Source organism: Callospermophilus lateralis, chromosome 1 (genome assembly GCF_048772815.1).
Source record: "Callospermophilus lateralis isolate mCalLat2 chromosome 1, mCalLat2.hap1, whole genome shotgun sequence".
In the NCBI taxonomy this organism is placed as follows: domain Eukaryota; kingdom Metazoa; phylum Chordata; class Mammalia; order Rodentia; family Sciuridae; genus Callospermophilus; species Callospermophilus lateralis.
In genome coordinates, this window is record NC_135305.1 from 39,081,142 (window position 1) to 39,225,320 (window position 144,179).

At 34.4% G+C, this 144,179-nt stretch overlaps 1 protein-coding gene across 1 annotated transcript; it reads right to left on the bottom strand.

The window, feature by feature from the left end:
- Positions 1-17,042: 17,042 nt before the first annotated feature.
- On the bottom strand, positions 17,043-109,369 carry Vwde (von Willebrand factor D and EGF domains). Its single transcript, XM_076853432.2, has 28 exons — positions 109,312-109,369; positions 102,838-103,016; positions 98,786-99,017; positions 91,092-91,157; positions 86,882-87,129; positions 86,221-86,310; positions 84,280-84,424; positions 80,415-80,632; positions 80,111-80,184; positions 78,351-78,621; positions 73,193-73,401; positions 72,095-73,059; positions 70,465-70,601; positions 64,453-64,608; positions 64,197-64,301; positions 62,089-62,203; positions 59,241-59,378; positions 53,554-54,120; positions 52,142-52,237; positions 51,968-52,063; positions 50,874-50,969; positions 50,253-50,348; positions 48,954-49,049; positions 45,185-45,280; positions 44,999-45,094; positions 44,006-44,101; positions 41,119-41,222; positions 17,043-17,282 (listed from the first exon to the last, which is right to left on the bottom strand). The coding sequence occupies exons 1-28, from the start codon at positions 109,367-109,369 to the stop codon at positions 17,043-17,045; spliced, it is 5,085 nt and encodes a 1,694-aa protein (XP_076709547.2).
- Positions 109,370-144,179: the final 34,810 nt, after the last annotated feature.

Sequence of the window (144,179 nt, forward strand, 5' to 3'; positions counted from 1 at the left end):
TTCTTCATTTTTGAATCATCCATAAATAGCCACTCACTGTGGTCTCAATTGTGTCTGGCATATTTCATTCAACAGCAAGACTGTTAGATTTATGCCTGCTACATAATCAGTAATCAGTTCTTTCTCATTGCTGTGCAAGAACTGGTAAGTCAAAATATATAAATGGGTTAGCATTAGTAGGGAATACCACATATTTTTCCTAATTGATGATAAAAGTAAAAGTAAAAAACAGTTATTTCACTTCCTTGTCCATCCTTGATATCTTGGGATTTTTCATTTTAGTCATTCTAAAACATGGACATGAATGGCAACATTCATTTCTCTGATAACTAATATTTTAAAGAACTTTTTAAAAACTTATTGGATATTTTTCTATTTTCTTTGGTAATGTTTAAATCTTTTATTCATTTATAATTCAATTTTCTTTTTATTATTTAAAAGGACTACTTTATATATACTGAATATGAACCTTTTGTTGAGTACATATGTATTGTAAATATTTTCTCTCCACTTTGGCTTACCTTTCATTCCCTTAATAATCTATTTTAATAAATAAATTATTATTTTAACATTTAATATTTAAAATTTATTTTAATATTTAATATTTTATGGTCACTATATGGATATGTTTTACTGTTTTGAGGCAAGCACTCTACCAACTGAGCTATATCCCCAGTCCCCCTGTTTTACTGTTTTGAGAAGTTTGTTTTCATTTTCACATATTTGACTATGACTCATCTTCAAATAATTTTGGATATCATATAAAGAAAGAGTTTATGTTCTTACTTTTTAAAAACATGCATAATCCAAATGACCTAGCACCATTGTTGAAAAAATTGTCATGGTTCTCCTGAATTGCAGTTGAGCTTTTATTTTAACTCAGATGCCCATATTATGTAGATCTATTTAGAACACACTTAATCTTTTTTTTTTTGTAATAGATCTTTATAAGTCAGTGTAAGTTTTGAGCTTTTTTTTTTTTTTTTTTTTTTTCCAAACTTCTACTTTGACATATATTTAGAAACCATCACTTTGGGGTGAAAAAAAGAGAGATTATCACTTTGATCCTCATACCAAGAAAAACGCTGAAAAAAAAATATTTTCTGGGATCCATCAAAGAATGTATCAGAGCAAACCATCACCTAAAACCTAAGAGATAAGCAAATACGGAGAACAACAGAGGAGATCAGCTTTCCTGGAGCTGCACTGTTTGTTTCAGTAAGGTTTTTGCAAGCTATGTCCATATAACAAACAAAAACAACTTAGAGTAGGAAAAGTTTATTTGAGGTTCAGGGTTTCAGAGGTCTCATTTCATAGGCTGCTGACTCCATTGCTCTGGGCCTAAGATGAAGCAGAACATCATGATGGAAGGGCCCCCACAGAGGAAGGTGGGGGAGGAAAGAGCCACAGGAAGAATAACCCTTCCAGGACAACCCCCAGTGACCCACCTCCTTCCGTCCCATCTTACCTGCCTATACCACCAGTCTTTTCAGTTGATAATCTAATCATTTTACCTCTGAATATTCCTGCACTAACAGGAGCTTTTGATTACTCAAATCATAGCACTGCTAGAGACAGTTCAACCTGGCATTGATGAATTGCTGGGGACAGACTGAACTGGTACCAGGGTAAGAAACTCTAGGGTTACAATCAGAGTGGATCTCCAAGATTTTCTTGGGGTTTTACCTCCATATTCATTAGTGTAGTGTTCTCTGTTTAGAAGTCTGTTAAAAATATTTAATAAGTTATTAATTTCAGACATTATATTTTATTGTTCTGTTTTTATAAAGTGCTGTTTCAATACTGTAAATTAAAACTAGTGGCACTTTACCACTGAGCTCCATCTCCAGCCCTTTCTACTTTTTGTTATGAGACAGGGGTCTCACTGATGTGCCCAGGTTGGCCTTGAACTTGTGATCCTCCTGCCTCATACTTCTGAGTAGCTGGGATTACAGGCATGTGCCACCATGTCCAGTTTATTTTTGCAATTTTGTATTTTTATTCCACAACACCCTTCCAACATAAATAGTGAAAAATATAAGGACTCAAGTTTTTTCTTTTCCTTCCTTCCTTCCTTTCCTTCTTTCTTTCTTTCTTTCTTTCCTTCCTTCCTTCCTTCCTTCCTTCCTTCCTTCCTTCCTTCCTTCCTTTCTTCCTTTCTTTCTTTCTTTCTCTCTCTTTCTTTGTTTTTGTACTGGGGATTGAACCCAGGGGTGCTTAACCAATGAGCCATATCTCCAGTTCTTATTATTTTTTATTATGAGGCAGGGTCTTGCTAAGTTGTTTAGGACCTTGCTTCATTGCTGAGGCTGGTCTTGAACTGGGGATCTTCCTGTCTCAACCTCCCAAGCTGCTAGGATCCAAGTTTCCAATGACAGTATCTGTTTTTTTCTGATACGTAAAACAATCACAGCAAAATTTCATCTTAAAACCCAATTTTTCTTATGAAAAATCAATTCTCTGAGGTGAATACTTGATCCCAAACCACTGAGTTTCTTGAGAAGATCTAGTCAGAGATCTAGCAGAGAAATGTGACATATTCAAGTTGGGTAATTCATTGATTGTTTAATAAAAGGATTATTTGCAAATAACTGGACCTGGTATTGAACAGCCACAGGAGCTAGTGCTGTCTCTTGGGACTAGTCCCACATTTAGAAAACAAGGGGCAAAAGGGATAAAGAGGGAAATTTTTAGAGAAATTCCTGACAGGAGCTGAGATATTTACTCAAGGGATTCACACAAATCATGACATCCAGGGAGAAAAAACACATTCCTGTGTATACATATCTGTCTATCTATCTACCTACCTACCTGTCTACCTACTCATTCATCCCTTACTTTGTTTCATCTCAGCTAAGTAATTTCCTAAAATGAAGTTTAATTGAGGAAATATTCATTTTATTTTGAACTAGACAATTTTATAACTTTGAAAATGTAAATTGTTATTTACCTTGACATTTACAGTTGGTTCAAAGGCAAAGTTGTACAGTGACGTCCTTCCACCCTTACTTTTGAACTCTTTCCACTTTTTATTTTTTATTAAGCTACAAAAAGTTGAAGACACCAGCAGAGTGGAGCTCTCCACCTTATTCTACCCAGACTCCTGATAACTCAGGGGAAGATTTCCTATCCTACAAAGAGATAACTCTAATTATAATGGCTCACAAGATACAATTTGCTTAAAATACTTTATTTAGCAAGAGGATTATAAGACAATAACTACTTAAACTCAATGTGATGATAATTTCAATGTAGAGACGCTGTATTAAAAAAAACTAATTTAGGAAGAGAAAGGTCCCAGTTTATAATAAACAAACATTAATATCTAATACATTCTCATTTTCCCTTTTAAATGATCATTGTACAAGCTCAGAATCATTACAGTCTATTCCATGACTATTGGAATCTATTAACTAAAAAATTTTAAAGTTCCTATTTTGTTTTCCTTGTATTAGTTAATGTTTCTAGTTACTATCTATTAAGGATAAGTTACCACATTTTAACATGCATTGAGTTAATATGCTATATAAATTTAAATAAAATGAATCATTTTAAAGAAATTATTAAGTAAATAGTAATGCAGGCAGTGCACACATGTCAAACTTTATCCAGGTGATACAACTGATTAAGGTTACAGGAAAATTGACAAGGACTCTGTTTTCTGTTGGATCCTCAAGTCTTTAAACAATAATAATTGTCATGTGTAGATGCTCAACATATGTTTGTTGTGTGACTGAATCTTTCATTGGAAGTTAAAGTAGAGTAGTAAATAGGAGTGTCTTTGAAGAGACACCCTCAAGTTTATGATATAGATCAATCCTTTTTTTTTTTTCCTATCCAAGAGGCTAATCATTACCTGTTATAGAATGCATTACTTATCTTTCAAATTATGTGTCTTCCATGAATTTCATATTTTTGCACCTTCTAAAATTCACAATGGAACTTAATTCACAATAGAACTTAATCCTCAATGCAACAGTATTAAGAGCCAAGGCCTCTGTCATGAGGAAGTTGCCCTTATGTATGCATTAGGAATGGAGAGAACTAGCTAAAGGCTTTTTGTCCCTCAGTTTCTCAAACCAAGGGCAAAGAATTCAAGGGGCCATCGTGGAAACTGAGAGAGCAGACCTCAATAGAGAAACTACTAGAACCTTAATCTTGGACTTCCCAGCTTCCAGAACTGTGAGGATATAAATGACTGTTCTTTATAAATTTCCCAGTCTTAGATGTTTTAGCAGCACCAACCAAGACAATCTCATTATGCAGCTAAAATTTTGTTGAAATATAGCAATTTTGATGTTTGAGCTCCTGCTAAGGATTTCTTTCTGTGCATTAAAACAAAAAAAAAAATAAATAAATAAAAATTAAAAAACCACACTAACACAAAAAACCTTTCTGCAGTTTATCCAGTGATGTCTTGTTTATTTGGCATAACAAAACATGAATTACTTTATATTAAAAAGATCTTAAATTATTTTAATACTTTTATTCCTTTCCAAAGTAAATCACTACATATATTCATTACAGTTAAGCTTTTATTACTAAACCACAAAAATTAACAGGCTGTTGACTACAAAGTTCAATTTAATTTTAATTTTATTTCTTATACTCATAAAATGTTATAAAAATTCATCAAATAAGAGATTTTTATTTTCTTTTTAATTAGGCATCAAAACATGCTTAAAATAGAGAAAAAAATCCTTTATAAGTCATTAAGTAGCGATGAAATTTTAGGAATTTATATGAATTCAATAAGCTGGTTATTAGGCTTTGGATCTTAAGTGTCGCCCAAAGGCTCATATGTTAGAGGCTTGGTTTCCAGTGCTATCAAGAGCTGGTGGAACCCTTACAGAGGGGCCTAGTAGAAATAAGAGGTCACTGCTGGTGTGCCCTTGCAGGGATATTGGTACCTGGAGTTCTTCCTCTCTTTTTTTGCTATGTGACCATTATAGGGAGAGCAACTTTGTTCCACCACATGCTGTGGTGTTTGATCATACCATGGCCCAAAGTTGGAACTAAGAAACCAGGGACTAAACCTCTGAAACTATGACAATATAAATCTTTCCTCTTTTAAGTTATTTATCTTAGGTATTTTGTTATAGTTATGGAAATCTGACTAGCAGAAAATTGGCATTAAGAAGTATAGTTATTGCTGTGACTATACCTGATGATGTGGTTCAGTTTTTGGATTTGGTTTGCAGAAGTTTTGAAAAGTTTGTAGAAGCAGATTAGAGAAAGATTAGAACATTGTAAGCAGAACTTAATTTTGGTGAGAGTTCAGAAGAACAGAGTGTTGTCAAGAATTCAAACAGTAAAGACTAAGCTCATTAGGTTTCAGGTGGGAATGAGGGCTCCTTTAAGGGTTGGGCTAGAGGCCATTTATATTACATTCTGGCAAATAATTTGTCTGCATTTTGTCCATGACCTGTAACCTTGTGGGGCACTGAGTTTAAAAGTGATGGACTAATTAATTAATTAATTTTTCTTGTAAAGAAAATTTCATGGAGTCACAGTATTCAAGCATCATCATGAGTATTGCTGACTGCTGCCCCCCCCCCCCCAATTTATAATAAAAGTTGGGGTGGAGGGAGGAAAACACATTTGGAAAACTTGCAAGTTTTTTTTTTCCCAGAAAAGGGGTGTATTTAAAGTTGTATCCAAGTAGGAAATGGTTGCTAAAGAGATAAGTGCCATTAAAAAGGAGTCAAGTACTTTGTACAGTACACTAGGAAAGATACCTTGGGAGAATCTCAGAAATTGGCAAAAATCCACAGGCCCAAAGTGTAAAAGTGTAAACCTGTTTGAGTTTGTATTGAAAATAGAGCCCAGGGTGTACTATTTACCGAAGGGTATATAGAAAATTGTCCCCCAGTTGTCTCATATTCATTGACCCATATTCATTGGGTCAGACACTCAGAAACTACTGAAATTAAGGTTCAAGTAGACTCAATCGTATGGCTTGTGCATGGCAGGTCTTGGCATCATCCATGTGATGCTGGGTTTGGAAATGTACAGCAAGAGTTGTAGGGACACAGAGGCTTCCATTGAGAAAAGTCTAAAGGGCCAGACAGTGTGTTGCAAGGGTACCCAAAAACAGCCCCTAAGTGGGTGGTGTGTGAAGCCATGAGAGTGAAGCCAGAACTGCAGTGGAGACTCCCAGAAGTTAGAAGTGCCAGGAATACAGACTGCTTGTTGAGAAAAGCCACAGGAAGCAAGCAGAACCACCCCAAGATAGAGGCCCTGCAGGCTTCTGCCAACAAGGCTGTAGGGGCAAAGCTGCCTAAGACCTTTGGGGCTTACATAAGGCTAATAGGTGCCTTGGATGCTGTACGTGGAACTACAGGATTTAATGTTTTCCTTGCTGGGTTTTAGTCTTGCTTTGATCCAATCATTCCTTTCTATGCCCCTATTCCTCTCTTTTAGAGTGGGAAAATTTACCATGTGCCATTGTGTCCTGGAGTTATGTAACTTGCTTTTTTATTTTTATAGGGACTAAGAGTTTGCCTTGAGTTTCAGAGGAGATTTTGGACTTAGACTTTTCAACAATGCTAGACATTAAGACTTGGGGGACTCTTGGAGATGGACTGAATGCATTTTGCATTGTGAGATGGATATGAGCTTTTGAAGGGGAAAGGAAGAATATTATGGTTTGGGTCTTAAGTACCTTCCAAAGGTTCATATGCAAAAGACTTGGTACTTAGTTGATGGCACTGTAGGGAACTGTGAAAACTTTGAGAAGAGGGTCCTGACTAGGAATGATGGTATGCATGACTATAATCTTAGTGATAAAGAAGGCTGAGGCAGGGAGATTACAAATTTGAGGCCAGCCTTGGACACTTAGTGAGATTCTGTCTCAAATGTAAAAAGATATATATAAAGAACTGAGGATATAGTTCAGTGGTAAAGCACTCCTGGGTTTAATCCCCAGAACCCCCAATTAAAAAAACAAAACAAGTAGGGTCTGTTGTGGTAGGAAGTGAGGTCTTTTTACCCTCTGTTTTTCTTCCAAATTGACATGAGGTGAGCAGATTTACTTCACCACATGGTCCTGTCCAGAATGTTTGGCCTTACCACCAGTCCAAAGTGATGGAGCCAAACAATCAAAGGACTGACACCTCTGATACAGAGAGCCAAAATAAACCTTCCCTCCTTTTAAGTTGCTTACCTCAAGTATTTATCATAGTGATGGAAACCTAGCTAAGATACTAGTTAAAAACTTTTAAAGAAAAGTTAAGTCACTTATATTGTGAAAAAAATTCTCTGATACTGAGGATACTGTCCATGGAAGGTTGGTTAAAGCATATCTCAAAGGTGATTTCGGAAAATAGAATGAAACATGTTCTGTCTATGAAGGAAGAACTTCAACTGTCAGTTTTCAGTTTTTAGGTAAGGAGTATAAATGCAGTAGACATATAGTTGTAAATTCTAAAATAATTTATTGGCTTTTAAATTTTCCTTCTTTTAGTAAGTAGAGAAATATGCTTATGGCAATTGTATCAGTAAATGGTCTTGTTAGAAGTCCATGTGTACTCAAGCTTGGTCATGAAGCAGAACTTAGAAAAATGATCTTTTACAAAAATGAGAGCATAGTTTAGAGAAAGGCATAAAGGGAGAATGCACCACTGCTTTACAAATAATGACACGATATCATTACTGGTCCTGGTTTTAGGAGGCCAATGGAAAGTGATAATTATCAGATCCAGAAGAATGCTGCCTCACAGCAAACCATAGAGAACAAGATAATTAAGCATGGAAGAATGCTGCACCCCTCCCCTGACTCAGGCAATGGCAAGGCCCTACTGAGGTGGATGGCGCAAGGCGTCCATCCTCTGGAGGAGCGCAGTATGTTTCTGGGAATGGGCTAATTTGTTTTTGTATTCCTTTAATAAGTATAGTTGTGACTTCTCATATGACCATTAAGTATGAAGGAAAAAACATGACTTTCCCAGTTAATACAACTACTTCTAAAGAATGGATCTGTTTGCTCTAAATGCAATGATTCAGCTGTGGAGCGTAAATTGTTAATGTCTAATGAAAAACTCCCTGTATTCCTGTCAAGGAAGTTTTTGAGAAATTAAATTAAAATCTAGAGAAGAAAAATTAATGTTAAGAAGACAGATTAGTGCTTAGTACTGGGCAACTTGTTCTTGTTCCTGTGCACAATGGTTTGTGCTCTTACTCTTGTTTGATTAAAATTAATAACAAGTCAACCACTTGCCATAACCATGGCACCGGTTCCAGTCAGTAAGTCAAGAAAGAATAGTCAAGGTATAGGCCAATAGTTTGGGACATTTGTAACTATTATTAAAAGTTAACTAAGCAGAAACAGCTCAAAGCAAAACACGAACTGAAAGTACAAATGTTTGCTTATGCATAAGCCAAGATATATTCTTCTATTCTGATTGTAGCTAGGTAATATTTTGTTTCTTTGAATAATGATTCCTGTTTTGTAACCACAAAGTACTGTGAGCCTGCCAAAATGAAAAGTATATATGATCAACTTCACAAGTAAAGATTGGGATCAACACCTGCACTTTGGTGTCTGTGTTGTTTCTCCACCCCTCTTTCGCCGACTCCTCACCATCCATTCGTCTCCTGAGACCCCCTGTTGGAGCTGGTCTCCGACAGAAGAACACAAATTAATGAATATCTGGACATTACTCTCTTTCTTCTCTTCAGTCTCATGTTTTTATCCAACTTGCTGAAACCACAGCCAGTGGGCAAGGAAATCATTGAGATCTCCTGGGTTCTGTCTCCTGGACACAGAACAGAGTGGAGACAGATAGGGAGGGTTTTATCTATAGGGATATGCTATCCATTCAGCATAGCAACAGGAACAAAACATAAATATCTCAAAAATTACCCTCTACTAAAAGCAAAATCATTAAATGTGTTAAAATAAAATATAAAATAGTGGTTGAAATAAAGTTTCAACTTGGGCTTAATTTATTTCATCATGCATCTCTAGTATGTCCCACAACTTTTTAAGTAAGTTTGTGAAAATATTTAATCATAAATATGAAAATTACTTTAGAAAAAACCAGTCTTCTTAATGACTATGTAATAAGCCAACAGACTAAAATGTCATTGTATGGTAACTGGCTTGGTATGATGGGCCAAGCCCTGTGGGGTTCAATATGAGTGCTCCGAAGTGGAATGAAAGGATGTGGCAAGAGATAGCTTTGCAAATGATTTTAATGACCTTTGAAATTAGAAATAGATGTTCTCTGACAAATAGCTTAACCTCAATTTTCAGTTGAAGTCTTATTGCACTGTAGCTTTTCAAACAAGTTATAGTATTATAGAAAAGTCGATTTTGTATATGCAGGCTTATTTCTTGCTAATTGTACATTACCCATAACCCATTTTCTAATTTAAAAAATCACATTCCAGAATGGTAATAGATACTGAGAAATAATGACTAGAACAACTAAGTTTCTTTAAATGTCAGTTGCCTTTAGAAAATCTTTTTTCTTCGCAGTGTCTTAAAATTCTTTACACTTATCTAATACTCAATATTGAGTCTTTTCTTAACCAATGTGATAACTGATCATTTATAGTTTATGGTTAGAACAATTTAAGTTTGTACCTATACAACACAAAGTGGCAATTTGTAGATTTTATAATTATTGTTAATTATTTATATTAGTCATATCATTCTATTACATAGTTATACAGATATAATTATCAACTCTTACTGTTGTTATAATTGATCACCCTTGAAAGTTGGAATTTTGAGCAATTAAATAATGGTTACTTTTTGCTAAAAACTGTCTACCAATAAAAATATAATTCTTTTAATAAATACTGGTAGTTGCCTACCTAATATCCATTCTTACTTTCTTCTTATTAAATAAAAATCCCAGCTTTGTTTAGTTTGAAAGTGTTTCCAGTTGTATAACACTACTCTGGAGCTGTTTGCAGTTTACAAGGTTCTCTTCCGAAAGACAAAGTCTTAGTTTTTCCTGGAATACTTTTGCTTTCCTAGTAGCGGCACAGCCACGAACTGCTTTATTTTCCTTCCTTCCTGAAGCATGGGTATGAGCTGCTATGTGAGCAAAACTGTCTTGAGATCATGTGTTCACAAGCAGGAGATTGTCAACCAAATGCTTAGCTGGCAGAATGGAACGAGAAGGAGCCCAGGCTACAGGTTATACCATGAAAACCCAGAGTCACACATCAGTGACTCAACCACTAAAAATCTTATTTAAGAAAAATAAGTTACAATGGTCAGGTTCTTTGTTATTATTGGCTGACTGCAATTCTAACATTACTGCATATGTATGTAAGTATGCTTACATACTTATCACACTTTGAGTGAGAGTACAGAGATGATTATTAATGTAGTTAGGAGTTGCAGTTTTCAGGATAGATTTGTGCTATAGTGAGGGATTCTTGTCTTTCTCTGAACGTTTTTTGGTAGAAGAGATATCATTAAGAATAAAATACATTTAATAGAATCTGAGAGTAATGTTGAGGTGAAGCAAAAACTGAAACCACAGACATTTGAAAAAAGGTGGTAGTCTTTACACATTTATGAAAAGGACAATATTAGAACAACCATTTTTGAAGCTTGCAATTCTGTATAAACATAAAATGGGAAACTGCAATTTTATGAAATTGTGAAATATTCCATACCATATTCTCATTTTAGTGATTTGTAATGTACACTTTTAGGCCTGTGAGAAGTTTTGCTGTAAATTAAGTTTTAATTCAGACATTTCCCAAATGTGCCGTGTGTCCTAGTTTGGTTCCCTTGAAAGTAGACTCTGAGGCAGATTGGAATATGGGAGGTTATTTGGCATGTGATGCCAGGAAGCATTGGTAAAGGTACAGGGGCACAAAATGGGGAAAGCGGGAAAAACACTAATTAATATCCAGAGAATTGCAGCTACAGACAGCCCAAGTTAAATCTTGATGGAAAACTCATACACATCAGAATTACCCTCCCCTTGGTCTAGGGCTGCCTCGAAGGGTGTTGATTTCCTGGTGCTTCTAACTTGTCATGAACACAAAAAAATGGACCCCAAGTGCAGGTGTAAAGACAAGTAAGAATTAATAATTAAAAGGAAGAGGTTTATTTCCACCTATGAAAAACACGGCAGAGATTTTTTTCCTCCCCTCTCTTCTAATCAAAACATTTATCTTATAAAATGTTTATAAAATTTTTGAGACATAAAATAAACATTTGTCTACTTTTGACTTAGGAATTAATTTTGTTAAGGACCTGGTAGCCTTATGCTTGAAATATAAAGATTGAGAGAGAACTAGTACTCTGAGCTCCCAGTACACCCCCAATTTTTTTCCTACTTTTTTTTGTGATAATAGGGGTTGAACCCAGGGTCTCATGCATGCTAGTATAGCACTTTGCCACTGAACTACACCTCCATTCCTCCCCCTCCTGGCTTCTAAGAGGCATTTAGAACCTAACACTCAGTGTTCCTTTCTTTTAAGTTGTGAATGAGTTTCTTCATAAAGATAGGAGAGCTTTATATTTCATCTGGATAAAGCTAATTACCTAACATAGATAGTCACGCCACTTACCAGGTAGTTAGGATGAACTATGTGTGACAAATGGTGCTGTCAATTCTTGATTGGAAGATTAGCTTTGGTTCATTTTGAAAATGTGTCTGTAAGGAGTTGTATCTGCTTGACTACACAAAATGATGAGATTCCTCTGTCTCTGTGTTACTTATAAATTGTTGACCCTTTTCCTAAGAGAGGTACTTACAGAGAAGGAATATTTTTCCATTTAGTGATGCTAAACCAAAGATGAGGTCAGGCTATACACTTACTGCATAAGTTTATTCAACAACCTGAGAATGGAGAAATGGGAATCTAGCCTCACAAACTTCTCAACCTGTTGGGAGTGTGGGATTAAAAAAAAAAAAAAACAATGAGGGGGAGGGAATATTCATGTCTTTTCTTTGAATAGGTGGAGATTCTCTACAACTCAAACACCACATCTTTTTTGTTCTTTTTATGGCTTGGTCTGGTGCTTCTTGTCATGGAGACTGGTTGGTGTGCCAGTTAGTATGGAAATTAGATTTTAATGAAGTTGGCAGTTCCTGGTGGTCACGGTGGCCACCATCTTGGATCCAGCTGGGTTTGGCTAAACCACCTGAGGAGGAGCTTCTGATCTTCAGGCATCCTGTTCTCAAAGATAACCAAGACTAAGGGCCAGGTGCAAAATCAGCTATGCCACCTGGGGAGTACAAGATTAGGGTGAGGTAGCACACTCTTCTTCTCTAGGTATTTTTGGGTTTTGTAAATCTAAAAGTACTCTTGTCTTTGGCCTCTTCGTCTTGCTACTGGGACTACCAGAGTATATTAGACTTCCCAATTGTCAGCATGTGCATTGTTTTTACCAGAAAAAAATATTTTCTGGCTGCTCTACTCTGTTCATGTAGGCATGAATGCCAGGGAATTAACATCTGCTTTCTAGACCCCCAAACATCCCTCAAACTATGACAGATGGGAATTTGTGGGTAAATGCCACTGATCTCAGATTTTAGGTAAGTTTAAGGTTTGTCTTCAACATTGTGTGTGGGTAAGTCTCCAGTTGACAACAGTCATTCAATTTCTTTATTGACTTTCCTTCTTGGACTCATTTCCACTCCCTTGAGAGTGCTACCCGGCATCACCTTCCAATAAATTACTTTTACTCAAATTCTTATTTCAGGGTCTGTTTGGACTGGGGAGAAGTGACGTTAAGATCATTGATGTAACTGGGGCTCTGGGAAATTGTCTTTGTTTTCTCTTTCCTTTTGCCCTTACTCTCCTCAGTCCTTTGGCTAGGTATTATTGCTGGTTTTTTCTTTACATTTAATAATATCACCTAGATATTATTACTGGTCTTTTCTTTACATTTAAGGAAGCTGAGGGTCTTTGTGACACCTTTCCTTAGTAACTAGAGCAGATGGATGAATCCATTGTGATGCTCTGGAAACACACACCCTGATTGATGAAGACCCTGCCCAGCTGCAGCCTCATGCCTCCTTCCTCCCCATAAAAACCCTTCATGCCCCTAAGACGTAGAAGACAGAGGTTTGAAGAGCTTAGCCCTCTGTTCTTCAAGTGGGCCTAAATTCCTTTCTACCAACACTCATTTCCAGAGTATTGGAACTCCAGCCTCAGGCAACCTGAACATTTCCTTTTGGTTACTATGGTACCAAATATAAGGGGTCAGTGTGGTCGAATGTTCTTGTAATCCCAGTCTCAGCTACTCTGGAGGCGGAGAATTGCTCAAGCCCAGGAGATCAGGGCCAGCCTAGGCAATACAGAAATATCTTGTCTCTTACAAAAAAAAAAAAAAAAAATAGATCACCATGCCAACAGGGTCCGTTACTGGAAGTAAATAGAATCTGATGATCCTTGAGATGCTAGAGCATCATTAGGACCTTACTTATAGTGAATTAGGATGATGCCTAGGTGTAAATAATATTACTGGAATTTGAGAAATATGTGGTATTGTATTAAAATGATTGTGGAATGTGTTGGTGGTTGCCATTAAGATATAGAAAGAAGAAACAGTTACCTTTGGTGGTACAATTCTCAAATCAGTGCACAGTGGAAAAGCTACCTGGTATTTACAGAGAACTTTACCTCCTATTAATGCACTGTGTGCCCTTCTTTCTATGTTAGTACTGGAAAAGAACTAAAGAATTCCAGTGGATGACCACACTAAAACACAAACATCCCCAGAACCACAAAACAAAAACCCTGAACACCATAAATATGTGATGATGCATATGTACAAGACAGCAAAAATTGAAAGAAAATTGTTCTAATTCACCATTTACCCCATGTAGAATCCAGCTTTCCAATGATCTCATTGTTTCCTCTCTCTTTGCTTTCTCTTTATTCTTTTCCTCCTCTTTCCTGGTTTGCAAGAGCAGAAAAGAACAGGTACTTTTTTTGTTCTCTCTTTCTTTTCTGTAGAGTAGCAAAGTTTTCTCTTTTATTGTCTTTACTTCTATAGAATAATACTTTCCTCCCCAAATAGTTTAACAAGAGGTGCATTTCCTTCCCAGTAAGGATATGGTTGGAAACTACTGAGATTAAATATTTTCTCTACTGTGCATACCTTAGTAATTACATGACACAGAGTTACTAAAATCTATTGCTTCTTTTTAGGGGAGAAAAACCTCATTGGTAATATCATAGAACCACTAGAAGAGAAGCCACATTTTATCCACAAGTGACCTGCAATTCACAGGGCATTAAAAAAGTGTTTCTCATATCAGCTCTGGTAGAAATGTCAGTGGGATCAAAGTTTAGGAATTTAAAGAAGCCATTTCACCTAGGTTTCAATATCCAAACAGAGAAACATCTTCTGGTGAATTCTAGAAGCTGACAGAAGGCTGATATTTATATATATTCTCTCTCTCTCTCTCTCTCTCTCACTCACACACACACACAAACACACACACACACACACACACACACACACACTAAGAATTGAACCCAAGGCCTCACACATGCTAAGCTAGTGCTCTATCTCTAAGCTACATCTCCAGCTATGTCAGAGCCTCTTAATGGCAAAAGTCCTATAGTCTTGTTCTATTCTTCCATATACTGAAAACTGATGTCCTGACAGTTGCCCCTCACTGAATAACTGAGGGGTTACCTCTTTTAAAAACTTTATAATCAGAAACAAATACTAGAATCATTTATATATCTTCCTACTTTGAAAAACTACAGCCAGTTTTTAAGTTTCAAAAGTGTGCCATCAAAAAAGATTACCCACTTTAAGAGCATATAAGGCGATATTAATTGTAGTTTTCAAACCTGTGTCAATGTATAGGTTATATAAAGCAGTCTGTGATTTCTTATTGAGTCCTCTGAATGTTTCTGATCAATGCCTAAATATGAGGCATGATGATTGTTACTAGAAATATGACAAACATGGATAAACTGCATACAAGGCCCTGGGAATGTGGATATTTAGGCTTCTTGGAGGAGTCAGGAAGTGACCATGAAGGAAATAACACTGGATCTAGGGCTAAAAGTGTTAACAGGAATTGGTCTGCAGTATTTCAGACACTGTATTTGGATCTGGGAACATTGGGTGACCCTGATAAACACGGAAAGGGAAGACTCTCTGGATATCAGGATATGATCTAGAGGAAGACAGACAGGTATGCTGGCTGGGCTACTGGAGGGCTTTCATAATTCTCTTGTTCTTGCTGAGGTCCCTCTGCAGTCTTCCTGCCATGCCCAGTGTATTTTTTGTTCACCAAAAGATGTTTCTTTGTTTGGTTATTGAAACTTAGGTGAAACAGCTTCTTTAAATTCCTAACTTTGATTCCACTGACATTTTTACCAGCGCTGATATAAGAAACACTTTTCTCATGCTCTCTGATTTGCAGGTCACTTGTGGATAAAATGTGGTTTCTCTTTTACTCATACTATAATATTACCAATAGGTTTTTCCCCCTAAAAAGAAACAATAGATTTTTTAGTAACTCTGTGTCATGTAATTACTAAGGTTTGCACAGTAGGGAAAATATTTAATCTCGATAGTTTTCAACCAAATCCTTACTGGGAAGGAAATGCCCCTCTTAAGGATAAGATCTTGTTAAACTATTTGGGGAGGAAAGTATTGTCCTACAAAAATAAAGACAAGAGAAAACTTTACAACTCTACAGAAAAGAAAGAGAGAACAAAAAAAGAGCACCTGTTTTTTTCTGCTCTTGCAAGCCAAGAAAACAGAGGGAAAGAACAGGTAAAAGAGAGAAACAATGATGTCATTGGAAGGCTAGATTCTATGTGGGGTAAATGGTGAGTTAGAAATCCTTAATAGTGTAGAAGGCTCTAGAAATGTCTAAGAACATATATGTCTAATTGAGATTTTTATTTACTATATGTGATAACATTTGGCAAAATTTCTGCTCCTTTCAAATCTTGTTTAGCTAAAGAAGGGGAGATAATAAAATCTATGGGTTAATACCATGTGCACATGAAGAAATGCCTAGAAACTACAAGACAACTGCACCATTTAAGCCACCTTTCACTTGGTTATTTGCAGATAGTATAGAATATTGATTTCAATTGAGATTATATATATCCCAAGGCATTGAGGGACACTAATTAACAAAAAGACTTTACAGAATTATGATGAAGAGTTTGAAACTAAATTTTATGTGTTCCTTAAGTCAGAAAATGTTTTACACTAATTTTCATAGAATACTAAAATTTAATATGTTCTTTAAAATAATGAATTGAGTTCACTTGTATTTTTTTAAAAATAAACAATAAATACACTGGGAATGCCCAAAAGTTCAAGTCCAAAGTTTCCTCTGAGGCTCAGGACAAGCTTGTATTTTGAAAATCTGTAAAAATCAAAAGCAATTTACAAGTATTCAATATGTAAAGAGTAAATATTCCCATTCACAAAAATAGGGGCATAGAAAGAAGGGATAGGACCAAAGCAAGACTGAAATCCAACTGGCAAACAAGTCCTGGATCTCCATGTTCAGCATCTGGGGGACATAGCATGGTGATGTTTTGTCCAAGGAATTTGTGCATCTCTTCCCTATGGCCTTGATGGTTGAAGCCGAAGTGGCCCTTCTGTTGGCTTGTCTCAGCTTAATTCCTGCAGCCTTCCTCAGTGGATGTCCCTGGCATTTCTTAATCTTGGGGTTCTCCACTAATGCTTTGGCTTCCTTTTCATATCTCCATGCATATTCAGGGGTTCCCTGCAGAGACTCAGACCCTTCTGCAATTTGTGTGGGCTCCCAGGTCTTCCTTTGAAGTCTTGGTGGAAGCCTCTATGACACTCTAACTCCAGGATCCTACATTCCTGCAGAACCAGCACCACATGGTTGACGCCACGGTCTGCTAACATCTCAAGCAGAAGTAAAGCCTCCAGAAACCTTAGCTGCAACAGCCTCTGAGTGTCTGGGTGGCTGAGCATATTGAAAAAACTTCCTAAGCTCCCTTGTGCAAGAAGGATGCCCCATTGGTCTATTCCCTTAAGTCTGAAATCCATATGAACTTTCCAGCTTCTGAGATGATCTCAAACCATCTTTCTCATTGTCTCAGAGTAAAGTCTTTCGCATTTCTTTAGTGGCAGGAGTGTCTTTAACATTCTTAGCCCGAGTTTTACTTTCACCTTTCAAATCCAAGTGTTTCAAATATTTCTGCTCCTGATTATCACCATAAATTTGACTAAAAGCCACCAGCAATGTCCATGACACTGTGTGAATACTATGCTGTCTAGAGATTTCTTCTACCAGATTAAGAAGTCGATCACTTTTAAAATCAGCCTCATAGAAAGTCTGAGGACATGGGCCAAACACAGACAATTTCTCAGCCAGAACATAACATGAATGGTATCTAGCCTAATTACCAACAGTGTTCTCCTTTCCCTTTAAACCCTCTTGAACCCTGCCTTCACAGGCCACAGTCCTATTGGCATTCTAGTCTTCTGAGCTCCCACCAGAACCAGCCATTAAGCTCTGCTTACGACAATCTAAAGCATTCTGACCTGCACTGCAAAACACCTCAAAATTCCTTCCACCAATTCCAAAATGCTCCCCAAACTTATGAACCACATGGTCAGATTAGTCACATCAACAACACCACTTCTTGGTACCATTTTCTGTTTTAGTCAGCTTTTTTACTGCTGTGACTAAAAGACCCAACCAGAACAATTGTAGAGGAGGAAAAGTTTATTTAAGGGCTCACAGTTTCAGAGGTCTTAGTCCATACCACAGCAAGCTCCATTCCTAAGGGCTTGAGATGAGGCTGAACATCATGGAAGAAGAGTATGGTGGAGGGAAACAGCTCACATGATGATCAGAAAGTAGAGAAAGAAACTAAAATTGCTTTTATATTCATATTTTGAAAGATTAGTTCTTAGTTTTTATTTCACTTTCTATGCGTATTAATATTTATTCCTCATTTACTGAGTATCATATCTCATTTATACTTTTTACATTTGTCAATTAAATATATTTATAAGAATATACAAATATTAAATTTTCTAGAATGATCAACAATGGAACCAAAAAGGGAAATATAGAGCTATTAAAAACATTTCAAAGCTGAATGTGCAGGTTGCAATTTGAACATGAATATACTGCCTTTCAATCTGAAATTTAACTGATTTAATTCAGGAAAAGTTTCGAAGCTTAATAAAACAAAAATGTCAATGACATTTCTATTCTTATTCTATTTGTATTAAAAAGCAAAGTATGGGTTTAAAAGCAATAATGTCATAAGTTTCTAAGAGCTTTACTAGGACTTTTCAAACTATCCTTACAGATGGGGCTCATACATGCAGAACTTTCTACAAAGTAGAAATTTATCCCCTAAATTGAGGAAACATCTGGGCAGACTCAGATGAAATCAGAATGCCATAATCAGCTTATAATACAAACCAATTCAAATGGAAAGAGGCGATTCTCAAAAAAGAAAACCCATTTTGAGAATAAAGAAACATAACTCAAAACCTACAATTTATTCTTAATGATGCTTCATTTTTCATTTGTGTTACAGCAGCCTTCTACCCAGGGGCAAAGATTGACAGACTATTCCTTAGTTCCTTAATTTTAGCTGTCCCCTTAACTATGACTCTGGGGCTGGAATGCACAAACAGGGCAATAAATCAGAAGGAACAAAGAACTTTAAGTCCATAACACAGAGGAGGGAAGAAGAAAAATATGCTGAAAAATTCTCTTTCCATGCATCCTTAATAATTGATAAAAGATATCTGGTTTGCTGAGTTCAGTTATATATTTTTCAAGACAGATACACTTGTTCATGTTTTTCCTACTCATCTTTAAGTAAAGCAGGGCTACTATTTCATATTCCCTTGTTATACTTTATATACTTTATGATTTTATATTTAGCCAATTTATTTAAAATTAGGATAAATTGGATTTAGTTTTAGAAATATTCATACTTTCCAATGTGCTTTGAACCTTGAAAACAATGTATGACTTTGTTGATTTGAAGCAAGCCTTTAAATATCATCTTTCAAAAGAGATACACTGTTGCATTAGCCAATAATACCTTGAACTTAAGGTTCTGCCTAGATAAATCTAAAACTTCTGAGACAAGCTTAATTTGTCAGCTCCAAAACAGGACCTTTTAGCTTCTTGGATTGTTATAGATCAGATCTCACTTGTTTTTTTCCTTTCCCGAATTGACATAAAATAAAGATTCTGCTTTAAAGGAAATAATAGTTGACTCTGAGCCAGATATGAGTGACCATGGCCCAGGAATACAGATTCAAGTTACCTTGAATGATATGTTCCACTGTGGAAGAGATGACATGAGTTTTTATAGTCACAAGAGCAAAGGAAAGTTACAAATCATTTACCAGTTCCATTGGTGGGAGCATCAAGTAGTCAGCTACAGGGAATGGGGAAATCTCCTTGATAGTTTTCAGATGTTTTCTTATAGTGTTCTTAGCTTTAGAGTTGGTGCTCCACCAACTAGAGATTTACTAAGCTTAGTGAAGTTTATCTGTTAGGAAAATGCTGGGTCAGGTACAAAAATTAAGATATCTGGATATTAAAGGCCCTGAGTTATCCCAAGATGATTTTGTCTCTCAACCTATGACATTCCATCTTTCTACAATCATGACTATCTAGTCAGCGAGGGTTGAAGAGTATGCAGGATCTTTAAAACAGATGCTGAAACTTCAGTTTATGCCTTCATCAAAAGACAAAGTTACAACAAAGGTAGGTTACAGACCTTAATTGGCTTGTATTCAAAATTCTAGAATTGGGACAGGTCTTACCATCAGAACAGGTCCAAAGAATGCTGGCGCTGCAACATGGTCAGATAAACATGGACAGAAAAGAGAAATAACATGTGGAGACAGTGTAATTGCTACAGGTCCGTGTTTTGCTTTGTTTAAATCAGCAGGCTACCCATGATTGACTGAAGCTCAGCTGCTGTGACTAAATCTCAGCTACTTGTGGTAAATTAGGTTGCAGTTTTTTACATGGGATTAAAGTAGAGACATCCTGAGGGCTTAAACATAACTGAATATCTTATGTAAATATTTCATTATTTAATAGTTGAACTATGTTATTTGTATACTGAACTACTGCAAAGGATTTTTTTATAAGTAATAAGATACTGCTAACATGATGACTAGAAGCATGTTCATCGAGGTAAACAGGTGTCACACTAGCATTGATTATTACTTTATTTCTAAACATTTTATTTAAAGGCACCCTTAGGTTAAAAGGAAAGCTCAGAAATGAGGACTGATCAGAGGGATTGGGGATCCACAAATTGACCTCGTTATTTCTGTCTCAGGTGCCCTTTAACTTTATAGGGTGCTGTTGGTTAGGATGGAGCTCCTGTACTGTAGGTGCAACAGACCGAACCAGAATGCAGTTACCATACTGAAACTCCATACCAGCAAGACAAAACTAAGGGGTTTATCTGTCTTTCCAAAAAATCAGGAGGGAGAGACAGAGAAACTAAATCCCCAAACAGGCTAGTTTCATTTGGCAGGCTTGATGAAGAAGTGCCCTCTGCTTTAAGGTTCCCAAGGAACTTAGAAATCACCAATCTGTGCTTTGTTGCCTGTGTGTGCTTTCCTCAGCCCTTTTCTGTCTAAAAAGCCAAGCTCCTGTGCTCGGCTCACAGGAACACTCATTCTATTTTCTAGAATCACAAATAAAAGCTGAGTAAGGTCTTGAACTGATTTTTTTTTTGGGGGGGGGGTGGTAATTTTGTCTTTTGATTGGATCTTATGGAAACTATGACAGGTTAGGATTAATGAGATAATCATTAGACACACTAGGGGACTTGGCTAAGCTTTCCTGCTAACTCATGGCAGGAATGCTGAGTGCAGGTCTAAAAATCCTGTACACTTGTTTTAACTCTATTCAACTTGGCATGGAAACGGAACATAAGTCAGGACTATTCTCACCTGGATTTAGGTGGTCAGGGACTGTTTGTAGAGTGTAGATGGGGCCCAGATATTATGTGATAATGTAACAGTTTTCCTTCTTTTCCTTTCTTTTTTCATTCTGGTTTTCTTTCTTGCATTCATTGTGTTAATTCACAATTTTCAACCTTACTTATGTGCTTATTAATATTCTAGTAATTGCATGCAAATAAATAATAAAACTAGGTAGAGAAATTGCACTGTATTTTTAAGATGATCGTCCATATTTTATGTAAGGAAAGGAAAAAAAGCATGTAAGCTCAAAAATTCACTTTTCATCTGTCTGTATTATTTCCTTTCCTGAAAGCTTTTGATCACATTATGCCAATCTCTAAGCAATTTTTTTCCTTTCTGTAATCATTTTCTCCATCTTCGTTCAACAACACCCATTCTGTTACCAGATGTGCTACATCTAAAGAGAATTGCTCTGCCTTTAATTTAGTTTGGAAAAGGATTTGTTTATTTATCTTTAACACTTTTGAAGCAATTTCATATAAAATACCCGGTGATGATGGGCATGGTAATATTCAGGTGAAGCAAGAATGATTTATGTTTCCTCATTTATTTGGGAATTGGTCCTGATTCTGCAGAATTCAATTCAGTTTTCTTTGAGATAAAATATCCTTTGTGTCTTTCATATATCAAAGAATAAATCCAGCTTCACATAGAAGTAGAATGTTAACTCTACTAAAATGCAAGTGCTCTACTAATGTGGGGAGAGACTCAATACCCTGCCGTCTCGCTGCTCCTGACTCCTGTTGTCCTGGCCCCAACAGGGAGCCCAGGTGAGGGGCTCTGTAAAGATCAATGTAGAGGGCACAGAGACAGGCAGAGGGTGGGCAGTGTACTCAAATGGCCAGCCACCAGTGCAGATGTGTTCACAGCAGAGTAGACATAATTTAAAAGATAATTGGTGATTTAAGAGCTAAATCTAAAGAAATTGCCCAGCAGCACAAAAAGCCAGGATTTGAAAAATAGGAAAGATTAGTGAGTTGACCTCAACATTTAAATAAGTCTGTCTTCCTTTCCTTTTCTTTCTTTCGTTGCTTTTCTTTCTTTCATCTTCTTTTCTTTCTTTCATCTTCTTTTTCTTTTCTTTCTTTCATCTTCTTTTTCTTTTCTTTCTTTCTTTCTCTTCCTTTCTCCCCCATCCTGGCCCTAGCTTTTTCTCTCTCTTTTTTGAACCCAGATCCTTGCACATGCTAGGCAAGTGCTCTTTGACTGAATTACATTCCTATCCCCTGCCTTTTGATTTTTTTTTTTTTTTTTGAGACAAGTTCTTGCTAAGTTGTCAAGGCTGACCTTGAATTTATGATCCTCCTGCCTCAGGCTCCAGAGAACCTGAGATTATAGGCGTGCACCAAGACACCTGGGTAAGTGTTTTATTTTGGACATCCTAGTGGAATAATTACAAATAGTGGAAGTGGGAACAACATTAAAGTAGATGATAATAAAAATAATAATTATTCAATAATAATAGTAAACACACCTTGTAGTACATAATGTTTCTTAACCAACTTAATATTTATAGCAAACCTATAAGTAGGTACGATATGAATCTGTACATATAGGAAGCACACAAATATTACACATTATAAATAAAAAATAGACATCCAGACACCTTGAAATCAAACTATAAAGCACCAGATTAAGCTTAAAAAGAAAATATAGCTATAAACCTAGTACTAGGTATCCAGCAAAGCTGTATGAGAAAATTATGGTAATATTTTACTATAAAAACAGAATGTTTGCCATCAACAAACTTTCACTAAAGGAGCTTTCAAATGGATGTACTTAAGGAAGAAAAAAGTGATTTTCCAAAGAAGGTTACCAGGCCAAAAAAAAAAAAAAAAAAAATGGTGAGCAAACTGGTAAACATTTATCCAAATTTAATCCAACATAGTCTTTATGCAATGATACTAATAATTTCTATTTGATGTAGAGCAGGATAAAATTAAAACAGTTTACAAAAACAGTATGAAACTTAGAACAACTTTGACAGGAGTCCAACTGTAGACAGTCTTAAATTTTTTGAAAACAGGGTAAAGACTGACTTACATTTTGCCAACTGTGATAATTTCAAAAGTAATAATAAAAAGTTTAAACATACTGTATATTATGCGCCAGTCAGTTAGACAGAAAAGATAAACTAATAATCAAACATGGACAATGTCTCAGTCTACCCAACAGAAATCAGGAAAGGAAAAGAAAGTACGATAAGTAAGAAAAATAAAACAAAAACAAAATGGTGAAAATAAGATAAAATATACATACTATATAAAACTATAGTACTTTTAATTATTTTTCAGTTGAAAGAGTGCTGAGATCGCAGTGCCCCAAAGGATATTTGTGGGCATGCTTGAGTGCTTGGAACTGAAGGAGGTTGGAAGGACCTAAGAAGCAAGGTCTCTCTGACTTTCTCTTGTCTTCCTGTCCATTTTCTGCCTGTCCCTTGTTGCCGGCTGAGATTCAGAGGAATTAAGAGTTCCTCTTTCTCAAAGTAGGTCATAGAAACTAGAGTTTTTCTTCTCTGAAGTAAGTCATAGAACCCAAAAGTTACCTCTCTCAAAGACCTGTATTCTAAGGGGTCCTGTCCCTATCCAGTAAGAAAGAATGCTACCCAGGGAGGCCAGGGAGAATCAGAATGGGAGTCCTGCTGGGTTTCTACCCTCAGTCTATTACCATTAGATCAAACCCTTTTACCTATTCACATTGCTGCATGTCTGTCGCATTCTTCACTGAACCATTGCATTAAAATGGACAGTTTTCCCTGGGTCTTTGAGCTTTCATTTCTGAAGTCCCATGTCACATAAAACATGGATTCATAAATTTGTTATGCTTTGCTCTTGTTAACCTGTGTTATATTACAGGAGTGTCAACTGTGACACGTAAAATGGGCATGGAAATGCATGATACCTTTCTGCTCCTATAGTATTTAAACATGAAATTCAGCTACACATTGAATTTAAGAGGTATATATAAGGCTGAGCACATGCCTGTGATTCTAGTTACTCAGGGTACTGAGGGAGGAGGAGAACATGTTCAAGGCCAACATTGGCGATTTAGCAAGATCATGTCTCAAAATAAAAAATAAAATAAAAAATAAAAAAGGAATGCTCAGAACATGATACCCACAAAATATAGATATTGCCATGCTGAATACTTTGAGCTTAAGGAGACTGGAAGAACTTCAGAAACAAGGTCTCTCTGACCTTCTGTTGTTCCCTTGCCTGTAGTTATTAAAAAAAAAAAAAAAAAATCCACTACTGCCATTGGATTGGATTTGTTAGAAATCAATTACTAAGTCCAGTCCACCCTCAAGGGAAGGAAATTACACAAAGGTGTGAATACCAGAAAGCCCAGGTCACTGAGAATCATCTTAGAAGTTGCTTAGAACAGAGAATAAACACAACCTACAGCCAGTCATTTGTGGGGCAGGTTGAGAAGCAAGATTACAAGATTATAATTTTGTTGCCATTGGTATGTTTCTGAATTGGCTGATTAAATTGTAAGTATCCATTTTCTAATGTTTTACAACTTCAGGAATATAGTGCTCTTTGTATGTATAAAATATTACATATTAATTTCAAAACTAAAGTTATTATCTTCAGAATCAAAACAACTTCTTCTTTCTTCTTCTTCTTCTTCTTCTTCTTCTTCTTCTTCTTCTTCTTCTTCTTCTTCTTCTTCTTCTTCTTCTTCTTCTTCTTCTTTTTTGTGTGCATGTGTGTGTGTTTGTGTGTGATATTGAGAATTGAACTCTATTGCCCTACCTCTGAACTACATCCCCATTACTTTTAAAAATGTTTACTTTTGAGACAGGGTCTTGCTACGTTGCTCAGGTTTGCCTTAAATTTGCAATCCTCCTCCCTCAGCCTCCTGAGCAGCTGGAATTACAGGCAGGCATGCACAACTGGGTCCAGCTGAAACAAAACCAACTTTACCTATGTAAGATTGACTCAGATAATTCCAGTTTTTACTGAAAATTAACCAATGTATTTCATCTGATTTATGAATCGTGGGCAGGCTCTTTTATCCCTGCACACCTAGACCACCTATGTAGACTAAATAGTCATTTTAACCCTATATATCTTTGAAATGAAAATTTGTTAATGCATTTTGAAGTATCATTGATTCACTCCTTTAAGGGTTTCAAATATTTCATGTAAAAGACACTTTTCAATAGAAAACATTATTTTGTGGTGTATTTGAATCCATAAATTTATGTAAATGTAGACTCACTACTTGAATTATTCCACTACCAACATAACTATTTGCCATAAATGTGACCTGTAAATATTAAAACTACTTCAAATGAAACAACTTGGTTTTTATCATTTCGATATTTAGTTCTGTACCTCTCTCCTACCTGTACCCTTTTCTGATGTTATCAGAAATATAGTTTGAAAACATGAATGAAACTAATAACGTTAATCTATGACTAATTACCTGTTCAGTGTGGCTTCATGTAAAAATTCCAAGTAATTAATTTCAATCTTATAAAACTTATAAGGACTGTAAGCCATTCCTATTAATTTAAATACAACCATTTCCAAATTTAAAACATGTGCACTATTGAGATTTCTAAATCTTTTTCTCTGAAAAGAGCATAATTGTAAGTATCACAACTAAAATTTTATACAAATCACATATGAATTTTTAAATTAATTTATTTTTTGCCCCACTTAAAAAAAAGAATGCAGTAGTTCTTTGTTTTTCAACACATTTTATTTGAATGTCTCCAAATTGGTTTTCCCAGAAAGCTGTATTGTTTGAGTCTAATTGGAGATTCTAGAAAATAAAAAATAAAATTAATAAACACATTAATTAATTAATTAACTTAAGATTAAATAACAATTTTAATTAATAAAATATATACAAAGTAAATCATCTCCTTATCTCCCAATCACACTTTCTCAAGGTAACCAATCTTAAAAGTTTGATATCTATCTTTTTAGATGTCTTCTGTGAAATTGAAAAATTACATGTGCAAGTGTATGTATTTTGAAAGTAGAGTGTACTATAGTCATTGTCTGGAAATTTTTCTTTATATGCTTTGTACATCTTTGTCTTTTATATGATCTTACGAATATTTCTTCATTAATCACTGTCTAATTGGCTGTATAGAAATTCTCCGGCTGAATATGTAACAATTTAATGATTTTCTGTTTGATGGTTACATAAACTATTTTATCATTTATTTTTAATTGTTACAAATATGTATTATTTATAATAATTATATTAATTTTATTATTTATTAATTTTTTAATATTAGAAACTTGAATATACTTGTTGGCAGTGGAATTGTTATTCTAATTAAGATAAATTATTAGAAACATAACTAATATATCAGAAGTATTTAAAATTTTTATTTTCTCCCTTAGTTGGTCATAGGTCTCAAAATTTTCACTGACAGGTCCTATTTCATTGCATTGCTCTTAAAGTGATTATGATAAGTCTTATTAAATTTGGTCCTCAGTGTGAGGTTACAAATCCTGGTTTCAATTTTCATTTGTTAATTCAATAATTGTTAAATATTAGCTATGACAATTCAACTGAAATGAACAGCTTCATAATAAGACAGCTGATCTTATAAATATTTTATCTATTTCAGCATAAAATCTGTAATGTGGTAGTTTATGCATGTTCATTTTTCACTGACAGTTTTGTATGTACAATAAAGAATTTACTTTTTTTAAAAAAATAATGAGTAGCAATCACTTTAATTAATTGCAATGTGGCTTTTAAGAAGAACTTGGGGCCTAATTAGTTAGGATCTCACATGTGTGTTTTCAGCATGAGTGTTCTCTCGGAAATTACAGAGTAGTCATTCATTTTTGTTTAAAGCATGCTTGTCATTTTAGGACCCCCTGAGGGGGGTCAACCCAACAACTCCCCTGCAAGTTGTCTTTCTGGTGCTTAGGAAAGGGACTGCCAAAGCCTGCCAGTTAGTAGAGGAATTTTTGCATTTTAGTGGACCTTCAATATTTACCCATTTGGAAAAAAATAAAGGTGTTCAAAACAATTAGAAATTTTCTCTTAACTGTTTGGTTTAACAGTTGCTACAAGATTAGTTCATCTAAGCAGCTGCTGACAGGTATTGTTTCAGAATCTGTTTTGTTCATTTTAAGAGAAAAATATAAAACTTCAAAGTGTTCCTTGGCATCCTATTTCTTTCTAATGCAAGTCTAAAATTGGAAGCTTCTGGAATATATTGTACATCAGGACTTTATTGCTAACTGTAAACTGCCTTCTGTCCTCTCTAGTCCTTTGCTCTTCTTGGCTCACCATATGGCTCCAGAAAAATCCCACTGCTGCTCTATAGAAATAGGCATGTAGTTCAATGACAACCCTCAAAATGAGCAATTTAGGGTTTATGATCTGGTAGTGCGAATTTCTATTTCCTACAGTTATCAGTTATTTTTTTTTTTTTATGGAGAGAAAAAGAAAATGTAAGCTCCCCACAACCCCTCCACAAATAAAAATATTTGCCTGTGATTCACTAAGTTGTTCCGTCTGTGAAAGAGCTCACATTTTCCACCAACCTCTGTCTCAGCTTTTACAAGTTTTTTCCTGGATTGAGGCAGTTGTCTTCAAGTTTATGTTGACCATTCACACTGAAAATCAAGTGGGAAGACTGTCATCTGTAATGTTCATTTTATTTAATCTGTTATGTTGCAGGGGGGGGGGGGTATAATTTTGGCATTATACTGGAAATGGCTTGATTCTGATATTGGGAAGGTAGGTTTCAGGAAAAATCCAAAGAAAGGGTTGACTATTATCACAAGAAGGGATTTGGAAAAAATAAAATAAAATTCTGGTCCACTCTCATAGTTCTCCGAAAAAGTCAAAGAATGTTGATGTGGCAAAGAACAGTCAGATCAGGGAATAAAGTATTCTGTAGGCTTCTCTGTTAACTCCCTTAATACAGAAGTTGATGTAAAAATCTTCCTAATTAATCTATGGTTCTTGGCACCTAATGACATGGCTTCAGGCTTCAGAATAAGCAAACCTCCAAGAATTTAAATGCTAAGAATTTCCTTTGATTAATCAAAGCCCTCACCAGAGAAAGGAACATCTCAGCTCAGACAACACTGAACCAAAACAGTGAAGAAAAAGCAGAGGATTATCTGAGATTCTAGAAGAAGAAACCAAACTAGTTTATAACAGTATCTCCTGACACAGTAAACAAAAGTTATCAGTAATTGCTTGGTAAGGAAGATTGAAGTTTGACATCACACCAGAATCAACTCTATGTACACCTTTTTTTTTTTTTTTTTTTTTTTTTTAATACCAGTGGTCGAATGAACCCAGGGACATTTTACCACTGAGCTATATCCTCAATCCTTTTTATTTTTTTGACAGGATCTTGCTAAGTTGCTGGGGCTAGTCTTGAACTTGATAATCCTCCTGCTTCAGCCTCTCAAGTTACTGGAATTACAGACATGTGCCACCATGCCCAGCAACATCTTATCGCATTTATCTATAATTTATCTATTGGATTGGAAAACAAGGGCTGCAGTATAGCTCAGTGGTAGAGTACTGGCCTAGTACATGCAAGGGCTTGGATTTAGTCCCTAAGACACACACACACACACACACACACACACACACACACACACATGCACAAAGTGTGGGTAATAAATTAGGATAATTCTTACCATAACATGTGTGTCTTTTAAAAATCTTATTTCTTTTTATTTATTTATTTATTAATTTTTAGTTGTGATGGACACGATACCTTTACTTTATTTACTTACTTTTATGTGTTGCTGAGAATGGAACCCAGTGCCTCATACATGCAAGGCAAGTGCTCTGCCACTGAGGCCAGCCCTAGAATATTATTTTTTAAGCTACTTATACTGATAGCAGGAGAAACCTACTTACTTTAGACAAAATTGTGGTGCACAGAAAGGAGGACATTAGGAAAGTATCATCCCTTACATAGATTTTTCTGTCAATGATACATATGATTATATATGGCATGATTATTTATCAATGACAAAATAGTAGCATGAAAATAGTATAATCTTAAGATACCTGAAAGCATTGTTTATTTTAATTGTCTAACTTTTCCAAGTTCAGTGTATACAGGACAAAATGTTTTGAGGGTAACCTAATACTATTCAAAAAATTTTAATCTCAGACAGATTCAGTAAATCACCAAATCTTGAAATGAAAGTAATATCCCTTACTAGCACAATGGGAATTGTTAACTGCACTCAGACAATTGGCTATAATTATTGGATAATCAGGTGTAATGAAGATGTCTAGGCTCATAGGAGAAACCAATATCGTATTAATGAAGAATTTTATCGTTGAAAATGTCATGTTTGCATTAAATGTTTATATGCTTTCTTATCAAAGTGGTCATTGTTTTTGCATTCACAGTGTGTTGCCTGGGAACTGAGTATGTAGCACCATCTTCAGGCAAAATCTGCAAATTTCATCTGCCCATGGAAAATTTTACAAAACATTAAAATGGAGGTTGAAATCACTTCAAGAATGATGGAGATGGCTGTCATTACAGTAAAAAATTATTTGAAGTGCCATCTAGTTTGCCCTCCCTTTTGTTTTCTCTCAAAGCATATGCAGTGGCCCTTTAAAGAGAACTACAGTATGTGAATTTGTTTGCGTTAGTCTACCACAATCTTGCAGGTGGGGCTCCTTCTTGATTAGTCAGGGAGCACAAAAACTATGGTCCTCAAAGCCCACAAGGATGTTTTCATTTTTGTTTGTTTGATTTTAATAATCAGAGAAGAAAATGATTCTTAGGTTAAAAGAAAAAAAATAAATTTTATTTTATTTTTTATACTGGGAATTGAACCTGGGGCAGAGGATCTACCATTGAACTATATGTCCACCAGCCCTTTAAAAAAATATTTTATTTTGAGATTGGTTCTTGCTAAGTTGTCCTTGAACTTGTGATCCTCTTGCCTTAGCTTTCCTCCTGAGTTGTTGGAATTACAGGTATGTTCTACCATACCCAGCTTAAATGTTTTAACATAATATTATTGTATTCATCTTTATATCAACCCAAATAAAATTTAAATTTTATTTATTTATTTTTGGTCCTGGGGATTGAACCCAGGGCGGGCCTCCTGCATGCTACCTGTGCATTTTATCACTGAGCTACATGCCCCACCCTAATTTTTAATATTTTTGAATGGAGGAGAGATACCTAAAGACAAGAGTGTCTAGGGCACTAAGATCATATGGCTCTCACAAACTGGGGTGCTGAAGAACTTTTCAGGGCAGCCATGAGAAATAGTTAATTGAATCCTTTTAAACTACTTAGAGCTCATTCAGTCTCAAATTTTCATCTCCCTCCCTCCCCCCCCGCCCCCCAATACCAGAGTGTGAACCCAGGGACCTTTAACCACTGACACACTTTCCCAGCCCTTTTCATTTTTTATTTTGAGACAGGGTCTTGCTAAGTTGCAGAGGCTGGATTTGAACCTGTGATTCTCACCACCTCCACCCCATAACTGGGATTAAAGGCATGTACCACTGTGTCTGACTCAAATGTTACTCTTTTTATCTTAGCTGCTTTCAGTCTTTTTAGTCTAATTCTTATTAACTGTACTAGAGTCCATTTAAAATTTATGTTCTCTGATTTTATCATATATTTAATTCATATTATTTAATCAGGTAAACGGGGCTTTTAAAAAGTAAATTCTTTAACTCAGTGATCATTGAAAAACCTAAAGCCAAATAACATGTTTACATGTAGACATTTTTAGCAAATAAATGAACAAAAAAAAATCATGATAAACCCCCAATATGTTGGACATTTGTTAGATAGCAGCCTTTGTGGAAAAATTATTTATAAAACTCTCATTTTAAATTTAAAAATACCTAGTGACCCAGTGAAATAAATATTATTTATCCCTCTTTTTACAAAGGAAGGAAGTCAAGTGTACAGGAAGGTGAAGCTCTGTGTGTAAGTCAATATCTGGGGAGGGGGGAGTCAGAATTTGAAGTCAAACTGAAACCCTGTGCATTTTTGACGCAAGCCACAGCCCAGTGGACTCTGTCACTCTCAGGCCTCGGGTCCTCTTTCTGGATTGTGCTGAGTCACACCTCTCCCTATGGATGCTGGAACATCCACAGCTAAAATAAATAAGGCTACTGATTCAAGGATCCTTTTTGAGGTGTGCTTCTTTTAAAACAGTTTTTCCCAGTAAGTTAAATTCTCTTATTTTAACATACATGGTTCCCCCCCACCCCCCATAGAACCATAATGTAGATCCGAAGGATAAATGAGATTTTCAGGAGGTTGCTTTGAGAAAATATTAAATGGTTTTGAGCCATAAAAATTATTGGTTTTGTTTGTGAGTTTTAAAAGATTATACTCTGCGGTTGGGGAAAAAAGCCCTCTGTGGTCAGATAGGCAAACTTTCAAATACAATAAGTGTAATATGTAAGTAGTAGGAGATTAAACAATTGATTTCTCTAGCTTTGGGTGCCTTCATCTACAAAATAGGATTATCTTTGCCTCAAAAATTTTAGGAAGTCTAAATGATTAATATTGTTAAAATCCCTGGCATCATGCTCAGTATACTTTGTTTTCTTTCCTCTAATTAGCCTAATATCTTTCCTCTAAGTAAAAACACATAATTGACCTATTTCCAATCAAGAAGACACTTATGATTCTCTGTTTTCTTTTTCACTTTTTGTTATGCTGGTGATCAAACCCAGGGCCTTGGACATGCTAGACAAGCACTCTGTGGCTAAGCTACACCCTCAAACCCTCTCATAGTGTGTTATTGAATGACTAAATATAAAAGTACATGCTGAGCAGAGGTGTCCTCATATCCAACAGTATCTTTTGACAGATGGATTTGTTCACATGATTTTTATTTAACCTGATTTATAGAAATAAACTAAAAACAAAAAAAATCCCATCTCACTGACAATCAGGGTCTGGCTAAAATTATTGTAGTTTCTTAAGACTAGGGACTCATTCTGGCCTAATTGTTCACCTTAGCTAGTTTCAACATCACAGCAGCCCAGCTCTGGAAACCATGACATACTGGGAGTCTCCTGTATTTAAAACAGACACATGTCCAGCTGAAGACATAACTTCCCCATTCGCTAATAAACAGCTCCATTCACCATATTATTTTGCTGTCCTCATCATGGCCAATTGCTTTGGGATAGTTCCTGGCTCAAACCAACTTGATTCACTGACTGGTCATTACCCTCTGAGATTTTTTTTTTTTTCTTGCTTAAGACTTTTGAAGTGAATGACATGTCTTCTAGCTAATTGGTGATAGTTTCCAGAACTGAAAGACTGCAGATCTGGTAGTCATGTTGGATCCTGAAGAAAACCAATAAAAGGCAGTAATGGGCAAAGAGAACTAAAGATTTACAGAGAAGCATGGAGATTCCTGGGAAAGCTGGGAATGGAACCACCATTTGACCCAGCTATTGCCCTTCTCGGACTATTCCCTTAAGATCTTAAAAGAGCGTACTACAGGGATACTGCCACATCAATGTTCATAGAAGCACAATTCACAATAGCTAGACTATGGAACCAACCCAGATGCCCTTCAATAGATGAATGGATAAAAAAATGTGGCATTTATACACTATGGAGTATTACACAGCACTAAAAAATGACAAAATCATGGAATTTGCAGGGAAATGGATGGCACTAGAGCAGATTATGCTTAGTGACACTAGCCAATCCCTAAAAAAACAAATACAAAATGTCTTCTTTGATATAATGAGAGCAACTAAGAACAGAGCAGGGAGGAAGAGCAGGAAGAAAAGATTAACATTAAACAGAGACATGAGGTGGGAGGGAAAGGGAGAGAAAAGGGAAATTGCATGGAAATGGAGGGAGACCCTTATTGTTATACAAAATTACGTATAAGAGGTTGTGAGGGGAATGGGAAATAAACAAGGAGAGAAATGAATTACAGTAGATGGGGTAGAGGGAGAAGATGGGAGGGGAGGGGAGGGGGGATAGTAGAGGATAGGAAAGGTAGCAGAATAAAACAGTTACTAATAGGGCATTATGTAAAAATGTGGATGTGTGACTGATGTGATTCTGCAATCTGTATTTGGGGTAAAAATGGGAGTTCATAACCCACTTGAATCTAATGTATGAAATATGATATGTCAAGAGCTTTGTAATGTTTTGAACAACCAATAAAAAATTTTTTTCAAAACAAAAAAAAAAAAAAAGAAGAAGAAGAAGAAGAAGAAGAAGAAGCCAAGAGACAAGTCATGCAGCTCCAGAATCAGGAAACAGTGGGTCTAGGGTCTCCTGTTCTGAGTGCTTCCAGGTTTCCTTTCAACTCAGCTTCACTTTCTACCTGGATTGTCAAGCCATTTTCATCAACCACCATTCTCATTGAGCCGAATTGAACAAATGCTCAACTTGATGACTGCTGCCTGAAAGAAGGGACACAGTTTCCACTGAAGTGAGACTCTTCAGAGAGAGATAGAAAATGAGGCAAACTGAGGGCAGTTTCCCACTCTTTAACACCATGGGTAAGGAGCAATCCAACACACTCATATGAAGCAAGCTCTAGATCAATCCAGGCTATTGTGAACATGATTGATTAGAGGAAGAAGAGTGTGGAGGATGCTGACCAGAGTTTTCAGCCTCAGGAAAGAGTTTTAAGGGATTCTGTGAAGAGGTCCTTGAGAGGTAAATTGAAAACAGGGAGAAAAACCTAATAAGTATAGTCAACAAGGCCAGTTTTTGCAGCCTGTTTTCTGGGGTGAAAGGGTGAGTTTCATAAAATAAAGAGTCATTTGGGAACACATTTTATCAATTTATTATTTATTCAATGTTAAATATCAGCACAACTCTATTTTACCACTGTTCACAAATATTTAATCTACTTTACCAGATAAGAAAATCCTGGCTAAAATTATTGTAGTTTCTTAACACTAGGGACTAATTCTGGCCTAATTGTTCACCCTAGTTTCAATATCACAACAGCCAAGCTCTGGAAACCATGACATACTGGGAGTTTCCCATATTTAAAACAGGAAATCTCTTTAAGGTTTATGCAATTTTGAAGACTTTGTCAGAGTGAGTTTTTCCCCATAAAAACAAGAATTGATATTTCTAGTACCATTTACAAATGGTGAAGGTAAAAATATCAAATGTTGTGCTATGCAGTACCTAGTACATAACAATGAATATATCCACTCAGATTTCCTACTTTGCTTTCTATGAACAAATGATGATTCCACTTTTTACTTTTTTTTTTTTAAAAAGAATAGAATCCTTTAATTCTGACTTCTACAGACTTGTACTTTGTAGTTTATAATAGTACAGTGTTTCTTCTTTTGGATTTTATGCATTTCCTGTGTTTCCTCCTACCTAAATTATTGTTCAACATTTAGGACTCTTCATTTAGGACTCCTCATTCACTTGAGTCATTAGCCTTAATAAGGTGTGTTCTCATATAAAACCGACATGCCATACCACCTCTTTACTGTTAACATATACATTTAACATATTATAAAATGGATAGTCTAATGATTGATATTTTAATTGTACCTGGAGATTCTCATTTTAGAAGTAACTGGCATGTTTATCATGAGGAATAAAAAAATTACTAAGTGACATAAAAGGCAGAATATCATATTAATTAAGTTAATATCAACATGCGTGATTTGAACTTTAGCACATAAATACCAATTACATAAATTATAATGGTGCTTTTTGAATTCGTTATATTATATACCATGTATCTATGTGAATCCCAAATGTTCACAAATAGTTTTAATCTGAAATTTAAAATTTTATTTTGTATGTTACAGGTACAATAAGTTTTATAATTTGTGAATATGAAAATTAAGATAAATTTATAATTCATTCAAAAAGAATAATGATACTTTTATATTTCAGAATAGGTGTATTCTGAAGTTTAGAGAAATGATGCTGTTTATGCAGGTCAAAAGACATTTAGGAATAGTTGATAATGCAAACCTTTTGTTTCATGTTAACATGAAAAAGTACAAAGAAGTGAAAAAAGGCCTATGATTTGAATTCCTTTTGGAAAATGATTTGCAAATAAATCCTTGAAAATTACAAATTTTAAAGAACTTTTGCTCAACTCCTTAAACACTCATTATCTTCAAAGTATTTTTTAGCTTTTAAATGAAACACTTTTAATTTAATTGATGGGAAAAATATCACCAAGAAATAAACAAAAAAAATTCAAATTACTTGCATTTCTAAACTTAAAACATTACTTTCATTTCCTTGAGACACTGACATTCATAAAAGGTGTTTTTATATAAAACTTAAAAGCTGTATCATTCCTTCACTAACATATACAGGTCCACTAAAAATATTATAAAAGGATAGTCTACATGTTAATATTTTAATTGTACCTTGGGATTCTTGGTGTGAATCTAGGAAGTGTTTATGAAAAAAATTAATGTATTAGTTTAGGAACTTCAGAATATACCTTGGAACAATTACACCTTTTTAGTCATAAAAAGTTACATGAAAAATCAATTTGGTAAGAGTCCTGATGGAATTACCATGTTGCATACTGAGAAAAGTTGGCAGAGATTTTAATGTAAAAATTATCCTGTAATCCCAGCAGTACAGGAGGCTGAGGCAGGAGGATGGCAAGTTCAAAGCCAGCCTCAGCAATGGTGAGGCACTAAGCAACTCAGTGAGAACCTGTCTCTAAATAAAATACAAAATAGGGCTGGGATGTGGCTCAGTAGTTGACTTCCCCTGAGTTCAATCTCCAGTACCAAACCCCCCCAAATTATAACCACTTTCATAGCTGTGATTTCACTTCTAATTATTAACTTTAAAACATTGTTCATTTTTATCAACAACAACATTTTTCCTCTGTTATATTCATATTTTCTATAAGATCTTTGAAATTTAAATATACATCAAGTTTTGAATGCTTATTTTGAATTTGTATTTATGAATTTTTGGTAACATAAAATAAAATATCATGAAACATTTCATATTCTTTTTAGGAATCCTTTAAAACTACCTTTTAACAAAAATAAAATGATAAATTAAAATCTCTTTAATTTTGACCCTGAATGCTATTCCTGAAAAGATCATTTGCAAAGTTAGTTGTAATTTTATTCTAATCCTGTCTTACTTTATCTTATAGTTTACATATGGCTTAGGAATTTTCAGTCTGTTTTAAAAAAATGAATTTTGTAAATTTACATAATTTAAAATGGTTATGGTTAAAATATTTTTGAAAAGGTTGAGTTCAAATATGAAATAGTCAAGAAAAGGAGGATACATAATCCTCACTAACTGGCAATTATTTGTTTCTCTGAAGCAAATTTCAATTATATGTATATTCCCTGTTGACATTAGCTGCTTCTCAGCAATTTATGGAATGTAATTTTGCTTTTCTTAAGCACCACTACAAATTTGCTTTTTTGTTTTTGCACCAGGAATTGAACCCAAGGTATTTAACCACTGAGCCACATTCCCACCTTTTTTTTTTTTTTTTTTTTTTAATTTGGAGACAAGGTCTCACTAGGTTGCTTACAACTTTGCTAAATTGCTGAGGCTGGCTTTGAAAATTTTCTTTTGATATTTGTAGGATTTGGTTTTGTGGTCATCTCTCTCCACTCCTACACTGAAATGAATAATTGCTTTTCAACTTTCTGTCACTATAACAAATACTTGAGATTAATAAACTTGAGAAAACCTTTATTTGGGCTCAGGGTTTTGGAAGTTTCCATCCATGATCTGTTGCCCTGTTGCTCTGGGCCTGTGGCCCATCATGATGGAAGTGTGTGACACAACAAAACTGCTCGTCTCATGACCAGAAAGTGAAAGAGAGGAAGAGAAAGGGATCAAAGTCCCATTATTCCCTTTGAGGGTGTACCCCAAACACCCAAGGACTTCCCACCAGGCCCAGCCTTTTAAAGTTTTCACCACTTCCTGAAAGCTCTGAGCTGAGTGCCAAACTTTTTAGCACCTGGACTTTTGGGGGGGGCACTTGTCCAAACCATAGCACTCAGGGTATTCATACCACACCCATGTGGGGTTCTTTTCACACATAAACATAATGAAAGTAAATATTTTAAAACCAAAAAATTTTATTTCTTTTACCCTTGCCTGGGACTGGTATATAGGTCAGAACAATAAAAGACTGGAGTGGAAAAAAACAAACAAAACTAAACATGATATTTTTTACCAATGAAAAGTGGTGGCTTGGACCTCTGGAATATAGTAAAAAACAAGGAGATGAAGAACTCTCAGCATGTCTTGTGTCGGCTCACTGATGGTCCACAGCACCACTCCATTGTTTTCCGAGTATAAAAAGCATAATTCTTCCCATGATCCCCTTCTCTGTGTTCCTCTAGGTTAGAGTTTGCCAATAAGAAGAAATTACTGGAGAGTTATAGATGGAGATGAAGAGGAAACCAGCATTTTTGCACAGGTGTGTTACACCAAGTGAATGGATAGGTGGAAGATTCAGAGTGGCTTCCTAGCACATTTTTGAGAATGATCTACTTTGCCCGAGAGAGCTGGTGTTAGGTTTTAAAGATTCTCAAGTATGGCAGCAGGTCCAAGAAAGCCTCTGAAAGGTAACTGTTTGGTGCTCTAGGCTGGAACCTTCAGCACCAGCCTCTCCAAACGTTGGCGGCTGCTTTTCTGACTCTACCTCCCCATTCTAATCCCCAGTTCCTTCAACAATCCTGAGAATCCCCTATTCTGCATGAAACACTGTATATACGAGAGACATCAAGTGACATCTATTATGATGACTGACCCCTGATGACATAGAGACAGTCACAAGAATGGAAAAATATGCAGTTAACTAAATATTACAAATGACCAGAATATCCAATATATCATCTTAATGCATAAATACTGAATCAAATTTCAAAGTCAATTGTAGGTTAACTGAATGTCATTTTTTGCTTTTCTCTAACATTGACGAGTCAGATCATTGTATATGCTATTAGTTTCTTTGATCTTCTCAATGATGATCAAATAAACTTTGAGTCATCTTCATCTTTTTCTGAATGAAATATTTCAATTCTTAACATATAGGCTTGGAATTCATATACTTGATGTTATTCAATGATGTTTTATCTGCAGTAAGAAGAGGGAAACAAGTTCAGTGATTAGTAGAAAATCCTTTAACCCTTGGTCTTTATTTTCTTACTCCTTCCCTCTGACTTAATAGAGTGCTTCCAGTTCTATTTGCCACTACACTATTTTTTTTGTTTTCATAAGCCTGGAATTTAATCAAGATCATATTTAAAGGTCAGAGAAATTGTAATGAATAGGACTTGAAGATGATGTGATCTTGGCAAAGCATTCCATTCAAGAAATGGGTTTTAACCCATCCCCCTCCCCAATATCTTTTGTGGAAGACTAGATATTCAAAATGCATTTTAACATTTTTCTCAATTCTCATTCTCAATCCTTTTCCTTTACTACCTCTCTCTGTTCCTCCATTTAATGTGATAAACTATTGCATAGTGTTTGCTATGTACTAGGACCTGTACAGAAATTAGGAATTAGGACAGAAAACATATCTTTTCTATAGATATTTGTAAATCTAAGAGTAGAAGCCAATATCCCATATTAGAGATGAGGTAACTGAGGTTCAGGCAAGTTAAATAACTAGCCTAAGCTCACACAGTGAACAAGCAGCAAGGTCAATTGGAAGTACACCCAACAGCAACAACGCAGGTTATGACATTTCGTAAAGCTTTTCATCAACCTGACCGCTTTAGCACCTCTATCTTCCTTAGTCTGTTTTCCTCTTGCTCTGTGTCTTTTGTCTCTAGCCCAAAATTCCCTATTTAATTAAAATTCTAGCAATCTAATCTGTATCCTCCACTTTTTTCCCCCATGCACTCTCCCAAGGTGCTAGAAGAAGGACAGGGCTATTAGCCAGCTTGAAGTCTCCTTTAGAAAGCTGGGAGGAGAAGCAAGGGAAGGCTTTAGGCAAGGTTCTGTGAATACCCATGGGTCATGGGTGCTTTTATCCCTGCTAAAGAGATTTGGGGTAAAAATGGGAGTTCATGACCCACTTGAATCTAATGTATGAAATATGATATGTCAAGAGCTTTGTAATGTTTTGAACAACCAATAAAAAAAAGAGTTTTTTTTTTTTACCCTTCGTTTAAGAGCTAAAGAATATTAAAAACATAACTAGGAACAGTGGTGCATGCCTGTAATCTGAGTGACTTGAGAGGCTGAGACAGAAGGCTCACAAGTGGAGACCATGTGCAACAGAATGCCAGAGTGAGGACTGAAGCTAAGAACCAGGGAGAGTGGGTTACAGTGAGTAGGACACGTGGTCCTACTCCTTCTCACTCTTTCCTTTCTCCATGACCTTCTGCTCCTTTTCCCTGGTAAGACTCAAGGTGTCATCATGGAAACAATAATGGGGGTGAAGATGATTTATTATTGATCATATGAGGAAGGACTCAGAGAGCAAATAAATACAGAAAAAAAAAATAGAACACAGAGAAGCTACCTACTTTAGTACTGTCAAAGTGGAGTAAAGAGCTTCTGAAGTTATAGGGTTTTATGTTCCATCAAAGGCTCAAATAAAATTAAAGTGAAATACAGTGAGGCTGTCTTCAAATCCAGAGAACTCAAGCTTTTATTTTTGTTTTTCACAATAGTATCTAATAAAATAAGTACTCAATAACTTTTGATTTTTGATTTCCAGCCCAGAATTCTATTTTGATGTTTTTTATTTTATTTCATTTTTTTTTCTCCCTGGACCTATATTCTTGCAGGATAAACACCAGTGCTAGGAGAAAAACATACATAAATCTACTTTGCTTCTAAGTCAGACTGATTCAGTATCCATCTTCAAGAAGAAAATTTATTATCATTTTTCAAATTATAATATTCTAGCACACTTTGATATTCATGACCCTTGGGCCTTTTGAAGTGCTAAATAACATACAATCATTTTTTAAAATTAAAACTCCTGCATTTGCTTTAAGAAATCATTGCTTTTGCTGTGTGTGTGAAGCAACCCTGGTATGTGGAGGAATTAGGGGAAAAAAACATATCTTGTCCACTGACATTTGTAAATTTAAGAATAGAAACCAAACAGAATGCAGTTTAATTTTATGTGCAGAAATATGATCAAGGGAAAGTTTAAATAGGTGATTCTAGCACTGGCTTTACAAGTAAATGTTGGACAATTTCAGCAACTCTAAGAAAATCTCTGTTCTTCTCTTGGTCCCTTGATTCCTGAAATACAAAGAAATCCTACTTCTAATGATAGCAAGAGTTTCTATCATTTTCCTAGAAATGAATTTTAATAGAAAGCAAATGAGAAAGCATTTCTGTCAGGGAAAATAGTGAGAATAGATAAAATTTTGTGTCACATGACCCACTGAAAATGTTTAGGGCCATCACCAAGTCAATAGTGATTCACTAATTTAAAAGTAGTGCAGTTTTTTGAGAGAGGTAAGGGTGGTCTCTTGATATGGTATTTGACCAAAACATAAATGAGTGATGTCTTATGTCCATATTTTGGAATATTTGCTCCTTTGTCATGAAATCCTGCATTATACTTGGCAGTTGTACCTATACTCTGAAATTCTCATATCAAAATTATGTGTGAAAACTCTAAGATAACACTAGAACAATTATTTTTAGTTTTAGAGGCAAATATTCAACCTCTATACATTAGTCATCTTTTCATCTCCATGACCAAAATTCCTGACAAGAACACCTTAGAAGAGAAAAGATTTAGTTGGGCCTATGGTGTCAGAACTTCTCTGGCCTGCTACAAGGTATCATGGCAGAAGGGCATGGCAAAGAAAGTTGCTCAGCTCCTGGCATGGGTGGTGGAGTGTGAGGGGGAGACAGACTGACAGCCAGAAGGGGGCCAGGACTAGAACAGATAGAGTCCCCAAGGACATGCCCCCCAACCCCCGTGGCCTACTTTCTCCAGCAATGCCCCATCTGCCTTTTTATTTTTTTTAAACCACTTTCTAGTACATCCATTGAAATTATTAATCCTCTGATGAGGTCAAACCCTCACGATCCAATCTTTTACTACTGAAAATTGCTGTGTTGCCTGACACATGGGGGACATTCTAAATGTTAAGCATAATACCTTGTATGCTTTTTATTTTGGAAATAAAACATTAACAGGGATAATTATGTAGAATATGTAGAATAGATATGCAGATGTTATATCTAATATTTGCTTTCTTTTTAAAGTTTTAAATACCTGTACTTTCTTTTCACATTTGACTCCAGAATATCCAGTCCGGCAAGAACACACGTTGGGAAGTGCACATCTGCCTCCATAAAGACATTTTTGATTACAAATTGCTGCAATACACAAATTTTTACAATTAACGTCTTTTGATAGTGAATGCTTGTGACATTTCCTGTTTTAGTGGTTTAAAGATATTTGATCAATTGTAGTAATGGCCATTGATACAGTCATAAGAAGGTGTCATATTACCCATGTATACATGTATTGAAACATAACATGATACTTCATAAATGTTAAAAATATATAAAATGAATGATTGTTGACCATAAAAATAAAAATAATGTAAGCAAAATATGTATCCTTAATTTTTCTAGTGATTATATTAACAGAAAATAAGCAGGTGAAAATAATCTATTAGTGAATCAACCATGGATCTCACACACACACACACACACACACACACACACACACACACGAAAAAACAAAACACCCTAAATTCAGACAATATTTTTACAATTCTATAAAGGTATTATTGAAATAAGCCAAATTTCTTTCATTTTTTTTCAGTACTGGGGGTCGGGGGTACTCAACCATTGAACTTCACCCCCCTCCCTTTTTCATTTTATTATTTTTTAAAATTTGAGACAGTATTTTGCTAATTTGCCAAGACTAGCCTCAAACGTGTGATCCTCCTGCCTTAGACGCTTGAGTTACTGGGATTACAGATGTGTGTTACCATGCCCGGCTTTACTGGTTACTTTTTAGAGTACTTGAAATATATGTGTTTTTTTTTTTTTTGTTTTGTTTTTTACAAGGAGTTCAAATAGAAGATAGTATTTATAACTTTCTTTTTAACAGCTTGGAAAAAATTTAAAAGAGACAATTCAGGACTGGTTTCTGTATGAAAAAAACAGAAAATTTTATATAATATCCTTGACTGTTTAATGTATAACAACTGTTGGGAACTTAAACTTATGAAACTGTACTAGAGATTTTTTTCTTGAAATATCCTCCAAGGCCATTCTAAACACACACACACACACACACACACACACACCAATCTGCCTATTTGTTTTTCTATCATCTATCTTTAAAAAATGTTTTTCATACTTATAAATAATTAAATGTGCAACATAAAGGGAAAGATTAAGTAAATTATGACATTTATATTATGGAACCTAACGCGTGGTTTAAAATTATGTTCTTTTAGGACCTAGTAAACGTTTTGAAGTGATATTGAGTGAAAATGAGCAGACTATAAAATGACATACAATATAATTGCTTTTCATGGGAGTGATACTACTTCAATGTTTCATAATAAAAGCTTAAACATTTCAAGAATAATATTCCCTTTGATATAAATGCAACACTGACAACTATGTTTTCATCAGGGCTGCCATATATAGTCAGCTGGGTTGTGTGCTGCACAAGTCCTCCATAGCTAAGGAGGCACTCTTAGCCATCATACATTGAAATAGTTATTACAACAACTTTCCAGCAGATGGCAGTAACACAAATGTTTAGGTAACAGTCAATATATTTAAGACAAATTTCTGGACAAGCAATTTTGAGGAATTTGACGTTAGTTTGTTTTAAATTTACATAAAGATGCTTCAGTGTACTGGAATCTATGCACAAAAAACCTCAATCTATGATCACTCGGGTCTATTTCTACATCCCTGTGCTTTTAGCATCTTCTCATCGTTCTCATGATCTGCATAGACCACTATCCAGAATGAGCAACTCAGGTTGAGGTTGATTGTTCTTCCATTCTAGCTATTTATCATATCTAACTTCCAATAACAATTATCAATTTTTGAGCACACATTTCTTATGTAAGTACTTGTCCTCAATAGTACTTTGATATATTTTCTAAATAAGAAATAATAAATTATAGTAACAATTACAAATACAATTATGGTTAAGAGTCATTATATGCAAAATTTCTGATGCATGAAAACCATAGTGTGGTTCATAAGACATTTTCTTTCAAGGAGACTTATTTCGAGTAAAAGGCATAATTATGTTTCAATTATAAATTTCAATTGGCCAGCAAATTTGAAATTATGTAATTATTGATCTTTGAAGGTATTTTTGGAGGCCTTCATGTTTTTCCCATTAAGCTAATCTTTGTTAATATTTTAACATGTTATTTAAAGTTTTCAGAAATTTCAAATGTGGATAAATTTTATTTTTTCTATAGCCTAAGATTTACTCTATGAATAAACATGGATGGAAATACATAAAATACTAAAAAAGTAACATAAGATAATTCTGGGTGGTGAAATTTGGAGTGATTAATTTTTTGCTATTTTTTTCCATAATTTCTAAGATTTCCATTATAGGTATATGTTTATCCTATAACAAATAACATTTGAACTTCTGCATATTAAACTTTCCTTAGTCCCATCTAAGGAAACTGCACTGGCAACCCACAGACCATAATTTGAAACCATGCCACAAAAAATTATATATTATATCATACTTTCTTTTTTATAAGTAAATATAAAATTGGGTAAATTTTTTTTTTTTATTTCTAAAGTCATTTGGGGGGATAGTTCCGGGGCTTGAACACAGGGTGCTTAACCACTGTGCCATATCCCCCAGCCCTTATTTATCTATTTATTTCATTTTGAGACAGGGTCTCACTAAATTACTTAGGGCCTCCCTAACTGCTAGGGCTGGCCTCGAGCTTACAATCCATCTCCCTCAGTTTCCCGAGTCACTGGGACTATAGCCATGAGCCACAAACATGCTCAGCTGTAAAATAAGTTTTTTTAACAGAATCAGCATTCTGTAGTTTTTTTCCATTATGGAATTCTCCTAAAGTTGTATTTTAATTATTATCATGGGTTCCAATATGAATATATAGTAGAAAAAAATCCTGTGGGCTTACGTATTTGACACTGCACTCCTTCCCAGGTGGGAGAACAGTGGCAGATGCTGGGGGCAATGCACTCACCACCATTTTTACATTTCTGAAAGCAAATAGCTACAAACAGAAATATAAACAAGTTAAAATTTTACATTACTACTCAAATATTATCATAAACCACATAAATTTTAATTAAAGAAAAACAGTTAAAAGTCAATAATTAATGGATATTTTATCAAACAACATTTGCCAATGTTACTATGTAGTCCTAGAAAATGTGATTTTAATGGTTGTGCAATAATACAGATTCTGTTATTTGAAAGTATTGTGGTATGTTTCCTTCAATTGGTATATGTTACTTCTCGTTTTTCACCTTGATCTATGCACTATAATCGCTTCTAATTTAGAGTTATTTTATAGAAAGGATAAAAGGAAATATTTGAATGAGAAGTGCCATCATCTCAGGTACTTATCAGACTGAGAGGCAGTAGGATCTCTCACATGAAAAAGTCTGAATTGTGTGGTTTCTTTTGATGCCAAGGAATCCGCAGTTTTTTAAACTGCCCACTGAGCCCTACTTCAGTTTAGGAGAATATAATATAAAGACTTTGTTATTTATCCTGGGCAAATGGTAGGAAGCTAGGAAATACAATGTACGACTTCCTCTGCTGACCTGAAAAACTAGGTTCAGAGAACTTTTCGTTTTATTCTATTTCAAAGATATCTTCTAATACAGGAATGAATACGCCAAAATTAAACAAATAAAAACAAATAAAACTTTTGTTTTTGTCTTATATTTTGCTTAATCTTCCCACAAAGGATGTAGACATTTTTTTAAGACCTAATATCTATCTTTTTAAAAAATGTTATTGTATTTTCTTATACCTTTATTTTATTTATTTATTTTTATTTGGTGCTGAGAATTGAATCTAGTGCCTCAAACATACTAGGCAAATGCTCTACCACTGAGAAAAATCAGCAGCCCCGACTTTGGCATTTTAAGAATATTCTTACGTATATTGCATCTTTTCCCACTCCAACCGGAAGAGCAGGAGCAAATGTTTGGTCCCACACATTTTCCTCCATTCATGCACATGGGATCACAGATGCCTTAAGGGGAAACATGAAATATTAGCTTTAAATGGCAACAGTTTTATTTGCTTTACCTGTAGTGGGCATATAGGTTTAGTAATGTCTTACTTTTTTGGCATCTCCTACCAGTGTATCCTTCACGGCAGACACACACATTATTTCTCATGCAGTGGCCACCATTCTTGCAGGGAGGGTGACAGATAGCTAAAAGAACACATGGCAGCAATGTGTGAATATTACATATTCAGTTATTATGTATTGCATATTGCATCCTGTGCTTGCTATCTATGGGGCCATAAGGCAGAGGAATGTGCTATTAAAATAAAAGATTACAACTACAAGTCATTAAAACTGTCCTTTCTAAATCATAAAATATGATGCTTATAGCCATAAGCTGCTAGTGAGTTAGCACAATTTGAAATGTATGGGAGTAGTATTCATAACAAATGAAGTCTTCAGTATTATATATATTATGAACCTTGGCTTTGGTCTGGTTTTACCACACTGTGAAGTCAATAAAGCATAAAATGATCAGGACACAACCAAGAAAATAAATCAGAACTTACCTCAAAATAAGAATGTTTGCTCTTTTGGAAATCAGAAAAATCCTTTCTATTTGTCACATATCACAAAAATGTAAAAAAAAAAAAAAACTCTAACTTTTGAATACTTTTGATACAGTTTATTATGACTGGTTTTGTGAATCCTTGATAAAATCTTTTGACAATAATTCTTAGTGGTTGTTAGGAATATTTTTAAAATACTTATAATTTACTAGTATCTTCTATTTATAGGATACTGTCTCATGAAATTCAGAGGTTGAGTTCTTTTATGAAAGGATTAACTTAAGTGTAGGTTTTTCTTTTTTCTTTCACTTTTTTTTTCCTCCTGGGAATCAAATCCAGGGCTTGTACATGCTAAGCACGTGCTCTGACTCTTAGCTACACCACCACTAAATGCAGTTATGCTTTTCTTCTTCCTTCCTTCCTTCCCTTCCTCCTTCCCTCCCTCCCTCCCTCTCTTCTTCCTTCCGTCAAACAAAAATGCCTGGGAATTTTTAAATTTAATTTTTCCTTGAATTATAGTTAACTGTATTTTAGTTTGTATTTTTAAAATTAATTTCAAATGGAGAGGTTTTAGGTTTTAATGGGACTGTCATTACCAAAAGGCTGACTTCCAGTTTGAATTAGACCCAACTTATTAGCTGCTTTCTTCATTTCTAAAGACTGAAAGAAAAATCTCACTGATTTCAAATGGATTTATAAATAAAAATAATGTAACACTTTAAATATAAAAAACAATATAAATGGATGCTTTTAGAGAATGGATAGTTTCCACTATGTTATACTGAGCCTTTTCTAGCTCATGCTTGAGTCTACTTTCTCTGATATTTTATGAAGACTTTCTTATTTTTTAAAGTATTTGTTCAATGATCTCTATGAAGCATGGAAAAGAAAACAGTGACAGTAACCTGTCATTAGCTATGACACGGAGTTAGGTTAGATTATAGATTATTTCTCCCAATTTTTCACTCTTGTTTAGCCATGCCTTTTTCCAGGTGACTTTGTACTCACACATTGGACGTGGGGTTTATTTTCTCATCCTGTAGTTATTGGGTTTTGCCACAGGACTTAATTTGACCATTGGCCTGAGAGCAGACATGGTATAAGCAGAGGCTCTAAATATTCAGGATAGTTTGCCTTGGCCTCTTGCTTTCCTGGTTTTTGCTTGAGAAAGGCATACACCAGGTAGATGTGGGTCTCAGGAGGAAGACAGACAGGTGAAGCAGTCTAGAGTCAAGTCCAGACAACCTGTATTGCTTGTGATTAAGGGAAATAAATGCATATTGCTGGACACTGAGATTTGGGGGATTGTTTGTTACACATCAAATACTGACTGATAAAAAACCTACGCATGGAGAATTACAAACAGGTATATGTTATGTTTTATTAGTGGTAGAATGTTCTTATGTGTTCTCTTTCCCATTCTTCACATAATTTAATAGGATTTCTATTTATTAGGAAAAAGGTCTTTTTTTTTCCACTACAGAAGCACCATAGTAAATACCTATGATTGGGAACTTAACACTAAAATAATAAACCCCAAGTTGCTTATGGTATACAGCCTTGTAACAATTCACAAAGTCTTGAGTGTAGAGACAAATACATTTATACAAAAAGCACATACGATTGAAATAATATATACAAAGGGAATAAAATTTGAATTTAGTCATATACCCATCATCCCAGGTTAGAAAAGGATTTTTAGGAGAAAACCAACCCTCCTACCAGATTATTCAGGCCTCAGATGGTTCTCCCAACAATGCCCAGGTTGAACCAAGTAACTGAGGATTTTAGGAGGTGAAGGAAACTGGAAGATGTGGTTATATATTTCTTCAGCCATACATTTTAACCCTGACCTTTTTTTTAAAGAGTAGTATAATATTGTTGTGATGTTTCCAGCTAAATTTTTGTCTTCCTCTTTTGAAATTCTATTATACAAACAGTCCCTCGTATTTACTTTTAATCACATTTTGCTTAATTTTATTCAAATTCTTTTGATGTGTGCCATCTTCCCTGCCAAACATTTGGACCCACAAGTGGATATAATGTAATAGTGTTTAGGTCAAACCTGAAAGCCAGGAAATATGAAGCCTGAAGATTTACAGTAAGTTGTCAAAATCTATGCCAGCTAGGAAGTTGCAACAGGGGCTAATTCCCATACTTGCTCTTATCTCACTATAGAAACCTGCTGTTGAAAAAGGCAAATGTTCCATAGATACTTTTTAGTTCAACTAAATTACTTAGAGATTCCATCCTTTATCCAGTTTCACAGTTGGCATATAGTTTTGAGAAGAACTTTTCTATGTCTTACATCTGAAATTAACATGGCACATGTAAGCTTTTCATTTCTCTCCTTATTTTTTCTACTCAGAATTATACCTATAATTCTTCACCATGGATTTAATTGCAATCTCTTAGCTTCTAAGATTTGCCTACTTAGTCTTTGCTTCCTCCATTTCACAATGGAGGAAATCTGGATGAGAGGATATGTTCTCTAGGCCCATATGTCTTGTGTTGAGTGATGGTTTCTTCTCTACTTCAGTTTCATCTTAAGAATTCTGGCCAACTTCCAAATTAAAAAATAATAAGAATTGGAGATCAAATTCTATCCTGGCAAGGAAAGTATAAATTTTATGAATTAAATTATGATGATGTGCTTATGTTCTGTACTAAAAGTTAGCTCTATATTTTGTGGAACTCAAAATATGAAGATATAGAAAATATACTTTAAAAAATTTATTGACATTAATTCCTACCTATACTCTCACCCTCAAGACATTCCCATTACTCTGAAGAAAGCCCTACAGCATTAACTATTTGAAGGAAGGTTTTTAAATAATGGGCCACAAAGAATAGATGCATTTTTATGTCTCCACATCATCTTGCAGAGAGCTGTGCATAGATGATTCTTCATAAATGTCTAATGAAACTATAGTCAAGAGAGATTGTGGGAAATCAATAGACAGTAGCTTATAAATCAAACATTTTTGCTATGACAGCAAGTAAAATGATATAATTTAACTGTAAACTGCATGAAAACTTCACTTATTGGTTTCATACCTTTGTTCTACAAAGCATTGACAAATGCCAAGGTTGGAAGCCTAAGATTTATTGAATAAATAAAACCATTTTACTTAATAACTCCAATATCCTTTGTATGAGTTGGTCATTTGATGGCTAGACCTGAAGCATCACAATAAATATAAGAAACAAATAGCATCTTCCTCTTTGAAACTTCTCTAATGTTTTCTCAAAGCTCTGTTGATGTCTAACATTCCATTTGACTTTTTTACTTATCAAGAAAGAATCATTACCATTCTGACAGTGTGCACCAAAAAATCCATTCGGGCAGAGGCAAGTGTTTGGCTTGTAACAGGAGCCACCATTGAGGCAAACAGGGTCACACAAAGCTAATGAACAGCAAAAGGGAAAGAGACCATAAAAGTATTATTATTTTAAAAATGAAATTTAAAAAGGAAAGCTTCACCGAAATGGAGCTCCATACAAAATGGAGCACCTATAATTAATTAGACTTTGCCAAGCATAAGAGGCATGAAATAACTGCATAATAGCTTTCAAAGTGTATTCATTAAGTTTACAAATAATATTAAACTAAGAATGTGGAGTGTGTGAATAGAATTTAGAATTCCCTTGTTAAGCTCAAAAAAAAAAAAATAATGACGAAGTTATGAGAACACGATTCATTCAATAGTACTAATGAGGTGGCTTGTAATCTGCTGGAACCAGTGGGGCTAGGTGTACCTCTTTGTCTCCTTCCCAAATGAAATAAGGATACTGCACTCAAGTCCCAGCACTCTCAACAACATTTCTTTTTATTTACTCCATTACCTTTGTTTTGTTTAAAAAGCATCCCATTCCATTTTTCAGTGTATTCAAAAGTCTACTATAATTTTATTTTCTTCTAAACTCCACTTGCCAGAACTGATTTCCATCTTTGCTTTCAAGGAACTGTGCTTCAACGATATTACTTATCATAACTCAACTTGTTGTGGTCTTGTGTTTTTTACAGCTGCGTCCCAGGTCTCCTTCACTATCAATATTCTACTTGAAATGAGGGCAAAATCAAATTGATCTTTGTTTCCCTTTGCATCATGCTTCACATACAGTTGGCAAACTATGAATGTTGAATTAAATTTTCATTGAGAAAAGTCATTAGAATAACTGCCAATTAATTAAACATGAAAAACCACAAATATTGCTGACAAAGAAGCAAATCTGATATAGTGATAAATAAATGGAATAACAGGATGGTTGTCTATATAACTAAGAATTGATTGGACGTTTAATGAAATAGGTGTCTATGCTGTGATTTAAAAAATTAATCCTAAAATAAACCTCTAAAACACAACATAGTAGATGTTTTGAGTCCATAGTAGGGTGATATTTATAAAGAAAAAAAACCCCAAAAAACAAAAAACCACAAAACATTGGTTGGATAACAATAAGGCTATAAGACATAACCCAGTCCAATATAAGAAGATGAAAGTTACTTATCAGATCAGTTTCATTTCTTAGATGAAAGTCTTTAGAACATTGGCACATTTTAAATTTCTTTTAACGGACACATCCATTGCAAACAACTCTGATTTTACCTGTACTACAGGTGGGTCCACACCAACCAGGCTTGCATTGACAAACATCTGGTGCGAGACATGCACCTCCATTTTCACAGTGCCTGTTGCAAACCACTAAGACCCACAGTGAAGATAAAAGAAAGACAAGTTAGGCTAAGAATGCTCACCACCATTCTAACTATTATATAATTATCTCATGACTGCCAAATGTTTTTGCTAATGAATAAAATGGGAATAATTTATACTTGGGCTTTAAATGCTCTTCCCTTTTCATATTCAGTTATTTTCTCACTAATAGAGTTGGGGATAGAAGAAAACCATTGAACTGAACAGTCAACAAAATTGGCTCTTAGGGGAAATTATTAGCTACTGGTGAAAATGACTATAGACATAAATGAAATGAGATAAATTTATCTGCAAATGAGCACATTTGAATTCATCTTATCTCAAAGGTGGGTTTAAGAATAGTTATTTCTTAGAACAAACTGCTCCCAATGCTACCCAGGATGGGAACTGTCATCATAGATCATGAAAGACGGTTTTTTACTTAGGGTTAGGGTTCATTCCATTTAGTGTTAAAGAAAAATTTATCAAAGCAGCAAGTTCATTATAGCAGACTGCAAGGGGAACTTGGCTTACTTGTTTCACACCTCGATCCCACAAAACCATAAGCACAAGTACAGAGATTGCCAGGCAAGCACGTGCCACCATGTTGACAAGGTGGGCTACAATGTTCTGCAGGAACAGATTACATTATTAAGTCAGGTCTTAATAATAATCCCAATGAATTATCCATTTATATTTAAGAAGCACAGTCACAATAAAGCCTATTGTAAGAGCAGTTTATAATGACTTCAGTTCTCTTTGACAATGAGATTCAGCTCTGTGGGACTGACTGTGTGGATTCACGCTCTGAAACCCTCACCAGGTATCAGCATGTTTGGGTTTATAAAATAAATCTAGAAAATGTAACACAGACAGTTGTGTAAAAGGTTTATAAAAATTTGGTTAACTGAATGGAAATATATCATCTTAGGCTTCTTCTGTAAAATGAATCTTGGATTTACATATTTCTACCCTAAAAAAAGAATATTTCTATATTTACATGGCTATCACCACAGGCTATTGTTGAAAGTTTCAGTTCAACCTAAAAAATTTAGTTTGTTAATTTGTTGCTTGCCTTGTCATTAAAGCATTTAACATGACTCAGTTTATTAGTAATCATATGTACCATCTACCAAAATACATTGTTGTTTTTTTTTAAAAAAACAATTTTTAAAATACAAACTAACTCATTTCTTTAAAGTATTACCTAGCTTTAGGAATTCTATTTCATACATTCTTCACTTAGTATTTCACCTAAAGTCATGCAAATTATATGGCTAAAGATGTATTTTTAAAATTATTTTTTAAGTTTCTTCTTATTAGCACCTTATATCTTCTTATTTGTAGAGATATGATACCCTAAAACCAAATCTTCAAAAAATTTCAGAAGATAATTTCACCAAACAAAAACTACTATTCTTTGGATCTCTGATTTCTGAAACTTAAGTTTTTAAAATTCTCAAATGAATTGTTTTTAGTGAACACTTAAAAAGTGGACTCTTTCACCAATTTTAATAACTACATATTAGTATATACACAGTGAAACTGAATTATCTTATAAAAGCATATTAGAGAAAATAACAATTTGTTTTAACCCTATTAGTTGATTTTTAAATTTGGATTACCACCTTCATTGCAGGTTGTTCCACCATATCCTGGAGGACATTTACAGACGTTAGGCTTCGTGCATTTCCCATGGTTTTTGCAAGCAGGTTGACATACAGCTGTATAAAATAAACCCATTTAGAAATATCAATTATCAAATAAAATTCATTTTTCAATTTAATGAATGATAAACCTACCAGTTTGGCAGTTAGAACCGGTATAACCTGGTCTGCATTTGCATATGTTTGGTGCCACACATTCCCTGCTCCTTCCACATGGATGTCTACAAATGGCTGCAAAAATCAAGGAAAAAATGGCTGAACCATTGACATGATATATACATGCTGCTCAATTATTTACTTATAATGAAATTTAAAATTCCTCAAATTGGAATATCTTGATAAGGTATTAAATAATGACCATTCACCCATAAAATGGTCTTCTTAATATTTTTAACCATTAGAATGACTGAGGAAAATAGGTTTTAGAGTAAGAAAGAAGTGCCAAATGTAGTAATTACTCCCAAGATGGTGCCTGTTAGAGGTAGAACCTAACCCTACCTGAAATTATAGTCCTTTTTCAGGGGGCAATGAAATTTCAGATATGAATCAGCTAAGTGTTAATAAATAATAAGGATAATCAGATTTTCAAAGAACACATCATGAGGTTGATTCCTTAAGCTTCTCTACTACCTGATATATTCTACCGGACATTTAACACTTCCTGTGGTATCTAATATACATGAAATTGTTTTGTTTCATTTGTTACATTTGTTAAGGAATTCCTATAAGTATTATATAATGTAAGTATTGAGAGTTCTTATTCTTATGGAAAAAAAAGAAGAAAAACAAATTTCCTTTAGGTAATATGGGAAAAATAGGAATATTCCAACAACTGTCTCACTTAATTTTTATCTCAAATAAAACAAAACAAGAACATCAAATTCATATCAACAGCAACAATAAAAACCAGACTCTAAATTATAGGACTAAAAAATTTGATTTGTATCAGATAAAAGAATATTAATAATTGTGGAAAGATATAAAAATACTTGTAAAATTAAAATGATGCAAAATTTGTTTAAGACTCCAAAGAATTGGAAATACAGAGACAACTGTATAAGTTGCAAATAAGTAAATAGACCAGAATGAGTAATTTAAAATGGTAACTGTGCATTTCGAACTAAAAATAACTCAGGCCACAATGTTAATCAGATCTATATTGACATCCTTGTTTTTTTCATTACTTGTTTAATAATAGGACAGTCAGTCCCTCAAAACTCCACTATTTCATCTGTCTATTGGGAACAATAACACTTATTATATGGAGTTGTTGTTTATTATATATAATTGATACAGAATGTTTCTGAAGACCTTGGGACAGAGTAGGCACTCAATAAATATATTTATATATCATATAGTTGGATAGTATATAATATTAACACTTTAAAAAAGTAAAACTTAGAAAACCCACTTTTGCTTCTTTTTACAAAACATGTTGAACAAAGTGGAAGGAAGAGAAATTAGTAAGTGGAAAAGTGTATCTTCTTAGTTACTAAAACTGGAATGAGGTAGTTTTCTCTGTATCTTCTGAAAATTTTTCATAGTACCTCTGCAATTGACACCATCTCCATAATACCCAGTGGGGCATCGTCCACACTTGAAGTGGCCACCTGTGGTTGGAACACAGGAAACACCAAGAAAACAAGGTGACTCAGCACAAGTTGATATTTTGGTTGATCCAAACTTCTGTGGCAAAATAGTGACTGCTTTAGTAAGTGATGCTACAAACTCATCTTCATATTGTGTATAACCTTGCAAAGAACTGTTAATGAGAGAATGATATTCTCCTGTCTCTATTTGGATGGTGCTTTGGAAAATATCCCTTCCTTGGCCATGAGAACTGTTGGGATTAATGCTTAAAGAATGACTGTGGTTTGTAGGATCTTCCAATTCATCCCCACTGAGATCTGCACTGAGAATATGATCCACATGCTCATAAGCAGGTATCTGTTGAGAAACAGACTTCTTTGAATTATCCATCTGAGTCGTAAATGATTTTGGTGACAGGTAGGAGATGTTCGTTGTATTCAAGAACCTTTTGAACGGAGGAGGACTAGGGGTAAAGCTTGCACCAGTTAGTGAATGCTCTGTTGATGGCGGCTGAAAATTCAAGTCTAACAACAAAAAAAGAAATAGAAATGTTAGTCAACAGCATTTATTAATGTTCTGCTCTACCCACAATATTTGGCATTAAGTTATCCATGCCTTCACTTAGCATCTACATGTGTGACACTATACGAGGAGTCACAAAGTAAAGGGAAGTCATGACGCTGGTCCTGCCTTCAAGGATCTTATATGGCTACCTGTTGGGGCACTCAAGGTAGAACAGAAGAGTAGCTAGAGTGAAAGTTAAAGTATAATAATTAGTAAGATTTTCTGAAATCACCTTAAATGATACTATCATTTGGTTGTTATATGACATGAGTGAATGCATTTTTCTAGAATATGATCCAGAAGATTCAATAGATTAGTAAAAAAAAAAAAAAAAGTGAATACATTTGTCACTGTATTTCAACTAGGATCGTTACTACTTACTAGAGGCATTTCTGCTTGCTGGCTTAACGTCGTTTTCTCCCTGTTTGGCACTTTTACCATCCTCTTCCATAATTACACTTTTGTGAGACCTTGTGAGAACTGCATTTTGTGTAGTAAGTTCATTTAAAAACTCTATTTCAGCTGTAAGTGGGTACACAAAAAACAGAAACAAATCAGAATAAAAATATCACAAAACCAAAGCATTATGAATAAAAACATACAAGAACAAATAAAAACATATAATACACATATCACATGGAACTCTTTTGCATCTTAGATTAAAGAATCAATTTTGATAGCCTCTCATTAGCAAACCCTCTGGTATAGACTGAACTGAGTGCCTCAAAATTCATATGTCAAAGCCCTAACTCTACACGGCTGTATTTAGAGACAGGAGGAGGGAAGTAATTAGGTTACAGGAGGTTAGAAGAATGAGGCTCTGGTCCAATAGGTTTGTTGGCCTATGAAGAGGAAAAGACTCCAGGAGAGCACACAGAGAGAGGGAGGGCCCAGTGAGGAGGTAGCTTTCTGTTGGCCAGTAAGAAAGTCTCAACCCAAACCAGCCAAGCCAGCAACTTCATCTGAACTTCCTGTCTCCAGAACGATGAGAAACAAAGTTTTGCTGTTGAGATTTTTTTTTTAATTTCTATTTTTTATTATTAGTTGTTCAAAACATTACAAAGCTCTTGACATATCATATTTCATACATTTGATTCAAGTGGGTTATGAACTCCAATTTTAACCCCGTATACATATTGCAGATTCACATCGGTTCCACTTCCACTTTTTTACATATTGCCATACTAGTGTCTGTTGTATTCTGCTGCCCTTCCTATTCTCTACTATCCCCCCTCCCCTTCCCTCCCCTCTCCTCCCATCTTCTCTCTCTACCCCATCTACTGTAATTCATTTCTCTCTCTTGTTTTTTCCCCCTTTCCCCTCACTTCCTCTTATACGTAATTTTGTATAACAATGAGGGTCTCCTCCCTTTACCATGAAATTACCCTTCTCTCTCCCTTTCCCTCCCACCTCTCGTCCCTGTTTAATGTTAATCTTCTTCTCATGCTCTTCCTCCCTATTCTGTTCTTAGTTGCTCTCCTTATATCAAAGATGACATTTGGCATTTTTTTTAGGGATTGGCTAGCTTCACTTAGCATAATCTGCTCTAATGCCATCCATTTCCCTGCAAATTCCATGATTTTGTCATTTTTTAGAGCAGAGTAATACTCCATTGTGTATAAATGCCACATTTTTTTATCCATTCATCTATTTAAGGGCATCTAGGTTGGTTCCACAGTCTAGCTATTGTGAATTGTGCTGCTATGTAGCAGTATCCCTATAGTATGCTCTTTTAAGGTCTTCGGGGAATAGTCCGAGAAGGGCAATAGCTGGTCAAATGGTGGTTCCATTCCCAGCTTTCCAAGAAATCTCCATGCTGCTTTCCAAATTGGCCACACCAATTTGCAGTCCCACCAGCAATGTACAAGTGTACCCTTTCCCCACATCCTCGCCAGCACTTGTTGTTGTTTGACTTCATAATGGCTGCCAATCTTACTGGAGTGAGATGGTATCTTAGGGTGGTTTTGATTTGCATTTCTCTGACTGCTAGAGATGGTGAGCATTTTATGTCCTCCTCTGAGAAGTGTCTGCTCAGGTCCTTGGCCCATTTGTTGATTGGGTTATTTGTTATCTTATTGTTTAATTTTTTGAGTTCTTTGTATACTCTGGATATTAGGGCTCTATCTGAAGTGTGAGGAGTAAAAATTTGTTCCCATGATGTAGGCTCCCTATTTACCTCTCTTATTGTTTCTCTTGCTGAGAAAAAAACTTTTTAGTTTAAGTAAGCCCCATTTGTTGATTTTTGTTATTAACTCTTGTGTCCTATTAAGGAATTTGGAGCCCGACCCCACAATATGTAGATTGGAGCCAACTTTTTCTTCTATCTGAGAAGAAGAAAGGATATCAAATCTCTGATTTGATATCAAGCTCCTTGATCCATTTTGAGTTAACTTTTGTGCATGGTGAGAGAAGGGGATTCAGTTTCATTTTGTTGCATATGGATTTCCAGTTTTCCCAGCACCATTTGTTGAAGATGCTATCCTTCCTCCATTGCATGCTCTTAGCCCCTTTATCAAATATAAGATAGTTGTAACTTTGTGGATTAGTCTCTGTGTCCTCTATTCTGTACCTTTGGTCCACCCTCCTGTTTTGGTACCAGTACCATGCTGTTTTTGTTACTATTGCTCTGTAGTATAGTTTGAAATCTGGTATCGCTATACCGCCTGATTCACACTTCCTGCTTAGAGTTGCTTTTGCTATTCTGGGTCTTTTATTTTTCCACATGAATTTCATAATTGCTTTATCTATTTCTATAAGAAATGCCATTGGGATTTTGATTGGCATTGCATTAAACCTATAGAGAACTTTTGGTAATATCGCCATTTTGATGAGATTTACTACTCAGTCTGTAGGATTCTGTTACGGTAGCCTGATCTGAGTAAGAAAGCTTTCTTCAGTAGTCCCAACACACCAAATCCATCTGGTCCACCTAGGTTCTTTCATAGGACTGTCCTTTGTGCTATTGATTCTTGTGTATGTCTTTCTCCTACTGGTTAGCAATAACCTCAAGAATACAAATTCTGCTCTACTTACTTTTTGGGGGGTGGGGGTGGGGAGGTACCAGGGATTGAACTCAGGGGCACTTGGCCACTGAGCCACACCCCCATCCCTATATCGTATTTTATTTAGACACAAGGTCTCACTGAATTGCTTAGTGCCTCATCTTTGCTGAGGCTGGCTTTGAACTTTCAATCCTCCTGCTTCAGCCTCCTGAGCCACTGGGATTACAGGCATGCACCACCACACCAGTTTCTGCTCATTTTTATATTCCTCAAATTCTGGTGCCTGCCATAACTAAGTAATCACCAACAACCAATTCTTCTGCAGCAATAAGCATCTTTGTGAAATACACAAATATCTCTGACAAAGTTAAGAAAGCTCTGAGTCACTCATGTGTAATGGGATTTTGTTTAATTGTCACCTTGATATAAGTTTTACTGAGGGAACAATCCTCTCTGTTTGGAAAGGAGGGATGTTAGTCAGAGAGCAGAAAGTGTTAATATTAGGAACTGGATACTGAAGGAGGAATGCGAGCAGTTGAAGTAGTGGGGAATCCTCTTACCCTCTGCCCTGCGTTCCTCAGAGCTGTCATCTCCAGTGCTAGACACATTCAACCCAATTTGAAGGTTAAGGTGATGTTATGTCATTAATATCTATTTTTCATCAGAGTAGATCTCATTCAATTACACCAAATAGGTAATTCATTGATTTTGTTTTCTATAACTTATTTTTCTCTTACTTTTAATCTTTTAAAATATTGATGTCCACCTTTTTTTGGTCCTCTTTCCTCCATATTCTCCCTGGGTAATGTCATCCCATAGCCCATGACCATAATAACTGTATATTTAACTTAGTCCTCTCTCCTGAGCTTCATATGGGTATTCTATTGTCCTTTAGTCTCTTAGTAACTAAACTGAATTCACTATAATTCTTCTCCAAAACCACTACTTCTTCCTGTATATTTAATCAGATCAACCTGCCATAACAAAATACCATAGACTGGGTGACCTAAACAACAGAAATTCAGTTCCTTACTGTTTTGGAGGCTGGAAGGCTCTGGATAAAAGTGCTGGCCTGTTCTGTGTATGTGAGGACCCTCTCCATGTATTGGAGATAGATATGCTCTCGATATATCCTTACATGGCAGAGAAAGTTATCTGGTGAGCTGGGCATGGTGGTACAATGCAATAAGGCCAGCTATCTGGGAGGCTGAGACAGGAGGATTGCTAAGTGTGAGAGGGCAGCTTGATCAAATGGGGAGCCCTGCCTCAAAATAAAAAAAAAATATAAAGAGTTGGAGATGAAGCTCAGAGACAGAAAGATCCCTGGTCCAATCGCCAGTTCAATCAAAAAAAAAAGGAGAGAGAGAGAAAAAGAATTCTCTGGTGTTTCTCCTTGTAAGACATTAATCCTATTGGATTAGGACTCTACTCTTATCACCTCCTGTAACCTTATGAACTTCAATGTTGGAATTTTAGTGGAATGTAGTTCAGTCCACAGCAATGTGAGTGCCAATTCCCATACCATTCTGCTAAATCAAATACCTACGAATAAATGACTCTTTCCTACGCTAATCCAGTCACTGACCAAGCTAAGTACTATCAGCTTGCTTCTTTAGCATCTCTTTCATTTCTCATTATCTTACCTTAAGAGAGAATATCTTCATCTCTCCCCTACATATTTGAAATACTATCTTGGCTTTGCTTTTCTTCCCACCTTCAGGCTTTCACATTTCTTTACCCACAGATGGTCTATTGTCTATATTACTTGAGTAAATTCTCTCAAAAATAAGTCTTAACATTTTTCTCTCTTATTTCAAAATTTAAGGGACTGCTGCTGGTCTACATGCTAGTCCCTCTTCTAGCACAAGACACAGAATATTATATTGTACCAAAGGATTGGTGCTATTGCACCCTAACCCCTTAAGTCTGATATATCTCTGCATCCCATGCATCTAATATATTGCACAACACTTAATGCATATATACCAGATGAGTGTGTAAGAAAGAGAATGGAATTGAGTGATTTGAGCTAATTAAATGCAGCAGAAAACATATCACAGCAGAAAATAAACTTTTACCATGACAGGTTTTCCCATCACCATAAAATCCTTTTGGACATGAACCACAATGATAGGAGCCAAAGGTATTGAAGCACTCTACTCCTGGAAAGCAAGGCCCAGATGCACACTCATCAGCATCTTCCTGGCAGTTTTTGCCTAAACAGAATATAGATTAAAGATTTCAAGTGATTTGTTTTGAAATATGTCTACCAGGCTCATTTTTTTGGTTTCTTCTACTATTTATTTAAGACCTCCCAGTCCCCACAGAGAAGTCATGCATTGTGAGGACAAAATTGTGCTGTTTTTGAAATTTACTGTATAATCACATGTAAGGTCATTGCTTAGATTTCATTTATGATTCAACTTGACCCTTCAAGTACATAAAAAAATTGCCTATAAATAAGATGACTTAAAAGTCCATTAACATTTAAAGTAAAAGGTTATCATGTTAGAGAATTCATTTGTAGTTCATTTAAAAACTCAGTGACTTTTTTCTTAAACAATGAAAATGGCTGTTTAGAATGGTTTTCGCCTTCGCTTAATGACAACTTCTTTTATCCACTTCTTGCATTGTCTGTGAAAACTTGTGAAAAGTTTCCCATGTGTTAGAAAAGTCAGTCTTTCCTCAGTAAAACAATTGGAGATGAAGTTGTGCTCTTTCAATGCTTACCAATTTATTTGAATGAATAAATTCCTATGATTAAGAATATTAACCCTGATTGTGCAAAAATCCCTGGTGCAATCAATACTTGCATTGTTTCAACAACTCAGTAAAAAAGAAATTTATATTCATAATTCAAAATGATAAAATATTCATTTAAAAGAATGAAGAAAATTAAAAGACACCTAAATATTATAGGCAATTAAACATTCTGAATAATCAATTCTATGCTAAGAAAATATAAAATTAACTGACCTCAAGTTTGCTATTAGAGTATAAAAACACTTTGGATACAGCATAAAAGACACAAGCAAATTTGCACTGCCCAGTCAGCTGCACCTCCTCTTCCGTCTTAAATTACTTCTGTGTTGATCATGTCACTGCTTGCATGTGCTTGTAAGCTCTCCAGCTCCCTCACTCTCTCCTCCTGCCTCTGAACTCTTGTCTCTTTCAGCCTCACTTTCTACCCCTGCACCTCCCTTTCTCTTATTTTTCCTTTAAGATCCCAGTTACATTCCTCATTTGATTCCCCAGAATTTGATTCAGCCATCAATCATACCAATTTCCTATTCCTCTGAGGTCTTTCCAGTGGCTGAGTTCACAAGTTAGTAAAGTGGCTGTTTTAGGAGATAGGGAGAGTTCCCTGTAAGCTCATGAAACAATTTAAACTATAAATTATATCTTCTTATGTTTAAAAACTATCTGTCTATCTTGCCCACTGGCTTAATAAATGAATAAAAAGCCACACTTCATCATATTGGTCACAAATACTCTGTTTGTGTCCTTGGTGCACTGATGCCAAGAGACTGTATTTCTGGCTCCTGTTCTGCCCCTGTATATCCTTCTACAGACAGTTAAATTTATCTGTTTTAATTTCCACAACCTCAATAAGATGAGGTTAGAAACAAGATATGTTATGACCCCTTATATCTTTGAACACTAAGGCTTCCTACTGAATCTATTATATCAGTTACTAAAACAGACACAAATTCAGAAGTTATATTGCATTTCCTTGTCTCTTGCACTGATTTCTTCCTTAAATTTCCATTGTCTTCCAAAAATATTTCATGAGTCTTGCACCTAAGCAGTAAATCATCCGGCAAATGATCTAATATAGTAATGAAATTTACAAATGTAATGACAGTTTAATGGTATCATAAAGTGCTGTATAGGTTTTATTATTCAGATAAAATTATATTGCATCAGGGAATAATCATGTCCCATTGTACTAATAATGTCTGATCATCCTATGAGGAAAGAGAACTTGGGCACCCATGTAGAATCATATCTAGTTGTGTTTAGGAAAGTGAAAAGGTTTCCCGGTATACGGTACGCAATTTGGAAAGCTGTTTGGATGAAATAAAAAAAAAAATTCAATATTATTTGTATACAATATTATACTCATGACATCACAGAATAGTAGTGTTGGAAGGCACTTTATAGATAATTAAGTCAAGATATCTTATTTAATAAGTGACAAGTGCATATCCTCTAGAACTTCAATAGTTAAATGATTTATCAGAAAACTGAACAGAATTAAGGCTAGGAATAAGAAATGGTGTGTAATTGAACTAACAAATTCCATTTCTTCAATTAATAATTCACATTGCTGGGGCTGGGGCTGTGACTCAGTGGTAGAGCGCCTTGCCTCGCATGTGTGAGGCCCAGGCTTGGATCCTTAGCACCACATTCAAAAAATAAATCAATAAACAAAATAAAGGTATTGTTTTCATCTACAGTTTAAAATATATATTAAAAATAATTCACATTGCTTTCCCTATCAAATATTAAATTAAGTATCTCATATTCTATTGTATTATTGTTATAAAAATTATGTATAGTCACGTGCCACTTAATGACAGGCATAAGTTCTGAGAAATGCACTGTCAGGCAATTTTGACATTGGGTTATCACAGAGAATGCTTACCAAAAAGAAAAAAAGAAAAGCAAAACCTAAGACAGCTATGACTCACTAGATGACACATCTTCTGGGTCTACTATTGTACTTGCACACTGTGTAGAACAAAATGACATTATCTGGTGCAGGACTGTATATAAAAATATCCTCTCAATTTATAGGTTCTTGTAAGCATTAAGAAAGATGCTAAATGAAATACAGTGCTTTTTAACCTTAAATACATTTATGTAACTTTTAGTTTAAAACAATCTTGTTTAGGGATGTTTGGATAAACAAGAATAACTTACTTTCTAAAAATGACCAGGTAAATTTTGAGATTTGGGATTTACAGATCAAACAAGGACTGGTAGGATTTCTATCCCCTTCAGTGTAGCAGAGTCCACTGATAATGCAAATATTCTCCTAGTAAAAATTTTTTAAAAAGGAAAACGTTAACAAACAAACTTATAGTTAGTGTATAAAAAAACCTGTATATAAACTGATAGCAGTATATATATTTATGATTCCAGTAAAAGCATATAACAACAACTCCATTTTGATCAGATAACATTTTTTCACACTTCATGATCACAAAGCCAGGTCATAAAACAAATTATTTCCTGTCTGCTTTACCGCCTAAGAAACTGATCAACTTGGAGGAATAATAAAATGCATTTAAGTTGTATCTTTGTGCAAAATTATGCCTTATAAATAACATGGGGAAAACCTCTCTTTTCTTTTTGTCATTTTTACTGCTAAAATTCATGCTGGGAGTGCTTTATTAATGAAGAAATCAGAAGTGGGTGTAGTGGTGCACACCTGTTATTTTAGTTAGTTGGGACGTGAGGCAGGGGGATCAAGATCAAGGTCTATGTAACAATAAGACTCTAGAAAAAGAAAGAAAAGAAATTTATTTATTTGACTACTTTTCATTTTTGCACATCTTTAAAATGATATTAATTTATAGTTATCTTCCTCTTCCCTCACAGCCCATTATACTAGACCATACATCCAAAGCATCATTATTCACACTTCATAATGGGTATCATTAAAATATAGTTGAAAAATGCTGTAATACAGAGAAAGGACAATAAATATAGCAATAATTTTTTAACTTGGGAAATAGACAAATTTTTTTCAGGAGATATAAACTTTATTCATTTAAAAAATTTCCTTTAATATAATTTTGAAAATTAGAATAGTTCTAAGAGGATAAGACAACTTTGAATAACAATGTTTTTTAAAGTACTAAGAACATGTGGAAATGAAATATTTGATGAAAAATAAAAATCCAATAATTTCTCAACAACAATAAAAACTTGTTATGGAAATAATGTGATCAATCTCAAGGAAAAGGAATTTAAATTTAGAAAAATATACTTTTTGAATATTTATTTTCTGTAATACCATGGATTGAACCCCAGGGTTCTCTACCACTGAACTAGATGTTTTATTTTTTAATTTTGAGACAGGTCTTTCTAAGTTGCTCCAGCTGACCTCCAACTTGTGATTCTCCTGCCTTTACTCTTGAATAGCTGGGTTCACAGGTGTGCACCACATACTTGATGTGTTCCTTGGTTTTGAAAAGTCAATTGATATTAGTTAAAGGTTTCAGGAATGCACATGGGAGAAAGCCCTGTGGATAAACTCAGAAATCTGGATATAGATAGGTTCAGAGAGTGAGGCTATAACAACTAGGTTTAGGTTGTGCTATTATTCTATAATTCATCAAGTGGTAGGCTTTTGCATAGTCCAAAGAATTTAGTTGCCAGAAAACTCTATAAAAAGTGCTAACTTCATACACTTTGCAAACTCTACTCAAATGTATACCATTTGCCACAAAGAGGATTAGGTAATCAAAAACCACAAAGAAATATCTTTTTTTTTTTTTTTAATACTGAGGATTGAACCCAGGGGCACTCTGCCACTGAGCTACATTCCCACTACTTTTTATATTTTATTTTCAGACAGAGTGTAAGTCTGGAATTTACAATCCTCCTGCCTCAGCCTCCTGAGTTTCTAGAATTAGAGGCATATGCCCCTGTACTGGACCAGAAAGAGATATTTTATTGGAAACTCATTAATACTGAGAAAACAGTGAATGCAGAAAGGAGGAAATAATTCAATGCAAACCTCCTCTGATTATCTATTATGTGCTGAGGATATTCTGATGAAGAGATCAAATAAGTGCAGAATAAGCAATCTGCACTCCAAAATGTTAACGAAGAAACATCTTTATCACCATTTCAACAAGAGTTATAGGAAGAGTAAACATTTCAATAAACCTTAGGTGGCTTTGAGGAAGGTTTTCTCTATTAGTCTTTCTGTTACGAAGGTGAAAAAAACACACAAAGTTGATATGCCAATTGCATGGGAAATTAAAATAAATATGATGTAAATGTGAAAAGATACATACCTTTATAGTACATGAGTCATTTTTGTAGAGACCACAAACTTGACAAGCACCATCATATATGATCATTGTTTTTGGATTACTGAATTTATAACCATCATTAGATACCTGTAAGATATAGTTCTACAATAAGATAATTCATTCTAAATGCAGTCTCATAAATTCATTATGAAATTTTGTGTATAAGAATTCGCTTGACTTATAAACATGAGGTTTAATTTATAGTTATCTTTTACCTTTAATTTTTTTTTTTTTTTACCTTTAATTGCCACTTCATAATTGGTTTCTGATCCATCACATCCATGGTATCAGATTGCTGGACATCACTGGGCAGCTGACAATCAACAGTTCTGCTGTTTTGAAAAACTGCCCGTGTATAGACAGGTTCTCCAAGTGCCAATTTACTGGTATTATACTGAAGGCAAAATGGGAAAGCAGTTAACTTCTGTGACAATTATGAAAATATTTCAGTACTGAATTTCATACGACCGAAATACAAATTTTAAAAATATAATCCTAGTATAATGGAATGTATAGTAAGGAAAAAAAGTCACATTGGGAGTGAGTTTTATTCAGAATGATAAGAAAGCATGCATCTTATTTTGATGTAAAGTGTTCCTAGGAAATCATGAGTTTTCTGGTAGTTCAAATCAAAGGATTTACCAACATTGACCACATGTTATGGGTCACTCTGCAATAACTTTTGCAGCAAGAAAAATTATCATTTGACATTGTACTTGAGGTAACAGATGGTTTTCCTTTCCAGAAACACCCTCATTTCCTCTGCAAAAGTACCCACCTTCTCCATCTATTTGAAACTGCCCTTTCTGCCCCCGTCTCTGATGACTTGAGATTCAAGTTTTTCTGTATGTGGAGAAATCCAGTATATAATAAAATGGGGTGGAGAGGGAATCAAAGAATAGGAGAACTGAGACAAATAGGTACACACATATACAAATGTGCACATGCTAAGTCTTCATGTTGTCTAAGTCCCAACTTCAAGTTTTTTTCTTGATAATTCAGCTACATCCTTTTCCTTAATTCTGTAAAAAATGTACCATCTTCATAATAAGTATTATTTTGCTAAAGCTTGTTGATGTAATTTGAAAGTAAAATTTTAGCCAGTTCATCCCATTTAATAGCTTATCTCATGCTTAAAATACACTTTAAGTATTCATTTTCATCATTGAAAATGCATTGCTGTCTAGGGAGGAAAAGCAAGAATAATTTTCTGAGTACTGCTAACTACACAGAAAACTAGAATGATATATTTTGTTGCCAAGATTTGTATTTTCGTAAAAGAATTCTTATTGTAGAATGCTTCCAACCATTCTGAATCAGCCATGCAATATGCAGCTGCTTCATTATTGTGGGTTTGCAGGAAAAGAAAAGGAAGACAAGAACACTCTTGTCTATGGCTCCCAGAAACTATTTTGAAGACGTATGGCTGACAGAGTGACCCATAGTACAAAACTGCATATTTATGGATGTGTATAGCATTTCTGCCAGTAATTTTCCTCTAGCAGAAGGATAATAAGAATGTCTAAGTTGTCATGATACCTACTCTTAGAAGATATAGGATCCCTTGGTTTCTTGTGTGGAAATAGATTCCAGCCAATGACTGGGGATTTAGGGATAATTTCCATTCCTCTGAGGAAAGGTCTACACCAACTAAGGAATAAACAGGGTTCTACTTCTTTTCTACTCGTCAATAGTTTCTGATTATCTATTATGTGCTGAGGATATTCTGATGAAGAGATCAAAGGAAAATACATATATAATTTTATTATCACTATAACTGAGATTCAAATAAGGTATAAGAAATAAGCCAATAAATCTAAATATGTCAAGCAAGTTTTAAACAAAGTGTGGGGCATTAAACTTATCTTCCTGAAGTAAAAAGGAGACTGACATGTGGATGCTGGAAGCAGAAATAGAGTATGATTTAAGATAGCTGAAGAAAACATTGTGTGAAAATTCATGGATGCATGGAACTGGAATAGAGCATGAGGAGGAGGGTCAAGCCTGCTAAAATGGGCAAGAACTGCCTCCTAAAGGCCCACTTGTTTATAGGATAACAACTTGGATTTAATCCTACAAGTCAGCAATTTAAAAACTGGATTCTGCTTTTAGGCGAAAGAGTGAAGGATCTGATTGGGTAACTGGATTTCTAGCTAAGCATTTGTTAAAAATTACTACTGGGTATATATACACTTTGGAATATTTATCAGCATTAAAAGAGAATAAAATCATGGCATATGCAGGTAAATGAATGGAGTTGGAGAACATCATGTTAAATGAAGTAAGCCAATCCCCCCCAAACCAGAGACCAAATGTTTTATCTGATATGTGGATGCTGATCTATAATGTGGGAAGGGAACATGGGAGGAATGGAGGAACTTTGAATAGGGCAAAGGGGAGGGAGGGGAAGAGAAGGGGTAAGGGATAAGAATGTTGGTGGAATGAGATGGACATCATTAATCTAAGTACATGTATGAAGACATGAATGGTGTGATTCTATTTTGTGTACAACCAGAGAAATAAAAAGTTGTGCTCTATATGTGTACTATGAACTGAAATGCATTCTGCTGTCAAATATAGCAAATTAGAATAAATAAAGAAATTTTTAAAAAATTACCACTAAAAATTTAAAAATGGCATTTATAATATACTACCCTTTGTGTATAAAAAAAAAAATGGAGGTTGCTGTCTGTTCCTTTATGTCAAAAAAAAAAAAAAACACATTAAGGGTAAACCAGGAAATAATGGCTGTGGATGTAAATATTTCAGGCCATGCCAGAAAACAGGAAGGAAATAAAGGGTAATAGCAAGCTGGTACTAGGGATGAGAAGAAAGTGACAGTTCTCTGTGTGTATCTTTTGTATAGAGCCAGTTCTCAGAACCACATTTCACACACCCCTAAATAATTTATAAAAATGGAGGTATGCTGTCTGTTCCTTTATGTCAAAAAAAAAAAAACACATTAAGGGTAAACTAGGAAATAATGGCTGTGGATGTAAATATTTCAGGCCATGCAAGAAAACAGGAAGGAAATAAAGGGTAATAGCAAGCTGGTACTAGGGATGAGAAGAAAGTGACAGTTCTCTGTGTGTATCTTTTGTATAGAGCCAGTTCTCAGAACCACATTTCACACACCCCTAAATAATTTATACCTAAAATGAACCACAGTTTTGTTGCTAAAGAAACACATAACCACTCTGAAAAGAAAGGGAAAGAAAACAGCCAACACAAGTCACTAGGTAAATAATATTTGCGTGTAAATTGTGATCTCATTTTGCAAATTTCTTTTTCACAGAGGCATGGTTTATAATTTCTAAAATTGATTTGCATATATTAAAATTGATAAAATATGCTATACAAATAACAAGAACTAGGTTTTACTTGTGAAGAAGGAGTAAAAGGACAAGAGAAGGCTGAAATGAACCTTATGCATTGCAATCAGAGGTATCAGTATCAGCTCATGAAGATGATAGATAGATAGATAGATAGGGATAGGGATAGGGATAGGGATAGGGATAGGGATAGGGATAGGGATAGGGATGTATGTGTGAGAAGATATACATGTATTTCCTAGCTTTATCCATTGAGAGGGACAGGAATCAATAACTAGTCTGCGATGATGAGCACACTTTGCACCCAAATCATCAAATCATGGTTTTTAAGTAACATTATTTAATAGATAGAACAGAGTTCTTTTGAGAAATGGTTGATTCTATGGTTGGAGTAGAGAAAATGCAAGATGAGTCTGCAGTATTGTGTGATGAGAATGTGAGAAATTATACAATAAATTATGAGTGCATAGTAAAGGGACATGAGAGTCTACTTGAAAGAGCTCCCAATGTTTAAATCTGGGATAATTTAAGCAGTAAGCAAAATAAATAATAATAGCATCAAATAAGATAAAATAAGTATTCTTCATAAAATAAGAATCTTAGTCCATCTGATATGAGTAAATGAATGAACAAATATGAAACAAGGAACAGCTTTCCCTTTCAGTACAATTTCAGATAATAAATATATGTAGAAGAAATGATGTAAATAGAAATTGCCATTGGTAAATACCACAGTAATGACTGTTGCAAGCAAAAATTATAGTTGAATGCTAAAATCAGGGAGACCAAATATAAGAAGAAATCATATTAGCATTGTCTATAAGTGTCTTCTTATAGCATATTAATTACAAAAGGAAATACAGGAAATCTACAGTGGAGATTAATGGAAATACCACCTTAAATATGTAATTACAATTTATATCACCAGTAATTACAAACACTGATCATGAAAAGATGAAGGAAGAATGGTGTAACCTCTATCTATCTTAAGAAAGAAACATTTTACAAAATAACTGGCAAGCACTCTTCAAAAGTGCCATATTCATGAAAGACAAACTATATACTGTCACAATTTGAAGAAGATTGAAGAGATATGACAACAAAATGCAATATGAAATCTTGGATTGGTTGCAGAATCAGATTGGATGCCTGGCAAAATCTGAATAAGGCCTGTAAATTATTTAATTTTATTGTACCAAGTTGAATTTTTTGGTTTCCATAACAGTTTTATGGATGTGTAAGATAAAGATACAGGAAGAAGCAGGGTGAAAAAATTATTGGGAACCCCTCTGTATTATTTTTACAGCTTCTCTTCAAGGTTCAAATTATTCAAAAATACATGTTTTAAAACAGTACTTGATAAAATGGAAAGAAATGAAGGGTTTCTTGTAATTTTAGTTTCAGCAAGCTAGATTTTTAAGAGAAACCCATCTTCAAAGGGAACTGAAATTCCGACTAAAAAAGTGAGCAGAAATCCATTCATGTTCACTGACCAGGTACAAGAAAGGTAGCGGAAAAACAAATGCATTCCAAACAAACCAAGCACAAGGCCTGCTGCAGGTCCCAATCGGTGGGGTGGGGAGTCTTAAAATAGTGCCAATTAGACTTGACTCAAGGACTGAAACAAATGGTGCAAAAGCCAGAACCCAGCACTGGGCAAGACCAGGGCCAGGGAAGACGACTGTAATAATACACTGTAATAATACATATAAATACTTGATGCACATTCTCATCTTGGTTTTAGTAATTAAGTACATTGATTTATTTCTATGGTTCTGCAAAGTATGTTAAAAATTCCACGATTTTGGAAGAGGGAAGCAGTCTGAGAGTAAATCACAACCAGTAAGTGGCTGAAAATAAATACGAAATTTACCTTCCAAGAGAATAGAAATCTATAAAATTCTCTTCTGGTAAATCATTTAATGGTAGCGTGATGTCATATAATTTACTCTGTCAAGATCAAAATCATGTGGACTCTCTTGGGTGATGTTGAAATTACATATATATCCGTCTATTGTGTGTTTTGCTATTTCATTGGAATTAGAATAATTTGCAACTAATTTAGAAAGACTCCTTAAAATCATGAAAGAAGCATATTTGTTATGCAGAACCCTATGACAAAAAAAAAAAAACATGCAAAGATTATTTCCTCTTGTAAAGTCTCAATCTCAGAACCACATCTGTATTTATCAATTTAGAGAAAAAGAAAGAACAATGTTAAAGTAGTATTTACTATTTTACTACTTTAACTTTAAGCTTATCCACATAACTCCTTTCTAAATTCAAAGAGCTGTCCACAAAATAAAACTTCTACTTGAATAAAGAAAAGGAAGGTCATATAAGCAATTATCAAAAATCATCAACATTTGCTATGCTAATGTTCAAACTGGGATCATGTCATGTAAGAAAGAAAAATGCTAATTTCAAGGAAGAAACATGCTAATGTGAGGGAGGGTGGTACTTTCCAGTCTGAAATCCATAGTAAACGAATACAAAGGATGAGCACAATTAGCCCTTGTTTTTTGTTTTGTAGAAGGGAAACATTCATGTCCCTGGATTTGACAGTTCATGCAGAATGTCTTGGCTAAAATCCATCTCCACTATTTATGGTTTTGCAATTTAAAATATAAAGATGCCTCAGTATTTCAAGCTTGATAGTCTTTTACTTTTTTTTTTTTATTATGAATGAAAACAGTGGCCAATACCCCAGTAAAAATAATGTAAAATACTTCAAAAAAGCTTACAAATGTGAAAGTTTTCAAGGTTAAGCAACTTAAATCATCTTCCTTCACTCTCTGGGGACCTAACACCCTTTGGGATTATGTGGCCGATTGAATTCATTAATTCAATACAGATTTAATCTGAATAACTTATAAATTATTTTCCATAATTTCTCAGAAAGTCTGTAATTAACATACCTGCAGTTTAGTAACTTCACAGTTAATGGAAGGTGATTCTTTGAAGCCTTGGCCAAAAACTCTCACCATTGTACAATTATGCTTTTGAACATCACAGAATCCAGCATTCTCAAGCTCTGTGATTTCAGGAACTTTGTCTTTGGAGAAAAATTATAACAAATTGAACATGTTTTTTTTTGTTTTGTTTTGTTTTTTTAATTCCGGAAAAAAAACTATATAATTATGCCTCAAAGCCTAAATAAAAAGCATATGTAAAATAATACTTCAAAGTACACCCCAAATACTATTTACATTAATTAAACCATTAAATGTTAAGAGCATTCTGGTATTAAATGTGATGCTACCTACCATCAAACCTACAACAATGTCAACAATGTCATTATACTTGCTACCAGTGCTGTCATTAATGTTTTAAGATTTGATTATGAGGTTTTGTGAAAAATACTTTATTCTTTATTCTGAATGACCATGGATGGATTTTCTGATAATATGACACTTGAATAGAGAGATGAAAAAGGTTAGTCGTGAAGCTGTGTGGTGGAAGAATGCTCCAATAAGAGAGCAGTAAGTACAGAGGCCCTGAGGTAGGAGCAGTCTGTAAGAACAGCAAAGCAGCCAATGTGGCAGAAGAGCAGTGAACTTGGGGAAGAGCGGTTGATGAACTGAGAGTGAGGGGAGCCTCAGATTATCTGAGGTCCATGTAAAGAGTTGTGGATTTTATTCTGAAAAATAGGGCAAGCCATTTGAAGGATTTAAGCAGAGAAGCAATGTGATCTGACTTACATTTCAAAGGGGTCACTTTGGCTTCTGCTGCATAGAAAATAAGCTTTGAGAGAATCTATGATGATCCAGGTGAGAGACAGTGGTGGTTTGGACCAAGGCTGTAGCAAGGAAAGAAATGAAATGCTTTGAAGCTAGAACTAGACTTGCTGCTACGGAGCTAAATTTGAGGCATTAGAGAAACAGAAAAGTCAATACCTGCAAGTTTTTAACTTGGGCCATCAGAGTGAAGTTTTTGCATTTACTGAGATAGAAGAGACTGTAAATGGAAAAGGGAAGGATGGTGGTTGTGGGAGGGAAATCAAGAATTACTGTTTTACTGGTTAAATGAACCATGTCAACATTTTAAAAAATTACTTTCTCTAACATTTTGAGACAGAACAGAGTACACTATATAACAAACTAGCATGATTAGCAAGATAATATAAACACAGTCCTTAAAATATGTTAAATTTGAGTCCTAGGAAAACAATTATTCTAAACAGGTAGAAGAACCATTTAGTTGCATGCAAAGGCCAGGAGACAGGGTAAACTGGCATCTTCAAAAACAGCAGAGACTAAAGTAGCTGTAGTGGGATGATGAGAAGATGACAGTTGCAGGAGATGAGTCTGGAAGGACTTTGTGTGCCAGATCACGGTGTGCCTTACAGGTAATTACAACAACTTCAACTTTTCTCTGAATGAGATGAAACACTTTGGGGAAATCATTAACGTATTAATCATTTTAATTTGTGTCTTTTATTACTATAAGATCTTCATAAGCCCTAAGATAATTAAGTCAAAAAAGAACAAATATATTTTCATAATCAAATTTCCTGTACAATATTAACATTTAAGAGCGTTTACTTACCATACCAATCACTGCAATCATAGGAGCTGAAGCCTGGGAGACATGCACACCCCCAATCCATACACTGCCCGTTGCCATTGCATAAATTGGGACATTTTAATACCAAGAGAATGTCTTCGATTGACTTGCCATATTCTTCTGCATTATATTTCCCTTCTTCCAAAATCCTCTTTTCACATTCATTTTCTAGAAGGGCCACACCTGCTTCTGCCCAGCTAACATCATCTTTTAACAGAATATCCTTAACACACATATTTACAACATGGTCTAGTCTTTTACCAAGGAAGTCAAAACAGAGCCTGCCTATGCTGGAGTTGGCTAGAGTGCGCTGACAGAGTTTCAAGCTGCTGTCCTGGGTAAAGCCAGAGGGTGTGGGCCACTGGGGGACAAACTCTTGGTGGATATCCTCAGTGTGGTCCTCAGGGAAAAAATAAGTAAACTGTTCCAGGTTGGTCTGGCTGAGACTTTGGAAAGCAAACAGAGGAGGAAACTCATTGAAATGTTGCCGTTTCCATCTGTTTTGTGGATTCCACCTCATTTTTTGGCTGTGGCGACCCTGGTCCTGCTTATGTTTCTCGTTGTCTGAATATTTTGGTGCATCTTGTTTTTCATTCCCAGGATATTGTAAATGTATGTCCCGTTTGGTTAGGTCTATGTACTTCTTTCCTTGCAGTAAGAAATTCAAATTATTTTCTTCTCTAGACGTATGCTTGTTTATCCTCCCAACCAGAGCTTCTGAATTAATATATTCAGAGGTGACATCTAGTTCTGGTATCAAAGAAGAGAATCTGACATGTTTGAGGTCTTTGCAACCTGAAGCAATTTCTGTTTCAGGAAAACCATCTAGATGATTAGAAAACAGGTACTTTGAGGAGGTATCCAGTGAGCAGCTACAATAGGATAGTTTTGCAGGCAAAGTCTGAGAAATTGGCATCTTGTCAAACATGCTTCTCCCGGGTAAAATCCTTCCAGATTGAAAACAGAAAAAGAAAGTTATTTGAACCAGAACATTTTTCCCAGGAATGTGTTGCCAAAGTCAGAGACTCTTCACATTAAGTCTAATATTAAAACACTCACAAATGAAAATTAGTTTCTTACCTCCATTCATTAATAAAAGTAGCACAATTATTAAAATGTTGATCAATTTTGATCCCATTTTTATCATGAAAATCATTTTCTGGGTTCTCATCAAAGATTCCACAGAGTCCTAAAGTGCTTTTGTAATCTGAACTAGATGCCCTAATGGTTAAACTCATGCCCCATTCACTCAAGTCAGCACGAATAAATGCTCCAGAAGAAAATGAAATCTGAAACCAACATATAAACAGAAGATGTGAAAGCCATATTCAATACAGATTAAGAAAAAAAGTGTTATTTAAGAAATAAGAAGCAAACTCAGGCACTTCTCCCATATAAACAGAATAAAATACTGATTTTTTTTCCCCCAGGGGACAACTTCTTTTTATTGCTTTATTTTAAAATAATAAATTTTTGCATTTTTTTCTGATTTGGAATTTGAACACCTATTGATTTTTATTGATAAATATTATTTGTGACTTCTTTCCTTAAACAATTTAAACCAAAATATGATATATAATTAAAACAGTTATAAATCTTAAAGACAACATTTACCTAGTAATGTTTATTTACTTATTTTTTTCCTATTTTTTTTTTTTTTGATGCTGGGGATTGAAACCAGGGACTTGCAACTGTTCTACCATTGAGCTATGACTTTGGTCAACAAAGTTATGCTTCTGATAATAGTTATTTAATATGGACTTAGACTCATAAATAATTAATTTACACAGATTAATATAATTCTGAAGGAGTGGATATTCCTGTGGCCAATCAGCATTCTCTTGCCACAAGCTGGCAAATAGAAACCACATTAAAACCAAAGGTTGCCTGGGGAGTTGGCAATCAGAACAAGATGTATTTATTGAATGACTAATAGCCTGTGTCATCTAACTATGAGCACCTCTCTCTGTTACAGGAATAGCACCTGTCCCAGACCAGTCACTTGGATGTACATGAGGTAAAACTATCTCTTCTAAGAGTCAACAAAGGTATAACATCAGTGTTTGCTTCGCTGATCCTTGTTCCCCTTTTTTTAAATCTAAAATGACTTTTCTTTTTACAAAACTAGTATGCATTCATTACACAAAATGATTTCAAACACAAACAAAATTTATATTTCTACCTGAGTAGCAGAGGGATGATGTTAACGGCTAATGCTAAGATCTTGGTGCAAATTCTTCAAAAGTCTTTTCTATATTTCATGAATGTCTTTGCCTGTCTGTAAGCAGAGCCTACTCTATCATTTTCATGACTACAATGTATTCGATGTGTACATCATTGTAGAGTTTCAGTTAAACACTTTTTTTTTTCTAGGAGCATTAATTTTAGTTTAAGAGTTGTAAGAAACAAATTTATGAAGAACCATTCCTACTTCTGCAGAAACATGGGAGAAAGAAGAGAAAAGAACAGGAGAGGGGGAACAGGTGGAGGCAGAGGGGTCCCCTCCATCTCCAGATGCTCCTGTGACTGGAATGGTATGGACAAGCCTGAAGCAGTCTGCACATCTCCCTCCTGCAGCTGTTCCACATAAGTGAGAGCCTGTGGGATCCGTCCCTTTTGTTTTTTGTCTGACTCAACTGTCCACTTTCATTGGAGCCACTTTGTTCCTGAATTCAGGGTGTGTTTTTTGGGACAGCCAACAGCAACATGGCATGCAACAGCATATTCATAGGATACAAGCGGAAATCCACCTAGTCACCTGCTTTTGGTCTGTCCTGAAGGTTGTCTTTGGTACAGGCTGCAGTCCCACCATGGGACTGCTCAGGGCATGGCAGCTGGGAAGGAGAGAGAGCAAGGTGCCAAGGACAAAAATACTAAACCCCAAGGGAAGCCCCCAATGACCTACTTCCTCCAGCCACACCCTACTTGCCTATAGCTATCAAGTACAGTAGTCCTTTCAAATGATTAATCTATCAAATGGATTAATCCACGAATTAGGTAACAGCTCTGATAATATAATCATTTAACCCCTGAATATTTCTGCATTTTCTCACACATAAGCTTTTGGAGGATACCTTATATCTACAGCATAATATCAGGTTATGGAGAATGATATTTTTTTTGTTTAGAAATTAAAATATGGAGGGGGGTTCAATGGCTTTTTCAGTTGGAATCTAAAAATCTGTAATGATTTTTGGTTCTTCAGAACCTTCTCATATTCACAATTAATGTATTCAATTCCTCTTTCAACTCTGAATGACTGATATTAAAAGGATGGTAGGACTTTACTCGGGTTGTGATACTATGACAGAATGCTCTGTTCCCTAAGACACTACAGGGACTTTATTAAACTTATGGGGCTCAGAGGTAGGGGGATTTCATCATAATTTCCCTATAAGGTCCTTACGAGACTTCTCACTAGAAATCGAGTTGCCCTACGTGTGCCACTCACGACAGAAGCCCTTTTTTTCTCACTAGAAATCTAGGAACTCAGAAGTAGTGGGTTGATATATTCTCAAGTGATAAAGGACAAAACCTATCAATCAAGAGTCCTATGGCCAGCATACGTATCCTTCCCACAGAAGAAGAAATAAGGCATTCCAAGATGCCTAGGTCCCTTCATGCTGCTATAACAAAATACTTTAAGCTGAGTAATTTATTAACAACAGAAATTGATTTCTTGAATTTCTGGAGGCTGGCAAGCTCAAGGTCAAGGTGTCACGAGATTCAGTGTGTGGAGAGAGCTGACTTTCTCCTTTGTAGGTGTACATTTTTGCTGTGTCTTCACATGGTGGAAGGGACAAAAGGTTGACTATTCCAAGCCGTTTGTTGTTGTTGTGGCACTGATGATTGAACCTAGAGCCTCTCTTACCACTGAGCTGTATCCCCAGCCCCTTTTACTTTGAGACAGAGATAAGTTAAATTGCTCAGGTTGGCCTTAAACATGTGATCCTCCTGTTTCAGTATCCTGAGTAGCTAAGACTGCAGATGTACACCAGCACATCATGCTAAATAAATGGACTTCTGTGTGGGTGTTGTTCTAGGGTTTTGTGCATACAGACAAGTCTTCTTATCTAAAGGTACACATCCCATCCATGAGGTTGGAGCTTCCTGGTCCTCTCAGTACTGTTGCAATGAAGTCCAAATTTCAACAGGAATTTTGGAGGGATACATACACTCAAACCACCATACCAAATAAATAAAAAGCCAAGGGAGTAAGTCACCATGAGATGTGTCCTGTGTGAGAGGAATCCTTCAGATTCAATGGAAGTCCACTAGACAGGAACTCAGAGGTTAAGGACTTGCATGGGCACCTGAGTGGCAGAGGGATGATGTTAATGGTCACTAGCTAGCAGGCACTCTCTGCTGCAGGTGATCCCCTGCCTGCAGCTGAAGCTGCGGCTCCCTGTGCTCCTGCTCATACATCTGCTCATGCATGAGTTGTTAGCATAGAAAGATGCAAGATGTCATACTGGAGAAGCTTACTGGAGGCTTGGAAGCACAGGAAGTTTTGCGGAACTGTATTCAAAACCTGTCAGGTCCAAATATTTCCAGGGAGACTAATGGTTTTGATAGAATCAGGAGCAAACCTTTGTACAATAGCAAATACAGCTTTTGTGAGACATCAGATGTGGAGTTTCTTGGAAACAGCTTTCCAGTCCCTGCAGCTGCAACAGTGTAAAGTGACAAACTGGATTTGTGGTTCCATGCACAGGGGCTGTGGAACCACCAGCTCCTCCAGCTGCCACCACCCGGGCTCCCAGTGGCCACCTTTGCCCTCATGGTTCACATGACCATCATGGTTCCCACTGTCTTCCTAGTTCACACCAGCCTTGTGGTTCTGGTCGCCCTCATGCTTCACATCATCCATGAGGTCTAGAAAGTGGCCACCCTCTGCTTCTGCTGCTGCACCCTGCTTAGGTTCATTGCGTCTTTCCATACACCCCCAGGCTGTAGGAGTTGGGGTTCCAGCAGTGGTGCCAGAGTGTCAAGACTGAATGTCACAGAATTCATATTCCTGAACCCTCTCATTGATCACCGATTAATTGTATGGTTTCCCTCTTAGCAGAGGAGATACAAGGAATAGCATTGGGGTTATGTGCATCCTTGATTATTTTATTACAATCAATTTCCAGAAGCAAAATATTTGTAAAATAACTACACAAAGAAGTTCAGACTGTGTATATATATATATATATATATATATATATATATATATATATCCTCCAGAAAGATTTTTTCTACCATCACTACTCTTGACAATATTTTTTGAGAGATGTTTGATCAGCATTTATTTATTTGATGACTAATGTTCTTAACATTGTTATATCTTTGTTGGTTACTTGTACTTTTGGACATGTTAATGTTCTTTTTGAATTATAATTTTGTAATATTTGCTCAGTAGAATGGTGAGTATACCTTAGAGATATATTTTTTTATATAACTGATTATATATAGCAAATATTTTCCCAAATTCTTTATTTGCATTTTGGTTTTTGATGATGGAATAAAATATATAATGTTATCTTAAAAGTTATTGTTCACTTCAACAAATATCATAAGAACATATTTACAAACACTTTTATTTAAATTTGAATTATACTTACCTGGAATTTATTTTATTGAAATATGAAAGGAAAATGAACACGACTTTAAGATACAAATTGTTAGCTCACAAGCATGAAATATTATCTTTTAAAAGTGTTAGTGAATATATATAATATTGAGAATATTTTCTGATTTCTATTCTTTTCCACTTATCTACTAGCCCATTCCTAAAGCAGTAACATGTTCAATTCACTTGAAAAATTGGTTAACTACTAATTATTTATTTTTAATTATGTCTGTCATCTAATATGCCATTTAATGGATACTATAAAAATAGTTTCTATGAATAAAGCAAAAATTGTGATACTGAAATGTTAAATAAGTCAATTTAAGTTTGACAGTGTTTTTAAGTATCTTTACTTGTGTGTGGTAGGTGCAAAAACATTCATTCTGAGATCATAATTAATCCAAATGCTATCTTCTTGATAGCAAACCAATATTTAAAAATGATAGCTCCTGGGATGGGGTTGTAGCTCAGTGGCCGAGTACTCACCTCACATGTGTGAGGCACTGGGTTCAATCCTCAGCACCACATACAAAAATATGATAGCTCCTAATTTAACAGAGATGTATAATTTATTCAAAATGAGAAAAAGGGAAACTATTTTTAATAGTATAAAATCATACATACTGTGACTTTTCGTCCTAAATAAGATTCACTTATCTTGATATTGCTGGATGCATCTTGGCTCTTTACAAATAAATATGGTCGTAATTCATGTAGTTGACCATTACACATATCAAAAGTAACGATATCTCTTCCTTCTTTGGCCACAAACCCACAGTTACATGACACAGGGTAGTGAAGGCTTCCGCAGTCCCATTGACGCACATGGACTTCAAAATCACGTGTTGTACTCTTATAAAGCACAAATGTTCCAGTCTTGAAATTATCATATACCCTATCATTAACAAAAATGAACTGCATTAAGAGTTGGTTATAAAACATCACAATAGTATGTTATAAACTAACTATGTATTACATTTATTTATAGGCTTTCCGTATATTTTGATGTTAGAATGAGAAATCAAGATTCCCATAATCTTTTGGGGTCATGAGCATTTGTTTGTATGCACTGAATGAAACACCTGCATCTCTCTCACTACTCTTTTCTTCCCTTTCATCACCCCAGAGAGGCTTTGCTCCTAGAGGAAGGAGGCCTTCCCAGTGGCATGGACTTGCTGTCTCTCTAGTCTTCAAGTATTTATTCACATTACCGTCAAAATGGCTTTCCATAACCAGTCTATTTTAATATAAATTACTAACTCTATTTCCAGCCTTCCCTTTCCACCTGATTTAGTTTTCTTTATGGTATGTCTCTTCCTCAGACACACTACATATTTTATTTACTGATTGTGTTAATATCTCTTTTCCTCTATTCAGAGGTTGGCTCTATGAGGGAATAATAAACTCTGTTCATTGTCACACCCCCCAGCACTTAGGACATAGCATGTCACCAAGCTGCTGCACAATTAATCTTGTTAAATTAAGTCAGATTAAATACATCACCATTTCTTGAGTTTTTTTTTCCACCAAAATTCTAAAGATTTCAATTATAACCATAGAAGAAAATTTTGCATGAGAGATAAGTTCCAACAATTTCTCAATTCTTGCTCAGATATGTGGAGTGGCATTTTTACTGAGGGATTCTATGTCTATTCTTCATATTGAATGACTTTGCTGGAAATGATCATATTACAATTTTTAAAAATTAAAAGAAAAAATTGCCATGCACCATGACAAGAATTTTGAATCAACAATACAGTATCATTTTCCTTAAGGCTATGGTATCACTAATCCCTCAGAATAGTATCGCTGAGTTTAAATTTTTCTATGCCGATATTAATAGCAGTATGACTTAGATTTTTTTTTGTCATCTTGCTCAGTTTACTTCAGTTCTAGAGTTAAATATTCAGGCTTTTATGAAGTTGTAATTGTTTTTTCCGTGAGTATTCTCTTTACAAATTAAAGCTGATTCTAGTGTGTTAGTTATTTTCCTAAAACTTAAAGAGTATTTCATTGCATTTAAATACAAAACAGTATATCACAATAAATATCACAGTAAACATTTCTGATGCAAATAATGAAATTATTAAAAACAAATAGGTAGCAAACAAAAATGATAACTTGCATTTGTCATAAACTTCATTTCTTCAAATTCAGGCTAACAAATATAACCATATATACATACACACTAGACTTAAGAAAAAATTCTATACCAATAAACTAGTATCTTCAAACAAATCAGTGATGGCAAAACATGACTTTCTTTTCTAATTTTCCAGTGACTAGGACTAAGAAATGATCAAACAGAATGCTGCTTAAAACAAAACAATAGTGAAACCAAAACAAACAACAACCATTAAAAGAAAGGACTCTTAGGAAATTACCTGCCATCAAAGGTAATTATATGTGGATCAGTAAATGAATAGCAGTAAGCTGTTGGTACATCCTTGACTCTGATCTTAAAGACAAAGATATTTTTGATAAATATTATCATTGTTATTTAGTGACAATAACTCATCACAACTGCAATGGATTTTTCATTAATCTCTTGTCTTACATATTGAAAATGGAATAATTTAAAACTCAAAATTATCAAATAATTTTAAAATTAAAATTTACAAGATACGGTGATAAAATACATATATCATTTTAAGTTTAAATTATAAAGATTATTTTTAATTTGTCAACCTGGATGCTGTCTGGAATATAGCTGTTCCACAGGAAATCCTTATTCACTATAGGTTCTACAACAATGTCCGTAACTCTATCTCCATCTTGGGAAAAATCTGAGACAGCGGTGTAATACAGGGAAGCTTGGCTACAGGTGCCGTTGGCACAGAATGTTGTCTGGTGGAGGTCCACATTGCAGGAAGACAGTGCCAAGTTTAAGCCAAGGTGTTCTTTACCTATTTAATAATAAAAAAAAGTTGAAAAAATTCCCAACAGTATATACATATGAAACATTAAATAGAATGATTACTCTTAAAGCATTTTCTCTTTCTTAAAAAATTATTTTTGAAATTTTTGTCTAAATTAAAACAAATTGGAAAGACAGTGGAATGAATCTGACACAACTTTCCTATGTTCATCTATGAATATACCACAATGAATCTCCATATCATGTAAAACCACAAGACTTGGATCCTAGTTAGAATAAGAAAAAAAAAGTTATTGAATCTACCTGATTTTTACTGATAATTGATAAACTTGAAAATATACATATATATGTACATACATATACATTACTATTTATTTTCAACCAAGTTACCAATCCATATGCTCCCACATAAAATTTAAAAGCAATAAATAACCAAGTAATGATAGAGATGAAGATATTAATAATTTTGATTTGATCAATATATTTTATTTACATATTTTGAAGTACATGTATGTATACTTCAAGTATATGTGTATGTACAATGTACACTGTACATGTGAAATTATTATGTGCTAAAAACTGTCTGACAAGATGTAAAAAAGCAATAAGCAAAAGTTGTCTTTCTTTAAAAAAAGTCATAATTCTAGTACCAAGACACATAATTTGATTCTTTTTCTACCTAACAAGTGCGTCCAATGTCCAGATTGTTCTATAATAAATTTTAGGGCATTTCTCCATGTCCCATACACTGGAAATTATAGTAATGGATTTAATTATTTATATAGGGTTCATCATCTTAAGAAATAGTAGTCAACACAAATGACCTGTAGTAAACTATCTCCCTTCACCTCTCAAATATGCCAATACATTCACAAACTCCCTCACCTAGGTAACAAAGAATGCAGAAAGATTTTTTTATACTTTTATTTATTTATTTTTATGTGGTGCTGAAGATTGAGCCCAGTGCTTCACATGTGCTAGACAAGCACTCTAACACTGAACTACAACTTTAGCCCAAGAAACGAATTTAAAAAGGAAATGGTAGCCAAGAATGAAAAAAAAATTGTATAACTAGACTAAAAACAAAACAAAAAAAACCCACAAAAAAACGGATTTCCCCCTCAAAACTGGCAAAAAGGTAGTATTTTTTATATACAATTAATGATTATAAAGTCCTTCTAGGAATGAAGGAGGAAGAAAGAACTTAAAAACTCTTATCTTTTCTCCCACACAAATTATTCAGGAATGGAATTATAATGGTTAGGTACAGGTACACTGCATTGGAGTCAAAATTCAGGAAAAATTTCTTTTATGTGATTTTCCTAGAAATATAAACTTTTTTCATACACATAAAAAAAACAATGGAAATACCCAACTCTTAACTAGCTTCCTAAGGTGAATATGGGGTATTTGGGACTTGAATACAATGACCAATGGTGGTCACTGCCAATGATCTCACCTGCCTAGTTTATGATATGAGAGGGATGAACATCCTTCTCTTAAGCCTGATAAAAAGCAAGACTGTCTATGTAGAAATTCACTAAGACACCAACATATTCCCTATGAAAGTAAAGATTTAATAGAAATACACTTAAATACCTAAGAAGAGAAATATCCAAAATGAAATCCAGAAATTTTCCACTAGGAGAAAGACCAAAAAGACAGAAAAAAGAGACAAAGAGAAGAGGGGCAGGGAGAATTTTTAACTAACAAAGAATAAGAACACAAAACTTCTAACATGTAGGAAGTATATTTAAGGCTATCCTTACACTGGCAATGCCTGCATCATTGAAAGATTTGAGAGCATGCAAATATATTTTAAGGTATTGTTATAAGTGAAGGAAATCTTTGCCCAGTACAATTTTGAAAAACAACAATAGCATTGTATCCTTTCTATTTTGACCATAAATTGTAGTAACATTTTCCTATTATGTATTCAAAAGGTAGGTTGAAGTAGAACTATGTCTTAATGTCTGAGCAAAAGGTCATTATTCCATATTTTTAGGCTGTATTAAAATATAATGTTGCTCATGGTACTTCTTAAATCTGCGTTAGTAGCTGGGCATTAATCAAGCCTTTTTAACTGTCAAATATCTTAGGAAGACATCTCTTAATTTCTCTATCTCCTTACCCTTATTTTTTCTTGGATGCACCATTCTCATGAGATTGTCTCTGACTCCATTATACTGTGTGGCCTTTTTATCCTTTTGAACATGGACATTAAGACCTATAAAAGTATGTATTGTACTTTTGTACTATAAAGGGTATGTATTATGGTTTAGATATTAGTTGTCTCCCAAAAACTCATGTGTGACAGTATAAGGAAGTTTAGAGGTAGAAGCCAGGCAAGGTGGTACATGCCTGTAATCCCAGCTGCTCAGGAAGCTGAGGCAGGAGGATTTCAAGTTCAAAGCCAGCCTCAGCATCTTGGTGAGACCCTAAGCAACCTTGAGAGACCCTGTCTCAAAATATAAAATGAAAAAAAGAGTTGGAGATGTAGCTCAGTATTTGAGCACTCCTGGGTTCAATCCCTGGTATAAAAAGAATTTAGAGGTGCAATAATTATGTTATGCTAGTTCCAACCTAATTAGTGCATTAATATCCTGAGAAAAGTCAATTGGGTGGTCATTGCAGGCAGGTAAGGTGTGGATGAAGGAGGAGAGTCATTGGAACATGCTTCTGAGATAGACATTTGTCCTAGGTGAGAGGAAGTTCCCTTCTTTCTATTCTTGGTGGCCAGGTCCTGACCTGCTTTCCTTTGCCATGCCCTTCTTCCATGATGTTCTGCCCATCTTGGGTCCAGAACAATGTGGCCAGTCGCCTAGGAAGTGAGACCCCTGAAAACATGAGTCCCCCCAAAACTTTTCCTCCTTTAAAATTGTTCTTGTCAGTCTTTCAGTTATAGCAGTGAAAAGCTGGCTAAAACAGCATGTGGTATGTAACAGAACTGTAATCTCTCTTACAGGTTAGATCTATATATCTCTTACTTGATTTGATCAGAGATTTAAGGGGGAAGAGAACTCAGTCAACCCAACCACTGCTCTTCATGGTTTCTCCTCTGATATTCCATCTTGTCAACACTATGACTTGATTTCCATTCTCTTTATATTGTCACAGTGAAGTACATGCGAACTTGCAATATGACATTTGCAGAATTAGCAATTTAGATGGAAGAATTTAAAGATCCACAAACTTATCTTACATTAAGAAGTGTGAAGCGTGTGTTATGAGATCCGTGTTTCATAACCTGAACTTTTAGTATAACTTATCACACCTCCCTCATTGAGGATGATTTGGAAAATCTTAAAAGAACAGTTTGTCCTTCAATCTCTGAAAATAAAGAAAAGAAAGGAACAAGTAAGAGAATGAGAAGCAGAATGAAAATTAGAAGGAGAAGGATGAAAAAGAAGAAAGGGTGCAGGAATATGACTACAAAGAGGAGATTGTTCACTATTATTTTAAACGTATTCTTTGATCCCAAGAAGAATAAACAGGATTTGCTTTGGCAATAATCAATTTGATCCAGCATTATTAATATGATTCAGCTATAATTTGATGTAAACATGCAGTATAATTTAGTAGATGAGTATATTCCAGGGACTTTTCCTAGAGGAGAAAAAGCATCAGTTACCATTTGAAATCTAATAACAAAATCAAATGAATTTAGTATATTACCTTGATCAACAGTTTTCAACTTTAATGAGATTTTGCATTCTTGATCAAACTCACTAAATTCAGAACAAACAATAGGAATTGTACTCTCTATCCTCAGCTGGAATTCTTTCCCATCTTCTGATATAGTACTCAATTCAGGTTGTAGCTGGTATAGCAATATATAGAATGTTAGGTTAAAATAGAATTTGTTTTAAAATATAATTTTAAAAACACATTTTCTTAACAGCTTTTCTTTTGCTAAATGAGCTGGTAATAACTTAAGCACTGGAATTTTTTTTAACTAAATAAAATCAATTTAGACCAAACCAATTAAAACATAAGCAGCATGCAGAGGAATACACAGAGCTGTTGTACCACTAGGTTAGACGACATTTTGATTCTCCAACCCGTGGTTGGATAAGTCGTCTAAGCTTGTCTGTGATGGGCACTGTAGAATAGAGGAAAAACAAAATTCCATTTTCTGAAACTTGTTTGCTCTTATTCCATTGTAAGTTTGGTTATTTTTAGGATTTATACTCACCATCTTAATCAGAATTTAGTTATATTTTATAGGTAGATCAAATGATTGGTGTCACCTGAAACACCTCAATTCTCAGGATATTTATGAGTTTCTGCTTTCTACAGTTAGAATTTCTACAAGTAGACTTACTGAGTACTATTGCACCCTAATCCGGTTCACAAGTCAATTTTTTTTTGTTTGTTTGTTTGAGTTGGGGAATTTGACTAGCTCTCAAAAGAGATGTGCTTTAGTATTGACTATTCTGTTAGCCTAATTTGAAACAGTACTAGAGGCTAACCACTGGGCCTTGACCTTGTCTGCTGGGTGTTACCAAGCAGATCACAAGCATCCTGTGTCCTAAGTCTGTGTCCTTCCCCTCCCACTACGGATAGGCTATTCTGATGATGTGGTTCAGTCTTCTTTTCCTGGTGCCTGCTGTGTAACATGAACTTTATCTAGAAAGTTTATTTATTCTGGTCCTGAGTACTGTTCTCACAATCTATCTTTTTCCAACTTGTCTTCAAACTTGGAGTGATTGCAAGTCAAATTCTAGTTCTGTGAGTGAGGAGACCTCCAGATGCATGGTTCTTGCTTGCTTGGACCTCTTGATATTGCTCCATGCCTCCCACCACTTCTGATATCCTGTCACCTCTGCTCACCTATTAGACCCTAGTGCTACCAGCAATAATTAAATATACTGCATTGTTAAATTAGCTCAATAACTGCAATCCATAAAGACTAGAGCTCTCAGTCTTGGCCTGGTACCTGACTTCAAAAATGCACAATAACTAAATATTGATATGTTACTTTTTAGTTAAATGACAGACTGAATTATGGGGATAGAGCCTAAACTTTCATTAGAGCTATTTCTTTTTTTAATTTTTATTTATTTTTTTAGTCATTTAGAGCTATTTCTTTAAAGATAAATCCACAATAGCTTGAATTATGATAGTTCAACTTAGGATATTTTCACTACCTTGGTTCAAAAGTGACACACATTCGATAGAAACCAAACATTGAATTTTGAGTTTTGTTCTTTTCCCAGCCTAGCAATATGCTTGTGCTCTGCAGTGGCAGTGAGTCACAACTCCCAGTCACCAATGTAATCATGAGGGAAAGCAACTAATACCCTACAATGTACTATTGCTAAGCTATGACATTAGGCAGGTTAGCTGTATTAAATGCATTTTTGACTTAACATTTTTCTCAACTTGTGATGAGTTCCTTGGAAGGTAATACCATTGTAAGCTGAAGAGCATCTGTACATATCAACCTTAGTTCATTAACAGGGATTCTCAAATTTTGTTGTGCATTAGAACTGTTGGAGTTAGTTCGCAAAAATACAGAGTACTGAGTCTTACCTTTCAGATTCAGCCAGAAACCTTTATGAAAAGATCACAACTTGGGGAATTAGTTCCAGATTCATTCCTTCTGCTACATACCTTAATGCCTGCAAAAAATTCCTGGCTTTCGATGGCTAAACTTTGTATATGTGGTTTCTCCAAGAAAAAGATGGATGCACTACAGAATATCTATAAATACAGTTAACAAATAACCATTTAGCAAAAAAAAAAAATGAAAAAAAATGTGTTAATTAGTATCTTTAAATTCTTAATTTAATTCTTGGTAGATAGTGCGCAGCAGATAAAAGAACTGAGTAATTTAATTACTTGTCTGAAATTTTTAAAAAGTTCATCATTATAAAATATTACTCATTCAAATCTCAATATAAATTAAAATGTAGTAGCCTTTTCACTTAAGATGTATTTGAAAGTACATAAACATAATATAACATCATTGAAAAATTAAAGCTTTGTTGTCCAAAATACTAGAATATAATTTTAAAACCCAGAAAAGACATACAGTTACAGAGACTCACTGATAATAATTAGCACGTTGCTAAAAAGAGATATTCATATGTAGTCACTAAGAGTATGTTACTGAGTCATCTAGATATCACTAGAATTGGCACAATTGCTAAAGGAAAAATAGAAGGAGAACTTTAGTGTTTTCTATTCTGGGGACAATAATCTAATATATATCTCATGTTTGAACAATCAATACAATAATGAAAAGAAAAAAAGCCAGTTTTTGTTAACATACCCTGTCTCCAAGTCTGAGATTTATGCCATCAAGTTCTAAAAGAGAAAATGCCTGAACTGTGGTCTCCTGTTTCAGCTCCTCTTTGATTTCTTGAGAAGAAAGCCTAGACCAAGCTATGAGAAATCCCACCGAGCTGTTTGTAGGGGAAACATCAAAAGCACACCTACAGAAGAGCCTGGACTCAATCAGCTCCACCACAACCTCTGGCCTTCCTGGAGGTGGAGGTGGCAATGAGGCCGACAGCTGACCTGCTGGGAGAAGAAGCATCATTTCTACTTGAGCATCCTAAAGAATGAAATAATCACAAAAAGGCTGTAACTTCAGGATTTATCTTAAAAAAAGGAAATAAATTCAATAAAATGATTATTTTCTAGTAGTCAACAAAGCAGCATGTTCATATTGATAAACAATCACATAAGTATTGATTGACAGCAGGGCACCTTAAATCATCAAACTTATATTATTGCATTTTAAATGTTTGCTCCCAAAAAGTCTGGATCCTGAAAATAAAAGTAATTTACAATCTTTTAGTCAATCATCTTTTTTAAGAGATATAACAAACATAGTTCAGGTTTCATATATTATAATTCCTTGTTATAAAGTAGTCACTAATGTAAACTTAAATGACTTTCTTTTTTACTCTTATAATGTACTCTCATAAAGCAACTCTTCATTGCTTTAGGTTGAAAGAGCTGTTCACTGGGGAGTGATTGTACCGTCAGTGAAATATATCAAGTGCTAAATAATAGTCTTATTCTTTTCATTTTTCTGAGGCTAATATTTGAAATTTTTTTCTAGGAACTCATATGAAGAGTATATATTTATATTTTAATTCTGGGTATTTTCAAAATTAAATTGGAGGATCTGAAAGGTTTTTGCTTTGTTTTTTAAAAAGAAAAAATATTTGAGTGATAGATTTTGTTTTATTTTTCTGAGTAATAAATTCTAAAAATAGGTTTTAAAACTACTCTGAAATGTGCAAATAATTTTTGTTTTATATATATATATATATTATAATTTTATGAAAACCACAAAAACCAGTCTTTCAACTCTGTCATTTAGATATTGGAAAATTCCAAGAGTCCTTCTTTTAAGGTCTCTTCTCTAGAGAAAATATACTTTCAGATATTTGTTAGATATCATATTTTGTTAGGTATCCTATTCCAAAGTTCCAATGATAAATGAATTGTTTTCAAATTAATTAACAAACATTTTGAGAAACATTTCGAACATAAGCCAAGTCAGCAAACTTATGTTAAATATTTTCACTCAGGTGTTACTTCCCCAAGTTATATACAATTTTGTATAGTATGTATTTCCCAATTAGTTGCATAGACACTTTAAATAGCACAACAACTTGCTGAAAATTATTTTTACTGAAGGAAGAAAAGTGTTTTACTGTAAGTACATCATAAAGAAAATCCATACCTACTATGAAGATTAGCCAAATTATTATACTTGATGCTTACTGCTACTAAGGCATATTGCTTTATTCTTTTATGAATTTATATCAGAGGACCTAATTAAACAGCTTTTCATATATAATAACAATTTATTTAGAAAATACCAGAAAAAGAGGTTGGGAAGTCTATTTGCAATTGGAACAGTACCTAGAACACCAATTTAGTGCTTTATTTAATAACATTTTTGTCTATTTATTTATTTTTAAATTTTTTATTGGTGCATTATAATTATATTTGTTGGTGGGATTTGTTGTTACATGTTCATATATGCACACAACATAACAGATTTTAAAAGACAAAGCAAATTAATTTTTAGACCTGGCACTTTGAACATTATATCTATCCTGATTTATTTGATCTCATTATGATTTTTTTCACCATATAAATCACTTTTGTTAGATATAGTAATTATATGTCAACTTTATCTCACTAATTTGACTAGAGGTCCCATGAAAAGGTTAATGTTTGAACAAATGTTTTAATTTCTGCCCATCCTGTAGGCATATGTCATATATTTTGTTATTTAGACTATCTATTTTAGAGTGATTTATTTAAAAATATATTATAAGTAGGTGATTTCTTAATATTTAAAATAACTTTAAAACATTAAGCAAAAATAGCAAAGGAAAAATATGGATTGAATGGAGTAGAAAAATATTGACCACCAGTAATACCATTGGTGTTTAACTTTCAAAACTTGTTTGGTACAAATGCAATCTTCCTAGAAAACAAAATTTTTAAAAATTCTTCTTAGGTATACATGACAGTAAAGTGTATTTTAATACATTATACATATATGAAGTTTAACTTATTCTAATAAATATAACTTATTCTAACCATTCTTGTGGTTGTACATGATGTGGAGTTACACTGGTCGTGTATTCATATATAGACATAAGAAAGTTATGTCCAATTCATTCTACCATCTTTCCTCTTCCCATCTCCCTTTTTCCTTCATTCCCCTTTGTCTAATCAAATGAACTTCTATCCTCCCCCACTTATTGTGTGTTAGCAACCACATATCAGAGAGAACATTTGGCCTTTGGTTTTTTGGGATTGGCTTTTTTCACTTAGCATGATAGTCTCCAGTTCCATCTATTTACCTGCAAAAGTCATAAAGTCATTCTTTTTAAGGCTGAGCAATATTTCATTGTGTATATATATCACATTTTCTTTATCTAATCTTCTGTTGAAGGGTACTTAGTTTGGTTCCATAGCTTAGCTATTGTACCTTGAGCTGCTATAAACATGAATGTGTCTGCATCACTGTAGTATGCTGATTTTAAGTCCTTTGGGTATATACCAAGGTTTGGGATAACTGGGCCAAATGATGGTTCCATTCCAAGCTTAGAAGACAAAATTGTACTGCATAATGTGATTTCTTAGGTACAATATACCATGAATACCTACTAATGTCAAAGAACACACCTCTACATTTTCGTGGTGTTTGCAGAACCTCTTGTAATTACCTGCACATCAGACATTTTTAGCCAATCAATGGTTATTATATATTTGCATCTTTATTTTACCATTATTAGAAAAAAGGCCTCTTATTAATAGTGGGCATGCACATGTCCTTGAGTAGATTTTGAAGACAGATTTTTTTGAAGTAAGAATTGAAGCACAAACACATGAGGATTTTTAAAATTGTTGAGATAAATTACCAACTTTTCTCATAAAAAGTTCTACCAACATTTTGTTTCCTTAATTCTTTGTACTTCTGCCAACTCTAAGAATGTATCTTAAAAGCACAATAAAGTGCTTTTTATATTTGATATGTACCAGACTGTGGCATTGTCAAATGTTAGTATATTCAACATTTAAAGTCCCAAAAATGTGGCATTTATACACAATGGAGTATTACTCTGCATTAAGAAATGACAAAATCATAGAATTTGGAGGGAAATGGATGGCATTAGAGCAGATTATGCTAAGAGAAGCTAGCCAATCCCTTAAAAACAAATGCCAAATGTCTTCTTTGATATAAGGAGAGTAACTAAGAACAGAGTAGGGATGAAGAGCATGAGAAGAAGATTAACATTAAACAGGGATGAGAGGTGGGAGGGAAAGGGAGAGAGAAGGGAAATTGCATGTAAATGGAAGGAGACCCTCAGGGGTATACAAAATTACATACAAGAGGAAGTGAGGGGAAAGGAGGAAAAATATAAGGGAGAAATGAATTACAGTAGAGGGGGTAGAGAGAGAAGAGGGGAGGGGAGGGGGGAGGGGGGATAGTAGAGGATAGGAAAGGCAGCAGAATACAACGGTCACCAGAATGGCAATATGTAAATCAATGGTTGTGCAACTGATGTGATTCTGCAATATGTATATGGGGTAAAAATGGGAGCTCATATCCCACTTGAATCAAAGTGTGAAATATGATATATCAAGAACTATGTAATGTTTTGAACAACCTACAATAAAAATTAATTTAAAAAAATAAAAATAAATAAAAATCATAGCTGGCATCTTGTTGAAATCACATGCATTTGTTAATTTATTATAATTTATTCTTTAGCGTTTACTGGGATGTAGATATATGTCAGACCCTATGTTGGATAAACCTCTGAATCTTTGCCCTGAAGAACCTAAAAGGAGAAATAAATAAGTGAAAGATCTCAAAAAAAAAAAAGAACTATGTAATGTTTTGAACAACCTACAATAAAAATTAATTAAAAAAACATAAGTACTTTTTAAAAATAAATAGTTTTATAAATACATTATTAAACACAAAATTTTATACTCACCAACACAGTCCCCTCCAATTTCTATTTCTTCTGGTCCACATGTGTGTAATTTTGCATCAAAAATAGCTGCAAAAAGTTAAGATTTTATATTTAACTGGGCATAAAGGTATAAATCTACATATAGCCAAGATGACAATTCCTTGGAGAAGTATGTTTTAATGACTAAGACAGATTTTCTTAGTTGTTCTCTCTGGGTTTATTTTTTTTTCATAATAAAAATTTTTCCCCAAAGATAAGATCAAATGGAAGTAAGGAATTATATTTCAAAACAGTCATAATTTTGTATCTTGTTTTCTAAATTTGAATCTGCATTATTAAGTAATGAAACTCGCTGATGAGGATGTGATTCTTACACATTACTGGTTGGACATACAAAATGGTATGGTAACTTTGAAAGAGTTTGATAGTTTGATGTATAACTAAGTATATTCTTATACTAATACAGCAAATGTGCTTCTTAGCATTTTTTCAGAGGGTTAAAAACTTATTTTTACACAAAAACTTAAGCAGGATATTTACAGCAACTTTATTCCTAATTGTTCAATTTATGGTTTTTGTAGCTAACAATGTAAGTTTTGTATTTTAGAAATATTTGCTTAGCCTAAGATTACAAGTATTTTCACCTAAAAGTGAAAATATTCCCTGGAAGATTTATATTTTTAGCTTTTACGGTTTTGTCTATGATAATTGTATTTTTTTTTGTATTTTGACAATAGATGTGAACTAAGTTTCTCTTATAAAAACATATTTTTTGCTTGTGTTGAAAATGCAATTCTTCCTTTGTAGAATTGGTTATGTTCCTGTATTGAATATCAAGTAACTGTGTTGCTCTTTTCTGGATATTATTCTTTTTCATTCATCTACCTGTTTATCTTGCTGTAAATATACACTGTCTACATTATTATTATTTTGGAATCAGTTTGAAAGTCAGGTAGTATAAGTTGTTCAACTTATCACTTTATCAAACTAGTTTTGAGTATTATAGGTATTTTGTGTTGCCATGTGAACTTTAGAATGAATTTGTCAATTTCCACAAGAAAAATTATTGACATATTTATTAGGACCATTCTGGAACTACAAATTAGTTTGTAAAGAACTAGCACATTAACATTGAGTCTTTCAATCCATAATAGTTTCTCTCTTCATTAACTTAGGCTTTTATGTTTCTCAGCAAAGTTTTATAGTTTTCCCTATACAAGTCTTGTGCATCTTTTGTCAAATTGATTCCAAAGTGTTTCATGATTTTTGTTTTACAATTGGTAAGTTAGATGAAATTTCTGAATATTCATTGCTATTATAAAAAATGCAAATGATTTTCACATGTTGATCTTTTTTCCTTCAACATTGTTAAACTCACCTCTGGTAGCTATTTTATAGATTCCACTGGAGTTTTTTGAAAATAGATGACCATTTCATCTGCATTTATATTCATGAGGTTATTGTTCTAGAGTTTCCTGTTCTTGTATAACTATGTTTGGCTTAAGTTTTAGAGTATGTTGTCCTCACAGAAGTTCAGAAGTAGCTCCTTTTCTTTTATGCAGAAGAGTTTATGCAAAATTGGTATTATTTCTTCCTTAAATGTTTACAAAATTCCTGATGACAACCATCTGGGCCAATTCATCTTTGTGGGATGAATTTTAACTAGAAATATAATTTCTTTTTAAAAATATATTTATTTTTTTTAGTTGTAGTGGGATACAATACCTTTTATTTCACTTATGTATTTTTATGTGGTGCTGAGAGTTGAACCCAGGGTCTCATACATTCGAGGCGAGCGCTCTACCGCTGAGCCACAATCCCAGCCCTAATTTATTTTTTTAATATTTATTTTTTAGTTGTAAATGGACATAATACCTTTATCTATCTATCTATCTATGCATTTATTTATTTATTTAATGTAGTGCTGAGGATCAAACCCAGTGCCTCATACATGCTAGGCAAGTACTCTATCACGGAGTCACAACCTCAGCCCTTAGAAATATAATTTATTTAATAGATATAAGAGCATTAAGGTTATAAGTTTATTTTTTATTTTTTTAAGAGAGAGAGAGACAGAGAGAGAGAGAATTTATTAATATTTATTTTTCAGTTCTCGGCAGACACAACATCTTTGTATGTGGTGCTGAGGATCGAACCAACCAGGGCCACACTCACGCCAGGAAAGTGCGCTACCGCTTGAGCCACATCCCCAGCCCCATAAGTTTATTTTTTAATGGTTTTTGACTGTCAGCATATTTTAAAAAATGTGTCTATTTCATCTAAGTTGTCAAATGTACTGGCATAGACTAGTCCATAATAATTCTGTTTTTGGTTTTAGCTTTTGTAGTTGTAGAATTTGTAATTTAATCACCTCTTTTATTCATGGTACTGTGTTTGTTGTAGTTGTTGTTGTTGTTGGTGGTGGTGGTGGTGGTAATAGGATGTGCACGTATAGTGCTGAAATTGAACCCAGGACTTTGTACATGCTAGGCTTTATCACTGAGCTATATCCCCAGTCCCAATATTGTCTTTCTTTACTGATCAGACTGGCCAGATAATTGTTAATTTTATTGAACTTCTCAAAAGATCCATCCTTTGATTTTATTGCATTTTCTTTATTGTACCTCATTGCTTTCTATTTTGGTCATTTCCTTTCATCTTTTTGCTCTGAGTCTCATTTATGCTTTTTAGTCTCTTATTATATAAACAGATACTGAATTTATGACTCTTCTTGTCTTTCATTATAGATGTTTAGTGGGTTTTAACACTAATTAGCTTCAATTTTCCTAGTATTCTAATTTTCTCTAATTTTCTTTTCTAATTTAGAGCTCAGAATTTGTTTTATATGCCAAATGCTTCATATCCACTTGTAAAGAATGTTTGTGCAAATGAAGTCTTTTTTAAATGTCATTTCTGTCAAGTTCATTGACAGAGTTGTTCTAATCTCCATTTTTGCTGTTTCTGTTTTTATATGCTCAATCAATTATTGGCAGATGGATGTTAATTTCCAATAATAATTATAGATTTGTCCATTTCTGTTTATAAAATTATCAGTTTTGCTTCACGTATTTAGAATCTGTCATTAGGTGCATCATCATCATACAATGGAACTGTATGTCCTCTTGTCGAATGGATCATTTTATCCTTAGGAAATGACCCTTCTTTTCCCTGGTAATATTCTTTGGCCTGTAATCTACATTGTCTAATATTAATATAGCTACTCTAGATTTCTTGTGATTAGTGTTACTTAAGTACATCTTTTATCCTTATATCTTTTATTTAAAATTTATTTTTAGTTGTAGATGAACACAATACCTTTATTTTATTAATTTATTTTTATGTGGTGCTGAGGATCTAACCCAGTGCCTCACAGGTGCAAGGTGAGTATTCTACCACTGAGCTACAACTGCAGTCTCAATCCTTATACCTTCAAACCCATTTTTATTTATATATGAAGTATTTCTCTAGATAGCCTATAGTTGGATCTTGATTTTAAATCCAATGTGGCAGAACAAAATGCAGAGGTCCCTCAATGATCAGGCCTTGCTGCCCTTTCATACAGGTCTGTGCTCTGCCTCACTCACTGGATCCAACATCTCTGTCCTGCTATCAGTCTGTGCACAGCACACTTAGTACTTTAGGGCCTGTCACTTACTGTGATTGCTGTTTGGCATGATTTTCCCCTTACAGTTTGACCATGAATTGTTTACCTTCCAGCTCTCAGCACCAATGCCATTTCATCGGAAAGGCTTTCTTTAGTGACATGGCATTGCAAATTACATTCTCCCCTTACGTCCATTTCTACAGCAAATTTTAATCTTTCCATTCATGCTACTAATTACAATTACTAACTATACAAATATTTTGTGCTGTGAAGTCAGAGACCACATTTATTTTGTCTACTCCTCTATATTATGGACTTGCCTTATTGATTGGAAAATAAACATGATTCCTGTAAAAAAAAAAAATATATATATATATATATATATATATATATTTATATATATATATATATATATATATATGTGTGTGTGTGTGTGTGTGTGTGTGTGTGTGTATTATTGTAGAATATTGCCAGTAAATATCTGTTTGAACTAAAAAATTTTATGTCATATATTTTTTATCTTATTAGTCAACACTATATTTCTATTTTTTCAAGATAGAACTACTTACTATTGGGAAATTAATGACAAAATAAATATAAATTATTTCATTTACTAAAATTTTTTATGTATTCCCCAAAACAAAATAAGAATATATTTCTCTAGCATTATCTTCATAAATCAGTCTCTATTCTTGTGTAGACAATAATGCCTTATTTCCTTAGAAGTTTTGACTAGTGATGATATATTCACAAGAAATTTTGAAAATAATATGGCAGTGAAAATATAATGGGAAACTGGTATGTTTGACATTGTTTTTATGGAACAAAAGAGTTACAAACCTGCAAAATTATAAACTGTTATTTTTGCACTGCCAATACAAATAAATACTTAAGAAAACTCTTCATGCTGGTATTAAGAAATAGTTTCTCATGAGGTTAAAGATGATAGAAACTTTAAAGAAACTCTTTTTTCCTAACAATACTGGTTCATATTCTATATCTATAATGAGTAAAATGATTTTTTGTGGGACCAGGGGTTGAACCCAGGGCCTTAGTACATGCTAGACAAGCACTCTACCAACTGAGCTATATTCCTAGCCCAGTAAAATGGTTTTTGAGATTGGACATTTAGTATGGCTAATTTGGTTATTAAAACTCAAAATAAGGATTTATTTTAACTACTCTAATACTTGAATAACTATTTTATTTATTTTGCTGCATGTATGTTATTTAGGGTTTGTTAGTTTGGGGACTCTAACAACTTCAGGATGAAAATATTTATGTATTATGTTACTGACATAATTAAATACTATTTGCTGAATCAAATGTTTACATAATTTGATAACGTTGATCTGCAATAGTATCTCCCAGCATTTTCAGTCTCCCACATGTGATATGGTTGGGCCCAGATAACACACTGCAGGTTAGTTTCTTTTCCAAATCAGTGATACATGAGAACATCTATCCTTCTAGAGAGAGTACAGGATAAATCCCCAATTTATCAGCTTCATCATTTTCTAACCAATCTAAGCCAAAAAAAAAAAAAAAAATCGTGATGTAGTGTCTTTCTGTTTTAAGCTTCTTGCATCTGAAGGGTTATGCCACTAGTTCTATTAAACACTATTATCATTTGTTGAATCTCTTTTTATTCAAAATACCAAGTCATGACATCCTGATGTAAAGGACACATTATCTCTTTTGGAAGAGTTCCTAAGTCATAATTGAGTGGAGAGAAAATTGAAGCAGTGTTTCATTAAGCTCAATTATCTTTGGTGAGCTTTACATTAGTATGTTCTGGGCACTCCAAAAAGGGTCTCTATTTCACAACATCCTTAGTGAACATTATGGTCAGAGTCAGACTCATGAGTGTGGTGTGAATTCTTCATCTGTGAATGTCATGTCTCCTCTTGGATAACAGACCAAATAGAACTTGATTACCCTCTCTTCACAATCTAATATTTACACCTCAGCCTCAGTAACTCAAGCAAAAATCCTACATACTTACTGTCTTTGATTCCTCTCTTTCCTTCTCCCATATCCAGTTCACCAGGTCTGTCTGAAAATGACACCTAGTCTAAGAATTTCCACCCCTGTCCCCTTTAAGACACCACCATTTCTCTATGGAATGAATGCAATAGCCTATGGGCATCTTTCTGCAGGAGTAATGTCATTTTAAATTCAATCCCAAGAGTGTATTACTTACCTTTTTAAAAGTCCCTAAGATTTTACACTGTAGTTATGACTCAATCTAAGTTTTGACCATGAACTGAAGACCCTACATTTACCACCACCTTCTTGCTTCTCTGACCTCATCTCCTAAGACAATCCACTTGCTCTATTCGTGGCCAGATTTCCTCCATCAGTTCTTTGATTTCCTCCATCAGTTCTATCTTCATACCCAGCTGAGGACATTTGCATTTGCTGTTCTTTCTACTGAGAATGCTTTACCCCCATATTTTTTCTTGGCTGCCGTTTGCCTCGTTCAGATGTCAGCCCAAACTCATCAGCTGTTCAGAGAATTCCACAGGTATCCTTTATAATAGCATCCCTATGCCAACCCATTCCTATTGCATGCGCCAGTTTTCTTTATTTTATACCATATTAATTTGCAAAATAGTTTCATTTTTGTTTTGTGATCAATGATTTAGTTTAGAATAACTTTAGAATCTCACAAAACAAAACATTTTAAAAAGTAACCTAGAGTGGCTAAGATTGTGGCTCAGCAATAGGGCACTTGCCTAGCGCGTGAGAGACCCTGGGTTCAATCCTTGGTACCACATAAAAATAAATAAATAAAGCAAATTATGTCCAATTACAACTGAAAGATAAATATTTTAAAAATTTTTAAAAAGGAAACCTAGAGCTTTTCTATACATCCCTTATCTATGTTCTGCAAGTATTAACATATTACAAAACCATGATACATTTAGCAAAACTAAAAAATTGACTTTAGGATTCTCCTCTTAAATAACCTGAAGCCTCCTACTGATTCCCCTTTCTGTTCCAGTGTCCAATCCAGGATATCATATTAAATTATATGTCATGTTTTACCCTAATTTATGACAGCGTCTCACTTGTTCTTGGTGTCTCATAATTTTGACATTTTAAAAATATACTATTCAGGTATTCTGTAGAATGTTCTTTAATGTGAGTTTATATAAATTTTCTCATGATTAGACTTGGTGTATGGATTTGGGGGAAGAAGACCAAAAAAGAGTAACACCCTTTTTAATGACTGTTCAGGAGATACATGATATCCACATGCTTTATTACTACTGATGTTGACTTTGATCAAATGTAGGACCTGCCAAGTGTCTTCACTGTAAAATCATGATTTTTTTTCCTTTCTGTACACTATTATTTGCAACCAAGTCACAAAGTCTGGCCCACAATTAAAAAGAGGATAAAAAAGCTCCATCTTCTAAGCAGAATAAAAGCTAAAAATATTATTCACAAATTCTTCTTTAAGAAAGCGGTGTCTTCTTTCCTATATTTATTTCTCTAATCATATACTTGTATAATAAATGAATATTTATAGTAAGTGGATGTTAATTAATATAGTGATATACCCTTTAAGATATACCCATTTTATTTTTATATATTTTCTGAGGGATTTCAGCAGAATATAAGTTTCATGAGGACAAAGATGTCATTTGTCTTATTCAGCACTGTGACTTTACGGCCGAAAAGACTTGCTGGAACTGGATAAACAGTCAATAACTATTGGTGAGAGAAAGATTAAATGAGATAAAATCCAGATTTTAATAACTCAGCATCCTCTATCCTTTAATTAAAGAGGGAAAGAGTGCAAGAAAACCAATGAATTTTTAACACACTCAATAATTATGTACAGTGGGAACAAGGTCAGGAGCCTCCTTTGATACTTCCACATCAGTATATAGTTTTGAGCACTTTAACATCTTGGTCAAGAATCCTAAATGAACCTGGCCAAAGTAAACACCAAATTTAGATTCAGTTTTGTGAAAACGGTAGAGAAGTCTGTTACCGCGATTTACAATAGCTCCATATCACCTGTCCAGAGACAAGCACAAATGTACCCACCCACAGTTCCATGATTAGCAGCTCATGTGTATTACTGCTGTTTTCTTACCTTCTGCACAATAGCCCATACATCCCTGAGTGGGTTGTAGTAAGTACACATAAAATCGCCCACAGTTTCGTACAGACACTGGGATTTGAAAGAGACAGCAGTCTTTTGTAGTGCTAAACAAAAACTGCCACGTGGCACAAGCTCTCAGTTGCTTTATCTCCCCAGGAGAAGGCAGTGTTTCTGAATCTCTTAGAGAAAGCCAGATGGGGGCCTGAGTTCCACAGTGGTTCATCTTTTTCATCAGAGAAAACAAAAATTGAAAATACAATTTATTTTCATACAGATACAGCAAATACTTTGCATTTCTTCTAAACAACATTTGAAATATTAAATTATCAATCATTTAAAAATATAATCAGTTGTACCTATACGACACAAGAAAAATCAATTTTAATTTACTACAAATACTTTGATTTACTGCTTTAATACTAAATTTGAAACAAATAGATTGATTCTATTTGTTACATTATTGTAAAAAAGAGAAATTCTTTGTCAGATAACTTACTAAAATAGCTTGATGAACATTCTAAAACAAGGTAAATCAATCTGAAGTAATCTTCACAAAGAAAAATTGGTCTTGGAAATTTCTTACAAAATAGATGGGAATATTATATGTAAGAAGCTGATGCAGAGTTCAAGATGCAACAAAAAATCAGAGGAGAAAGAAGACATTGTTCAAAATCTAACGATGGACAAACTATTTGGTAATTTGAGAAAAAAAGTAAAGCAAAAAGCTCACTGAAGCCTACTGTATAAATTACTCACAGGTGGAAAAATAGAAAACTAATGAAGAAGAAATAAGAAGAAACTGTATATTATTTGGGAAGAACTGACTGAACTCATGACCTTGGAAAAGACACTCAACGTCCTTCTCTTTTGTATGAAGGGATAGTAGTTCCCACCCAAAGTGCTATAGTGAAGTGTAAATGAAGCAATGTAATCTAAAAATTCTATGACCATAAATACACAATTCACAAAAAATGATACAGATGTCTAATGCATTAGAATATTTGGTATTGGAAAAGGCATATCCATCTAGTTCTGTGGGAATTAAAAATTAGCATTATGTTTTATTCATATATTTATATATTTTTTATTTAGGTGCTGGGGGTTTAACCCAGGGTTACTTTACCCCTAAGCTTTTCATTACCCCAACACTTTTCATTATCTTGAGACAGTGTCTCACTAGGTTGCTTAGGACCTCAATAAGTTGTTGAGGCTGATTTTGAATTTGTGATCCTCCTGTCTCAGCCTCCTGGATCTCTGAGATTATAGACTTGTACCACCATGCCTATCAACATTATGTTTTAAATAACTGTATATATCAAAGCCTCAAAAAGACATTAGTCTTCACCAATCTTACATTTAAAAATAAATCTTACTAAAATAAATAAATAATAAATAATATTAATAAATAAAAATCATACTAAAATGATGACAAGATTATATGTACATTTGCTAAAATTATAGAATTAATTATTATGGCAAAATTCTCAATGTGCACATATAGGGCAATCACATAAGTGCATATAGTATGTTTTTATTACAGAATATTGCTTTAAAACTGATGTAAAGAATTTATAAATGGAACATACTAATCCTATAGCTATAACTAAGAAAAAGCATGTTACACATTTGAACATAAAGCATAACCTACAAAACAATATATATAAAAGAAAAGCAAATGTTAATGATAGTTATTAATGTGTTGATAGATTGTGAATAAGCGCTGTTCTATTTCTATCCTTTCTTTATTTCCTTAGCATTCTAGAATACACATGTATTATTTTAAATTCACAAATAGAAATTTATTTAAATAGACATATTTTCCTGTAAGGAAAAATAAAATACTATTGAGTCTTAACTTGAATGCTCTAAGTCTTTGGTTCAAAAAGGGAATAAGAGGTTGGGACAAGGAACTCTTCTCCACAGGGCACAGGAAAACCATTTTGTTTTTACAGTTGGGTGAGATTCTGTGATCTACAAATGATCAGTTCAGCCAAAGAAAAAGAGCACAAATATTTAAGAATGTAGTGAAGTTCATCCAATTTTCTTAAAGGTTATTTTTAAATTCTGACTTTTTAGCTACTTGTAAATTAAATGTCACAAAAGTGACAAGCAAATAAGCAAAAAAGAGAAAAGAGACTTAGCTACAATGGCATAAGTCAAAATAGAATGTCTTTAAAATATGAATGTCTTTTCTGAGTTTTTTTTTACATTACAGCTTAAACAGAAAAAGAATTTCTGCTTCTGCATAATTTGCAAAGTGTGTATACTGATAAGCAAAACAAATCTTCTTCTGAGACATAATCCTGAATGATACGGTCTCACATCAAGTGTTAAACAGTAGCTTCACGTCCTATAGGTCAAACTAAAAATTAACTTTAAGAATAAAATCACACCTAATGCAGTGAGATTACATATAGGAAAATCATGAGTGATAAGAGCACCTTTAATAACTTGATAAGTGTGACATGGATGCATTTCTTGAAAATTAGAGAGTCTGTCTTAGTTACCTATCACATCTGAACACTTGCTTATTCCTGGACTCTGTTGGAGGCTTGTGACTGGGGAAAGGGCTCATGCTGAGGGAGATACTGCATATTGTACAGCCTCCTCCCAGGTAATGACCTCAGTTATGTGATTCAGACTGTCTGTGCGCACATCTTTAAAATTAAGTAACAAAAGTAACCTCAAAGCCTCAGTGGGAGATCAAGTGAGGTTACCTAGGTGATCATGTCCACCAGTGCAAGAAATGCATGAGCTGCAAAATAAATGTCAGGTTCACATCCTTCCTTTCCATTTTGATCCTATAACTGGGGAGGTTGAGGTAATAAGTTTAGTTTTAAGAGATTCAGACTTAGTCTCATTCCTTAGGTCATTTGGTTAAAATGTGATAGCAATAGTGAAAGTTGAACTGCAAGTCTAACTGGTCAAAAGTGTCACAAGTAGAGATGATGTCTATGTCATGATAGCATCTTCAGCTGAATGGAGACTACTGATAAATCAGGGGAAAGTTGCATTTGAAAATCACAATTTACACTAACTGAACTTCTCAGTGGAAATTCAAGGAAGATCATGACAAGGACTGAAAGTTGACTGAAAAACACCTAAGACATCCTGCCTTTGGAGTTTATTTTACTTGTGCCTATTCTCTGAGACATTTTGGAAGAAAACGAGTTTGTAAAGTAAGTCATTTTGCTTAGATAATTAAACAAGACACTGTCAGGATGAAAATCATATCGTGCATTCAAAACAGTAAATTTTGTGAAAAGTTGCAGAAAATTAGATCTGGTGTGACTGTGACTGAATGTAAAAAAAAGTTCAAAAACTTTTAAAGTTTAAAAAATAACTTCATGACACAGTTAAACATATCTGACAAAGTTAAACAGGATGTGCTTAAAAACATATGCTTGTCTGTTCATAAGTGAATAAAAAGGAAGTAAGTTGGCCACACCAATTGTGGGCTTACAGAAGAAGTCACAGTGGGATGAGGCCAGAGGCCTCTGTGTATTCAATTTGCCGCAGATGCATTGTCTGCATGTTGGGTCAGGAAATACTTGGAGATTTCACTGCCAAGCTTGTTCTCTTCAGTTTGAAATAGGAGGTGGTCAGCTTATTAATTTCAAGCCAGCAAAGTCAAACCAAAGCACAAAAACATACAAAATTTACTGTTTGCAGGTTACCTGTGGTTAAGCAGAGGAGCCCTATAGACTGACTGACTGCCTATGTTCAAAGTTTGGCTTTGAACTGGAAACTGTTAACTAGGTGACTCTAGAAGGATTATGCATGAGAATATCTGTATCCTGAATAGTTTGATGAAAAAAAAATTACTGGTTGATTGTAACCTGGAGTTATGAAAATTATATAAGATATTGCAGACTGCATGGAGCACAACATCATTACCATTACTATTATCATTACACTAGGCTATGCCTTCAAATTACCTCAAGCTAATAATTAAACTAACATTTCAGCATAGGAAATAAACTGTAAATAATAAAACTCAATCCTTATATGAAAATGCACGTAAGAGGTGTGAACTGAAGTACCTCAACACATTTAGTTGGCATCTCAGCAGGTCTGTCAAAGAGGAGAAATCGATACCATCCAGAAGAAAGGGAATGATCACATATCATCTCTTGAGAAGCCGACTGCTGGAGGTGCATCGAGTCAAAATGAACATTTCTATAAGGACTCTGAAGAAACTTGTGGCCCCCAGGAGAGCATTCTGGAGACAGACAGAAAGATAGGTGTCTTTGTGAAACGTGTTTTGCTCATTGGCATAATTCAGTCTTCAAATTAAAAAAAAAAAAAAAAAAAAAAGCAAATAAACTCACTTTTACACATAGAGACCGTCTGAAATCTCAGGGTCTCTTAAAAAGTCAAAGGTGACTTTTTTTGAAATTTCTATAAACATAATAAACAAATCAAGAAAACTAAGATGTATTGTTGAGGTACTTAAACTTTAAGAACTTTATTTTCATTTAATCTGAGTAAGGTAACAGAACTAATTGCTCTTGCATTAGAATATGTTTATTATGTCCATCTCAAGTCACAGGCCCTACAATGTCATATGACCCTCCACAAATGGCTTTCCTCCAAAGTAAATACAAAAATCCCAAATCCTACCTCTGCCAGATCCTGAAATTCAACAAAGTGAACTAATATTTTAATGTCGATTCCATTTTTGCAATTTGTGAAGCACCTGGTACAGGAAGGAATATAGTTTTAAAGTTCAATTGTCCTCCTTCCAACCCCCATCCTGGGGACAGATAGAATCCAGGATCTTGCTTAAATTAGGCAAGGGCTCTACCACTGAGTACATCCCCAACAACTGAGCAATCTCTCCAGCCTGCCCATCTTCTTTCTGTCTTTCCTTCCCTCCTGCCTGCCTCCCCATCTTCCACCTTATGTCCATCCTATTGAAAGTACCATTTTACAATGAAGCACAAGAAGGAAGAAGGTTGGAAGAAGAAACAAGAACAGGGAGGAAGAAACAGTTCTGATATTCTTCTAGGGAACCTGTTTTCTGAGCAGTCTTTGCTTGACCTAGAAGATACTTTTTCTGCCAAATTCCACATAGGCAGAACACAAAGCTCCTTTCCTCAGCAGGAGGAAAGGAGAGAACATCAGGCTGAAAAACAATCTTCCTGTCTGTTTTTGCGCCAAAACACTTCCGGTTTTTGTTACTATAGCTCTGTAGTATTTAATGTCTGATGATGCCTCCCTCATCACTTTTCTCGCTAAGGATTGCTTTGGCTATTCTGGACCTCTTGTTTTTCTAAATGAATTTTATGACTGCGTTTTCTATTTCTATGAAGAATGTCATTGGAAATTTAATAGGAATTGCATGAAATCTATATAGAGCTTTTGGTAGTATGGCCATTTTGACAATATGCATTCTGCCTATCCAAGAACACGGGAGATCTTTCCATCTTCTAAGGTCTTCCTCAATTTCTTTCTATATTGTTGGGTAGTTTTCACTGTAGAGGTCTTTCACTTCTTTTGATAGGTTGATTCCCAAGAATTTTATTATTTTTTGAGGCTACTGTCAATGGGATAGTTTTCCTGATTTCTGTTTCAGCTGATTCGTCATTGGTGTATAGGAATACAATTGATTTATGGAAATTAATTTACATCCGGCTATTTGCTGAATTCGTTTATGAGTTCTAGAAGCTTTTTGGTGGAGTTTTCTGGCTCTTCTAAATAAGGAATCATGTCATTGGCAAACTGAGATAATTTGAGCTCTTATTTATATCCCTTCAATTTCTTTCTTTTGTCTAGTTGTTCAGACTAAGGTTTCCAGGACTATGTTGAATAGAAATGGTTAAAGAGGCACCTTGCCTTGTTCCAGTTTTTAGAGGGAATGCTTTCATTTTTTTTTTTCCATTTAGAATGATGTTGGCCTTGGGCTTGGCATAGATAGCTTTTACTATGTGGAAGTATAGTCCTACTATCCCTAGTTTCTCTAGTATTTTGAACATGAATGGATGCTTATTTTGTCAAATGCTTTTTCTGCATCTATTGAGATAATCATGTGATTCTTATCTTAAATCAATTGATGTGATGAATTACATTTATTGATTATTCTGTGTGTTGAACCAACTTTGCATCCCTGGGAAGAACCCCACCCACTTAATCATGATGAACTATCTTTTTTAATATGTTTTTGTATACGATTTGCCAGTATTTTATTCAGAATTTTTGCATCTGTGTTAATGAGGGGTATTATCTGAAGTTTTCTTTCCTTGATGTGTCTTTTTCTTGTTTTGGTATCAGGGTGATACTACCTTCATAGAAGGAGCTTGGACAGGTTCCCTCCTTTTCTATTTCATGGAATAATTTGAGGTGGATTGGTGTTAGTTCTTCTTTGAAGGTGTGGTAGAACTTGGCTGAGAATAAATCTGGTCCTAAGATTTTCTTTATTGGTAAGCCTTTGATTTCATTGCTTGAATTTGATCTTTTAAAATTGTGAATTGTCCTCCTGATTCAACTGGGTAGGCCATATGTCTCTAGAAATTTGTTAATGTTTCATGATTTTCTATTTTATTGGAATATAGTTTTCAAAGTAGTTTCTGATTATTATCTATAAAAATGGCAGTTATTGGCACAAAAGCAGACATGAAGAACAATGGAATAGAGGACACATAGGCATACCCATATAAATACAGTTATCTCATACCATACAAAGGTGCCATTAAAGTACATTGGAGGCTGGGCACAGTGGTGCATGCCTGTAATCCCAGTGACTCAGGAGGCTGAGAGAGGAGGATCATGAGTTCAAATCCTGCCTCAGCAAAGGTGAGCAACTCAGTGAGACATTGTCTATAAATAAAACATAAAATAGGGCTGGGAATGTACTCAGTGGTTGAATGCCTCTCAGTTAAATTTCAAGTACCCCCTCTCAAAAAAAAAATACATTGGAGAAAAGATAGCCTCTTCAACAAATGGTGCTGGGAAAACTGTATTGAATATGAATATGTATTAGAAAGAAATTGAACCCTATCTCTCACCTGGCACAAAACTCAACTCAAAGTGGACCAAGGACCTAGGCAATGGACAGAGACTCTGTGCCTACTAGAAGGAAATGTAGGCCCAAATCTCCATTGTGTCAGCTTAGGAATCATCTCCCTCAACAAGACTCTTAAAGCGCAAGAAGTAAAAATCAAAACTCAATACATGGGATGATTTCAAACTAAAAAGCTTCTTTACAGCAAAGAAAACAATCAATAATGTAAAGGGAAAGCCTACAGAATGGGAGGAAATCTTTGCCACCTGCACCTCAAATATAGCATATAGGGCTGGGGATTTGGCTCAAGTGGTAGTGCGCTCACCTGGCATGCGTGCGGCCCAGGTTCGATCCTCAGCACCACATATACCAAAAAAAAAAAATAAAAATAAAAAAATAACCCAATCAATAAATGGGGAAAGGAACTGACAAGCACTTCACAGAAAAAGAAATATAAATGATCAAAAAATATAGGAAAAAATGTTCAACATTTGTACCAATTAGAGAAATGGAAATTAAAACTACACTGTGATTCCATCTTACTCCAATCATCAAGAATACAAGTAACAATAAATGTAGGCAAGGATGTTGGGGAAAAGGTACACTGATACACTGCTGATGGGACTGAAACTTGGGGCAACCACTCTGGAAAGCAGTATGGAGATTCCTCAGAAAACTTGGAATGGAACCACCATTTGACTCAGTTATCCCAAACCTTGGTATATACCCAAAGGACTTAAAATCAGCTTTGTATGGTGATGCAGCCACATCAATGTTTATAGCAGCTTGAGTCACAATAGCTAAGCTATGGAACAAATCTGGATGCCATTTTCTGAATGGATAAATAAAATATGGTGCATGTATATATATACACACAATGGAATATTACTTAGCCATACAAAGAATAACTGTATGACCTTTGCAGGTAAATGGATGGAACTGGAGACTATCATGCTAAAGGGAAATAAGCCAATCCTAAAACCCCAAAAGCCAAATGTTCTCTCCGATACGTGGATGCTAACACACAATAATCAGGGGAGGAAAGAATAGAAGTTCATTGGATTAGACAAAGGGGAATGAAGGGAAGTGGGAGATGGGAATATGAAAGACAGTAGAATGAATCAGACATAACTTTCCTATGTTCATCTATGAATACACAATCAGTGAAGTTCCACATCACAAAAACCACAAGAATGGGATCCTAAATAGAATAAGTTATACTCCATGTATGTATAATATGTCAAAATACACCAATTACATACATATTACTATGTATGTATACTGTTATACATACTATATTATATATTATATATAATATTGTACATAATATAAATAATTATGCATAACTATATATAAGTACCACACATACAAATTACTATGTGTGTATAATATTATACATATATAATCCTATGTATGCATGATACATCTAAAAAGAACAAATAAAAATAAACAAATTTTTTAAATGTAGTGCATTCTCACAATGGAATATATTTCCATCTTAAAAAGAAATGTATGTACACACACTACAACATGAATGTACTTTGAAAATGTTAATCCGTGTCAAAGAAGCCAGACACAAAATACAGCTAATTGTGTGATTCCATTTATACAAAATAAAAAGAGGAGGCAAATAAATTGAGATATCCCAATAACAATTACTTATGACAGGGAGGTTAGGTAGACTGATGGAAGATATAGGGATTTGACAGCTAACAGTCCAGTATTTATTTCTTTCTTAATTGATAAAATTGTTCTAAAGTTGCCTATAGTAATTGTTGCACATATCTGTGAACATACTAACACAGAACTGTATACTTTAAGTGAGAAAATTATATATGATTTATAGCTTAGTAAAGCTGCTTGAAAAAAAAACCTCAATAAATATTTTTATTCACCTCTTCTATTTCTAGACTACTAAAAGTAAATTATTAACTTTATCATGATATGATCTTGATATGACCTGGAAAAAGATAATATTTGCCTTTTACAAAGAGATTACAAAGTTACTATACAGAGTCAATAGGGGTTATGTGATCGAGAAGTAAAGCATGAAAGCACCTTCCTTGATTAATATTGGTCATGCTGTTGAGAAATATTTTATCTAACTGTGATAAATGCATATTTAATATGTTATTAGTGTAAATGTGCTTAAAATATTATTTATAATAGTGGTTACTAGAAATTAGGAAAGGCAGGGGGGAGGAGGGATAGTGGTTGCTTGGGTAAGTACCAAAGTACAGTTTCACAAAAGAAGTAAATCCTAATGTTCTACAGCACAGTAGGGTGACTATAGTTCACTGTAATTTGTAAAATTTTAAAGAACTAGAAGTTCAAATGTTCCCAACACTAAGAAATGATAAGTATTTAAGGAGATGGAAATATTACTCAAATTTGATCATTTGATATTTTATGCATGTTGTAAATTGTCACATAGTACCATCTACATATGTAAGATTATTATGTGTTAATTTAAGAATAGTTCTTCATGAAGACAGAAAATCTGTAAGTAAACCAAAGAAGACACAGACCAATTTTAAGCTTTATCACTTCGGAAAATAATGAATACATTGGGTTTTAATATTCTTTTAAAAATTTTACATGGGAGAATGCTTGCCCCTCCCTTTTACAGAGCAAACTTATATTAATAAAACTGATTAAGATCAGCAAGTTAAGAAGAAAATGACACCGTAAACAGTTGTAAATATTATACGCGGCCTCCTTCACCACCAAGACCCCCCACCCACCAAGCTGCAGAGAGGTTTTGCACAGATCAGTTTACTTCTGAAAAACATGAGAGAACTTACAATATAAGAGCGAGTCACCTTTCATTTAATGTCCCTATTTGTACTGTAGGAACATTAAAAACAAGTAGGAAGGGCAAATAAACGTTGCTTTGTTTTATATCAGTTTATCTTTGAGGTATTTTAAGCTGTTTTCTTACTCATAGGTTAAATAAGTGAGAAGGAATACTCTTTCTATAAAGATCTCTTTTACAATAGGAGGCCTGATTCTGACAGATAACATGAAAAATACCATACACAAAACTTAGCTTAGAGATTTACTAAAGAAATAAATATTCACCAATTAATTATTCCGGGGGTGAGGATAGGTGTGGGGTGGAAATCGGGTGGTTTGGAATTTAATTCTTCTGATAATTCGATCCACTTGCCTGCAGGATACCAGACAGTCAGCGAAAGACTCTTACATCAAGTTAAAAGGAATTTAAGCAGAGTAACATCAGGAAAAGAAGAATCAAAAAACAGAACCGAGAGTCCAAAAGAAAAAGAGGAGGCAACACTGGCCTGGGCGCAAACTAAAACCTAAAGGTACCATGCTGGAAAGTGGCCGCCTCAAAGACAGAGGTGGAACAGAAGGGAGAATGGGACGGTGAGGAGCAAACCTCAGACATCCAGGAAGATGCCCCCCAGACTTTCCTCGCATTATCCTAGAAGCCAGCTCCCACCCGCAGGCGGCGCCCCTGCACTCCCACCCGCCTGCGACCTACCTGGCTGACCTTGCGCCCGGGCCAGGAGCACCAGCGCCACCGCCAGCGCCCAAGCTTCGCCGGGCATCCCAGCTGCTGCAGGTAGGGCCACCGGCGTCTCAACGCCTGGGCGGCGGATGCCAGGAAGATGGGCCGCCTCGGGTCTCAGCCTTTCACTCCCAAGATCGTTCAGTCGCTTACTACTCAGTTTTCCCCAAAGCTGGGCGTCCTTTCTCTGGGGCGCCGCCAGTCCTTCCCCGGAATAGCGACGAGAGTCTGCTTACTCCGGCTCCTAGACTCCTCCTCCCAGCCTTGCAGCCTCGGCACAGAAAACCACGCCCAACCTGTTCTTGGGGAACCAAGCGCCCAGAACTCCTGGCTGTGACTCCACCACCTTGGATGTCACCCGCATTCGCACTGTCAGCGGGGAGCTCGGACATAACTTGGCATGTAGGTTGTCCTGACAAATGCTTAAAATTTAGTAATCTTAGAAACTGTTCAGATGGACTCCAGTAAAAAGAAATCTTGTAAACCAATGCCTTATGTCTAAAGACAATTTCTTAATCGCGTAACTGGCGATTAAGATTAACAATTGGCGATTAATAATTATTAATTAATAATTAATAATAATTGGCAATTAATAATTATATTCGATCGTATAATTGACCTTGCTTCCCGAAAGATGCTTCCAACATTTTAGGTCTCAGTGATGAGCAATGTAGGAGGGAGTAGAGATTTATTCTGCAATGATAGAATCCCTCTCCTCTGCCTCCGTAATAGGTTTCCAGAAGTGGAAGGGTCTGAACTCAGATATTACCCAGGTCTATCATGTATATGCGTAACCATCTCAGTTATCCAGTAGTAAACCTGTAACCCAGGATAGTTCAGCGCATGGCCACTGACCCCCTGCATATGATTTTCAATTCTTTGAATTATCTTTAGGGGTGTGGCTGCCTCTTGCAAAAAAAAGTGGCCCCCTTTTTCAGTTGTTCCTGTATATTTTTTCATGTCTAGGGATGAACCCTCACTCTCCTAGAATTTCTGTGGTAGGCTCAGTCTTGAGTCCCCGTATCTGTCACCTTGCACTTTGCCCTCTCCTGAGGGGGAAAATGACAATGGTCAGCAGAGGGGAGTCTAGAGGGTCCTGGTAGCCACCAAGCTTCAGATCACAGTTCTCAAGTTGGAGCATTGAGATTGGACTGGGCATGGAGGGGAAGACAGGAGTTGCCTAAATGCATTAAAAAAAAAAAAAAGTTGCTTTTTAAATTGTTTATATTTCTTTTTAAAATTTGGAAAGGGGTCTTAACTATTTAAAAGTTTGAAACCTGTCTCAAAAAGTGAAAGTATTAAACCATTGGAAAAATAAATTCTTTGTGATGCACAAACTTGTGTTTAGCCCCTTTTATTTATGCCAATGGGTACCCAATCTTCTGGGATAAAAATTAAATATAACATTTTGGTGGGAGGGGTCAGGTGATTTTCTTCTTAAAGCTTAATTATTGATGAACAATTTATGGAGCCAGTATAAAAATCCAGAGGTTTCTTAGTGTATTTTTGTTTCAGATTATAAAGTTCTGATGAAACTACAACAAAAAAAACCCTCAATTTCTTAATCCATTTATGAAATCATCAGGAAAAAAATAATAGTTATAATCAAGATCAAATCATAGCAGGCCTTATCTGAATTAATTATCTAGTAGTTTCTGTAGAAATGCAATAAACTTGGATAGGTTATTGAAGGACAATATCACTTATCTGACTTCCATTAAACATACAGTTTAAAGTATCATAGGGTTATTTTTCCTTTCTGTTTTTGATTTATGACTACCAGTCTATATGAGTTTAGACAAAATCTAAAAACAACTTAAATTATTTTTCAACCCTCAGTAGTGGATTTATCTAAATTCACTTGGCTCTGCAAGAATGTACTGACAAAAATAAATAGTCACAGAATTATATAAAAAATTAAAAAGTAATAAAGTTGGTGTTTTACCATGTGTCTGGTAGGTTAACCAAAAAATGGTGCAGAATTCCTTTTCTTAATTTTTTTTTTATTTTTGAAAAGAAGAAAAACAACGTATGCATGGTACCCTCATTACAGATACTGCGGGTGTTTGTAAAATTCAGTAAATATCAGTGAGAGAGAAACAACATGAATGTCTGAGGGAAGAAATGAAACCAAAAACTAATAAGCACAATATAACTTACATGAAAATATAACTTACAAAGTAAAACCTTGCAGGAGAAACTTCAAGTGATGATTTTCCGGAAAAGGAAATAACTCTTGTCAGTTTCATTTTTTTCAAATGATGATGGGCCTTTATGATCAAAACACCACATTCAGGAGGCAGACAGGCCCAAGAATTAAGCCTACAAAACCAACACCTGGATGCTAATCCTAGATCTGCTTCCTCTTTCCTGGCTGTGTAACCTTGATCAGCATACTCACCCCTTCTTATTCTCATTTTTCTGTATCAGGAGAATGATAATAATGTTTACCCCATAGAGTTTAGAAGTCAAAAGTGTGTGTATGTTTGTATGTAGTGCAGAGGTAAAAGGGGGCGGAAGAGAGAGAGCATGCTTGGAATAGTGTCTGATTGGGAGGGGCTGTTATGAACAAATATGATAGTTTACTGTTATTAAAACAAGGAGCAGAAAGCTACATAATTATACCTCTTCTTATATCTTATTATGATGGTATGTCATTTCTCAGTATTCCTCTATTTTGCTGTGCTTCATAATCTGGAGCATATTTACTGAAAACACACATTTACATAACATAAATTCCATGTCTGTTTTATTAAATGAGAGATTTCTTGCTCTTTCTCTTAACCACACAAGTTTATGGTAGTTACTGACCCTACTGGGAAAACAGGTTCTCATGCCCAGAAACAAACAAACAAACAAAAAATGATAGGGTTGCTTGTGCGGTTTGAGAACACAAGTACAGGCAGAAGTAGAAGCTAAAGCCTTTTTTGACTATGGGTGTAGTCAAACAGTGAAAGCAGATCAGTGCAGAGAAAAAGACAAAGCTGTGTGCCCCAAGAGAAGTTTGAGATGAAAATACACATGAGAATAAAAGTAAATCACACTAGTACACAGAAATAGAAGGAGAGAGGGGAACCTTAGGGAGAGAAAGAGAAATAGAGACAAACGAACAGAGGGATAACCCAGTTACGATGATTTTTTTCACTCTATAGCTCCAAAATATTTTGAGGACCACTTCTATTTCCTGCCCTAAAGTTCTGTAAAATATTCCCAATATACTATTCATGAACTGGGTTTAAATAAGTTTGAATTTGTTTTTATGTTTAGCTTTATGTTTTTGTCATTTACAAATAAAAGAATATTGTGCAACACCATGGAAAATATATGCCCTATAAATGATTTTGTTGTGCTAATGCATTTTGATAGAGAAGGAAAAGAAATTGCAATCATGATTTACTTTTAAATGTTAGTCATTTTTGAGAAGGAAATAAACTACCATTTGGTCCTACAACCGATGCAATCAAAAATTATTGGGAAAAGTATAGAATCTGCAGATAAGCTCAATATCTTTCACAAGAAGATAATTCAGTGTTAAAAAGATTGGAATATGTTTTTATTTCCAAGTAGTCTGATGCCATTTATAAATGATTAGTAATTTTATTGTGATAGGCTACAGACACTGTAACTGAAAATAACTACAGCAGAGACTGAGGTAAGATTCATTAGTATTGAAGCTTATCAAATAAAATTTGCCAAATATATCTTATCTTTCTTTCTCATTCATAGGCTGTTTTCTCTCTTGTTGCCCTTTTCCTGCATTTAAAATAGTTTCCTATTTTTAAAATTATTTAAAAATTAATGAGAAAAAGCTGGATGAATAAAGAAACAGCTTTATCTTGTTAAATTGCATTAATGAAGAAAATCATTCAATAGCGGAAAAGAGGAAGCCCTTAAATCTGCATTATAAAAATGTTTTGCACATTATATGTTCACTTCATATAGATCTAGAATTATGGAAATCATAATTTTGGAAAGGAAAATAGTTCAAGCAAATCATTTATTTAGTTGTTCTTAGAAAGCCCCTCTAAACTTGGCTCCTTCTTTATAGTCTTCCCTGTTCTGAAAAATGGCTCTACTAGGTCACCTTCCTAAGAAACCAGGAAGATATCAAGAGGTCTCTCCCTTCTCTGTCCTTCACTGTTCTACCTCAAAACCATCTATTGATATACATAAGCTCTGCTACTACACTGGTCCAGACCACCATCGGGGCTGTTGAGGGTCACTATAAGAAAACACCATCTTCGGAGCTTGTGCTTTTAGTCAGTCTGGCTTCACCCATTTTATCTCTGCCATACAATATCATACATACCATACAATATTTAAATTGTAAATCACACTATGTGTCTGTCTGGAAATCTTTCACAGCCCTCCTCCCATAGATAACATGTAAAAATGCTAATAGAACTATAATCTTCAACATCTGGCACTCCTTTATTCTTCAAACATAAATACCTTCTATTTGTAGAAATAAAAATATTTTCTGTTTAATTACCTTTGGTTTTTATTTATTTTGCTTTTTCCCTATCTTTAATGAGGTATGATTGACAAATAAATTTTTATTTGTATTTAAAGGAAACATAATGTGATATTTTGATAAACATATACATTGTGCAATGACTGTACTGTCAAATTAACATAATCAATACTTTTCATTGTTACCAATTTTTTTCTTATGATGATAAAAATTAAGGTGTACTACCTTAGCAGATTTCAAGAATAAGATACAGTATAACTAACTACAATCAACATACTACATACCAGATCTTCAAAATTTCTTCATCCTGTGTAATAAAGCTTTGTATCCCATTTCCCCATCCCCCAATCCCTGGCAACCACACTATACTCTCTGCTTCTATGAATTCAGTTGACTCTTTTAGATTCCACATATAAATGCGATTATGCAGTATTTCCCTTCCTGTGTCTGGCTTATTTTACTTAGGATAATGTCACCTAGGTTTAGCCATGTTTTCACAAATGACAGGATTTCCTTCTTTTTAAGCCTGAATAATATTCCATTATATATAAAGGTAAGATTTTTGACATGCATATAAATATACATATATATACATATATGAAAATATATGAATATATTTAAATTTCATTTTTATACATAATTGAATATTTAAAATATTCTACAGTATAATATATACATAGTATATAACATATAGTATGTATTTATTATTATTAATATATTATTTTTACATTCACATCAATGGACACTTACCTTAATTCAATATCTTAGCTATTGGGAATAATGCTGCAATGGACACAGAAGTTCAGATATTTCCTTGAGACACTCATCTGATTTCCTTTTGATAAACACCCAGTAGTGGGATTGTTCAAACATAGGGTAGTTCTGCCTCCAAATTTTTTAGCAACCTCTATACTGTTTTCCCTAACGGTTGTACCAATTCACTTTCTCACTAATAATATAAAGTCTCCATGTTCTTCACTTCCATGCCAAAGTGTGTTATTTTTTGTCTTTTCAATGATAGTCATTCTAAGGTTGTGAGATACCTTGTTTTGATTTTGCATTTACCTGATGATTAATTATGTTGAAGATTTTTTCACATACCTTTTCATGCATGTTTTTCATACATCTTCTTTTGAACCATATCTACTTAGATCTTTTTACCATTTTTAAATTAGGTTGTTTTCTTTTTTGTTGAGTATCTTCTATATTTTGGATACTAACCTCTTATCAGATGAATTATTTGCAAGTACTTTGTCTCATTCAATAGCTTGTATATTCAATTGGTTGTTTTTCTTTGCTTTTTGGAAGCTTTTTCTTTTGATGTGACCCTATTTGCTGTTTTTTGCTTTGTTGCCTGCAATTTGGGATCATTTTGGGGAAAAGGTAATTACCTAGATTGAGTGAAATAAACCAAACACAGGAAGGAAAATACTGCATTATTTCACTTACATATGCCATCTTTTAAAAAATGTTGAAAGCACAGGGATAGAGAATTTAATGGTGTAAATGAAAGGCAGGAGAGGAGGATCAGAAATGGGGATATGCAGGTCAAAGGGTACAAATTTGTAGATATGTTAATTGAACCAGCCTAAAGATCTGATGTGTAACATGGAGACTATAATTACCATGGTCTTGTATTTAGGATTTGGGCCAAAAGAGTAGATTTTAGGTGCTCTGTGCCACAAAAAGGAGCAACGTTGTGAAGTGATATACACATTAATTTCCTTACAGTTACCATTTTATTATGAATATGTATGTCAAAACATCATGGTTTACACCTGAAATATATAAAATAAAAAAGAAGATTTCCTCCTCTGTTTTTTACTAGTACTTTAAAGTCCTTTCTAAAATTCATTTTGAGTAGATGGATTATGTGAGATATATATGTGTTCAATTTAATTATTCTTCATTTTCATATCTGGTTTCTGAATGCATTTATTAATAGATTATCCTTTCTCTATTGTGTGGTCTTTGTCAAGTACATATGGATTTATTTCTGGCCTTCATTCTATTCTTTTGGTCTCTAGGACTATTTTCATGCCAATGTTATACTGTTTTGATTACTATAGTTTTATACTATATGAAAAAGAGAGTGTGATGCCTCTAGCTTTGTTCTTCTTGCTCAAATTTCCTTTGATTATTGTGCGTAGGTATTCCATATGAATTTTAGCATTTATTGGAAGTCTGATAGAAATTGCATTGACTCTGTGGCTCATTTTCAGTAGTATGTGCATTTCAACAATATTGATTTTTCCAATCCATGAACATGCACTATCTTTCTGTTTATTTGTGTCTTCTTCAATTTCTTTCAGTTTTATAGTTTTAAGTGCACAGATATTTTGTTTCTGTTTTATGGGTTTAAGTACATATCTACTTCACCTCTTTGTTTACACTTAATTCCTAATAATTTTATCTATTTTATTTTTTGATGCTATTATAGCTGAGATTGTTTTCATGATTTACTTTTCTTTCTTTATTTCCACCTTCCTTTCTTTCCTCCATCCTTCCTTTCTTCTTTCCTCCTTCCTTCCTTCCTTCTTTCCTTCCTTTTTCTTTATTTCTTTCATTCTTTCTTCTCTCCCACTCTCTCTCCCTCTCCCTCCCCTTCTCCCTCTCCCCTCCTCCTCTCTTTTGTCTGCCTGTCTTTTAGTAGTTCTTTATTGGTCCACAGAAACACAACTGACTTTTGCATGTAATTTAGTATCCTTTGATCTCATGGATTTCATTTACTAATTCTCACATTTTTTGGTGGAATTTTTAGGGTTTCAATATAAAATTACATCATCTGTAAATGCATAATTTTACTTCTTTCTGATTTGTGTGTATTTTATTTCTTTTTCTTGCTTTAATGCTCTGGTTTGGCTTACAGTACTGTGTGTAAGAGAAATGGCTGAAATTTTTTCATTGGGCTGAAAGCAAGGTGATAGTAGGCTTGCATTCCTTCTGCAAGCTTAAGGGGAGGAATTCTGTTCTGTGCCTTTTTCAGGCTATAGAGAGGTCTCCTCAGTCCTTGGTTTATGCCCCTTCCTCCATCTTCAAACCAGTGCTGGAGCCTCATTCCTTTCTGACCCCTGCTTCCATTCTTAAATAGTTCTCTAAGTCTGATCCTTCTGCTTTCCTCCTATAAGGACAATTGGGATCATGCTACATTCATCTGGGTGATCTAAGATAATCTTCCCCTCTCAAGATCCTAAACTTAGTCACATCTGCACAGTCCCCTTATCCCTAAAATATTTTTTTCATAAGTTGACCTATTAGGATCTCTACAGATTATAGGGTATAGGAATAACTATTTGATCACTACTGATGAGCTTTCAAAATCTGAAGCTATCTCCCACAGACACACTGAAGTGCTAGTATATAGTTAGCCCAGAAAAAGAAGCACAAATTTTATTTATCAGGAAAAAGATCAATAACAGTCTTTAAGGCATTGTTTTTTCACTAGCAAAATGAAAGAATTATACAATATGATCATTATGGACTCACTTTTTACTATAAAATTTCAGCATCTGAACGTGGCAGAATAAACCCAATGTAACCTTATATTTTGCAAAAGACTGAAATTTAGTATCCTTTGATCCAAAGGATACTAAAATTTTTAAAAAATATTTTTAGATGTTGATGAACCTTTATTTTTTATTCATTTATTTATATACATTGCTGAGAATAGAATCCACTGCCTCACACATGCCAGGGAAGTGCTCTGCCACTGAGCCACAACCCCACACTCAAAATTTTTAATTCAGCCATTTTTATGCAAGAAAGCAAATTTTAAAGAGGCTATTTTGGTACAGAAGTAACTTGCTTTACCTTAGTATTTTCCACAATCTGACTTTAAAATGAGATTGAAATACTAATGTTTCTTTGAACATCGTTGAAATGGTATTTTTCCTTTCAACAGAAGTTCATATACCTCAAGTAGTACTGTCTGAACCTGGGAGTATACATTATAAAATGCCTTTGAAATTGAAATGTCTGGTTAGTAAGTGTCATGGCTATATTTGAATGTTGTTTAGCCTCTTCTAGAAGCCTTAAATGAAATGTTCTAGCAGGTGGTGAAGCTATGTGTTATTTTTTATTTGTTTATATAATTTATATATTCATCCTTTTCTAAATCACAAAGCATTTTGAGCTGCAAGATTATGACTTATAATAGACAGTTTGTAATTGGAAATGCAAAGATTTATAAAACAATCTAAATACATGTCAGGAAATTTAGTTTTTGTACCGCTGCCCCAAACAACCAACTTACTTCAATTTGAAATGTGCCAGATATTTTAGAAGAGACAAACTAATTTCAAAACAGGGTTTATTGACATGTAGTTTCCATAAAATCAAATTCCTCTTATTTTTGGTCTGTATCTCTGTGCATTTTAGCATATTTATGGTGTTGTGAAAACATCACCACTTTCTAATTTTATTAGATTTTCATCACTCTAAAGAAAGATATTATGCCAATTTATAATCATTCTCCATTCCAACCTCTAATTCTGGGCAACAATAAAACTACTTTCTGTCTCTGTCTATTTGTCTCATTTGGACATTACATTTAATATAATAATACCTTTGTTTGGCTACTGAGTATTATAGTTTGTACCTTGAACATTCATTCAAAGACCCATGTGTTGAAGGCTTGGTCCCAAGTGCATAGTTCAATCAGAAAGAGTCCAATAATGGAAACTTCACTGGGTGGGGCTTAGTGAAAGGAAGGTAGATCTTGAGGGATGTGTCCTGAAAGGGGATTTTGATACTTTGGCCCCTATTCTCTCTCTTTCCTTCCCAGATACCTTGAGGTGGACAGGCTTCATCTGACATGTGCGTCTACCCTGATATACTTTGCCACCACAGGTCCAGCAACAAGGCCAAGTGACCACACCCTGAAACCTCTAAAACTGAGCCAAAATAAAGCTTTTCCCTTTGAAATTGTTAACTCACCTCTTCTATCACAGTAATGCAAAGAAGAACAACATACTGGCTTCTTTCACTTTTTGAGACTGTCTATGTTTTAGATTTGTGAGTACTTCATTTCTTTTTAATGCTTAATAGTATTTCATTTTATTAATAGGCCACATTTTATTTATCTGTTTATCAGTTGATGGACACTGAGGGTGTTTTCACTTTTTGGTCACTTTAAACAAAGCTGTGTGAACTTTTGAGTATAAGCATTTATGTAAAATTGCCATACTGCTTTCCAAATACATTTGTTTTAATAACAGTAAACCTGAGTATTGCATTTGTGTTCCTAGTATGTATTTAATCTTCTCTCCAGTAGTCTACAGAAATGGTTTGATTAGAAAATTAAATGCAGTTGGCCCTGCATACCTGTTGCATTGTGGATTCAATCAACTCTGTATTGTAAATATTTAGAGCTGGGAGAGTACCTGCCTTGTTTGTGCAAGGCCCTGGATTTGATCTCTTGCACTAAACAAACAAAAATTTCTTTAAAACACAGTATGACGATTATTTGAATATTATTGGGTATTATAAATCTCTAGAGATGATTTAAAGTCTACAGGAGTTTGGCAGAATTTAATGCAGTTATATACACAATTTTATGTAAGGGTCTTGAACATCACAGATTTTGGTGTCAGTGCAGGGGGAGGGGCCTGGAAGCAATCCCAAATGACACTAAGAGATGATTATGTCTTTTTTTCCCTTTTGCTTCATAACTTAATTTTGAAACTATTGGCAACAATGTTATAGTACCTTAAGCTATTATTATTACTATTATTATTGGAAAAAAAACAGAATACCTCAAAAATGTCTGTGCACTTGATTTGATATTAGATGAAATAAGTAAAATAAATTACTACTTAAATATTTGTGTTTATGTAAAATTGGAATGTCAAGTTCTAAATTTAACCTACAAAATTCTCACTTATATGAATATTGCACCTGAGAGTACTATCAATATTCTGTAATTTTCAGTGGTTTTTCTTATGAATGATATGTCTCTTAATAGCCCTTGCACATCTCAGATTGCTTATTACATTAAAATAAAAACTTCATAGGTGTAGCTTCCTCATGTTTAATGAAACTAGAATAACTGCATACCTAATGGGGTTATGATAAGAGTCAAATGGAATGGTAAGAAGCATTTTCTCCTGTTCTTAGAATGCTTGAACCACTTGATAAATGAAGCTATCATTAAACTTTAGGTAGTAATTAAAATTTTGGTAAGAGTTATGGAAAATATACAGATCAAATTAACTCCCTTAGATAAGTATGAGTATGCCCATACTTGCTTTAGTCAGTTTTTATGCTGACCAAAAGACCTAAGAAGAATAATTTTAGAGGAGGAAAAGTTTATTTAGTACTGTTTCAGAGGTCTCAGTCCATAGATGGCAGACTCCATTACTGTCTGCCTGAGATCAGGCAGAACATCATTGGCAGAGGAAAGCAGCTCAGGACATGACAATCAGGAAGCAAAGAGAGATCTCCACTCACTAGAGACAAAATATAAAACCCAAGGGCATGCCCCCAGTGACCTACCCCTTCCAGCCATACTCTAGACAATGGTAACTACCCAGTTAATCTCTAACTGGATTACTCCACTGATTAGGTTACAACTCTCATAACCCAATTATTTCACCTCTGAACGTTTTTGTAGTGTCTCAAACATGAGGTTTTGGTATATACTTCATATCTAAACCACCCCCACATGCATATATGCATATATATATATATGGTTTGTTTTTCTGGATCCATAAATACATCCCCAAAGTATTACATACATCAGAATTGTTTACTCAAATTTATTAGCTTGCAATCAAGAAAAACATTTGATAGTATGAGTTCCTGTGAAAGTTTCCCACATATGTAATACCAAACATGCATCTCAACAAAATCACATAGGAGAGCCCACTTTCCAGATCACAGTGAACCATATGGTACCTCATTCTCACCATTATTGTTGTGATGATTAATCTTGAAGAAGAACACATAAAATAGCAATGGGATGAATTTAATTCCCAATAAAAGGAGAGTGGGAAAAAATTGTCATATTGAGGAAACATGCAGCTTCTAGTAAACTGTCATGATAAACAATGACTTTAATGATAGGCTTCAGGTAAAATGAAGCCTTTGAAAAGCCCTTTCTTCCTCTTTAAGTGCTGAAGAAAATTCATAATCTTCAGAGAACTGAATTTCCTGTCTGTTGTCTTTTAGTCATACAGGTTGTTTCTATTGAATGACACTTTCAATTCTACACAGTTATGAAAAAGGCAGATACCACCAAAGCACTATAATAAAAGGCTTTTGTAAATGATAGAGAACATTATCTGAATTAGATAAAGAAGGTTTCAGGAAAATATAAAACACTATGTTTAGATTTCCAGGTGTATTATTCACTACATGGAAGCAGGATATAAAAAAGAATATTTCTGGATGCTCTTGGAAGAAAAATTCTTTTTCAATGATTTTCTTGAAACCACATCTTCAAATAGTGACCAGCTTGCTTTAATAAATTAGCATGATCTATTTCTAATGAAAATATCTTAAAACAACAGAATAGAGATGTACCAAATAAGAAACACAACTTCTTGATTACCTCTCCTAGCTGCAATAAAAATTCCTCAGAAATTGAAAATAAATAATTACAGACGACCAGCTTTGTTGGTGCTATACCTGAAACATAGATAATACATAAATTACTTAAAAATAGTGATAACTCTGTATGAGTCAAGGTGTGGGCAAGAAACAAATAGTACTATGAAAAGAAGAAAGGAATTTAATAGAGAAATTGAGGCTCATGAAATCATTGCAAAATCTGAGGAAAAAAATCTCTGGTTGGAGTCCTGGGAGCCTCAGAGCATAATTATCTGACCTAAGATGGGAGCACCTCTCTACCTCTGATTTCATCAGGGATGTGAGGAAGGTGCCAACATGCCTGCATTCACCAACACAGTTCTCAATGACTGCGAAATTGCTGAATGGAACATGAACAATGCCCTTACTCAAATGCTTGAGGATACACTGGAAGTAGAAGACTGTGCACTGGAATGGAGCCCTGCTACTGAAAACCTACTTCTTCACACTCTTTTCTGTACAAGAAAAAGAAAAGCAAGAGCAAGAAATATGTTGCTTCACACTTGACTTTCAAATCCCATATGAGTGCATCTAAAAGTGGATAACATTTGTATCTAGAAAGCTATCTAGAGTGGGTTGTAGAAGTAAAGTGTGTGTACGCTCGAGGGCATGTTCATGTGTGGATGCGCACATGTGTATGTTTTGACTATGGGAGTAAAGGAAAACAGACTAACAAAAGATGGGAATGAAAACTAAATGACAAAGTTAAGAAGTCAGGTAATTACATGAGCAAAATATTAGCCATACAAATGATCCTTCAGTTGCTCCCACTCTTCCTTCAATTGGCTTTAATCAGTCCCCATTCTTCCTAGCAATTTTCTGTGTCCTCTTTAATACCATGTAATAATTGAGCCCAACTAATCCCAAATTCTTTATTAAATTCTCCCTTCAGTTTTTTTTATCCCTTTCTTCTTATGGCCATACTGTTCATAAAAATAGCACTCTATGTCATGGTTCTGAGGAAAGTAATCTGTAAATCAAGCTTGAAATTACAGTGTCAGCATTCTTTTGAATTCTCAACAACTCCTTTATCCCATTGTTCCTCTAAAAAATGCTGACTCACAACTCTGATGATCATGAGCTCTAAACATACATTTTTATTCCTGCTCATTAGTGACCTTCAGCCAATTAGCACATATTTGGTCAGCACATGAATATCCAGACACAGTTGTCTCTGTCCTTGGTTCTGAAACATCTACAGGTGGTATTTATAGAGATTTTTCATGATATTTTCCATATTCCTTAATTCATCATCTTATCTATAACCTACTTCAATGATTATCACTAGCACTCTGTTTCAACTTATTTCAATATTGAATTTTTGCCTGTGGTTTGACATTTTAATCCATATACAATGTCCTTTACTTTTGTGACATTTTTGTTGTTTTTTTGTTTGTTTTGGTTTTGGTTTGGTTTCTAATTTTCTTTAGAGCTTTATAGTTATACATAGCAGTTGGATTCATCCTGAGAAACACATACATACATGGAATTTAATTTTAGTTTATGATATCCCTTTTCCATCTCCCTTTCTCCTCCCATCCTCACTCCTGTTCCCCCATTATCCTTTGTCTACTCTACCAGACTTTCTTTTGTTTGACCACTTATGTTTGATTGATTCTTTTTTACTTACAAATAAAGGTGAAATTTCCTAAGGTACATTTATATATGCAAATAACATAATTTTTAAAGAATTCGTTCTGCATTGTTCCCCCTCACCCATTCCACTTTGCCTCTTATCTTCTTCTATATCACCGATCTTTTCTTTATCTTTATGTTATTCTATCTTTCCCTCCCTATTTTCTTTATTTTACTCTAGTTTCCACATTTGAGAGAAAACATCCAATATTTAAGTTTGGTTTCTTTTATATAGCATGGCATTCTTCATTTCCATCCATTTACCAGCAATGGCACAATTCCATTGTTTTAATGGCTGAGTAGAACTCTATTGTATATATGTATCAAAATTTCTTAGTCCAGTCATTTACTAATGGTATCTGGGTTGGTTCCATAATTTAGCTATTGTGAATTATGGAGCTATAAACACTGAATTGGCTGCATCACTATAGTATGCCAATTTTAGATCTTTTGGAAAAATACCTATGAGTGGGATAGCTGGGTAATATTGTGATTGTTCCATACCTTTTTTTTGACTTAATTTTTTTTGTTTATTTGTTTGTTTTTGAATCTCAATACTACTTTCCAGAATGGTTGTACTAAGCCTTTTCCACCAAAAACTTTCCATCATTTAATATTGTTTGTATTATTGATCATAGCCATTCTGACTGGAGATGAAATCTTAGTGTAATTCTGATTTGCATATCCCTGATTGGTAGAGATGTTGAACTTTTTTTATACATTTGTTAGCCATTTGTTTTTCTTCTTTTGAGAAGTTTTTGTTTAGTTATTTTGCCCATTTACTAAGTGGGTTATTTGTTGTTGTTGTTGTTTTGTGTGTATGTGTGTGTGTTGGGATGTTAGGTTTTTTGAGTTCTTTATAAATTCTGGATATTTATAAATATTGAAGGAGTAGCTGTTCAAGATTTTCTTCCATTATATAAGCTCTCTCTTCACACTCTTAATAATTTCCTTTGCTGCACAGAAGCTTTTTGGTTTATTGGGTTTTGATTTTATTTCTTGTGCTTTGGGAGTCTTAAGAAAATCAGTGCCAGAACCTATATGATAGAGTGTTGAGCCTATGTTTTCTTCTAACAATTGCAGGGTTATTACTAAGTCTTTGATCAATTTTGATTTGAGTTTGTGCAGGGTGAGAGATAGGAGTTTAGTTTCATTTTTCTACATATAGCTATAGAGTTTTCCCAGTACCCCATTTGTTAAGAAGCTTGTATTTTTCTCCAAATATACTTTTTGGCAACTTTGTCAAGTGTCAAATGGATGTAGATATATGGATTTTTCTCTGTGTTTTCTATTCTGTTTCACTGATCTTCATGTCTATTTTGATGCCAATACCATGTTGTTTTTGTTACTACATTTCTGTAGTATAATTTCAGATCAGGTAATGCCTCCTGCTTTACTTTTCTTGCTTAGTATTGCTTTGGTTATTCTGGGTCATTTATTCTTCCAAATGAATTTAAGAATTTTTTTTCTAATTAGGTGAAGAATGTCATTGGCATTTTTATCAATATTGTAATGAATCTGTATATTGCTTCGGTAGTATGGCCATTTTGACAATATTTATTCTACCTGTCCAAGAACATGGATGATTTTTCATCTTCCAATCTCTTATTAAATTTTTTCTTCAATGTCCAATAATTTTCATTGTAGAACTCTTTTATTTCCTTAGATTAATTCCCAAGTATTTTATTTTATTTTTTAAATATTTTTGTGAATAGAATGGTTTTCCTGATTTCTTTCAGGGCTGAATCACTGGTAGAGTATAGGGAAGCTAATTTGATGAACTTGTTTTTGAGCTCCAGAATTCTTCTGGTGGAGTTTTAGGTCTTCTAGAAATAGAATCATGTCATTAGCAAATAGAGATAGTGTTGAAACACCCAGATCCAAGACCCTTGTTAAAAAAAAAAAATAGAGATAGTGTGACTTATTCTTTTCCTATTTGTATCCCTGTGATTTCCCTGGATTTTCTGGTTATTACGAAAAATGTTAAGAGGACTATATTGAATAGGAGTGGTGATAATGAACAGTCTTGTCTTGTTCCTGACCTTAGTGGAAAAACTTTTAGTTGTTCTCTATTCAATATGATGTTGGCTTTCAGTTTGTCATAAATGACCTTTATAATGTTGAGATGAGTTCCTTCAATCCCTAGCTTCTCCATCATTTTTAATATGAATGGGTGATGGATTTTATTAAAGCCCTTTCCTGCATCTATTGAGATGATCCTGTGATTTTTGTCCTTAAATCTGTTTAAGCGATGATATTACATTTGTTGACTCAACCTTGCATATTTGGAATGAAACCCACTTGATAATGGTGTACTATATTTTTGTGTGTTTTTGAATGCAGTTTGCTAATATTTTATTAAGTATTTTTGCATCCATGTTCATCATGGATATTAGTCAATAGTTTTCTTTCCTTGCTGCATTTTTATCTGGTCTTGTATCAAGAGTTATATTGGCTTCATATAATGTATTTGGGAGTGTTCCCTTCCTTTTAAATTTTATTAAATTATTTCAGAGAAGACTGGTATTAGTTTTTCTGTAAAAGTCTGATAGTACTCAGTTGAGAATTCAACTAGTCTTGAGCTTTTCTTTATTGGAAGGCTTTTAATTGCTGTTCTCAATTTTGTTACTTGATATTGGTCTGTTTAGGTTTTCAATATCTTTGTGATTCATTTTGGGTAGATGATATGTGTCTAGAAATTTGTCAATGGTCAATGTCTTCAATGAATTCAAGTTTATTAGAGCATAAATTTTCAAAATAGGTTCTGATAACCCTATGGATTTGAAAAGGGTATATCTCCTTTTTCATCTCTGATCTTATTGATTTGGGTCTTCTCACTCTTTCTTTTGTTAGTTTGGCTAAGGGTTAGTCAATCTTATTTATCTTTTCAAAGAAACCAACTCATCATTGCATTGATCCTCTGTATTGTTCTCTTATTCTCAATATTGATTTTGGCTCTGATCTTAATTATTTCCTTAATTATTACAGGAAATAATTAAGATCAGAGCCAAAGTCAATATTGAGAATAAGAGAACAATAAGTTTCTACTGGTTTTGTTATTAGTTTGTTCTTCCTTTTCTAAGGTCTCAAAGTAAACAAAAGCTTATTAAATTGTTATTTCTCTCTTTCTTTAATTCTTCAGCACTTGGTGCTATAAATTTTCCTCTTAGAACTGCTTTTATACTGTCCCAGAGATTCTGATATGTTGTATCTCAGTTCTCATTCATTTCTAAGAACTTCTTGATTACTATTCTCATTTTTAATTTGATGCATTATTTATTTAAGAGAGTATCACTCAGTCACCATGTTTATGTGGTTTCTATTATTTTTGTGCTGTTGATTTCTAGTTTCATTTTATTATGATCTTTTAAAATGTGGGATTATATCATTTTTATATTTGCTAAGATTTTATTTGTGGCCTAGAGTATGATCTATTTTGGGAAAAGTTTCATGAGCAGCTTAGAAAAAGGTAAATTCAACTGTTTGGGGATTAAAATACTATGTAATGTCAAGTCCATTTGATTTATAGTGTTATTTATGTTAGAAATACCTTTATTGATTTTATGTTTTGATGACCTGTCTATTGTTCACAAGGGTGTTTTGAAATCCTCCAGTATTATTGTGCTGGGGTCTATCTGGAATTTAATGAGATGGAGTATTTTTTAAATGTAATTGGGTGTATTGACATTTGGGGCATAAATATTTACTATTGTTATATCTTCTTGTTGGATTATCCCTTTACCAGGATGTAGTGGCCTTCTTTGTCTCTTTGCATTAATTTTTGCTTGACATCTGCTTTGTGGAATATGAGAATAGCCCCTTCTGCTTTTTTGGGCGGCTCATATGCATGAAATATTTTCCCCATCCTTTTATCTTCAGTCTGTCATCTTTGCTTAGGAGTCTCTTGAAAACAGCATGTCGTTTAATCTTTTTTTTTTTAATTATCCATTGTGCTATTTTCTGTCTTTTTGTTGAGGAGTTGATACCACTATCATTAGTATAGATAGGTGTTTGTGGTTTCCTAACATTTCAATTATTTGCTGTATTTAATCATGTCTTGCTTGTTATTTAGTGGATTATTCTTCCATTGAACCTTCTATTTTGGAGCTTTGTGAATTGTGTTTTAGTTTCTTTCTGTGCAGTTTATTATTGAGTGTTCTTTGTAGTACTGGTTTGGTGCTCATCAATTCTTTTAGTTTATTCTACCATGGATAGTTTTTATTTCTCCTTTGATTTTGAAAGTGAGCTTTGCTGGTTATAGTGACCTTGGGTAACACTTGTTTTCATTTAGTCCTGGGAATATCTCATTCCAGTCTCTCTTTGATTTTAAGTTCTGAATTGAGAAATCATAAATGAGCCTTATTAATTTGCTTCTAAATGTGACCTGATGCTTCTCTCTTGAAATTTTTAATGGTTTTTCCTCATTTTCTTTGTGAGGCATTTTGATCATGATTTCTTGGCAAGCCTCTCATTTCACTAGGTCTATTTGGGTTCCTGTAATCCTCTTGTGTATGAATGTCTATTTCATCTCTGTATGGGAAAATTTTCTACAAATCTCATTGAAAATGTTTTTTATACCATAGAGTTTGTATCTCTATGTTCTCTTCTATCCAGTGTTTCTCATATATAGTCTTTAACATAGTCCCAGAGTTCTTATATATCCTAATCATGTTCTATAATTTTTGCTTTTTATTACATTCTGTGTACTTGCAATCATATAAGCTTTCTTCAAGGGCTGATGTTCTATTTTCTATGTAATCTTATCTTAGTGATGCTTTAAAGTGAATTTTTAACTTGAATGATTGATTGTTTCAATTTTAAAATTCTCCTTGGTTCCTTTTCACTGTTTCTATTTCTTTATTAAAGTCATCTTTTATGTTCTGTATTTGCTCTCTTAATTCTTTCCTTAGATCTTCTTTTAGTTCTTTGAACATTTTAATAATCAGTTTTATATTTGGTGAGCTGAGTTTAGTCTCTCTCTTTCTGCTTCCTAATAATGTCATTTAAATGCTTAATACTTTTACATTAAAAGTATTACTAATAAAGAGAGATTATCTCCTGCCATGTTATCATTTGCTTTTGTGTGTGTGTATGTATGTATATGTGTGTGTGTGTGTGTGTGTGTGTGTGTGTGTATCTTAAATTCCTCTACTACTTTCTATTTTGGTGTTTCATTGAGTTTTGCAGTGCACTTTTTTTTGTTTTATTTTCTGTATATTTTTAAATTATTTTGGGTCATTACCCTGGAGATTATAACTAATCTTTTTAAATTTCTAAAAGTTTATTTTAATTAATATCATTTTACATACATAAAAATTTTTCTCCTATGTAGGCTATCCTTCCTCTTTTGTATAGTTTTCAAAGTCTGCATCTTTATACACTGTTTCCTAATTTACAAAGGTCTAGGGCTGGGGATATAGCTCAGTTGGTTGAGTGCTTGCCTTGCATGTACAATGCCCTGGGTTCAGTCCCCAGCACCAAAAAAACCCAAAAAACAAACAAACAAACAAACAAACAAAAATATACAAAGGAGGTATAATCAGCATTTTATTCATTTAACAATCATATACAGAAAGACAGTAGTTTAAAACCAAACATACAATATTTTTAATAATTTCCCTTAGAATCGCCTTGACTATGCTTTTTATTTCTTCATGTTGCTTACATTACAGCCTAGTGCCCTCTTACTTCCATTGGGAAAACTTTGGTCTTTCTTATGGGATAGTGCTACTAGTGATAGATTTTATCACCAAAAGTCTTAATTCTTCCATTATTTTTGGAAGATATTTTGCCAGATATAGCATTATGTTTAGATGTTTTCTCTTTCAGCACCTTGAATATGCATGTTGCTGCCGTTGGCATCTGAATTTTTTGCTAAGAGAGTGGCTGACTTCTTCTCTCTACTTTCAAGACTCAATGTCTTTGTCCTTAGACAATTTGATTATGTTGCAATGTAGTTCTCTTGTATTAATCCTGCTTGGAGTTTATTGAGTTTCTTGGATTATAGATATACACCTTTCATCACATTAAAGGTGCATGTCTATAATCCAAACTATATGTCTATAATCCAAACTATATGTCTATAATCCATTCTATCTACTGAAGTTTTTCTTCCCTTTTCTCTCCTATCTTTCTAATACTTTCAATATTTTATGTTGGTGCATTTGATGGTGTCTCAAATGTATCTTAGGTTCTGTTTGCTCTAAATATTCTTTTGCTCTCTGCCCCTAAGACTGCAAATTTTTAATTTATTTGTATTCAAGTTTACCAATTAATTTTTCTGCCTATTGCAATATGTTGTTCAAACCCACAGGTGAATCTTTTTTTCAGTTATTTTACTTTTTTTTAAAGAGAGAGAGAGAGAGAGAGAGAGAGAGAGAGAGAGAGAGAGAGAATTTTTAATATTTATTTTTTAGTTTTCCGTGGACACAACATGTTTGTTCGTATGTGGTGCTGAGGATCAAACCTGGGCCGCACGCATGCCAGGCAAGCGTGCTACCACTTGAGCCACATCCCCAGCCCTTCAGTTATTTTACTTTTTAACTCCAGAATTTCTCTTTGATTTCTCCTTCTTCAAAAATTTCCATCTTCTTATTGATATTCTCATTTACTTCATCATTATTTTCCTGATTTCTTTTTATTCTTTATATAGGTTTTCCTTAGCAATTTCAGTATATTTAAGGCAGTTTACTGAAAACATGAATTTAGTAAGTCCATTTCTGTGCTTTCTCAGGGATGGTTTTTGTTAATTTCTCCCATGAGTGGGCCATACTTTATTTCTTTGCATGCCTCATAATATTACATTCTGAATATTAAAGTGTATTAACACAAATCAGCTTCTTTTTGCTCCTCATGCTTTAATTTATAATTTTCTGAAGAGCTGCTTTTATTTGTCTAGTGAACTTTCTGCATTATCTACAACTTACATTCATTGTTATGTGTGGTTTCTGAAGTCTGTTTCTTCTGCTTATGGTTAGCCAGTGGTTTTGTTTTGCTGTTTAAGGGGATATTTTTATTTGTTGGATTTTTATTTGTTTTGGTTTTTTTACCTTTTTTATTGGCATTATGCTTTGGATGTGAGGTTTCTCCAAAAGCTCATGTGTGAGACACTGCAAAAAAAATTCCAGAGATCAAGCTGGGGCTGTGGCTCAATGGTAGAATGCTTGCCTTGCATGTGGAGGCACTGGTTTCAATGTTCCACACCATATAAAAATAAACAAATAAAATAAAGACATGCTGTCCATCTAGTACTACTGAAAAAAATTCCAGAGGTGAAATGATTATAAGAGCTTTAATTTAATCAATACATTAATATGCTGATAGGGATTAACTAAGTAGGTGGGGGTATAGGTATTTGAGGGCATTACTTTGGGGTATAAATTTTGTCCCTTGTCTACATAGCCTCAGTGTTTTAAAAGAGATTTCCATAGAAGCCTAAAGGAAGAAAAGAAGGAAGAAAGGGAGTAAGGGGAAGAACAGAGAGGACAAAAAAAAAAAAGGTGAAATATCCTAGTCTTTTCATTAATTGCACATTGGGGCAATCATCTCTGCTTAACCAGGCTTCACAACTCTCCTTTATCCTTTACTTTGTGTTTGAACTGAGAGCTAGAGATGAAAGCTTGGGGTCTTCTAAGGTCTTTTCCGGGCATTCTTCTTCCCTGAGAATATATGTGGCTTTCTAAACACCCCAGCATATACTGATTCTTTTCAATGACCTAATTTTCAAAAGAAACTGCTTTCACAGCTTTCCTCCCAGGCTTTCAGAGTGTCTGTTATTTGCATCAACTGAAATCTCTTGCTCCAGATAACATCATGGTGTTCATTTGATTTATAATGTTTTTAAGGAATACATTTTTAAGCAATTTTTCTGCCTTAAGAGAGTTCTGAACAATGTGAAATGAAGGAAACAAACCTTGTGTCTGTCTATCAAGAAGCTCCAGGATATATCAACAATGCAAACACAATATTAATATTATCCATGGAAACTAAGTTCTGCTCTGCTATTTCCAGAACCAAGGACCAGGGCCTCCTACTAGAAATATAGGCTGTCACATTCAAGACTGCCCTGAACCAGGGTGGCTGGGTGGGGGCAAGGACAAGTAAAAGTACTACAAACCTTTTTGCTATCTTGATGTTGCCATGTGATTAAAAAAGCATTTATTTGCTTGTTTGCTCTGAAATAAGAAACCACATGTTTTTAATAGACTTTTAAAAAAAGATCTGTGACACAGATATAATAATTAACAAGTTCAACTCAATTTCCTTAGCTTCTTCTAATTTTCCCTTACCTAAACTAGTTTATGAAAGTTCCTTCCTCTTTTGATTCTTAAAAAATAGTGCTGTTAACTCCTTTTCTTGGTCCATTGATCTCATGTGTTTAAATTCCCCCATGCACTCTCATGTTGATCTATTATTCTTACACATAAACATGTTTCTTCAAATTTCTCTGAGTTTCAACCTCCACACAGTCAACAAATGCACCCAATATGGCTAAGACGTAACTTATAGTATGCCACCCATAATCTGCACATTGTGCCATTCACAGAGATGTGTCTAATTTTTTAGCCTTCAACCTTACTCTTCACACTTATGCATCATGCAAATCTACTCTTGTCTCAGGTACCTTTGTTTCTATACCACGGTTTCTGGAATTTTATTTGTTTATCTCACAGCTTTACTATATGCCCCACACCTAACTCAATGCTTAATATTGAAAATAAATATTGATGAATTGTAGGAAACCAATTAAAGTTGTAATATTCTATTCTTACCCTAGGTGGCAGCAAACTCACATATTCTTATACATGCTTGTGTGGCTGTTGAGATTTTGGTTTTTACAAAAAAAAAAAAGGAGAATGTTACATTTGTATAAAATATTCTTTCTTGAAAACATATTATTTTTATGTGTATACAAATCATGCTTTTAACAATCATTCCCTTAAACTAATCTACAAAATTTGTGCTAGTTCATTAAATCTTAAAAATCCATTTGCTGGGATTGTGGAAGGCACATTTTGGCACTGTTGAACAGTTGCATACACTAAAAATATGAAGAAATTTATTCAAGGTAATGGAGACTGTCTTCATGTGTTTTTAAAATGTATAATGAAGAGATAATCATTTCAAAAACAAGGTGGAAATAATCATAGATATTCAGGCGATTTGGGGAAGTAAGGAAAGCTTTTCAAATAATTGGAAAAATAAATTCTCTCTTTTACTCTGATAAAATAACTATCTAAATTTTTAAGAAAAGAAAATAAATGCTGGATTTCTAATTTAGTTTTTGCACAAAATAAAGTGAATCAAACCTATAAATATAAAAAATTAAACAATAAAGATAACAGAAAGAAAAAGAAGTTTTAAAAGATTCTCAGATTCAGATTTTTCCATATCATAAATTAAAGTTAGAAGCCAATAATGATAATATTTTCACTGTGAAAATTTTGGAAAGTGCAAACAAAACAATATATAATATGACAATGGTTATAAAAAATGAGAAACAAATGCCTGCCAAATGTGAAGTTCCCAACGTTTATTTATGCATTTGGAACTAAACTAATAAAAATACTAGTAAATTTGTGTCTGTGTATTGTTTACATCCTGTGCTCTGTCAAGAAAGTCCGTTGCATCTTTCAGTGAAAAGGTAAACTTATCTACATCTTTACTAAGCTCTGACAAATATAAAATTTGTCAAGTCAGGGGACTGGCTTCCATTGCAGGTGACTCTGGGCTTTGAAGTTTGCTGTATTCAGTCTGATCTCACTGACTACCATTTTCTTCAATTTGGGTGTAAAGTCTTTTCGTTCAGTGGTTTTCCCTCAAAGTACAGCAGCTTTTTAGTCAAAACTGATCAAATTTCCATATACCAATGTTTCGAAGGTAATCTCAATTCAGGCAACCCCATCAGAATACTACACATATGCTTCCAGACTGTTTCTCCATGACTCTGAATGGGCACTGCAGCTCTTGTCTTTGTCTAGAAACTTGTGAATTACAACTTTCTGCTATAAATGTATGAAACCTTGTGAATATTCTATCTCAAATTCAAACAAAGTTTCTGGCATCAGGACAGACCATCAGTGGGCCTGAGTACTGGTAAAGAAGAACCTATGTTAATTATATCGCCAATCAATAATTTCTCATTCATTTAAAAATATTTCATTTAGCCAATGGCCCCTCAAATATTCTAGTGCTTCAATAATTTTAATCTCTTCTCATTTTCAGGTATAAATAAGAAGCTTATTTAATCTATCCCCAGGCATGTAAATTTTGCAGTCTTTTAACCTAATAAGTAAACATATTTAAAGAAAAGCAAAGGAAAATATCTTAAAATAACAATATAACATTAAAATTTAAGTTATCCAAAATAATATATTTTTCTTCATTTATTACCTTACTTTTTATTCTTTAAACTTATTTCAATTTATTTATTTACTCTAATTTGTTATATATAACAGCATAATGCCTTTCAATTCATAGTACCACATAGAGCACAATTTTTCATGTCTCTGGTTGTTCACAAAGTAGAGTCACACCATTTGTGTCTTCATGCATGTAATTAGAGTAATGATGTCCATCTCATCACTTTTTTTTGTAGTTGGACACAATAACTTTATTTTATTTATTTATTTTTATGTGGTTCTGAGAATTGAACCCAGTGCTTGACACATGCTGGGCAAGTACTCTACTGCTGAGCCACACCCCAGTCCCATCTCATCACTTTTTAAATGAAATAATAATACAAAGAAATGTTTAGGAAAGTCCAATAAAACAAAAATAATTGAAAAAATATGTCTCATAGTCCCAATAGAGGCAACCATTTATTAGCATACCCTGATTTAATTAACCTTCTTACCTACTTTTTAGCATTTTTTAACATCATACTAAATCTCTCAACATATAAAATTTTGTACAATTTTGTGTTTGAACATGGTATACTCAAAGTTGGCAGTTTTTATATGAAGGGTTGGCTTACCCCAGAGCTGGTATCCCAAGAGAACCAGGCTGAGGCTGAAGGATCGTCTCTAAAAGTTCACAGCTTTATTTTCATTGTATTAACTGGTGAAATTGATCATAAACCCACCCAGACTCAAGACAAGGGACACAGACCCCCAATTCTCAATGAAAAGAAAGTCAAAGAATGATTTTCTGTTTTTAAAAATGTCAAAATACAGTAAGAGTCAACTATAATTTAGAGTCAGAGCTGATAGAGCTGTTTTTCATCTTATTCCACCAGGAGAGCTCATATGACTCTTTCTTACATTAGTATGTGAACATATTTATAAACTTCTCCAATAAAATTGAGTGGCACAGAAGGAAAGAAATTGTAGACACATTTTAAGGGTAAACATTTGCTAACTAAAATTACTGAAAACTTTCTTTGTGCCAAGTAATGTGTAGTTTCATAAGATTTGAAAACATTCTAGAAAAGCCACATTGTGAGATAGTCTGCTGTAGAATGAGTTGGATCTAACACATATTGATTTGTAGAGACGTTCATCATATATCAAATGGAAAAGAAAGCTTTACATATATATATATATATATATATATATATATATATATATATATGCATATATATATATATAAAATATGAATATGTGCATACATACATGTATGTGTCAGTTGTAAATGAGAATGTTTATGTTTGTCATTTAAAATATTAATTTAGAAATATTTAGAAATACTTACCAAATTATGATAATGGATATAGTTGATATCTTAAGGGGTTTATTCTGGGTAACAGCATTTTAATTTTGTGGAAGTCCTCAGTGTTAGAATGCACATGTATTTCTTTTGTAGTAATGAAACAAACGAATATCATAATTTTTGGAGGGAAAGGAACCAGACCAAAAGAAAACTGAGATTAGAAAATGTAAAACAAAGTTGGGGCCTAATTAGAGAGAGGTAGATGACTTTTAAACCAGTGTAATAAACACTGTGAGAACCCAAAGGAACAAATGTCAGATTCTGCTTGTGTGGCTGTGAAAGTTACCCTGTTCTCTGAGAATTTGGCTGGGCAGATTCATGGTGAAGGGTCCACATGTAGAGGAGTCCACTCAGGCAAAGGCATGAAGAAGGGAAGAGATTGAGGGGTAAGAAAGCTGTTGGGGCTTAGTTCTGTAGGAGTGCAGGGTTACTAGTGGGCAAGAGAATGGCAGGTGAAGAACTGGCAGAATGCACTCTGGATGGAAAAGCTTTGCATTGGAAATATTGTTCTGTTTTCTTTTTATTTCAACATTTTCCCTTTTGCCTACTTAGATTTTTAGTATGCAATCTACTCTGTGTTCATTGACTCAAAAAAAAAAAAATTCTGAGACACAAGGCTTAAGTAGATTGAGAATTTTTCAGCGTTTACACAAGTTGGTGAGAGAATTTAGTAAATTCTGATTCAGAAGACAGACCAGTCTTCTGTGGACAGAAGGGTAACTTTGCACCTCTACACTCCATGAAAAAAAAGTTTATGTGAACAGTGAGTGGAAAGGAGGGTGGTGCTGGGGGCAGAAAGAACATGGGGCAGAGAGCCGAGCCGCCATACTCTCTGCATCATCCTAATGCAAGTCTTGATAAGAGAAGTAGATGTTTCATGGCTGATAATATTTTGTGTTAATATTTCTTTTTATCATTCCAAATCACAGATTTTAGAGTGGCATTCTATTTTGACCCAGATGGCTCTGTCATCCTGATGAAATTACAGTCAGTCTTCCACATCCATAATTTTCACATCCTCAGGTGCAACAAACTTTCTATAAAGAAATTGCATCTTTACTGAACATATACAGAGTCTTTGGGGGTAGTCACTCCATAAGCAATGCAGTATACTAGCTATATAGCATTTGTATTAAGTGTTATAAATTATTTAGAGATGATTTAAAGTATACAAAAAGATGTGAGTAGGTTATATGCAAATATTATTATCCTATTTTATATAAGGAACTTGAACATCCCTTGTGACATTTGTAGAGTTCCTGGAACCAATCTCCCATGGATACAGAGGGATGCCCACACTAAAAACTCTCCAGTTCTCACTCAAAAATATCCTGGATTGAGTCATAAGTTACAGTCATACCCATTATAATCAATGAATATAAAAAATATTTACCAGGTATGGTGGCACACACTTATAACCTTGACAACTTGGGAGGCTGAAGCAGGAGGATCACAAATTTGAGACCAACCTGGGCAACACAGTAAAATCCTGTTTCAAAATCTTTCAGAATGTTTAAAAGGAGCTGGGGATATAGTTTAGTAGCAGAGCACCTATGGGTTCAATCCCCAGTACTTCCAAAAGAAAAAGAAAGAAAATATTTTATTTGTCCTTATTTAGGTTTACAAGAGCTATGAAAGCTTTTGTAATTTAATGTTTTTGCTTTGATTCTGAATTACTCTTATAACTTGATTATTTTGTGTTTAACAGCGTAAGAGTTTATTTCAAGCAGAAAACACTACAAAGCCATTGGCCACTATATTTGGAAGTGAAATTTCTAAGTATTAGCAAAGTAGGAAATTATACATCAGAAGTATTATTTTATACTTAAAACATTTCACTTGAATTTTAGCCTAGCATATTTAAGTGGTCATGCATGCTAATTAAACTAATAGAATAGTTAGAAACAAATTTCAGTATACATTACTTACTGCATAAGTCCCAAATACCAAAAGAACTTTTAAATACATGTTAATGGTGTGATTAAATAGCTTGTAAAGAAAAAGTAGATAAATTCTAAGTCACATATTAAGTTAAATAATATTATTATATATGTCTAATGCATTTTATCTCTTTTTAAATGATAGCAGCTAGCTATTATACAATATATGATGATAGCACTTGATATTTTTTTAAGTAGAAAAATTTCCCTTTGAGGAAATTATGACCCATTCTGGCGTCTTGGAATGGAGGCAGCGTTCTGTGTTTTAGGCAGTGCTTCTTTTGTATCCTGGGGCGGTACAGCATGCCCTCTGTGATAGGACCTTGCATTAGGACTTGTTACATCGTGTTCCTGTGGAATTATATTGCTGTGAAATAGCCCAAAGCAGACACTTCAAACCATGTAACAAGTATCCAATCAAGTCCAAGGATAGATTGTGTATTTTAGTCAGCTTTTTTTTTTTCACTGCTAGGTCCAAAAGAGCCAACAAGAACAATTTTAAGGAGAAGAATTTTATTTGAAGGCTCAGGGTTTCAGAGGTGTCAGTCCATGGAAGGCTGGCTCCATTCCTCAGGGTTTGAGGTGAGGTTGAACATCATGGTAGAAGAGTGCATGGAGGGAAACAGCTTAAGACATTACCAGAGGCAGAAAGTCAGGGCTCTGTAGCACACAGACAGAACAGGTACATACCTAGGAACCTACCTCCTTCAGCCACACTCTACCTGCCTTCAGTAACCATTCAGTTAATTCTTTTCTTTTTAATATATTTTTTTAAGTTGTAGATGGATAGAATATTTATTTATTTATTTTTATATTGTGCTGAGGATTGAACCCAGTGCCTTATGTGTGCGAGGCAAACGCTCTACCACTGAGCTACATCCCCAGCCCCTCAGTTAATTCTTTTTTTTAAAACAGAGAGAGAGAGAGAGAGAGAGAGAGAAATTTTTTTAATATTTATTTTTCAGTTTTTGGCAGACACAACATCTTTGTTTGTATGTGGTGCTGAGGATCGAACCAGGTCGGCATGCATGCCAGGCAAGCACGCTACCTCTTGAGCCACATTCCCAGCCCATCAGTTAATTCTTATCAGAAGGACTAATTCATAGATTGGGTTAAGGCTCTCATACCCTAATCATGTTAACTCTAAACCTTCTTGCATTGTTTCAGAGATGAGCTTTTGGAGGACATCTTACATCCAAACCATTATACCAATCATTTTTTTTCTCAAGGAGATATCCTTACTGTGAATTTTTCTCAAAATCTAATAGGGATCTTCTCCCCAGCCCAGACTGGAGTAAAAATGTTAAGCAGCAGTTGGACTAAACCTGAAACTGCATGCAATTTGGACTGGGCTGCTTGTGCTGCGTGATTTGTATATGTAAGTATGTTCATGTAAGTCGGACTTAGCTAAATGTTTTCCCAAATACTAAGACAGTCTTAGTATTGAGATGGAAAATGATCTTTAGTCTTAAGAAGTGAGCATTTGCTTCCTCCTTGGAGAGGTAGAGGCACCTGGGGTCAGACCATGAGGTGAGCAGATGCCTGCAGCATCCAGTGGTGGATGAACTAGTTTGTCACAAGTGGAAAACCTGTCATAGAAGGACCAGGGCAAGCTTCAATTCACCTTCTATGTTATGCTTCTGTTTTAACTCAAAAATCTCAATAAATTCTAGGTTTTTAAAAAGTCACAGTCTGTTCTTCATTGAGCTGGGGCAATGTGAGTACACATGCCTTACCTATATACCAAGGCGCAAGAGGGCATCTTCCTTGGTATCCATAGGACAGGAATATCTGTGGGCTTTGTTTTAGGTAACAGCCTGGAAAACTGAAAATGCTGGGAGCATGCTTAGGGCTGATTTCTATTAGTTAGACTAGTGGGCATTAGTGCTATAGTAATTATAGTATAAATAAGTACCACATTTTATAAGCCTAGATTAGAGTGCCTGGAGATGAAAGGGTTACAATTTTTCTAATAATACACTTTCACATGGGTTTTTAAAAATGATCAACAAAAGAAGTTCATCCTTGGGGCTAGGGATATAGCTCAGTTTGTAGAGTGCTTGCCTCGAATGCACAAGGCCCTGGGTTCAATCCCCAGCACCACAAAAAAAAAAAAAAGAAGAAGAAGAAGAAAAAAAAAGTTCATTGTGGGAAGTTATCTGAATTAATGCCTTTATTTTACATACGAGAAAACAGGTACTTGGAAAATTAAAACTAGTTGTCAAAGATAGACCACAAGTAGTATAAGAGATGAAATCTAATGATTGATAAAAATTGACATCTTGAAAATGTTATTTATAACGTCATCAACTTAAAAGCTGGTTTAAGTAATGAACTTTCATAGTAAATGTTAACTTATTTTAGAATATCTTATAAAATAATGTATTCTTTAAGTTTAGATTATATTTTTAAAAAAATGTAAAGAGAAAAAATAGATACACCACAAGAAAATTTAAAGAGCCTCCAACTCTTGAATTTTGGGCCGTAAATTCTATATGCATTCTATAAGGAAACATCCATTTTTGTAACCTACCAAGGACTCCATACATTTCCTTGCAGCTTTATTAAATATTCCATGTAGCTTTTAATTTTCACTCATTTATTTACCAGACTGCTATTACATAAAACACAAAGTCACCTCTCCCACTCTGCTCTGGTCCTGAATCTCTTTGATTACCGGATCTCAGATCTCAGTTTTGTTTAAACCCCCCAGAGAAATGAGGGGCATCAAACCTGTAGAGCAAGCCAAAGACTTTTAACATTCTCACTTAGCAGCAAAAGAAGGAGCCTGTGTTGTACATTTTATAAGAAATAATCAAAAAATTCTTTGTAGTCATTTTGAATCCTCTTTCCAGTTTCTAACTCCTTTTAATTTCCTCAAAATCTCAACCCTGCACATTTTCCCTCTTTCTAGCATTTCCCCTGGGAAAGCAAGTTCCTCTTCCTATAGCAAAATCGTCTTCCTGAAGATGTGAAATCCAGGCAAGTTAGGCCTCCACAGCCTCCTTGGCTCTAATGCAATCTTACAAAGAACAGAGTTCTTCAAAGGGGTCACTCACCAACACTTACAAGAAGAAAGTGTTCTTCCTACAAGCGCATAAGGACTACCTCCCTGTGAGAAAATACTATCATGTGTGTAGAGAGAGAAGACTAAGGAGGTGGAGTCAGGAGATGACTCTTCCTTGGGAAGGATGTCTTTGCAGAGACTTTCAGCAATGTGAGGTCTGCAGCATTTAATCCCAATTACCCCTCACTGATTTCCACAGAAGATCCACAGGGCTAAGGAAAGACCAAACAAAGAAATGAGGAGAGGAAGGTTCCAGAGGTAATTAATTAAATGTCTCTTCAAAGAACACTCAATACAAGGAGCAGGCTGTGCTTCCCTCAAAAAAAGCGTATCCTGTAAGTTTGAATCTTTAGTATGCATAATATGACTTATGCTTGACTTCTTCTAGTTTCGTCAGGAATTTTAAAACTAAAATCATAATGAATTAATTACTTAGAAAATTCTAGGGACTGACGTGTAGGAAATAATAATATAAATTTAAAATCAATTCGAACTGTGTCAATGGGAACTAAGATAATTTTCACCCTCCCTGTGTTTTAAGCAAGGTATTTAAAGTAATAACTTTAATTTTTTAAAAAATAAAAGCAATGGTTTTCAGTGTAAAAAATTAAGAAATATTTAAAAAGTCACCAATAGTCCGACCACATAAAGATGATGTATTGATTTTGTTTGTTTGGTGATTAGGGATTTAAATAAAGGACAAGAAATCTATTCCATAAAGGCTGATTATGGTGACACCCTCAGGCATCAAGTTAGAAGGCCATAACGAAAAGGTCATTCAACTAACACTAACTTAGAGTCTCACAAACTTATGTGAAATTAAAATTATCCTTTTCCTCTTCCCTGAAGCAGCATTCTTCTTTGTAAAATTCTCAAATTAGGGGCAAAACCAGGTTTTATAAGCCTAAAGTTTACATTCTCTGAATCTTCCTTATAAAAATATATATAAAATATTGCATACAAAATCAAACACAAAAGTGAATATCAGAATGATAAAAATCACAAGATATTGTATTTTTGAAAATCTAATAAATGCCATGCCACATACAAACAAAATGTACATTTTTGCTAATAATTTCTTCACATACTTCTATAATATTTTTTTTCTACACTTTTTGACTGCACACTGTTTGAGTATACTTTCACATGATGACAATATTATGATAACATTTTTTATGAAAATAACTTTATCTTGTAATATGTTTGATAGAATTTTATGGTTAATAATAATTTAGAAAAAAATTCAGTTTTTCGACTGATCACTAGTGCTATCATATCAATTTTAAGTCTATTCCTTCATTTAAAAACAGTAAGATTTGGACAAATTTCCAGAGACTGGCTTTTGGGTATGTATTTTTTGAGATTTTTGTTTTCCTTCCATTACACATAGACTTCTAACGAATGGTGCAGCTGGACATATTTAGAGTGTTAAGCCCCTGGCTCAGGTGCCGACGGTCTGTGACATGGAACCTACCTGACTGGCAGATGATAGAAAGCCAGTTCTACACAAAGATGGTCCCGATGACAAAACTGCCTAGGGGAGAAACTGAAAATGACATAAATACATCACGTTAGACACAACCTCAGTGTATCCCCCTACTTGACTTCCTGTTAGCCTAATTTAAAATCTGGAAAATGCCTACATTTGGTCCAGTCTCCATATTATACTTACCGTGGGCAAAGTATAAAGGTAGCAAAGAGGGTGCTGCCTTAATGGATTCACACAAAACACGTTTGCAAATGTTACAAAAGCATATGATCACAGGCACTTTTAGAGCCTCTTGCAAGGACTAGGAAGCATATGGACAGTGGTAGCTGGAGGACTCAATCCTTGTACTTCATTAGCTTTCCAATAAATCCATCTCGGCCTTGAGAGTTGTATTTTGTTTTACTAAAATCTATATCCCTGAATTCCTTCTTGACTCAAAGTTAATAACTTCTGGTGGACATGGACAGGGCAGTGTGGCTCAGTGCAACCACATAGCTTGTGAACAGATCTGTTTCACAACCAAAGATTATTCCAGTGTATCAGTGAATTGAGCTAATAAATTCAGTAATGGATTTAAACAATGGTAATTTGTTTGCCTCATTATGTCAAAGTACAACAAATAGTTAATTCACCCATGGTAATGTTTCCCTATGTTTATATGATATTTTAAATGTTTCAATGTATATTTTCATAAAGGACCATGGCTATTAACTAGATTCACTGTTGGCAGCAAAAATCCAGATTATACATGTAAATGTGGATTAGTAAAAAGACCCATCATCTCACTTATTTACATAGAACAAAACCTGCATTTACCTATAGTATGTTGAGTCAATGTTTAAGCAGACACAGCAGGAACTAAACCCACTCCCATGTAAATAGGTGTCATTCTGTATATACAAACTGCCTCTTTAACAAGATGAAGATTATAAGTGGAAATGAAAACCATAGTGCAGTACTTTACCTTTATAAATATGTCATTCAACTTACATTTAGACTTAAAAACTGGTAATCCCATCTTTATTACATCACAGATTTAGAAAACTATGTTATGACTCATTTGAAAATGATAAAGTTAAAATATTCTTGTATGAGTTACAGAGGAAGAAACAATAAAATTATTAATTACAAAAATATGTATATCTAAATGATTGTCATTGAAAAGAGTTTAAGCAGTAAGATAGTTCATATATTTTCTTATTCGTGTTTTAAAGTATTACATAAGATTTTGTTTCAAATAAAACATACAGAAAATAAGGAAAATGAGACTATTTATAAATAAAGAGACACAATAAACATTCTTCCTTTTATGTGACAACAATAACATGTTAGTTAAACTAGATCAATAGTTACCTGAACCTGCCTTTTAAGTAAAATCATGGCATTTGCAGGTAAATGGATAGAGTTAAAGAAGATAATGCTAAGTGAAGTTAGCCAATCCCCAAAAACCAAATGCTGAATGTTTTCTTTGATATAAGGAGGCTGATTCATAGTAGGGTAGGGAGGGGGAGCATGGGAGGAAAAGATGAACCCTAGATAGGGCAGAGAGGTAAAAGGGGAAGGGAGGAAGCATGGGATTAGAAATGATGGTGGAATGTGATGAGCATCATTATCCAAATTACAGGTATAAAGACACAAATTGGTGTAAATATACTTTGTTTACAACCAGAGATATAAAAAATTGTGCTCTATATGTGTAATATGAATTGTAATTCATTTTTCTGTCATATATAAGTAAAAAAATAATAATTTTTAAAAAGAGAGAAAATAGGGCTGGGGAAATAGCTCAATTGGTAGAGTGCTTGCCTCACATGCACAAGGCTCTGGGTTCAATCCTTAGCACCACATAAATAAATAAAAGTAAAAGAGAATATAAATCAATGCATACAAAATCAGATATGAAAGTGAATATTAGAATGGGAGAAATGACAACATATTATGTATTTTTGAAAAGTTAATAAATATCATAAGCATAACAATACAGATCAGTAATGTGTTATTTAAAGATCGGGGGGATCAGAATTTCACTTTAACTGGGGGAAGGATAAATCAGTTGTCATGCTGCTTGTTGAACACAGAACTTTATATGACACCAGAACCTGAACCCACATTATATGACACAAGAAACCTGCTTTTTTCCAACAAATAGTGGGCGTGATGTATCTGGATGATTTCCTGTGGAAAAACTGGCTTGAGAAGGAATTCCACAGAAACCATTCACAAGTGATTCCTTTTTAAAGAAAAGACATTTTTAAATAACCAAAGAAATGCTGTAAGCACATCTCATTCAACTAACACTAACGTAGAGTCTCACAAACTTAAGTGAAATTAAAATTATCCTTGAAAATAATCACACAAATACTTCAACCAAAGGAGTTTGAGTTAATCCCTCATTGATTTTGGCTCAAATCTTCACTGAACTTCATTATTGGTAATTTTGAAAAGGATAAGTCCCATAAGTAGATGATCAAGGATTTTTTTATTACCATCTCCAACGTGCTAAAATATTGGTTGTATTAAAAGTTATTTGTTATGACCTCTCCATTTGAGATGTGTGTGTGTGTCTGTGTGTGTGTGTGTGTGTGTGTGTGTGTGTGTGTATTTCCATTCCTAAGGACAGAGGTCTTCATCAGTGATTCACAATTCAGGAATCAACATCAGAATCTATGAAACCTCCAAAATTATAATTTTATTAGGGGAACTAAAAAGCTTTTAAAGGGCGGTTGTCCATACTGTTCATCAGATTCTTAAGACTCTGTGGCCATACCTGTATATAAAACTGTAAAGAAGCACCCATGCCTATTGATATCAATGTCACCTTTCATCTATAGAGAAACTAGAATCTATGAAAATCATTGGAGCCCAAGAAGATCTCCTTTGAGTGTCTGTTGGCACATGAGTTTTATATGGCATTATTACTTGTTTCACTCAATATCTATTTCCTTTGCT

Coding starts and splice junctions, on each gene's coding strand:
- Vwde (XM_076853432.2), bottom strand. CDS start 109,369: ATGCCCGGCGAAGCTTGGGCGCTGGCGGTGGCGCTGGTGCTCCTGGCC. Junction 73,060..73,192: donor ACTTTTATTAATGAATGGAG/GTAAGAAACTAA, acceptor TCAATCTGGAAG/GATTTTACCCGGGAGAAGCA. Junction 52,064..52,141: donor CGGTTCTAACTGCCAAACTG/GTAGGTTTATCA, acceptor TATTTTATACAG/CTGTATGTCAACCTGCTTGC.